This window comes from Equus quagga, chromosome 18 (assembly GCF_021613505.1).
Source record: "Equus quagga isolate Etosha38 chromosome 18, UCLA_HA_Equagga_1.0, whole genome shotgun sequence".
Classification (NCBI taxonomy): Eukaryota; Metazoa; Chordata; class Mammalia; order Perissodactyla; family Equidae; genus Equus; species Equus quagga.
Window position 1 is genome coordinate 20820255 of NC_060284.1, and position 121896 is coordinate 20942150.

The 121896-nt window shown below is 41.4% G+C and overlaps 2 protein-coding genes across 4 annotated transcripts; both read right to left on the reverse strand.

The window, feature by feature from the left end:
- Positions 1 to 27470: 27470 nt before the first annotated feature.
- Positions 27471 to 77059, reverse strand: MCOLN2 (mucolipin TRP cation channel 2). 3 transcript variants are annotated; one of them, XM_046645038.1, is made up of 14 exons: positions 76869 to 77059; positions 61347 to 61506; positions 54025 to 54198; positions 51971 to 52124; positions 45602 to 45686; positions 45401 to 45497; positions 43819 to 43918; positions 41515 to 41627; positions 40191 to 40340; positions 38665 to 38766; positions 38437 to 38559; positions 31393 to 31599; positions 29912 to 30033; positions 27471 to 28306 (listed from the first exon to the last, which is right to left on the reverse strand). In XM_046645038.1, the coding sequence occupies exons 1-14, from the start codon at positions 76943 to 76945 to the stop codon at positions 28270 to 28272; spliced, it is 1701 nt and encodes a 566-aa protein (XP_046500994.1). In that variant the 5' UTR covers positions 76946 to 77059; the 3' UTR covers positions 27471 to 28269. The 3 variants fall into 3 exon arrangements, with proteins under 3 accessions (XP_046500994.1, XP_046500993.1, XP_046500995.1); XM_046645037.1 differs by lacking the exon at positions 76869 to 77059 and adding an exon at positions 76178 to 76463; XM_046645039.1 differs by lacking the exon at positions 76869 to 77059 and adding an exon at positions 76388 to 76450.
- An 8652-nt stretch (positions 77060 to 85711) lies between these two features.
- On the reverse strand, positions 85712 to 117332 carry MCOLN3 (mucolipin TRP cation channel 3). The gene is made up of 13 exons (XM_046645154.1): positions 117215 to 117332; positions 113819 to 114048; positions 109889 to 110056; positions 103988 to 104141; positions 102490 to 102574; positions 102314 to 102410; positions 97490 to 97589; positions 94098 to 94210; positions 93865 to 94014; positions 90664 to 90765; positions 90433 to 90555; positions 89026 to 89232; positions 85712 to 87183 (listed from the first exon to the last, which is right to left on the reverse strand). Exons 2-13 carry the CDS (start codon positions 114044 to 114046, stop codon positions 87049 to 87051), a joined length of 1662 nt encoding a protein of 553 aa, XP_046501110.1. The 5' UTR covers positions 114047 to 114048; positions 117215 to 117332; the 3' UTR covers positions 85712 to 87048.
- Between the last annotated feature and the right edge of the window lie 4564 nt (positions 117333 to 121896).

Consider the following 121896-nt stretch of genomic DNA (forward strand, 5'->3'; position numbering starts at 1 on the left):
GCAACCACTTCGCTTTCTTTACAACTATGATGTAATTGCATTTGGAGATAATAATTGAGGTTTTCTTTTACTCCCTTTCCTTAGCGCCCCTCTGACCCCTCAGCATTCATTGTTTCCGGGAGCATTTGATAAAGGAGGACACAAAACAAACAACAAATCTTTAAAAGAAAAAAAAATGAAAGAACGAAAGAAAGTTGTTCTCAGCTCCTGGGTTCCCAAATAGATTTTCTCAAACTCATAGCAGGAAAAATAATCTTAAACACCAAGGTTGGTGATTTATGAAAGATGGGTCCTCTTGAGCTTCAAAGGGTTAAATGCTGAAAGAAGCTGAACATAAACTTTTCTCCCCCATAAACAATCAACTAGAAGAAAACAGATGAAGAACCAGATCACCCTCCCAGAAGAGGAGATAAGCTGTCCTGACAGGGGAGGAGAATTTGAGCTCAGGAGAAGGAACACTGATAGCCACGGGCATGAATTTCTGACCCCTCACCACTCCCCAGGCTAAGTTATTTGGGAAACATAGATCATCCCCTAAGTTAGGAACCCAAGAACAGTGTGGTAGATTGTATTATTTAAAACATAAGCCAATCCTCCCTAGGGGAGAATTATACTTCTCTGCTTATCCATTTGACTTGCTTTAGCCAATAAAGTGTGAGCTGTACCAGCCAGCACAAAGTTCACTCTGTTCTATTTTCCTCTACCCTGATATCAGCTATGTCTCAGATAGAGGCAGCTCCATCAGCCTGGATCCAGGAATGAAGAGGGCATGGAACAGCCCCGTGGCTGACTGAGAAATGACATGCAAGTGAGAAATAAACCTTTGTCTTTCTCAGCCACTGAGATTTGGGGTGGATTTGTCTCCACAGCATAACTTAGCCTAACCTGACTAACCCAAATAGAGAGTACTGTGTCCTGCTGTCCATCTGAGACTTGGATAGGAAACATTCATGCATATGTGTTCCACAGTGATATGGGAACAGCAATATTAAAGTGGTAGCACGGCATTATTCATAGAAGGAACTGAATCCACTGTTGGGGTTTTCTGTGAGCCCCAGAGTGGTGTAGAACACCACTAAAGTCAGTTCTTCGTGGAAAAGTACCTAAAAGAAACATCGGAAGGGGATGCAGCTGGGATGGAGGCCAGCATGGTTAGGAGGGGGAATCATTTCTCAAAAGGATGTAGTGAGCTGGGTGTTCATTACCCAGCCACTCCACCCCAACCCCAGAACACTGCTCAGAACTTAGATCCCACAAGAGGAGGAAAACAGGAGGGGCAGAAGCCTGAGAGTAAACTTCAAATGACCAAGTCTGCTGAATTTGTCTGAGTTTACCTGGAAAGTAACACGATTAAATTCTCCGTCAGTGGAGAAGAAGGAGGTTCAAGATAGAATTTCAGAAAAATAGTTATATGTTTGCCTGCAAAGTTTTCAGCCTGAGAAATGTGTACGTACTGCACCAAGATGCTTTAAGAGAGCATCACGGAGGTTGCATGTATTCATCAGTGTGGGGTGCTGAGGGTCCACTCAGGCAAAGTTGCAGCCATGTGTGGACAATGATAAAACCTTATATAATCGGCTAACTTCTCCCAAACCCAATCTCAAGCTATTACCAGATATTTACCTAACCCAAGGCAGCCACCAAGAACCTGCTACTAGCAACACTTTCAGCTGCACAAATATTTACTCTGGTAAACCTGATAAAGAAAAAGGAAATAGCTGTAAAGAAATCTTGTTAGCATTTTCTGCATTCTATGTGCTAAACATTTTTTCTCGTTTTGCAAAAGAAAGCCATAATATGACACTAACATTCTCATCTCCAGAACTGATTTTTTTCAATTGGATTTGATGGATACTGGCCGGATAAATATTTAATGTTTTTGTATAATTTGAATAGCAACACAGTAGACTAAGAAATGAACGCACCGTATGAACAATCTGAGCTGTTAACATTTAGTCCATTTAAAACAGAGGATTGATTCATTTAAAATGGAAGATCAAGAGCTGAGAAGTTTTCAGTCTTTTTTTAATGCAAAGTTTGAAACCAAAAAATACAATATAAAATAGGATTCTTCAATTTCATGAAAGAAGCACATTATAATAATTACGTGACATAATTTTGTACTTGGCTTTGCAATCATTAATATATATTTTACTTACAAGCAAGAAAACACGTCATGATAAATTATCTTGCTATAAAAGAAGATTTTTAGGAGGCTCAAATCTCAGTTTCCTTTTAATTGCTGGAACATAGCTTACTTTAATTATGTTGCTGAGGTGGGAATGGATATTGTGGAGGCAAATAAAAATGAAGGGGAAAAAGTATGAGTACTAGTAAGGAGGATAATGGCCCTTTGTGTAGGAATAAACATTCAAGTCAAAGGTTGTGAAAACCAAAAGGATAAAAATAAGACATATTATAGGACCTTATCAAAGAAGATTGTATGTAAAGTACCTATGCCTTCTTTTTTTTTTTTTTTTTGAGGAGTATTAGCCCTGAGCTAACATCTGCTGCCAATCCTCCTCTTTTTGCTGAGGAAGACTGGCCCTGAGCTAACATCTGTGCCCATCTTCCTCTACTTTATATGTGGGATGCCTACCACAGCGTGGCTTGACAAGGGCTGACCATGTCCGCACCTAGGATCCGAACCGGCGAACACTGGGCCACCAAAGCGGAATGCGTGCACTTAAACGCTGCGCCACCCAGCTGGCCCCCAAAGTACCTATGACTTCTAAGACTTGCTGTCAAGTTCAAAAACTTTAGTATGCTCTACCATATTTATTACTCATGAAACTTTGCCCAGTTTTACTCAGTCTCTACAACTATAAATGGAATAAAAGTACTTAGCTCCAAATGTAGTGAGAATTAAAAAGATATAGTATACTATAGTAATTGTTTTTTTTTGAAAATTGTCACTTGAGCTAACATCTGTTGCCAATCGTTTTTCTTCTTCTTCTTCTCCGCAAAGCCCCCCAGTACATACTTGTATATTCTTGGTTGTAGGTCCTTCTGTTGTGTTACGTGGGATGCCGCCTCAACATGGCTTGATGAGTGGTGCCATGTCCACTCCCAGGATCTGAACAAGCAAAACCCTGGGCTGCTGAAGCAGAGTATGCAAACTTAACCACTTTGCCATGGGGCCAGCCTCTACAGTAATTTTTAAAATGAGTTTATTACTAGAAAAAAGAGGGTTAGTTCATGATAAGAGCCAACTCATTGAATGATAGACCTTCAAAATGCATGTAATAAAGTTTAACAGAACTAAAGGGAGAAATAGACAATTCCACACTCATCGTTGGAGATTTTAACATCTGTTTCTCATAATTTATAAGATAGGTAGACAAAAAATTAGATTCTAGATGATTTGAACAACACTATCAACCAACTTGACCTAACTGGCATTTATGCCATCAACTGCAAAATACATATGTCTTTAAGTGCACATGTAATAATCAAAAGATAGACCATATTCTGAATCATAAAACAAGTTTCAATACATCTAAGAGGACTGAAATTGTTCTCTGGCCAAAATTGTAATGAACTAGAAGCTAACAAGAAAAAGATATATAGAAAATCTCCAAATATCTGCAAATTAAGCAACATACATAAAAATAACCTATGGGTCAAAGAAGAAATCCCAAGAGAATTTAGAAAATATGTTGAACTGAATGATAATGAAAACATTACGTATCAAAATTTATGGGCTGCAGCCAAAGCGTACCTAGAGGGATGTTTATAGCTTTAAATGCTGATGTTAGGAAATAAGGTTTAAAAATCAATGATCTACATTTGTACCTTAAGAAGCTAGAAAATGAAGAGCAAAATAAACCTAAAGTAGAAAAAGGAAGTATAAAGATAAGAATGGAAACAATGACATAGAAAGCAAACAATAGAGAAAATGAAGGGAAATAAAAGCTGATCTGTTGGACAGACAATAAAACTGATAACCCCATAGTAGATTGGTCAAGATAAGGAAGAAAAAAATACAAATTGCCAATATCAAGAATGAAAGAGGGATATCACTATCAATCCTACACACATCAAAAAGATAATAAAATAATATTAAAGCAACTTTATGCTGATAAATTTCATATCTTAGATTAAAAAGGACAAATCCCTTAAAAAAACATGACTTACCAAATCTGACAGAAAAAGCAATAGGAAGACTAATTAGCACCATGCTTAGCAAAGAAATTGAGTACATAATTAAAAACCTCCACAAAAACAAAACTCCAGGTCCAGATGGTTTCACTGGTGAATTCTATCAAATATTTAAGGAGAAAATAATATTCATCTTAACAAAACTTGTTAAGAAAATAGAGGAGGACGGAAAACTTTCTTACCTATTTTATAAAGCCTGTATAGCTTTAATAGCAAAACCTGACAAGAAGGTTATAAGAAAGGAAAATTACAGACTATTATCATTCATGAACATATGAAGGAAATCCTCAAAAAATTAGCAAATCAAATCTAGCAACATATACAGATAACACATCATAACCAAGTGAGATTTATCTCTTGAATGCAAGGTTGGTTTGACATTTGAAAAATCAATCAAAGTAATTCACCATATCAACAAAATAAGAAGAAAAATATATACAATCATTTCAATTAATGCAGAAAAAGCACTCAATAAAAGTTAACATCCATTTATAATTAAAAAAAACTTTTATCAAACTAGAAATAAAAAGGAATTTCCTCAATCTATAAAGAGCACCTATGAAACACCTACTGCTAACACAATACTTAATGGCAAAATATTGAACACTTTACCCCTAAGTTCAGGAACAGAGCAAGGATGTTCATTTTCACCACTTCTATTCAATATTCTACAGGAAATTCCAGTGCAAAAAGGCAATGAAATGAAATAAAAAGCCATCCAGATTAGAAATAGATGGAGAGCTATACCATGTTGATGGATTGTTAAGATTTTAATTCTCCCAATTCAATCTCTATAATCAATACTATCTCAATCAAGATCCTACCAGGCTTTTTGTTTTTTTTTAAGAAATTGACAAGCTGATTCTCAAAACAATTTTTAAAAAGATCAAAGTTGAAGGATTTATACCACTTGATTTCAAGACTATAAAATTACAGTAAAACAAGACAGGGTGATGTTGATGCAGGGTTAGACAAGTAAATCAATGGGACAGAGTTGAGTCCAGAAATAGTCCTTTACATATATGGTCAAGTGATTTTCAACAAAGGAGCCAAGGTAATTCGATGGAGAAAGCATAGTCTTTTAACAAATCGTACCAGAACAATGAATATTTATATAGAACAAAAAAAAAGAACCTCCACCTCAACCTCATACCAAAAATTATTTTGAAATGAATCATAGCTTATGCATAAAAGCTAAAATTATAAAGCTTATATTATAAAATTATAAAATTATAAAATTATAATTATAAAATTATATAGAAGGAAATATAGGAGACTGTAATGATATAGGCAAGATTTTATTAGACAGGAAACAAAGAGCACTAACAGAAAAGAAAAAATTAACAAATTGGACTTCAAAATTATAAGCTTCTGCTCCTCAAAAGATATGATTAAGAAAATGAAAATGTGGGGCTGGCCCCGTGGCCGAGTGGTTAAGTTCGTGCGCTCTGCTGCAGGCAGCCCAGTGTTTCGTTGGTTCGAATCCTGGGCGCGGACATGGCACTGCTCATCAGACCACGCTGAGGCAGCGTCCCACATGCCACAACTAGAAGGACCCACAACGAAGAATATACAACTATGTACCGGGGGTCTTTGGGGAGAAAAAGGAAAAAAAATTTAAAAAATCTTTAAAAAAAAAAAAAGAAAGAAAATGAAAATATAATCCATAGACCAGAGAAAAAAATATTTGTTCCACATGCACTTGACAAAGGACTTGTATCCGAAATACACAAAGATCTACAAATCAATAATAAAAAGACAACCTAATTTAAAAATGGGCAAAATACTTGAACAGATAAATGAATGGCTCATAAGCACACGAAAAGATGATCAAAAGCCATCAGGGAAACACAAATTATAAACTGTGGTGAGATACCAGTCCCCTCACACTATAATGATTGAAATTAAAATGACTAAGAATACCGAATGTTGACTAAAAGTGAACCAACTGGGAGTCTCACATATTGCCAATAGGAGTATAAAATGGTACAACAATTTTGAAAACCTACTTGACTGTTTATTATACACTTAAACCTATCCCTGCTCTATCACTCAGCAATTTCATTCGAAGCTATTTACTCAAGAAAAATGAGAATACATGTCCACAAAAAGACGTGTTTAACAATATCCAGAGCAGTTTTATTTGTAATAGCTAAAAACTAGAAAAAACACAAATATCCACCAACAGATGAATGGGTAACTTTTTGTATATTTACACAATGGAATACTACTCAACAATAAAAAAAAAAGTAATGAACTGACACAGACTTTGATGAATATCAAAAGCATTCAGTTGAATGAAAGAAGCCAGAAATAGTATACGATTCTTTTTATATGAAGTTCCAGAACAAACAAAACTAAATATAGTGATAGAAATCAGAGAGTCAGGGATTCACTGGAAGGGGCCCAAGAGAACTTCTTGGGGTGATAGAAACGTTCTATATCATTGTTTTTCAAAACTCATTGATCTTCACACTTAAAATCTGTATTAATTATGATTCTCTCATCTTCTGGGTATATTTTTTAATTTCCATAATAATTTCTTTTTAGCTCAGGGTCAATCATTTTTTTTATTTGAATTCATAACAGTTTACATCAATGTGAGGTTTCAGTTGTACATTATTTCCTGTCTGTCACCACATAAGTGCACCCTTTCACCCCCTGTGCCCATCCCCCACCCCCCTTCCCCTGGTAACCACTGAACTGTTTTCTTTATCCATGTGTTTGTTCATATTCTACATATCAGTGAAATCATCTGGTGTTTGTCTTCCTCAGACTGGCTTATTTCACTTAGCATAATTCCCTCCAGGTCCAGCCATGTTGTTGCAAGTGGGATGACTATGTCTTTTTTTTTTATAGCTGAGTAGTATTCATTGTATATAAATACCTTGTCTTCTTTATCCAATCATCAGTCATCAGTCGATGGGCGCTTGGATTGTTCCCATGTCTTGGCTACTGTGAATAGTGCTGCAGTGAACATAGGGGTGCATATGTTACTTTGGATTGTTGATTTCAAGTTGTTTGGTAGATACTCAATAGTGGGATAGCTGGGTCATATGGTAGTTCTATTTTTAGTTTTTTGAGGAGTCTCCGTACTGTTTTCCATAGTGGCTGCCCCAGTTTGCAATCCCACCAGCAGTGTACAAGGGTTCCCTTTCTCCACACCCTCTCCAACATTTCTTATTTTTAGTCTTAGTGATTAGAACCATTTTAACAGGCATAAGATGGTATCTTAGTGTAGTTTTGATTTGCATTTTCCTGATGATTAGTGATGTTGAACATTTTTTCATGTATTTAGGGGTCATCTGTATATCTTCTCTGGAAAAATGTCTGTTCATATCCTCTACCCATTTTTGATCAGGCTGTTTGTGTTTTTATTGTTCAGTTGTGTGACTTTCTTATATATTATGGAGATTAACCCCTTGTCAGATATATGATTTGCAAATATTTTCTCCCAGTTGGTGGATTGTCTCTGTGTTTTGATCCTAGTGTCTTTTGCCTTGCAGAAGCTCTTTAGTCTGATGAACTCCCACTTGTTTATTTTTTCTTTTGTTTCCCTTGCCTGAAAAGACATGGCATTCGCAAAGATCCTTTTCAGTTCAATGTCAAAGAGTGTACTCCCTATATTATCTCCCCGGTATATGGTTTCAGGACTTATCTTCAAGTATGTGATCCATTCTGAGTTTCTTTTTGTGTATGGCATGAGATAATGGTCTACTTTCATTCTTTTGCATGTGGCTGTCCAGTTTTCCCAACACCATTTATTGAAGAGACTGTTTTTTCTCCTTTGTTTGTTATTGGCACCTTTATCAAAGATTATCTGTAGTAGATATGGGGCTTTATTTCTGGGCTTTCAGTTCTGTTCCATTGATCTGTGTGTCTGTTTTTGTACCAGTGTCATGCTGTTTTGATCACTATGGCTTTGCAGTACATTTTGAAGTCAAAGATTGTGATGCCTCCAGCTTTGTTCTTTTTTCTCAGTATTGCTTTAGCAATTCAGGGTCTTTGGTTGCCCCATATGAATTTTAGGATTCTTTGTTTTATTTTCATGAAAAATGTCATTGGGATTCTGATAGAGATTGCATTGGATCTGTAGATTGCTTTGGGTGGTATGGACATTTTAACTGTTTGTTCTTCCAATCCATGTGCATGGGATCTCTTTCCATCTCTTTATGTCATTATCTATTTCTTTCAATAATGTCTTATTGTTTTTGTTGTATAAGTCTTTTACCTCCTTAGTTAAATTTATTCCTAGGTACTGTATTCTTTTAGTTGTGATTGTAAATGGAATTGTATTCTTGAGTTCTCTTTCTGTAAGTTTGTTATTAGAGTATAGAAAAGCAACTGATTTTTTTTAAGTTGATTTTGTACCCTGCAACTTTACTGTAGTTCTTAATTATTTCTAATAGTTTTCCGATGGATTCTTTAGGATTTTCTATATATAAGATCATGTCGTCTTCAAACAGAGAGAGTTTCACTTCTTCACTCCATAATTGGATTCCTTTTATTCCTTTCTCTTGCCTAATCGCTCTGGCCAAAACCTCCAGTATAATGTTGAATAAGAGTGGTGATAGTGGGCATCCTTGTCTTGTTCCCGTTCTCATAGGGATGGCATTCAGTTTTTGCCCATTGAGTATGATGTTGGCTGTGGGTTTATCATGTATGGTTTTTATTATGTGGAGGTAATTTTCTTCTATCCCCATTTTGTTAAGAGTTTTTATCATAAATGGCTGTTGGATCTTGTCAAATGCTTTCTCTGCATGTATTGAGATGATCATGTGGTTTTTATTCCTCAGTTTGTTGATGTGGTGTATCACATTGATTGATTTGTGGATGTTGAACTGTCCTGTGCCCCTGGTATAAATCCCAGTGGATCACGATGTGTGATCCTTTTGATGTATTGCTGAATTCGGGTTGCCAATATTTTGTTGAGGATTTTTGCATCAATGTTCATCAGCAATATTGGCACGTAGTTTTCCTTTTTTGTGGTGTCCTTGTCAGGCTTTGGTATCAGAGTGATGTTGGCCGAGTAGCATGTGTTAGGAAGTGTTCCATCTTCCCTAATTTTTTGAAATACCTTGAGAAGGATAGGTATCAAATCCTCTCTGAAAGTTTGGTAGGATTCCTCAGGGAAGCCGTCTGGTCCTGGGCTTTTATTCTTTGGGATGCTTTCCATTACTGTTCCAATCTCTTTTGATGTGATTGGTCTATTCAGACTATCTGTTTCTTCTTGATTCAGCTTTGGGAGGTTGTTAGGATCTAAGAATTTATCCATTTCCTCTAGGTTATCCATTTTGTTGGCATATAGTTTTTCATAGCATTCTCCAATAATCCGTTGTATTTTTGTGGTGTCTGTTGTTATTTCTCCCCTTTCATTTCTAATTTTGTTTATCGGAGCTTTCTCCCTTTTTTCTTTCTAAGTCTGGCTAAGGGTTTGTCAATTTTATTTATTTTCTCAAAGAACCAGCTTTTGTTTCATTGATCCTTTATACTGCCTTTTTTGTTTCAATAGCATTATTTCTGCTTTGATTTTTATTATTTCTCTCCTTCTGATGACTTTGGACTTTGTTCTTCTTTTTCTAATTCATTTAGGTGTAATTTGAGCTTGCTTATTTGGGATTTTTCTTCTTTGTTAAGGTGTGCCTGTGTTGTGGTGAATTTCCCTCTTAATACAGCTTTTGCTGCATCCCATATGAGTTGGTATGGTATGTTTTCATTTTCACTTGTCTCCAGATATTTTTTGATTTCTCCTTTAATTTCTTCAATGATCTATTGCTTGTTCAATAGCATGTTGTTTAGTCTCCACATCTTTGTCCCTTTCTCAGCCTTTTTCTTGTGATTAATTTCTCACTTTATAGCATCATGATATGAAATGATGCTTGTTATGATTTCAATCTTCTTAAATTTATTGAGGCTTGCCTTGTTTCCCAACATATGGTCTATCCTTGAGAATGTTCTGTGTACACTTGAGAAGAATGTGTATTCTGCTGCTATTAGATGGAGAGTTCTATATCTGTCTATTAAGTCCCACTGGTTTAGTTTTCATTTAATTCCACTGTTTCCTTCTTGATTTTCTGTCTGGATGATCTATCCATTGATGTGAGTGGAGTGTTGAGGCCCCCTACTATTATTGTGTTAATAGTAATGTCTTTTTTTAGGTTTGTTAATAGTTGTTTTATGTACTTTGGTGCTCCTGTGTTGGGTGCATAGATATTTATAAGTGTTATTTCTTCTTGATGGACTATCCCTTTGATCATTATATACTGCCCCTCTTTGTCTCTCTTTATCTGTCTTATTTTGAAGTCTACTTTGTCTGATATAAATATTGCAAGACCTGCTTTCTTTTGTGTACCATTAGCTTGGAGTATCATCTTCCATCCCATCACTCTGAGCCTGTGTTTGTCATTGGAGCTGAGATGTGTTTCCTGGAGGCAGCATATTGTTGGGTTCTGTTCTTTAATCCATCTAGGCACTCTCTTTCTTTTTATTGGAGAATTCAATCCATTTACATTTAGGGTGATTATCAATACATGAGGGCTTAATGCTGTCATTTTATCACTCGTTTTCTGGTTCTCCTGCATTTCCTTTGTTTTTTATCTTGTGTGTTTTGGTCTACCCATTGAATTACATAGTTTTTTATGATGTGTCTCTGTTTTTTTCTTATTTATTACTTTTGTCTCTGTTCTGCTTTTTTGTTTAGTGGTTACTGTGAGGTTTGTATTCACAATCTTGCATATAAGATAGTCCATTTTCTGATGGCCTCTTATTTCCTTAGTCTAAACCAATTCAGTCCCTTTCCTCCTCCCTTCCTAAGTTGTTTTTCTCACATATTATTCCATCTTGTTTTGTGAGTTTGTGTTTAGACAAGGTTATCCTTGTTTTTGGTGTTTTCCTTCCTTTTGTCTTTAGTGCTATACTTATTTGCTATCCGATTCTGATTCTATCTATCTATTTATCTCTTTACTCTGTGCTTTGTAACCCCATTCTCTCCACCCCCTTTTTTTTCAGGTATGAGGGCCTTCTTGAAGATTTCTTGTGTGTGTCGGGGGGGGGGGGTCTCATGGCTATGAATTCCCTTAGCTTTTGTTTGTCTGGGAAAGATTTTATTTCTCTATCATATCTGAAGAATATTTTTGCTGGATAGAGTATTCTTGGCTGAAAATTTTTGTCTTTCAAAGATTTGAATATGTCATTCCATTCTCTCCTAGCTTGTAAGGTTTCTGCAGAGAAGTCCACTGAAATCCTGATAGAAGTTCCTTTGTATGTTATTTTCTTCTGCCTTGCTGCCCTTAGTATTCTTTCTTTGTCATTCATTTTCGCCAGTTTTACTACTGTGTGCTTTGCAGTAGGTCTTTTTACATTTACATATCTAGGAGATCTGGAAGCGTCACCCACACAGATCTCCCTCTCTTTCCCTAGGTTTGTTAAGTTCTCTGCTATTATTTCTTTGAACGTGCTTTCTGCTCCCTTCTCTTTCTCTTCTCCTTCTTGAATATCTATCATTCTTATGTTGCATTTCCTAATTGAGTTAGATATTTCTCGGAGACTTTCTTCATTTCTTTTTAGTCTTAATTCTCTCTCCTCTTCTGTCTGGAGCATTTTGATATATCTATCTTTGATTATGCTGATACATTCTTCTATGATGTCCACTCAAGCATTCAGGGAATCCATATTTTGTTTTATCTCTTCCATTGTATATTTAATCTCTAATATTTCTGATTGATTCTTCTTTATAGTTTCGATCATTTTTGTAAAATAACTCCTGAACTCTTTGAATTGTTTCCCTACAATCTCTGTTACCTCATTGAGTTTTTTGACGGCAGCTATTTTGAATTCATTGCCATTTAGATTACGTATTTCTGGGGCTGGCCCTGTGGCCGAGTGGTTAAGTTCGTGCGCTCTACTGCAGGTGGCCCAGTGTTTCGTTGGTTCAAATCCTGGGCACGGACATGGCACTGCTCATCAAACCACGCTGAGGCAGCATCCCACATGCCACAACTAGAAGGGCCCACAATGAAGAATATACAACTATGTACTGGGGGGCTTTGGGGAGAAAAAGGAAAAAAAATAAAATCTTAGATTACGTATTTCTGTGTCCTTAGGATTGAATTCTGGGTACTTGTCATTTTCTCTCTGGTCTGGAGATTTGATATAGGGTTTGATATTGCTAAAGGGGATGGCTCTGTTTTTATGCATCCTGATATTATTTGATTGTGGTTACCACCTATAGCTGCTGGGTGGCGGCCAAGAGCCACTTAATCTGAGCCCTTCTACCTTCAGCTGAGAACCCAGTGAGTGGAGTGGGCACCGGGTGGGTAGGAGGAGGGGCACTTTCTCCTGCATGCTCTCGGGGCTTTCTCACTCTGTTCTCAATATCTGCTCTCCTGGGGTGTTGGCTTGATGAGGTTATGCCCCACAGAAGATCTTGCCTCCGTAGAGGCCTTCCCTCTAGGCTGCACAGGCCCTTGATGACCCTGATGTTCCCACAAATGAACGTCCCCTTCCCCATTCCTTCCCTCTCGGAGGCCTCCTGAGGTCAAGAATTGCAGTCTTTAGGGGAGGGAGTGAAGTTTTCTCTTACTCTGTCCCAGTTCCTCCAATGGGGGCTCCAGCCTCTCCGCCCTCTGTCATATGGGTGCATGTGTCTCTCTGACGTTTTTGTATTGTGTTAGGATGTCCTCTGTTGGAGTATGAATGTCCCTTTTTGTTGTATGTTCGAGGGGAGAGAATCCTGGGCAAGTTCACCCCACCATGATGCTGATGTCACTCTCCATAATAAAATTTTTACGTTAATAAAAAACAAAATATTCAAATAAGTTGTTTTAATGGCTTTCTTTCCTTTTCAGATATGACTGAAACCCCAAAGGCCTAGAACAAAATAGAGACCAGGACCTTGTATTCTAAGATGACCTGCCCCTACTTATACAAGATATGATTAGTGATTGTGAAACTGTATCTTCCAGCACTGGCAATCTCTCCCCTCCAGCCTTCAAAAGGGTGGGAGTAGATGAGGTTGAGCAAGGGAATTCCTTTTGAAAACGTTATTAAAATACTGAGATGTTTTATCTCCCTCATCCTCAGGTAAAAGAGAAAGGTTCTTTCCTCTCATCTCAAGCAAATGAGAACACCATTCAAGGAACTTGACAAATATGCCCTAGAACCTTGAAGTGTGGTCCGTGGACCAGCAGCATGGACACCACCTGGGGGTTTGTTCGAAATGAAGAATCTTAGTCCCTAACCCAGACTAACTGAACCAGAATCTGCCTTTTAACAATATTCCCAAGGTGACTGGTATGTGCATTAAAGTTCGAGAGGCACTGTCCTGGAGTTTGGGTAGGCATAAGGACTGGAATGAGGAGCTGTGCCTAAGTCACTCTGCAAGCAAAGCAGAGAAGGAAAGAGGGTCACCCTGGGAGCACACTGTACCTCCACTCATGGCAGCATAGAGGTTGTTAGTGGTTTCATGAACCAAATGAGATCTACACAATGTGCCATCAGCCTGCGGCTGGTTTAAAGGAGGTTTGCTACAGAGACTTTCTTGAGAGCAAAGCAGCCCATGGGGGACACTACAAGTGACTGGGGGCCAAGACTGGAGAAGGAAGCAGTTGGCTACAAGGGGGGCTTTGCCCACTCATAGAAATTGCAGCTATAATTTCCTAAAGGCGGTGGTGGGGTGGGGATGGGGAATCTCTGAGAAACCCAGAAAAGTGTCCTGTGAGAGAAAGAGACAGCTGCTGAATATTTGCTATCCAGAGAGTCCCAAAGCCAGACCAAGATAGTAGCAGCCATATGAGAGTGTGCCCTTTCTTCTGTTTCCCTTACCTCCTGGGCTAGATCCTGGAGAGGTTAGAACTAAGACAATTGAGTAGAGGGGCACAGAAAGGAGAAAGAAAACTGACAACAGACTCCCCTCTCCCACTTCAGGTTTCCCAGTTGGATAAATTCAAGCCTTGGAAGGAGAGAAATTTTAACTTTGAATGATATTTAGAAATTTAACTTTTATACCAGGGAGGACGTTACAATTACCAAAATAAGACTATTCTTGTTTCTAAAATTAATCACAAGATGCCTAATTATCTAAGAATAACTGGAACATTTATGTTACATGGCTAAGATTTCACCCCAAAGGCAGGAAAAAGGCCAAATCATATATTGGGTTTAAATGGGAAGTTAGGGGAAAGAGTAAATTTACATTCTGTTCACATCTTACTGAGTCCAGCTCATGTAACAAAGTGAAAATATAGCAAGACACTTGAAAAAGAAAAGAGGTCAGTATAAAAAGAGAACCAAAAAGAACTTCTAGAAATGAAAAATTGTCATTGAAATAAAATAAAATCTCATGAACCACTTAAAAATTTAAAATCAGCTGAAGAGAGAATTAATGAACTGAAAGATATGTCTAAAGAAATTCATTTGACTCTGTAGGAAGGGAAAAGAGGACTGAAAATATGAAAGAGATTAAGAGATACGGAAAAGAGATTGAGAACATTCAACATGTTTCCAATCAGAGTTTCAGAAAGCAAGACAAGAGAGAATGAACAGAAGGAAATAATATTTCTAGAAAACTAATGCTTCAGCATTTTTCAGAATTGAAGAAAGACATGAGTTTTCTCATTCAAGTACCACAACTACCTCAAACAATTAAATTTTTAAAACATGCACACACAATGAAGTATTAAAGATGAATAATAAATCTTAAAAGCAACCAGTGAGAAAACACAGATTACTTAGACTGATAACACTTCTCAACAGCAATAGAGACCAGTAGGAAATTAAATATTGTTTCCAAAATTGTGAAGGAAAATAGCGGGCAACCTCAGATTTAATTTTCAGTTAAAGATTTATTGAAAACTGAGGGTAAAATAAAGACGTTTTTCAGGTGAAGACTGAGCCTCAATAAAAGAGCTACTAAGGAAAGAAGGAAATTGAACCAGAAAGAAGAAGTGGTCTGCAAAAAGTATTTTTACTATGGAAAGCGGTAAAAACCTGAGTAAATCTGAGTAACCATTGCCAGTAGCAGATAATAAGTAAAAATAGCAATTAATGAGGGAAGGGAGAGAAAAAAGGAACTAAAATACTAGAAAAGAAAGTCTGTAAGACAGAGCGTAAATGGAGAATGAAGGTGCCTGGAGGTAAAAAGCTCTAAGTTTCTTAAATTATTGAAGAGACCATTGAGATGTTGGTTAACTTTAGATCTTTCTAAACCAGGTAAAAACTTTAAAAGTTAAAAATAAATACTGAAAGAAAAGAAATAAAAGGAAATCAAGAAAAACTCCATTAATCCAACAGAAGGAAAGGGGGGAGAAAAAAACTAGAACAAAAGAGCATGATTTATAGACAACACAAACTAGAATGGTAGAAATAAGTCCACATACATCTGTCATCACAAGAATGTAAACAAAATAAATTATTGGGTTCAAACAGTGATATTGTAATTGAGCCAGCAAATGCAGCTACATGCTATCTGAATGAGATATATTTAAGTCATGATGATAAGAAATATATGCTAAGCAAATATTAACCAAAAGAAAGCCTGTGTAACTCTACTAATATCAAACAAAAGAGATCTTAAGGCAAAAAGTGTTGTTTAGGATAAAGAGAGTCATCACGTATACAAAAGAAATAATTCTCCAAGAAGCTACTTTGCTAAAACGCAAAGTTTTGTCTATAAAACTGTTTTCTCACACCTTCCATCGCAACCTTTAAAGAAGTATTCCTCCTGGGAAAAAAATACACTTTCCTATCCCACCACCCAAAAAATCAGATCTAGAATTACTAAATTGGTTCTTTTCTCTCTGCTTTTTAATTAAGCTCACAGCAATCTGAAAGGTTTAAAACTGCTTAAAATTTCAGCAATATCAAAGGAAAAGTATTCATGTTGAGTGCTCATATTATTTAATCTATTAAATCCTAATTGCAAAGAGCAGCAGAAAAAATTATAGATTTAAGTAAGGGCTTTCTGCAGGTTGGGAACACTGAGTCTAGTGTATTAGCAATTATATTAAATATTAAATATTATAAAAGAAATCAAAGTTTCCAGGCAGAACAGTAGGTAGTTTCAGAAACTGAGTTCCTCTTATGCCAGGTTTCAGACACATTTTCTGTAATGCATGGGCATTTCAATTTTCTTTCTTTAGTTTTTCCTTTGTGAAAGAATATAATTTCCCATATATAAAATAGGGATAATAATACTTCTTCCACCTAATGCAAGGTTATTAAGAGGATAAAACTAAATAATATATGTGAAAGCCCTTTGTAAACCTTTTAGTACTACGTAAATGTAACATATTATTATGAATTCGTGGTGCTATGATGGATTGTTAGTAGAAAAAGCTTTATCCGCCAATCTTGAACATGCCTGCAGAATCTCAATTATCTGTGATTGTGCTTTGTCTAACCTTTAAGAATAAAACTACCGTCATTTATCTATTGACACAAGTATAAACCAATAGTGGCCCATGAACCAGTTCTAGACACTCATCTCTCTCTCCCTGGACACACACAACTAGAGCTACGTGTCTACCCAAAGAGAAGGAAAACTTGTTTCAGTGTTTAGTGCAAAGAAATGTTTTTCTTAGCCATGGATTTTGTAGCTCTTGTCAGCATGGCTAGACTGTCTTGTCATGTCTTGCTGCCATTCGATACGTTACTCTTATTTAGGTAACCCTGAATTCTTGAGACAGATAACATGAACCTGGACAAAAAAATTTCAGTCAAACTTGCAGTGAAGAAGGATGAGATGGAATGCACAGTGGGTATGACACTCCCTCCCAAGGCCAGGGCTCTCTTCTCCTTCCATAGAGCCCATGGATCCACACAGACATATCTGCAGAAAGAGTAAGGGCCCTGAAGGTAGGCAGACTTGTCAAAAAGCTGGTTGAATAAAGGCAAGTTACTTCATCTCTCAGAGCCTCCATTTTCTCATATGTAAAATAGGGGAGAGAAAGTCTACTAATCAGGGTCATCAGGCTGCTGCCTGATGCTGACAGATGCTGCTCAGTCTGTCTGCTCTTGCACTGCAGGAGATCAGGGCCTCTTGTAGGCTACCATCAAGACCTCTGGCTCTTACACTTGGCCTTTAACTACTTGCTCTCAGCCCTCAGTTTCTCATCCCTCTGCAGAGTGTCAATCAACTTAGAAGTAATGAGCCAACTCTACTGTATTTGGAAGCATGCCATTCCCCACGTCTTTTAAATGCCTGAATCATCACAGCTGCAATGGCATTCCCCGCCACCAGGATATCGTCTCAGGTCACCACCAGTGGAATCTTTGGCAACTGGGCACCGCCTTGTATCAGGGACTATCTGTGCCCCATCTACCACTCAGACTGACATCCTCTTCACCCACCAGCAGTGGGTACACCAGTCCCAAATCTCCATCTTACCTGCTTTTTCTCACCTCTTTTGGTATGACTTTGTGTTAGTTCAGACTCTCCAAGAGGCAGATGCCAGGCAGGACAGGGTTGGAAATGCAAGAGAATTTGGAAGGGAGTAGGGGGCGAGGAGGGGAGGCGGTGGCTCCTGAGAGGAAAAAAGGGGAGTGGGTCAGAGGAGGCAGGGAGAGCTGTGAAGAAGACAGGGGAAAATGAGGCACTGGATAGGAGAGCCTTAGATGCAGCCTGGTTCTAAGAGAGATTCAGCCAGGCTGATGGAGAGTCCATTAGATGGACCCCCTGTCCGGCGGGAATGGGCCTGCCTTAGGATCGTTGTGTTCACTCATTGACCAGAACAGTTAGTGGAAAGCATGGTCTTCACGCAGGTGGCTCCCGAGCGCAGAAGCCAGGGCAGCCATCAATTATGCTCCTCACAGCAGGAGCTCTGAGTCACACATTTTTACGGCCACCACATGATGGAGAAACCGGACAACATCTTGCCTGAGTGATCACAATAAAGGGCAGACCAGTAACACTTGCCTCTGGATGTGATCCCTGGAGGGGGACACCACAATGCTCCTGTGGTATTCTTGCTAAAAATGCATAACCTGAATCCAATTATGAAGAAACATCAATAAACCCAAATTAGGGTCTATATGTAAAATAATGACCAGTACTTTTCAAAAATCTCAGTGTCATGAAAGACAAAGAAAGGCTGAGGAAGTGTTCCAGATGAAAGGAAACTAAGGAGGTAGGACAACTAATTTCAGCAGTGACCCTGGATCAGATCCGGTACCATAAGGGAAAGAACACTATAAAGAGAATCATTGGGACAATTGATGAAATTGGATTAGGGACTGTAGATTTGACAAAAGCATTGTATCAATATCAAATTTTCCTGAATTTGATCATTGTGCTATGATTATATAAGAAACTATTCTTGGGAAATACACACTGAAATATTAAGGCACAAAGGGGCATAATATGTACAACCTTCTCTCAAATCGTTCAGAAAAATAAATTATATAAATTAGAGAGGCAGAGAACATAAAGGCCATTTTCCAAAAGCCACACTAATTGAGATGCACATATGACTGCTGACTTAGCCAATGATCAAATTCTGCACCAAGATATGAAAGGTACATGAGCAATATTAAAATATGATATTAACACTAATTCTTCTGGCTTCTGGCCATGAGATAGAAGAGGCGCGGAGTTGAGGTTTATGGGGTGGCTGTCTCTTTTCAACCACAACTATTTGGTGACTCATTGCACGTGCCAGAAACTCCACCTCAGTGGATGCAATTATCTGTTTTAGTTTCCTTTTTTTTTTTTTTTTAAGAAGCTAGTTGAATAAGATTCTAATTTTGGGCATGTTGACTTTGGTCCATTAATCGGTACTACCATAGTGGTTTAGGTAAAGGGGGTGGGCGGGAGGGCATGATCAGTCTGCCAGCACACGTTTTAAACTGTAGAAATTTAAAAATAGATACTAGGTCAAGAGGAACACACCCAGATGCCTGAGATACCCCTATCAAGCTCTGATTTTCCCAATTCTTGCACACAAAAAAACAGGCTTATAACATTAATGTCCCTTATAACATTTTATGTCCCTTTACCCAACGTGTCTAGTTTATCCTTACATCCGATATCTCCTGGACATTACATCAACCTTGTGAAGTATCCAGCTCTGAAGATGGGCAGCCTGGGTCTGAGTCCCAGCTCTTGTGGGTACTATGTGTGACCTTGGACAAGTTACTTAACCTCTCTGTACTCTCAATTTTACTATCCCTGTATTAAAGACAAGGATTCCGAGGCTTGGAGCAGGTTAACAACTTGCCTAAATCACTCGGCCACTTAGTGTTATTGCTGGGAACTTCCACGGAGCTTTCAACTCCCCCACAGAGATACAGATTATTTTCTATTAGCACCGGCATTGTGTGAGTTCAAGGAATGTTGCTTAACAAGGTGTTGTTTGAAAATAGAAGTCACATTTATCATTAAGTAGGTTAAACATTCTTTTTCTGCCAGTCAATTCTATTCAGTAAGCATTATTTAGAAGGCAGGCAGCAGAAAGGGAAGAGGGGAGAGGGTTTGGGGGCAGAAGCAGCTTTGGATTTGAAGCCCGGCTTAGGGCTCGGTTTTCCCTTTGGTAAAACAGAAATCGTGACACATAAGCTGTTGGTTTGTTGAGATGAGCAGCAATAATACATGCATATGGTAGGCATTCAACCAAATATAGCTTTTAAAAAATGTACTATTTTTTGAGTGCTTGCTACTCGCCAGAAACCTTGCTATGTGTGTGAAATACAGAGACACAAAATCTAGTCCTTGCGCTGGGGACTCACCCAATGGTGATGGTCACAATGGTTCTTCATACAGTAAGGATACTAAGCCAGTCATATTTTCTGCAATTGTTTTTTTCCCGGTGTGCTTTTCAAATTTTGTTTACATTCCTAATTCTCTGAATTTTTTCATTTTTATGTATTAAATCTCTCCGATTTTTCCTTTATGGTTTATTTGCAGCTTTAAACTCAGAAAGCCCTTCTCTGTTTCTTGGATAAGATCAACATTCATCTACATTTTTTCCTGGTTCTTTTACAGGTATAGTTTTCACATTTAAATCTTTAACCCATCTGGAATTTATTTGGCTACGTGATTGTAAGGGGCTGAATAGTTATCTGTTCAAGGCACATTCCTGATGATACTGGTTGATGATACTAGTTCATTTGGCTTGTACCCATTTCTGCCTAAATAACTTACCCTCTGAGCTGTCTGCTCTGAACATGAGTTGCCATTCTTTGAAAAGGCCAAGGGGGAAGAATTATATATCTATGGGTTTTACCCTATTTAGTTGCTTCCTTTTTAATGCAGAACAATAAATGTCAACTGCTTTGTCTCAGACATATAAATGTGGAAAGTTTGACAGAATATTTTGGCTAAAGCCTAGAGAAGAGTGTGAGAGAAGTCATCACCCTATTGACACAGCCACACCTACCCCCAACTTCCCCATCTGCCTGTCATCTCTTCCCCTCATGCTTGTCTTTTCCAGATGGAACATGGAGCCATTTATGCAAGGGAGATAAAAGTCCAGGAGAAGAATCATCACGGATCCGCCCACCTGTTCCTTGGTCCATTACTATGATTCCTTAAAAGCTGTTTCGGGAACTTGACCTTCTCAAGAAAATGTATGAGAAGGAGTCTCCATGTCAGGCTGTCTGGAAGCTCAAAGGCATTTCCCCAGAGATCAGACATGGCCTGGGCAGCCTCACTGTCCAGGAATGATTGTGGACACAATAGTTTCCTCTCATAGTGTCTTGCTGGTCATCGAGGGTCACGGTGCTGGTATGGATCACCTTAAGGCCATGGCTTGGCCCCCTGAGCACACTGAGAGGGTGAACCTCCAGAGGCCTGCGCCAGGCTGTCCACCATCCACCAGATCGGTTCCCTGCTCTGTGGTCAGCCTGCAGAGCTTCAAGAGTTCTCTCTCACCACGATGCTCAGCTTGGCTCCCCTGACCTCCTGCTCTGAGAGGTGAGGAGACCCCTGAGGGGTGAGGTTTCCCACCCCCTACCCCCTCACATGTTGCCCATATTAACGAGGTGGTAAGAGTTTACCACCTCTAATCCTCACAGGGAGGGTTCACTGGAGGCAGGCAGAGCTTAAAAGGAGGCATTGCTGGGGTTGGTTTCTACACAAACCACTGTCCTTCTCTGCGGGGTCTGGAAAGAAATAGGTGGAGCAGCTCCATGTGCTCTCGGGCATGTGTCCAACTCCACGTTTGCTTCGTTTGTGAGGTGGGGGCTGTGCCACTCTCTCTGCCCCGTCCCTGCAGTCTCAGGCTACCTTGGCCCAGGAACATTCCTCTAACACAAACACGTCCACCACCATCCTCCACATCAAGACAGTGGGGGTGGGCCCGACACAGTGCTTTCTCAGAGTCCCTCAACCAGCTCACCTCCCTGTCCCCTGACCCTCAATCTCCCCGCACTGGCCCCCCCCCCCCCACCCCACTGCCCCAGCCTAAGGGGGCATAAGGGCAAAGCACCCCTGAGCACTGACTTGTACCACCCTACCTCCCCAGGCAACCAGTCAGTCCTGAACCTTTGTGATCCCAAATCTTGGTGGTGGTCATGGGCAGGGGGCAGGGTGGGGGGAGTCTTCAAGTGTCTGCAATCTGCAAGCTTCAGACTGGAGAGGTCTGGCTGGCTTCATTATCAGTTACACCCACCAGTCTTGCCACATTTATAGACACAAACTGTGGCTGGCCAAGGTCAGAGTACCTCAGAGTGTGTGTGTGTCTGTGTGTGTGTGTAAGGTAGGAGGGGAAGAATGATGCAGAAATAGGAAGTCTTGGATAAGCTTCTTTTAAATACATGGGAAGGAGAAATACCCACGTGATAGAAATACACATTCAACCCATTCATCCTAATAAATATATTTCTCAATAATGGAAGCTGTGAAACGACATCCTCACCTCTAAATGCATAGTCCAAAAGCATGAACTCCCAAGAAAATGACAGGATATTTAGTAGAAAAGTCTTTTGATAAAATAGCTATATAGATAGATATAGATAGATATAGATAAAACATATATATGAGATCTAGTGTGTTCCTTAGAGACAGTTTTCAGGCAAATTTCTCGTTGTGTTTGTTATTGTGTTTAATTACAGGGTAATAGCATCACTTTTTTTTCTTTTCTTTAATCTGGATGATTGCAGCGGCTTTGTAATTAATTCCCCTGCTTATCTCACTCCACCCCCATCCATCCTTCATAGTTCTGCCTCTTCTGGTCATGTAGCTCCCAGGTCTAAATCCCTCTCGTGGCAATCACAGTCCTTGTGGCCTTGTCACTTCCCTAGTCTCGTCTTCTAACATTTCCCCCAATATATAACCTACATTCTGACCACTCCAAAACATAGTTTTTCTAACTGGCTGGGTTCTCTCTCAGATGTCCAAGTCTTTGCCATACTATTCCCTTGATCCAGAAACCCCACCTCACACCGTGGCCATCTAGTCACATACAATGTATTGCTCAAGTTTCAGTTCTAGCATCGTGTGGTTCTTCTCAAGAGGTCTTAATTTACACTTCGGGCAGGCAGGAGCTACAGCCATTCTGCTCTCACATAGTACCTTGGGTGACCTTGACTTATCCTTGCTTTGTATGTGGTTGCCTCCCCCACTAGACACCAAACTTCTTGAGGGAAGGGACCATGTCATTCATTCCTTGTGTCCTTAGTCCTTAGGAAATCGACAAATATGTGTTGAATTAATGGGCTTTAATAGCATCACCATTTTCCATCTACACATCATGTCTCTACCTAGTGTCTCCCCAAATTAGTGGTGCTTATCACTTCCCTTGCTTAACTTGTCATCTAGGAAACTCCGACGCTTATTAGCTAAGTCTACCTTTCAAACGCCCCAGCTGGAAAAGATTAAATATTGACAGCAGCTCCTTGATTTTTCCCCAAAGGCAACTAAGAGCTATAACCCTACTCACCGTCCTGTTATCACAGATAACACATGCAGGAGGGCACAAACGCATGGTGCGAGGTCCGACGGGCATTGTTAATACCCTCTCCTTCTGCAGACCGAGCATGGCAGGCTCACAAGTGAGGATGTAAATTCACTTTGTCAGAGCAAACATTCCTCTTGGGGGACATCTGCTCGACCTCAAGGAGACAGTAATGACCACAGCCCACAGGCAGCGGGGGATGAGTAATCTACTGCTGCTAGGCAATGAGTGTTGCTAGAAAAAAAATTACTTTCATTTAAAATTCTCTTTAAACCATATGTATCATGGCTCATGGGATAATTTATGTATCATTAGAAACTAAGAAACATACATCATGCTAATAAATTGTCTCTCCCATTCACCACAGCCAATAGCTCCCAGAGGTCTTTAAGAAGTCAGAGTTTTGTTGTCCTTGTTATGTAAGGTTGGGTGGAAATGTTTGTATGGAACTCATTTAGCTTCTCATTCACTCCCTGGTTCTCTGGCAGAGGCAGATGGAAGAGAAACATTTGCCATCATTTTTACCTACTGGTTTGCAGCAGCATTTGCTATAAATGAGCCCATGGTGGAACAGCCCTGAGTTGTATTGTTTTCCCTAACAACTTGAGTGTCTATTTTGAGATTTGGTTCATCTTTAAGACTTCCCAGTGCCAATATGTTATTTTCTCCAATACACAGCATGTGTAACAATTCTCCAGCTTCCCATTCAAAGATAGGCCCTCCATTCTAAAAGCAAATGGCTGCAAAGAGCTTGGAGAGAGTATCTGAATGTCCAGTGTCTGAAGCAGGTTCCAAAGGACTTTGCTGAGCAAGGCCAGAGGTCATATGGTAACTGGGCAAACATGTTTGGGTTTAGAAGATGAACCACCCTAAGCTGATTCTCTATCAAGGGAAAAACGTGAAACAAAATGTCAAAAATAAGGCTCTTCATCGATGGAGGATGGGGCGTGGGGAAAAAGGCGAGCAGCCCAGCATCGACCTCCCACGGCGACATGGAAACGACATTGACCACTATCACCAACCACTGAAGTTTAATCTCCATCTTTGTGAGAGAAGCAGCAGCCCCACAGCCACTTATCTGAGAGAACAGATTGAGAAAAGTGGTGCAAACAAATGTCTGTTAAAAAGCTATTCCTACTTAGGTTCACTCTTTCCTTTTATTACATCTAAATTGTTTTGAAGAAAAAGTACAATGCTGGGTTCCTAGCCTCTTCCTAAAAAGCCATGATTTAATGACTGAGTTACACAGTCCTGTCATCAGAATTTGATATATCACTTGTGGGGCCCCTGCGTCAAAAAATACTGAAAATTGCAAGACTGTGAAGGCAGAGCATTAAACCACGCGTGGGGGCCTTTGCAAATGCACAGCTCACACACCACAAAGCTGCAATCATCAAGATGCAGAGCCCAGAGCATCTCAAGGGGAACAAAAAGGGAAAGCAGAGGCATTCAGCACTTGCTCCTTCCTAATCCTCTGCCTACTGCTCACCATCCTTTCTAAAGTGTCCAAGATCTGAACATTGTGCTCGGGGTTTCATCTGTGAGGTCCTCAACCACACCTTTCCTGAGTGTTTTACAAGTAGCGCGAAATCTAGATGTTTGGCAGAGAAAGACAGCGTCATTGCGTTACAGTGGTAGAAATGTTCAAACTTCAAGTCAGGAATAGCACAATGAAATTTGCTCAAGTTACGTGAAAGTAAAGGTGGAACGGATTAGAAGTAAAAGGGGGTCTAGTTGTTCAGAGTCACTGGAATAAATGGGGGCCGCAGGTGAATTGTTCGGATATCTGGAACTGGATCTCTAACCATCACAGCTCTTTATATTGACAGGAGCAATCCAGGCTATGACCACTGCAGCAGCTCATTGAACAGACTTCCCCAAAGACTCTGGGGCCCCTGGACACACCGACAGTGCTGGGGTATTTTCACAGGGATGGTGATCAGCTATTTGGCCCTGGATGAAAAGGCTGGGCTGCTGTGCTTTTGCAAACCTTGAGAAGCTGATTCTAGGCCTCTACTGGGTCAGGCACCCCTGCCACCATTGTTATGAAATGGGTCCTCAGCAGGGGTTGAAGGGCGGTGACTGGAATCCCAACAAGAGCTTTTCCTAAACACTGTCTCTCACACTTTTGCATTTACCACCTTAGATCAGCAAGAGGCCCCATGGTGTAGTGGTTAAGTTGGGTGCTCCGCTTCAGCGGCCCAGGTTCGCAGGTTCAGATCTGGGGCACGGACCTACACCACTTGTCAGCTATGCTGTGGTGGTGACCCACATATAAACTGGAGGAAGACTGGTGCAGATGTTAGCTGAGGGCTAATCTTCCTCGAGCAAAAAACGAGGCAGATTGACAACAGATGTTAGCTCAGGGCTAATCTTCCTCAGCAAAAAAAAACACGAATCAGTAGAAAGCAAGCTGAGCCATATTTCACACATTCTGACAAATTTGGTTAAGGTAGCAGGCTCCTAGCAGAGGATGGAGGGTCTCACCCAGGGTGAAGGACTGGGGGTTTGTGACAGTGCCCCCTGGGGACCTTAACCCTCCCTTCAGGGCTGATGTCTTTGCCCTAACAGCAGGGCAAAGGCTGCTGCCGTCCACACCACTCCTCCATAGCTAAGTGTGAGCTTCTCTTGGCTGAAATGATCCTTGCCTCCAGGACTGGGCTGGATGTGCAACATTTGCACACTGAAAGTCCTAATCAGCACAGAGTCCACTGAAAGTATGTGTTACCTCACTACAAAATAAAGATCTTCTTGGCCCACCCAGGAGAATAGATTTATACATTTGTAGACCATGCAAGAAAAGCTTTTGGAAGATCTAACAGTCACTGAGCACTTGTGGCTCATGCCCTGTTCTACTCACTTTATGTCCTGACATTTAATCCTCACAATCCCCATTTTACAGATGAGGAAATCGAGGCCTGGTGTGACCTGTCCAAGGAGACTCAGTCAGTAGGAGGATGACAGGAGCCCAGGCTGATGGGCTGCAGATTACATGTCTTAACGTCTTCACTATTCCCATGAAACCTACATACTAACGTGGCAGAGAACTGAAAGGAAAGAACGGCTCAGGTTTCATTCCAATGCCAGCTTTGCATGAGGTCGCTGACTTAAATGCCAACCCCAGAGTTTGTTGAGGCTCCTAATCATCACTGAGAAGCAGAAAGTCACTCGCTCAGGGCCACACAGCCACAGGGTGAGCTGCGATTTTATCTCAGGTCTGTCTAGCTGGCTCCCACATCCATGTTCTTTCTACCACCTCAAGGCAACAAGCTCAAGGATGCTGCATCTGGCTTTGAGGCTGTCACTACAAGCCAAGGACTCACATTCTACAAGAGTTGGGGATCCCAGAATGAAGCCAGCATAGGAAGAACGTGTCTCCTAACTTTCACAGGCAACTCTCCAAGGGGAGGCCTGGGTAGGAGAGAACATGGTTTGTCCCAGGTGTGTCTATTAGCAGAGTTATGAGAACAACATTGTTCAATAAAATCTAAACAGACAGTACAGTTGGTAAAGCGATAATCATTTAAAATTGTTAAAAAGAGAGAAAACAATGTTTCCACAGATTCAGGGTGACCTTGACAAAAGATTGTTCTTCCTGAAGGTGTTTTATCCAGCTGGAAGGAAAAGTATTTAATAAAAAGAAACATGAAAGCCAATGAAAAAAACACATGAGCATGAGACTGTCATGACTCCTCTATTAAAACGCCAGTCACAGCCACAGATACGCAAAAGACCGTGAGGGCCATTCTGTTCAGAGACAAGCTAAGCGTTGGGGTACCCGCAGAAGTGAGTAAGTGCTGTCACTGCACGCGATTCTGGACTCATCCCACTGACCCCAGAAACGCCAGTTACATGGTCCTTAGTTTAAAAGTCAAATATAACTCTTGACATTTTTTGTAAGAAAAAAAGGTAACTAAAATGAGAATTTTAGCAAAGTATTCTGTGTGTAGACATGAATCACTCACAAACTTTAATGGTATTAACTGGATGAGCTTCCTGGCCTAGACTTGGTGTGAGCACACGAAGATAGCGTGAAGAAAAGGTGAGAAGAGGGGGGCAGAAGAAGGAAAATCTGGCAGGGGTGTGGCCAGGAGAGGCAGGGGAAAAAAAGGAGAGTCCCAGGATGAGGGTCGCGCTTAATTCAAATTCTACTCTTCATCAATAAATTTAAAATAGTTGATCCCTGAGACAGCTCAAGTATGAAATAAATCTATGCATGCAGTGATCGTAATCTCTGTAGTCATCGTCACCAATATTTATTGAATAATGTCTATATACTAGCCCCCACCTCTCCTCTACTGTTTTTAAGAAAGTGAGAAAACCCCCTTGGAGACCAGATAGTTAATAGAAATGTGATGTGAATTCTTCATTAGGTAGATGTTAAGAGAGATGACATTTAAAAAAAATAATAGTAGTTCCATATGGTATGATAAAAATAAATTTATTTGGGGAAAAAAAAACATCTTTCCTTGCTTGACAAGGGCAAGTCCCCACCACAGTGGAGTTCAATTGTTAAAACGAGTGACCACGGCTAAGCTTCCTTCCACCTGTCGTGTGTACAATCAACCAGCGCAAGTGACGAGGTATCCACATGACCCTGTTTCCCCTTCGTCCCACCGACAATGCCAACAGTTGCTTCATATCATGCTGAAGAAGAAGACCACAGGAAAACAGGCCCAGAGATGTCTACTGCCAGAGGTCTTTTTGTTGTTTTAAGTGCGATCTTTAAATGGCTTAACAGTTCTCCAGCTTGGAGTGTCTAATTTGGTATTGCAAGCAACTGCATTTCTGTGGAGACCATGAATTAACAAACGTCTTCTAACCCAAGAATCCCTTCTAAAACAAACCCTTATTTGATGATAAACACAAATCTTTAAATACACAGCTTTAAACTTCACTGTTTTGCACACTCTGAAATGTGATTTTTTCCAACCCAACACTACGATGTCATAAATTAAAAGACTTAGACAGAATTCCATTATCACTGCTCTATTGCACTGATGCCCGGTCATGGACTGTTGTCTATTCTTCACCATCCAAGGTTATAAAAAGGAACTGGGGAACTTCAGTGGTGGTAGCCAGCTGACAGTCCCTTCTCTTTCCCACTCCACAATGAAATAAGACAGTATTTTTGGAAGTGCTGGTCCAAGCTGTCTGGGATTCCTCTGCATTGTCACTGGATAAGGAGGCTTGAAACTTGGTTATCTTTAGCAGAAGGACTTTAGTTAATAAGTATCAAGTGGTCATCACTTCCTTTCCTGTAATAGAAAGGGAGAGGAGGAACGAGAAAGGAGGACAATAATTTAAAAATCTTTGGGATGGAACAGGTTTATATCTGCAGAGTCTATCGAAACCCCCCTGGGATCCTGGCTCTTTTTGATCTGACTGTTCAACTAAAACTACTCTCGCTAACTTCACCCATGACCTTGTTTGGTAACAGCCATTTCTGGTTTTATTTTTTGATACCCTTTTTTTCCCAAAACTTTCAACATCTTAGTTCTTCAGTTGATTTCCTTGGTGGACTTTCTCGTTCCATTTAATGCTTTCATTCCTCTTGATGGGCAGATCCCCCTTCAAACCAGGCATCTTCCTGACTACCCTTAGTGGACCTTCTGGCGAACGATCTGCTGATGTTGCTCCTTTCTTCTCACCACTCAGACCCAATCTCAACAATTAGTCTTCTAGTCCACCCCTTAAATCTTTCACTCGTTCCATATGGCTGCGCAAGAAAACATTTAACAACTTCCTGGGGCTTGTTGCGGTGCTAACCAAGGTCCAAAAATCAAACACCAAAAACCTATGCGTTGCTTTCCAGAATTCGCAACTACATTCTTTGAGGAATATTTTTTCTTTACAGTTAACTACATATTTGAAAAGCAATGATGAGAGACTTTCCTTATACAAGGTGCCTCTTAGGAGGCAGCTGCTTATTAAGCAAATTAATTTCCCTTTATCCCAGCCTCCATGGCAACAATTTAACGCTCTGAGAGAATGAAATGTGATTTGAAAAACTTAACTTTTCTCAGAAGACCTCATTTCATATTTACCAGACATTCTTTGGAAATGCTCAGTCATATCACTTCAAATCCCAAGATGCGGAATGAATTGATTAACGGAAAATACATCCTGTGGTTTTAAGTAGCAATTATGTTCTTCCCTCTTCTTTCAGGAATCTAGTTTAGAGAATTCTTCTCAAAAAACATGAGTAGGGGATACTTTGAGTTAACAACCCCTGACTTCAGATGAAAACAGACAAGGGTACAATTAACAAAACTATCGTCATCCGACCCCCATTCTAGTCCGCAAATCACTAGGTGGAGGCTTTGCCACTGAGGTCAAGGCCATTTTCATTTTCATAGGTGTCCTGACAAATAGCAAGCAAAGCACAGCTGGTCAGTGAAGAGCTTCTGTTGCATGTTTCCAACACAGGACACGGACAGCCTCCTCTTGAGCCAGTTTCCTGCTTTGCTCGGGCAAAGCTATCTGTACCACACGTTGTGAAAAGGGAAAATGCCTGTGGCATTGCCAGAGCTCCACCTCTAAAAACAAGAGCTTTGACTTGTTACTTTGGCTGCCTAAGAGCTCACCCTCTTGGCTTTTGGGGCATAAGTCATGCCTTCTCATAAGAGTCTCCTAATATTCCCAAGAGATTTCAACCATGTCATGTGGCTTTCTACCCTGTGTTATAAGAAACTATTCATTTCTAAGCCAATTTTAAAGTGGAAGGAAAGAAACGAAAGATGAATTATTTCCCACAATAAGCTGATTGCGGAGTGCAGTGTTAACCTCGGATGGACTCTTTGTTAAGGCAGCAGAGCAGCTCCTCTCGGGAGCATGGAGACCTGAGCAAACACAATACTGACCTCCTCAGACAGCAGATGCAGGATAGGAAGGCCGAGGACTCTTTCTGGCATTTTTCTTTGCTACTGCAGTCCTTCAGGAATTCCTGAAGATCCGTGTCAGGAAACCCATTCTGTTGGTATTTCTTTAAAAAGTACACAGTGTTGTTACCTTACTTATAGAGCATGAGAAAATGTTCCTTTAGTCAACAAACCAAACCCACCTTTACTAATATAAAACCTCCCACATTGCTAGCTCAGGTCCAAGAACCAATATTAACAATGATGAATCAATCTGTCAGTCCCAGAAGGCCAAGCCAGGGCCACCATGGGAACGGAGAACAATCCAAAGGAAAATGCTGAAAGCAAGCCAGGGCAGGGAAGGAGAGAGGCATGTTAATCAGGGCAATGAAGGAAATCGTCAAAAGTCTGAAGTTTTAATGCTCCTTGCAAGACCAGGTAAGACCTCTCCTTCCCCACACTGCCAATGTGGAATCTGCCTGGAAGTAATCTCTATTTCCTCTACTTTTATAGAAATTGGTCACTTAGTCGGCAGAGGCAGTAGGTTCTTCCAAGCAGACACAAAGACCCTGAGACCCCTCGCCTCACACTTAGTGAGGTCATCCACCACATCACCGAGGCATGGCCCACTCACAGGGACACTGCCACGTCAGAGCCAGGAACCCACCGGCAGGAGTATGGAGCCTCTCTCCATGCCCAGCCCACATGAACACTAATCTCCCCCAACATACAAAAGGTGTTCAGGAGTACTCCCAAAGGACTGGCTTCTTCTGAGTTAGTCTGAGAATGGCTCAAGAAGGGGACAACACCCCAAGGCACAGACATGGCACCCCTGGCCGCTCAGACACTGGCCCTGGAACAGGATTTTCCAAGCATGACCATGTGCTGTGGGGGGATCACCACCTGAGACAACCGAGCTTCCTTCGAGCCACAAATGAGTTAAATGGACCCAGTCTGAAAGGATACAGGACGCATCAGGTGGCTTGGACAGGTAGGAAGCTCAACAGCCACAAAAGCCTTAGCTTTCACAATGTAAAGGAAATCTGCACCACGCAAGTGGCTGTAGCACCCAGGGTGTAGGGGTGTAGGCCAGCACCTGGACAGTTGTCAAGATGGCGGTCCCCCTTACCACAGAAGCTGACTACTCAAAGCCCAAGTCCCAGGACAGCAGGTGCACCTGTGAGTGCTGAGACAGAGAGCCCAACTACTTGATTTACCAGACTCAGCCCATTCTTACCCAGTGCCTTTCTCTTTCCCACCACACCTCCAAACCAACCCACCCTCATCCGGGTGCCAGGGGCAATGTCCTAAATGCACATTTAAAACTAACCTCCAGCATCTGAACAGTTCCTTTTCTACAAAACCTGAAAATCTAAGTAAAACTGTAGCATTTTAAGTAAAGAAAGACTGTAGCATTTTCCTATGTTCCAATCTATACAGAATTTGCAGTATTTTGGGGGCAGCAAGTATTGATAATTAGTTACCTTAATGGTGTCATAAGAATCTGTAATAAGTGCAATGAAAAGGCTGAGAATCATATATATAAAGAGACTGATGAAGGAATATAAATACAGGCGACTGAAGAGCCACACCAAGATGCTCTTCTTCTGGATTTGGGCGAAGGTTGCGAACATGTCATCACCGTTGACCAGAGAGAACAGACACTCAGCAACTGTGTCCAGATCTTCAAACTGCGGGAGGAAAGCAAAAGGTAGTGTTTGTGGGATAGTATCCTACAAAGCAGAGAAGTACCTAGTTAGCTTATTTCGTTGGAGTCGTTGCTGTTGTCATTATTATGAGTAACATTCATTTCAAAACAGCTAGAATACCACAAGAAGTAGGAAAACATCATTCAAAACTACCCCCCCACACTCACAAAGACAGCCTCTTATTTCTGTTTTTTCCTTTGCATGTTTTATATATTTGTGGTCATATCATCTAACAATTTTGGATCCTGATTTTTTTTCTACTTAACATCGTCTGACGTTATTCATACTTGGAGAGCATTTGTCATCCAACGGACCATTCCTTGGAAATGTCAAATTTAACTATTTCCCTGTCACTGCACATCCCAAAAATGTTTGCTATTATAAAGAACAATGTACTCAACATTTCTAAGCAGTTTTTTACTGTTATGGGGTCTAAGCGATTAACATTTTTAAGGCTACAATCTGCCAACCGCTTTCTGAAAGACCTGTAGCTGTTGTCTTCAACACGAGCAAATATGGACGTGCCTGAGACACAGTATGGGCCTGAGAAATGCTAAACAAATGGTTTCACTGTAGACTTTCCAACTACTGGTCTGGGTAATTTTGGCACATTAAAAACTAAAGATTACCAGAGGTGGGAAAGTGCTGAAGGATGAATGATCACAGCTGCTGCCTTCTAGGGAGGCAAGCTAATAGTGGACAGGCCACAACCAAGATATATAGTAACACCCAGTAGAGCTGGGGTGGGCTGTATAAGACAAGTGACCAGCAGAGCTAGGGCCTGAAGGCTGAGCAGTTCACCGGTGAAAGGAGAAAGGAAGGATGCGCTCAGTGAACATGGGTGCTGAGCCTCAGTAGTGGCTAGAGAGGCGTGTCTGTGCCACACTGCAAAGGGCCTTGTTTGGTCTTCTACACACTTCACATTAATACAGGCCATAACTGGAAACTAGTAAAAAATTTCAGGCAGAAGAGTGACATGATGTTTCTAAAAGGCAACCATGTGTTTCTAAAAGGTAACCGTGGCATGCGGAAGATCTAAAAGGGCAAAACCCAGGGGCAGGGATGTTAGTGAGAGGTGGGCGCAGGAGTCCAGGATCGCAAGGAGTCCAGGTGAGATGGGGAAAAGGAGGAGACTGAGGAGAGAATAAGCCTGGGAGGGGACAAAGAGAAGCGACTGATAACGGACTCAGTTACAGATGAGGCGAATTTGAGGTGCTGGGCAGAAGCGTGGATATGAGAGAGTCGGTTGGAGGCGTCCATGTGGGGGTCAGAAGCCGAGCAGAGGCCAGAGTGGAACACCACTTGAGTCAACCACTTACCCAGCCTTCCTGGCTTAAGTGGTTGACAAATTCCTGCCATATCAACCAAAAACAAACAGCAGGTGCTTACTAAACTAATATCTCTAGGGCCAGAGGGTTAAACACTAGATGAAAGTGAAACACTTCTATCTAAAGAACAGCAATGACCTAATAGGCAAAAGACAATACAGTTTTCAGAAACACAGATAGAACAGGTACTGTATATTTTTGAACCAAATTCTGTCCTTAGCAGTGGGGGCTGTATGTCCACTTAGTCAGTGTGGCTTTGAGGATGGCCAAGTCCCTGATGAATGTCTGTGGGACATCTCCACTTGGAAGTCATGCTACTAATTCACATGCAAGAAAATAAAACCTCCCACCACCCTCACCCTGAAAATCAGCTTTCCTTCCAAATTTCCCTATTTCCAACAGTGATTTCAATCTCCTACCAAAGAAACATTTACTCCAAAATAATCAAGTACTTCAAACTATGTGTTGAGTTGATTAATCTTCCGCTCTCTTTGGTCTTCTAAGGTCTGTCTGTCTATTCCTATGATGTTTCTCTGATCCACTCACTTACACTCCACTTGTGACTCACTTGTCAACACTTATGTCTGGATTACTACAGAAACCTCCAAGGCAGTCTTCACAGCAAACTCTACTGTCCAGCCTCAGCTGCAGCAAAGTCTAAACTTCATAGAATATAGCCTTCAGGTCATTTCTCTTGCCTAAGAATATACAAAGTCTGGATGCAAAGTAAAAATCCAAACCAAGAAGGTTGGGATAAGTTCCTCTCTTACGCGGCCTCATTCTATCTCCTCATTGTTAAAATTAACATCCTGTGCGTGTCTCCTCCCACACCACCAGGCCCATTTCTCCACCTTTTCCTCCTGGGATTTATTCTCTTCACCAAGTATTTCTTCTCCTCTATGTCCAAAGCCAACATTGAAGGGCTATTTCAAAGTCTACGTCGAGACAGACTGCCCTGGCAGCTCTAGTTTCTTCTCTGTTCTCTGTGTCCGTAAGAACCACAGAGGAAACTACTGGATCGTCTTCTAATTAGTTTTACACACACTTCTCCATACCCCAACGAGATAGCAAACACCATGTCCTACCCTGCCTGCTCCATGGCTGGATGCACGGGGTAGTCTGTAACCAAAGGAGAGTGCACAAACGTCCCCCAGGCAAGGAGCGTGCCCGTGCCTTTGCTGCATCAGTAATGACTCGGAAGAGCTGGACTAAAGCTGCACTCCACAGAGACCTGGAGGAACATCTAGTTGAGCAAATCACTTAACAATATGCAGATTATTTAGCAGTAAGACAAGTAGTTCTCAGTAAGTATTTTCCATCCTCTCCACTAGCCATAAGACAATGAGGTTAAAACTGGGGTTCTGGGGACATCAATTACAACTCTGACAGTACCATTAATAATTCATATTTCTCCTAGTTTCTTTTGGAAACTGGCCAATTCCCTTTTTGGTTTTAAGAACCCCTAACGGTCTGTGCTTCAGGTTCCAGAACTGCAAACAGCCAGTTGGTCCATACATACCAAACTCATTCCTTAGTTTCTGGTGCAGTGACTTAGGACCAGTCCAGACACAATACCTGTCTCAACATGAATGTTATTCACAACCATTATATCGCCCTCTCCTCTATACATGAGAGATTGACTTCAACCCACCAAAAGGATAAAGCAGAGACCCAATAAGGTAAGTGACTGGTACACACCCTCTCGTTTTGTACAAGTAGTGGCTCCAAATCAGAGTCAGTTTCAGTGGCCAAAACCCACAGGAGAAGTGAACTTTAAAAACATCGAAGATAAGGAGAAATAAGGTCCTAATGTGCCTCCAGCCTAGAAGGACTGCATTCATGGGGAATTGCTTTGGTTCTCACGGGCTCACAAGCCCCTGGAAAGCAGGTACTGCTCTCTCTCTCTGTTTCTTATTCATTCACCAAACTTGCTGAGCCCCTACCATGTTCTATGCACCACGCTGGACACAGGGGTTGCAAAGAGCAATAAGCCATAATCACTGCCCTCCAAGAACTTGGTCCAGAAGAAGCCGACAACGTTTGGTGCACAGGAGACATTTAAAAACTATTAAATGGGTATTTCCATAAAGAGTTCCTGTAGGTTCCACAAATAATTTTGTGATCAAGCCAAAAAGAACTTTCACTGGAATGAAAACATAACCTGCAGTGGCTTATGTCCGAGAATGACAAAAAAATTTGCTTCAAGAGCTGGTGCTAACAATCCCACACAACATCCAGGTAAAATGGGTTAACTGGCTAAACGTCCTTCTGAATTAGAGAGGTGCTGGGCTAAAACTAGAGGCCTCGAGAGCACGAAGACGTGATGCAGGTTCTGCTGAGCTTTTTAGCAAAGTCCAGCAATTTTTCAACGTCTTGGTTTTCTCATTTGAAAAATGGGCACGATGCAAGACCATGATTTATTCCTCACAGTAAAGAAGTCCTCTGAAAATGTAAAAGTCACATTAAAGTAATGTTCTTCCAAACCTCATCTTGAATTATGAAACATCAGCAGTCTCTGCGCCCAGACATTTGAGAGGGCGTTGTGCCAACGTCCATTAGCGCTGGAATCCACATCGGCGGGACACGTCTTGTATCTTTACTCTCTTCAGTTGAACTACTAAAATCTGATGTCCAACAGGAAAACAGGACGCTCTAATGTGGGACTCTTGCTGCAAACAGCAGGGTAAAATTCTAGTTTGCCTGATACCTCCTCTTTAGAGTGTTTGTTTAAAGAAAGAGCTGGTTTCTGCACCCAAGGTTACTGTGATTCTAGAAATCCTGGAATATGCTTGCTGTGGTGCTCAGCTTTTCAAGGCTTCAGGCAATACTGCAGGTTCTCTGATTCAACAGACACTGACTTGGCAGAACCTGAAAATTCTAGGAGTCTGGATTCATTTGGGGGGAGGGGTGCAGGGGCAGTAAACATTTCTAACTTCAGACTCAAAGAAGCAGCAATATGGAGAAGGAAAGCACAAAAGTCCAGCACCACATGAAAGGTTTTCTCTGTCCAGTGACTAGTGCATTCACTGAACTAACTCAACTCTGCATTTCCCCAATATATGAGCCTGGCCAGAGATGGGAAATAGATGCCATAAACAGGCTTGCGAGGCAACCCTGGAGATAGCCCTTACCCCTCTGCTCCACCAAGGGAGAAACGGAAGGCTACGCTAAGTGAGAGATACAAGGCTAGAGGTCCAGCGTTCCAGATGGTAGCCACTAGCCACAAGTGATTCCTGAGCATTTGATATGTAGCCAGTCCCAATTGAGATGCACTGTCAGGAGAAAATACACACCAGATTTCAGACTTAGTATCAAAAAACACAGAATGTAAAATATCTCAATGTTTTATACTGAGTACATGCTGAAGTAATATTTTGGATACATTGTGTTAAATAAAACATATATTAAAATCAATTTCATCTGTTTCTTTAATTTTTTTAATGTGGCCACTAGGAAATTTTAAGGTACACACGTGGCTCCCATCCATAGCTCTCATATTTTCACTGGACAGTGCCGGTCCAGAACATCCTACTCTCACCGGATCCTTTAAAAGGACAGACCTGAATATATAAAAATGCAGTCAGACTCACAAAGCCAATAACATCATTTTGCACAAGGCAACCTTGACACACGTTGAGAGAAATAAGACTGACTCATGGCTCTTGTCTCACAGAAGATCTATTCTTGGGTCAAACTAAATGCTCTTTTGTAAGGTCTGCCTTAGATAACACCAAGAGGAGCCCTACAGGGTGCTGGTCAGAGCCTGTGTATTGGGGTCAGGCAGACCTGCGTGTGAATACTATCTCTGCCATTTACTAGCTCTGTCACCTCAGGAAAATTAGCTGACATATTAAGACCGATATTTGCTGTAAAAGGATAGTAATATTTCCCCACAGGGCTACCGGGAAGGTTAACGCAGCAAGTGAGGTGAAGAACTTGAGCACCGTACCTATCCAGCACACAGCACTTGGGAATGGTAGCTATGTTAGTAAAATTCAAGCAGTATTACCCGAGCATCTTGCAGAATAATAATGGGAGAGGGCAAAGGAGATAGAACCACTTATCCTGAGGCCTTGAGCCAGGGAATTAAAGCTCAAATTCTCAGCCTCAGTATTTATTCAGCACAGTGCAACACTGCCCTCTAGTGACAAAAATGTGGAGAAGCAGTCAGAGCATGAGGCACGTAAGGAAGAAGAACGTCGATTTTTCTGGGCACCAAGACAGGAAGTTCTCCAGATCAGAGAGATCATATCAAAGAACAATTTTTACTCATGAGTTATCTTTAAAGCAGTGGCATGGAATTGGAAGCGCAATAAGATTACCAAGATTTATTATTAACCCAGAAATTGTCACTTTGCTAATTATACAGTTTCTCAAATAGGAAAACAGTAGTTCTCTTTGGGCATATTAGACATAACACTTCACGAGGAGAAAGCCTGAGTGAGTGCTAAGTTACTAGGATTTATTTCAGTTGGACAACACAGAAAGTTTGAGCTTTGTGGATTGCTCACTTTTTGTGAATGGATTGTAAACCAGATTTGATCACGTTTTGTTTAATGCAACTATCAAGGTCAAACTGAAGGCTGAGCTGTTACACAAGCTTCAGTTCAGTCCTTTGCATTTTTACCTCTTTTCTCCTTGCAGAGCATCTAAGCCAAGATATCAGTACCCTGGGCTGCAGAGAAGACTAAATGAGAGAGACAAGAGAAGTGCTTCGCCCAACCCACAAGCATCAAGAGTTAGCTGCTATTATTTTAATTTTTGTTGTTTCTGTTGTTCCAACTGCCAGAGGCCCACGGAAGAAAAACTATAAGATAAAATAATTCCTTTTGCCTTTTTTCGGTTTGAAAATAAGGCCTACCTAGTTTCATTTCCTGGTGTATCTTTCAGTCAAATTTATCATTTTAAAGCAAGAACATCTGAACGTAGCTTTGAGGTCCCTGAGATTATGATGCTGACTGAAGCCCAGTAATAGTTTCTAATTCAGATACTGATCTTTAATAAGGCACTAAGATGACACTAATCAAAACTTCCTACAAAGACAAGATGTGTTATCATTTTAATCATAAACCTGACATGGTCATTCTGTGAAGTCTCTGTCCACCTTCATTCTCCTCAATTAATTTGGGTGAAAACCCTAATACTTTAAGTTAGAAAGATTTTCTACTAATTTTCCTCATTTAATTTTCATTTTTATTATAGTGATCTCATGTCCAAAGGTTTCTTATTTGATGATTGGTTGGGTTAATATGTGACCCCAAGCCATCCCAGACTGTGAAATATGCTCTCTATTCTCTTGCAGTTCTCATTTCAATATCCTGAAGTCACTTTAACATGCTGAAAAGGAAAAGAAAAAACCGATGCGAAGATAGGTGCTTACTGACATCAGGGGTACATGCTGGAGAAAAGGGGGAGGAAGGTAAGTGCTGGAAGCCCACCTTTAAGGGTCTCGAGTGCCTGATGTGTGGAAGGAAGAATTAGTGCTACACACCTTGTCATGGTATGGTCCTAAGACAATCCAGCCACAGAACGTGTAACCCAGATAGATCATTCCTGCACACGCGCAGAAGCGTAGAACTTTTGGCAATGAGGCTTGCATTGTTAAAATGAGCACCTGAAAAAAATCAACAGGAAGGGGGAAATTAAAAAGTGGCTTACTAGACCCCAAAGGAGAAATGAATCCCAATCCCAGTGGTCCTACCCCATGCCACATGCTTACATTATATGCTTGGAAATAACCCAGGTATCTGATGACTCCAACCCAGACCAACAGTGTAGACGTTCCAAGCAAAATGCTGCACAGATCGTAATTTGTGAGATTCTAAGGAATGAAAAACAGACATGTGAGTAAAATATTCTACTCCACTCAGCTTATTAACCTCACTTTAAATGGACCAGAAAAGGATGGACAGCCTGCCTCTCTGTAGGTGATACTAAGAGTTTTTAAACTGAAGAAGAAAATAGTAACACAAACCCTAAGGTGTTTCTCATTTCCTTGTAGTATTTCAATTGGTTGAACTGATTTTTAATTCAAATAATATCCTGAAGTAGAATTGTACTTACCACTGACCTAGGCATTAAAGAATATAAACTAAGGGTGTTTGTTAAATATCAAACAATACCATTCAGCTACTTTTGAAAGAAAGCTCGAACATGGTGTGCTGACACAGTTCCTGCTCTCAAGGACCTCTAGGTCTAGTTGAGAAGACAAACACTCAAACACAATTCTAATCTAATACGCTAAGTGCAATGAGCCACACAATGCCCAGCTTGTCACAAAGAGCTTCCCATGGGCTTGACCCCAGAGCGGAGCTGGGCCTGGAGGATAGGCTAGGAGAGAGCACTGCAGGTAAGTGGACAAAGGCTGAACAGAGGTCCAGTGCTGAGAGCCAGCAAGATGTCCTAGAGATGAGTACTGATGGCAGAGTGAGAGCTAGAGCGGGAGAGAAAGGCAGAGCCAGATGACAAGAGCCCTGGAGTTCACGCTGAAGGGAGACCACTACATCCCAGAGGCAGAAAGGATTGTAACAACAAGATAGATACTTCCAGAGAAATGACTCTGACAGCTGTATGGATGGATCTGAGGGGTATAAGGCTGAAGGTGGGACACCACTGAGGAGACTGCTGTAGCAGCCCAGGCCAGAGAGGAAGACGCCTGAAGGAAGCCAGAAGGAGTCGGGATGGACAGAGGGAGGTGCTTCAGTGGTCAGGAGGTAGGAGGTAAGATTTGCTGACTGACAGAATACCATGGAGGGGAGAACAGTTGGGTGAAGGAGGAGTCAAGACTTAGTCCTGAGATTAAATCAACTAAGTTACACCAAGTGTCAGGCGCCTAGTAGGCACTCAAATATTCCTGTCCTCACCCCATCCATCAAAGCACCCATCGGTCACAGATGGGCACCACTGGCTCTTGACAGGGTTGATTCATGGGGCAGCTGCTTCTTTTGCAACTTAAAAAAAACAATGAAGCCCACCCAACCAACCAATCTTCTCAAGCTTCAGATCCTATTCTGAAGATGCTGCCGAGTTTCCGGGATTCCTAGGAATATCATCTTCCACGGAACATCAGCTTCCTCATTTTTCCTTCATGAGAAATCAGGTCAAAGGAGGCTTCCACTTTACGGATGTGAGAGAGAGAACACATGAGCATCAAACTAGTCTCCACAAGGATTTTGTATCCTAAAGTAGCTGAGGTCGTGCAGAAGAACAGAAAGAACAAAAGACTTAAAATGGGTTGTCCCTCACCTTTGCTTTAATTTCCATTTTCAATATGGAGCCAATTATTGTCATTAGGTCGCTGATAATCACCAGGACATACCACCCATTGATGAACTCCCATCGGTCGGCGTTACACACATGTCGCTTGTACTTCTCCAGGAAGAAATTTAGAAATCTCTGCAGCAAACATTTTAAAAAGCATTTCTTACAAACCACACTGCCCTCCAGAAGGAGAAGACAAGCGCGAAACAGTGCTCTTGCCTGTAAGATGATTCGGCATCACTACCTTTTCCAACTTGCCGGATCCACTTCCAGGTTGGAGATTATGGCCCACATTGTCCCCATAATCCACCCCAGCTAGAAAGAAGCATCCAAGTGCCTGCTAAGCTAACCCAAACATGAAATGCTCATGCTCTAACTCCAACAGACTCCTGTCATAATGGCTAACACACCGTCCATTCCAAATACTTCACATGTTATCAACTCACTCAACCAGACAACCCGTGAACTAGGCACTATTGGCCCTGTCTTCCAGAGGAAGGAATGGAGGCACAGGGAAGCTAAGCCAGGCTTGGAGCCCAGGCAGTCCAGCTCCAGAGTGTGAGCTTCCAATGTCCCCTACCCCGACTTTGGCAGAACCAGGACCCCAACCTCAAATTCAGAATACCAAGGGACCTGGGGGGCAGGTAAGAAAAGTGAATATTTACAAAACAAGTTGACAAAGGTCAAGAATAAGAAAAATAGAAGGTAGACTATTGCTCCACAAATGGTATTCTGATGGCTTTCTATTCCTCCTGGCCCCAGTCTGCACGGACACACACGCCATAAACCAGAATAAGATTTGTGGAGAGCTGGAGTATATATTCCCAAGAGCCCTGGGGGTAAAAAGGTAAAATGAAACTCAGACGAGAATTTTTAAACTATTTAAAAAATAGAATTAAGTATTTTATGCTTCATTATAACCCATTTGCCATGCCTCCCTGTCAAAATGAACTCTGATTTGAAGATAAAAGAAGAAACCCACACATGCTATTACTCTGTTCTTAAGATAAGCCTGATTTTAAAAGGATCTCATTTATGCTAGCATTCAAAAGCTTCCGAGGTCACCACTGTGCACCTGTGCTTGTTAGCTCGGCTTAAGTAGGATAATTCTCTGATCCTGCCTGTCGTGTGGGAGCCTCCACTCACCCCCACACCGCAGGGTGACTAATGCCTCACAGGAGGGCCATCGCTCAAAGGCATTCAGTCAAGGGCTCCAGAAAGGGCAAGATGACCAGTCAGGGGTCCACTGTTTCGACAAACTGAGGATGGAAGCCAAGAGGGGAGGGGGAACACTCGAACACACTCTTACCTTTCGTAACTTTAGAGCTAGAACAATGGATCTCGTGCACAGAATAAGAGATGCCAAGCAAATCACAATGACAAATGCATCAAACACCAGGATATACTGGGTATTTTTCTGAACTGAGGAACAAAAACAGAATGCAATTGTTAAACACGCCTTACCTGGGAATAATTTCCAAACAAAATGGCAGCCTGGAAAGAAGTTGAAATGATGAAAGCTTAAACATCAGCAACAAATCACACTGCATTCATTCAAAAGTCCACACATAAGGGAAAACATTCCCTGATGTTGAGTTAGTTATACATTTAAGAACATATAAACTCTTAATAAACGTCCTAAAATGTATTTATAAATATTTACTGTAGAACAGAATTCAACAGAAGCTGGTCCATTTGGGCTCCATTCAAAAGAGGCAAAACTACTTGACATATTCTAAGTTCTTTCACATAAAAGCTCAAACATCAAGGTCTCTATCAGTGAGGGAACAAACTAAACAAACAAACAAACTAAAACTCCACCACTGAGAATCCCCATTTCTGCTTCTCAACCTTACTGAGCACTTTCTTAGCAGAGTGCCAGTGCAATGAGCTTCTCCTGCACCTGGAGAAAACAACCCCTAGGCAGAGAAAAGCCTGAGGGCAAGTGTATGGAGGCGAATGAACCTGAGAACTTCTTGGAAATACTGCAAGGATCCCACCAGATGTCACCCTTGCTTCTGTCCCACTTCCCCTCTCTCCTCTTGCCCAGGGCAATCAATTTTCCAGACAGCTTCATAAACAGAAGAAAAACAAATCTATTTCCCAAGCTGGTTTCCAAACTTCAGCTTTTTAAGGCTTTCACACCACATCATTTTGTTTTCCATCTGTCTTCTTCCAGTGACAGAATCTGGTTTCTTAGGACACAGCTCTGGGAGAAATGTACAAATGTCAGTATTTCTACTCAGTGGTCCGTGTGGTTTGTGTTTTTCCTCACTGGCCACGGGGGGTGCCAGAGCTCCTTGCTCTGGCACAGGGAAGAGCAGCTCCCCACGCTCTGAGGAGGCCTGTGGGGAGGAAGGAAACCGGGTTCTGGCAATGTCTGACTAACTCATTCGGTCACAATCACTGTTCCAAACCACATTTCATATGTGACAAAGGTGAGCTTTTTTCACATAAAATAGCTGCAAACTATACTTGGACTTGGAAAATATGCATCTGATCTGTGTGTTTCTGTGGGAGACAGTATGTGCCCGCTGGGGAAGAGTAACCACTTTTTAACGGAAACCAAAACTGTCTATTCTGATCAGAGGCTTGAGCTAGTTACCGGAAAGGGTGAAACCAAAACTTCAGAATCATCAGGACATATTATACAGCTGAAAAGCAACAGTCCACAGATCAAATCCAGTTTAAAACAAATCTAAAATTATTAGGAACCACAGGTATTTCACATTTTATTTTGTTCTAATAATCTGGTCAAAGGCAAATCCAGTTAAACAAAACTTGCAAATTAAAAAATCCTGACCACCCATCATTAACATCATCCCAACCCCTCTGTGAGAGCAGGTTCTGTGTAGCCCATTTTACACTGTGGAGTAAGATGTGTTTTCCGAGTGATGAGTGAGTAAATGACCCAGTGTCCGCTCAGGCTGCTTTCCGGGCTCTGAAGGCCTTCACCTCCCTCCATTGTCAAAGACTCAGCGTACCTTCTCCAAAAGTAATTCCAAGATCTTATTTCCCACTCCGCCGCAGTCAAAATTAGCCTTTGCTTACTTTATCCTCATCCCTTTTGTAGCTCCACCACTTATCCTACCCATGACACATTAGAGAGTCTCCAAGCACGTCAGTCTCCTCACTAAGGAGTTTTCTTTCTTTTCCAGAGTACCTAGCAATGAGGATGTGACAACTCCTGTTCTCAGTGCTTTGCTTTACATACCAATTCATTTAATACTCCACATTCTGGAAGGTAAAGTACTGTTATTACTCTCAGTTTGCAGAGAAAGATACTGAAATAGAGAGGGGTTAAGTAATTTGTCCAAGGTCACAGGTAGAGTAAACAGAACCAAGACCCAAAGCCAGGTAGTCTGACTCCAGAAGCTGTTCTGAACCACTGGGCCACACTGCCCTCAGAGGTGTGTAATCAATATTTACTGAATCGGACAAAAATGCAAGGCTTTGGGGGTCCTCTATATAGAATTGAAGTCTCAAAATGTGGTTTTCTGGAGCTCTTTCTTCCCACTGCCACCCAAATAGAGCATTTAAACACCCTAAATCCCAAAAGAAAATGTTAAAAATCATCCGTAATCCACAATGGGCAAGCATGTAAGATACTTACTAGATCCAGATATGTTCAAGTCTTTACATTCTTCGATGTGAGCATCACTGTCAAAATAGATTTTGATTTTGCCACTGTGAGCTCTATTGTCAAAGGTAATCTGGAGAGACAAAGGTTTGGAGAGTGTGACTTGAGAGATCACCTCCACTTAAAATATCAATGGCATCCCAACAGCATGCTGATCCAAAATGAATTATACTGATGAAAATGTCCTCATCTCCTGATTCTTTCACAGCCTTCTATTATTAACAGAAAATATGGTCCAAAGGGTGAATCTGCATTCGGGTTCAGAGAAATCTTAGACCAAAAACATAACCAGTTCCAGGAACAAAAATGAGAATTCATCAGCCTTTGACAAGAGAACACAACCACAGTGATCTTGGTTATTACACTGAATGGAATTTAAAGCATTTGCTTCAATTTATCCTTTGAGTATGAAAGTCTAGGATTTTACTAGGCTGGAAATTCTTTTTCTTTTTTCTAAAGATTTTATTTTTCCTTTTTCTCCCAAAGTCCCCAGGTACATAGTTGCATATATTTAATTGTGGGTCCTTCCAGCCATGGCACACGGGACACTGCCCCAGCATGGCCCGATGAGCGGCTCCATGTCCGCGCCCAGGATTCCAACTAGCGAAACCCTGGGCCGCTGAAGCAAAGCATGCGAACCCAACCACTCGGTCATGGGGCCGGCCCCTGGAAATTCTTTTCCTATTTGCTTCAAGTGCTACATATAATGCTTTCAGAAATGACAAGCATTACTCCGAGGCTGCAGGCTGAATTTAAGATTTCCAAATGCCCTCAATCTTCCACATTGTTTCAATCATTCGAAGTGGAAGTGATAGATGCTGAGTATTTTAGGCTTTGAGAGAAGTATTTTAGGGGCTTTCCTGGGGGAAAATGAGACCTCAGCACCGAGCGGCGGGGTTAGTGGCGGTTTAGTCATAGGCGTTAAGTATAGAAATGAGGCCTGTGTGGTTTAACTCTTGAACCTCTGGTTTGGTCACAGCGACATTCCTGCATCACACAGCGTGTGGCTTGTGTTTAGAGATGCTCAGTGCTTGTGGATTTCATCATAGATCACCTGCACATGCGGCTCTCCAAGCCCTTTGCCTGTGAAGTTCACAAAAGTGAGCAGTCTCTTCCACACACGCCCCCTCGCAAAAGCAAGGAAGCCACAGTGGACCCTCTACAGATGGGCCTCCAGATCCAGGGGGCAGTCTCTGCCTCGAGGTTTCAAAACATCTGCTACAACATTTGCAAGACCTTCCTTCGAAAGTGAGAAAAACATTGTAGACACTTAAAACACTTATCATAAACTTTTTTTCTAATGTGTTAGGAGAGCAGGAGGTCAAAGCCAATTTTGAAAACCCCTCTTTTCATCCCAGAAATCTAGTTTTAAAACGTTGGAAAGAGCCTGCTTCATTTTCAGAGGTAATGGTCTCTGGATCAACAATGCTATAGAAATGTCACTAAAACTGTTTTAAACACAACTGCACATCTACAGGCTGATGTGTTTTATACTCCACATCTACAGAAGGAGAAGAGAAACATAATAAAAGGGGGCTTAGTAACAGACACTTGCCGTATTCTGAAAGATGTAACAGTCCGGTAACTCTCGGAAGTGAATCGTCTGTAGATCAATGCCTTTAAGGTGAAAGGAGATTTCAACTTGTAAGAGCCTGAATAAAAAATATTACAAGGTATAAATTGTCACAGTCTTATACCATCCTACTCTGCTTTCCCCATCCCTGTCTCCTGGAAAATAAGACTTAAAAACATTTACCGATAAAATTCCAGTCTGAAGAATGATGAGTTCTTCCAGTCCTGAGGGTTCTTGGAGAGGGCCTGAAGGTCTATGTGGAGACAGTCTAAGGCAATGAAAGAAAACAGTGATGGTTTCAGGCAAGGATCAGATGCTGAAACTACTGGGCCAAAGAGCGATGAGGAGCAGGATACTTACAAATTGCCAAAGGATCTCCCAACAGAATATTTGCTATTCACAACAGGAAGCCCAGGAACTTTACAGTGGAGAACCCAGCAGATACCACCCTAACCAAGTGACCAGAGTTAACATCACCAGTAATGAGATAAACAGACATCATGTACCTCCTGAAATAACGTACCACTTGAGTGGTATTCCTGCCCAAAATGCATAGCCTCAATGTAGTTATAAAGAAACAGAAAAACCCAAGTGAGGGACATTCTACTCTCCAAAAATGTCAAGGACATTAAAAGAAACAAAGTCAAGGAATTTATTTTGCTCCAGATTAAATGAGACTAAAGAGACATGATAACTAAACGCAATATGGGATCCTGGACTGGGGAGGCTAGGAGCATTTCTTTTGCTATAAACATTAGGACAACTGATGAAAAGTGAATAGGATTTGTAGACTGTAGTATTGCAGTGTTCATTCATGCTCTTGAGCACGTGCAGTAGTTATGTAGGAGAATGCTCTTGTTTCGGGGAGATGCACACTCAACGATTTAGAGGCAAAGAGAGAGCGTGTCTGCACCTCGTTCTCACACAGTTCAGGAGAAATGTGTATACTGGGAAGGACAGAGCAAATGTGGTAAAACGTAAGCATTTAGGAAATGGAGGGTATACGAGGAAATCTTTCTGCTACTTTGCAACTTTTCTGTTAAGTCTGACACTTTTTCAAAATAAAAAATAAAGAAAAGGAAAGGAGTTTAAGTTATACGCAAGTAAAAACAAATTATGAGCTGTAAACTATAAAAGAATGATTCAAGAGTCTTGTCTAAAAATTAGTCTCATGACTGTGCAGCCCAACACCTTGGCAGGACTCCGAGGAAGTCTAGAGACCGTGAAAGCCTTTTGTGGTCAACGCCTTTCCAGGTCACAGAGCCCTGATGACAGAACTGGTGTGAGGCCAGCCTCGCTCGTCCAGGCTGTGCTGCCCTTGAAATGGAAAAGTCAGGGCCTGCTGCAGTGCCTGACACTCAGTGGGTGCTCGAGAATCTGGGTGACTCAATGGCTATTTCTTTGAGACTCTTGTCCCACAGTTGCAGCTCAACCAGAGGATCAGGCCTTGGAGAGCAGGAGCATAACTATGCTGTGTGTTGTTAAACACCACTGCCTAGCACACAGCTGGCACGCAAAACATGTAAGACACACCTACATTAGCTAAAAACTAGGTGTTCCTGGGCCAAAAACGAGGACATGGAGCTGAATGGACAACTCCACAGGCACATTATTGAAGAAAGGCAGGTGTCAGAAGGGGTGCCTCTGTGTGTTTGGCAAATGGACTGTTAATGTCAAGAAACAACTCAAGGTTGGTTTTCCTGACTGGACCTTGACTGGTAAAGTGAGGGATTTTAACTGAAAGAAACTCGTTTTCTACAGAAAAAGACTGAAAATGATAAAAATAGCAAAGACACACAGGGCACTTACTCTCTGCCAGGCACTGTGCAACCGCCTTTATATGCTCTCTCACTTAACATATTGTCCTGTTTAATCCCCAAAGCAACCTTGTGAGATGGGCACTATTGTTGCCATTTTACAGATGGACAAACCAAGGCATGGAGAGGCCAAGAAAATTCCTCAAGGTCACACAGCTAGGTGGTGGCAAACCAGAATTTAAATCCACACGTGCTCAGTTCCAGCCTGAGCTCTTCACCAGTACACTGATGAGGCTGACCTCTGGGCGCCTATTTCACAACATCAAAAGATCCAGGCTCCCTACCCTACTCATTCATTTATTCAGTAAATATTTGCTGAGAGCTTTTATGGGCTCATTGTGGTAGGCACTGAAGGTAAAGCAGTGAACCAGACAGACAAGGTGTGGAGCTCACACTGCAGTCTCAGAAATAAACCAAGAGTGAAAAATACATACAAGATGATTTCACAGTGGGAGAAGTACTTTGAAGATGGAGTGAAGGGATGGAGGACAGCTGGGCAGGGAGGCTGTACCTGGGGACGGGGGCTGGGGAAGGGCTCTCAGGGCTGGGGTGTTTGCACTGACACCTGAGGGAGGAGAGAGAAGTAGCTGTGGATAGATCCAGAGTGAGTGCTCCAGTGGAGCAAAGGCAGGCAAGAGCGAGCTCAGCTTGTTCATCAAACAAGGATGCTAGGACAGGGAAATGGCGGCAGGGCAAGGGGCTTGGAGAGGCAGGGGGTGACCAGCTCCTCTAGGGACTTGTGGGGTTTACTCCAAATGGAATGGGAGGGAAGCCGCTCACGGATTTTAAGCTAGGGATGATATGACCCGACTTACAAAAAATATCATTCCGGTCACTGTGGGGCAGGGCAGGGGTGGAGGAGTCAAGACTAGAAGGAGGGAGACCAGTCTTAACAAGAGGTGGCAGTGGCTTGGACTACAGCAGTGGCAATAGCAATGGAGAAATCAACAAATTCAAATTCGGGGCTTGAGCAGCTGGGGATATTATAGCAGGATATGAAAATATTGGTATTGTTTTCTGAGATGGGGAAGACTAAGAAGAAAGAGGTTGAGCCAGGGGTCGGGAGGGGGGAGGTTTGAAATGTTCTGTTTTGGACATGGCAGGTTTGAAATCGCTATGAGACATCACAGAGCGCTTGTCAAGCAGCCAAGTGAATACAGGAATCCAGAGTTCAGAGAGGAATTCAGCTCAGAGGTGTAAATCTGGGTGCAGAGAGGAGGGGCTGGACTTCTCAGAAGCTGAAAGCAGGGAGCCCCGGTGCTCAGGTGAGGCCTTAACTGTGGCCTCGCTCTGTGTTCTTTTGTAATACGAGGGTGAAAGGCAGTGGAGGGAAGCCGTGCCGGGAGCTTTGAAGACCTGGTGGCAAGATGAGCGTGTTCTGCTCTGGCACGCTTCTCCAGGAGGCATCAGCTGCCAGGGCACTGGGCGCAGGTGGGGAAGACCCTAGGGACGGCTGAGAGGAGCCAGGTGGGACAGAAGGGAGAGGCGAGTGCCTCTCCAGCTTTTGTAAGGGAGGGACGCTGATGGCCAGAGGTATCTAAGCCGGGAACAGGAGACACTGACGGCAGGTGGCAAGGGACAGTGGAAACTGGGTGAAGTCAGTAACAGAGAGGTCTGTGCACAGCCAAAGGCTTCATTCAGCTGGAGAGCACTGAACCAGGCCTCCAAAGTTTGTTAGGGCACATGAAGCACTTAGGGATCTGATTAAGATGCAAATTGGGATTCAGTATCTCCAGGGTGGGCCTGAGAGCCTGCATTTCTCACAAGCTCCCAGGTGATGCTCGTGTTACTGGACTTGAGTAGCAAAGCCCTACTATCACTAAATATTATATAACCTTGGCTCAGTCACCCAACTTGACTGAGCTCCAGTTTCTCAACTGCAAAATGAAGGCCAAACTGACGATATTTAAGGTCCTTCTACCTCTAACATTCTTATTCTAAGGTGACAACCAAAAAAAAAACCACATTTGAACTAAACTGATCTGAGTAAATGACTAAATTCTTCGCCTGTATTTCATTCTCAATGTTTATTTTCTTCCCTTTTAAATGTCTCTAAAACAGATGAGTCTTTAAAAAAAAATTGATAGCATCTTAGATTCAGAGAAATATGACAGCATTTTTTCATTTTACACTATCTGAAAATTTGCCTTATAAAAGTCTATTTGGTTATTCAAATTTTGCAATTGTAATTATAGAGTTACACTTTATCTAAATACACATTCAGAACTCTCTAAAGTCTGGCTGCCCTTATGCTACAGTCATTGCTAATAAGGCCACCAAGCACCTGGTGGCAGCAAAACCTAAGAACTGAGATTTTTTTGAAAAGGATGGCAAAAGCCCTAAGCAAGACATCAAACCTCAGACAAAACAAAGCGATATTCGAGTAGCAGCCTCATCATTCAAATGAATTTCATTTATGGGGCAGACTACTCCAGCAAAGGAGACAAAAGGAGGGGGATTAGCTGTGTTCTGAAAACAACGGGGAAAATGATGAAATGGTCATAATGTCTCATGCTAAGGACATGTGGAAAGGAGAACATTAGAAATTCAAAATCTGTGTTAAAGAAAATGAAACACTGTATTAGAATGACAGCCGTCTAAATGTTATGAGAAAAAAAAAAGGGCGGGGGTTGTTTTTTTTAACAAAAACAAAGAGTCCCCCCATGAGGCTAAATGGTAAAGCTCCAGGTCCAGAGGCAGGAGCGGGAGGATATGCCCAGAGCACGAAGTGAGGGAAACCCTGAGCTACACAATCAACCGTGCAACTAAACGTAAACCCAGTGGGAAGTGGGCATGCAGAAAGATCTCTGCATTTAACACACCGAAGGATGCTTCTCTCAATAGTAAAGAAAATGCGCAGTTCATGAATAGGTAATCAGAACAGCTTCTGCTAATTCACCTACTTAAACTGTAATGCCACACCAATGAAGTCAAGCTCAATTCCTGTTTCTATCCTCTTCAGGCTTCCTGCAATGCCTCCAAGAAAAGGAAGTCTAAAATCCAGTATCAACTATTTTAAGAATATTCTTTACATCTTTTGACTAGACATGTCAAAATGTTCTCTTTGACAAGTTATACTTAACAAGTCAAAAAATACAATTAACTTGCTTAAGCCATCTCTCTTAAAAAAGTCAAATTAATAAACATCTTCTCTCTATTTAGTTAAAAAGATTCCATATTCTGATAGAAAGGAAATGAACAAAGGCATCACTGTCCAATGGTCAGGGAATAAATCCTGCTTTCTGGCACTGCCTGTCCTATGTAGCCACAGATATTGACTTTGGCCACATTTCTTTAATTGATTTTCCAAGAAAAATCAATTGAGGAAAACAACATATGAATCACCGGAAAATAGTCATATGATGCATCAGATTGAGTCGCACCTTTTTAAGAGGCCAAGTGGCCCGTGGCTTACTTGAAGCAGAGGGTCACCACACAAGCTTTCAGCTCCACCTATGGGACACTCTGGGCACTTTTAAATTCTTAATAGAACAGCAGAAAACAATTCTACTCAATTGGATGTTAACTTTTTGCCAAGTGATATCCTCAAAGAGAAAATGAGTTGCTTATCACAATTCACCTTTGAAGATTATTAACATATTCTACAAGTAACAGAACGCCTGAGGAGGAGCACAGCTGACAGCCTCAGGAAGCAGATTCGGTGTGAAACAGCTTTAGCCCCTGCAGGCTGGCTCCCACAGAGATCCCAGGATAGCAGAAGCCTGCAGGGCAGTAAGACATGTGACATTGCAAGGCTCCTGGCCACAGGACCAAGCCACTGACACCTAGATAGTTTCTGAAAGCGACCAGGGCCCCTGTTGGTGCTGGCTTATGGGCTGCTTCTTTCAGAGTCAAGAGCAGGGGATATGTTTACTCCTAAAGAGATTCTAAGCAGGCAGCCTGTGGAAACAGAGTTAGGACCTCCATCTCATAGGTGTGTTCTCCTATTGTGTTACTGAGGCACCTTAAATTTGGATTACAGGAAATATAGTCAAATGAACTGTGTGACACGCTCATTTTAATAAAACCATTCCAAATTTAAACTGCTACTCAGACTCCCACTTCTGAACTGTTAGCTACTTGAGGAGCCATGACTAATTAATCTTTGCAACCCCAGTACATGAAACAGTGAGTGCCTTGGGCACGGCAGATGTACACCAGAGGTTTGTTGAATGAATGATAAAATCCCTAGAGCCTTAAGTCAAAAACTTTACATATTGTGTGCTTTTAAATTCTTAATAGAACAGCAGAAAACAATTCTACTCAATTGGATGTTAACTTTTTGCCAAGTGATATCCTCAAAGAGAAAATGAGTTGCTTATCACAATTCACCTTTGAAGATTATTAACATATTCTACAAATAATAAAGAGTATAAAGCATTTGGACACACATTATTTCGGTTAATAAATATAGACTTTTCTTTTTCCAAAAAGTCAAATTGCCCCCTCATAGAGGGAAAAACCTAACAAAACAGGAAACACCTGTGCATTTACCCCAAAATCAACAATCTTGTGTTGTACCAAAGAGATCCACGAATGCTCCGTGGTCCTGTCACGATGGACCCTCGGTTTCCTGAGCCGAAGCCCTTTGCAGGCAAATGGTAAAAGCCACAAGTAGGTTAGCTGTCACGAAAGCACAGCTGTTTGTTCCATCTGGGTTGCCAGCACATGAGGGCATTCTTGCTCTTACCACAGTCGACGATAGAGGCATATAAGGAAATTATCACTCCATTACCTCTTTCAGTGTCACTGTCAATATTCAGCGTCTCATTAGAAGGAAACATGCTCCCTTTCTTGTAATGCTGCTTACAGACTTTTAAGCCAATTCTATTGTCTTCATTTTCTCCATAACCAAGGGTCCCCAGGGATATGTTCTTTAGATGATGATACTATTAAAAATAGATAAAAACACTTATGAGCTTTAAGAGTTTCATCAGAAGTTATAGAATACACTTTAAGCTCTCTTTTTTCTTGTGAGGAAGACTGGCCCTGAGCTAACCTCTGTTGCCAGTCTTCCTCGTTTTGCTTGAGTAAGATTGTTGCTGAGCTAACATCCATGCCAGTCTTCCTCTGTTTTGTGTGGGATGCTGCCACAGCACAGCTTGACAAGCGGTGCTAGGTCTGTGCCCAGGATCTGAACCCGCGAACCCTGGGCCGCCAAAGCAGAGTGTGCAAACTTAACCACTTTGCCACTGGGACAGCCCCTCGCTTTTAGCTCTTTTTTCTTGTTTATCTCATATCCTTCAACAGAACTCCCTGATGTAAAATATCACAAGGCAATTTTCTCGAGTTGGACAGAAACACACTTACAGAACTCAAAACTGAAGTAAACGTGCTGACGTAGACTCCAGCCTCATTCAGCCAAAGCCTATTGCTGACCTTATAGCAGACACTGTCCCTTGCCCCCACCCCTCACCTTCCAAAGCCACACTGACCTCCAGACAGTTCCCGAAGCTTGTCAGGCCTCAGGTCTTGATTCAGGTCTTGATTCCACATCAGCAAGGCCTTCCCTTTCCACCCAATGCAAATTGCCAACATCCATGGGCAGTGCACAGGCAGCACCAGGCACTCCCAGTCCTCGCCCTGCCTTATTCCACAGCAGCCATCACTTCCGGACATGCCCCTGCAGACCCAAGCCCTCCACACCCCCAGCTTGCATTCGCATGACTCACGTTAGCTCATATTAACTCACATTCACACGATGTGACCATTCGCCTCTCTGCACTAACAGGGCTCAACTAGCCCCATCTTCATAACATGACTTTATTATTCCAGGAAACTTTTGCCCAGGAACATGAAAGTTGCAAATAACGGTATTGTTTATTTCAGGAACATCCAAAAAGCTCATTTAAACAGATAACCACTTTGAAGATTTAGTCTAACAACTCCAAGACTCTTTGAAACCACTCTCCCCACAAACCCTCACTTGTGTGTCCACCAGTCCTAAACTATTATCTCACGATCTTTACCCAATTCTAATCGAGCACCCCTCACATTGAAAGACCTGCCTTAAAACAGACTTCAGAACTATATCTGGATTTTGCCCTCTCCACCGAAGGAACCGCGGGGAATGGTCAAGGAGCAGCTCCCTGACTGCTATCAGCAGTAAGCTCAGTATTGCTTATCAACTTGTTTTTTTGGTGGTGTTTTCAGGGAGTCAGCATTCAGTACTATACATCTCACTTCTTTCCACTGGCCTGGCTCTCCCCTCCAGAATTCAGTTCTATAAGAACAGGGTTTTTGTCTGTTTCATTCACACTATATCTCCAATGTCTAGAACAGTAGCTGGTACATACTAGGGACCCAAGTATTTATTGAATGAATGAATGAAAGAGAAAAAATAACAATTTCTCTCCCCTAAATGCTTTCTTTAGGCCCATCAATCTGGTTTCTCAATACCTGCCTATATCGAGATCCTACTCAATATTCTTAAGATTCGGCTAGGCTCATAACTGCTAAGACATCAAAATTGAGACTACAATCTTAGATTTGGCATCTCATTCATCAAATCTTCTGAGATTATAAATCTCCTCTTGGCTATTTGATCTGGGGTAATCTCCCAAAGTAGTAGGTGTGAAGGGATAAATAAAATACATAAATCTTACAGAAAAATTTTAAATAGGCAAACTCTGCTGTGTATAAATATAGCTACAGAAATAGCAAACATTTTTTGGCAGAGTGTGCAAAATTTGTTAGAATATTTTAATATATGTATAACTATTTTTGCTGAGACCACCAAGTCAAGTATCATACTCTTAAAGTATAGGTCCTTCACAACAAAACACTTGCCTGATTAATAGCAAAAAAGATGCTCTCATAGGCGTCCTCTTGAGTATATACACTGTAGCTGTAGTCATCTTCATCTATGCCAGAATATCCTTTCAAAAACAAGTGCTTAAAAGCAACAGTGTTTTCTTCTTTGAAAGCAACCACCAACTGGTTACTTAAACCAAAACGAACAAGCTAGAAAAGAAAATCAAATAGGAACGTATGACTTTTACCATCTACCAGGGGAGGCAAATGCCTTCTAACTATCGTCAGCCCTTATCTGTAAACATCAGCAAGAAAAATCTCACTGTTTTGGTTTTTACTAATCACATCAATGTCAAAATACAAGTCCCAAAGGAGAATAACATCATTGAGCTACATCAGGAATTCGAAATAGCATGAAATTAGAAGAAATTACCACTCCCAATGACTTACTGGCCTTGAATGAAGAGAAGGAGAAGAAGGAACTCAAATCAGTTAAGTCTGAATCTATTTTTCTTATACTTAGATTTCAAATTAATTGTTTTAAAACTTGATGTACATAGTAAAGCAAGAAGTCATGTTTTACTGATTTAGCATTTAAAAATTATAAGTATTTTTTAAAATCACAACTTTGTTTTGCCTATAGCTTTTAAGAATGTTTTGAAAAGTGGCCTACATAATACTTACTCCAGCTAAGAGGTAATAATTGTCAAAGGAATTCAATTACTCCAGCTCTGGAGGAACTCATAGCAGATTCACACCCAAGAGGTTCCCCCTCCAAGAGCTCCAGCATCAAAGCAGCAGAAAGAATAACAGGGCTCGCTTTAGCTATGTGACGTCAAACCCGTTCATTGTCACCATGCACCTACCTCCTGGTGATCAAACTCCTATTTATTCCCCCTTACATGGTGTCCAGCACAAGGCGAGGCAGGAGGGAAATACTTCCCCAGGAGTGACTGTATGCCTCTGCCCTGAAGTTTTCTTCTTGGGATTCAGGCACTAACTGTTTACCCAAAAAACCCAGGAAATTACACACAGCTACACACGAAATTAACCTCTCTCTCTCACATAGACACACAAACTCACATGCACGCTTTCACACTCATACACTCTCACATGTTCTCTCACAGTGTCTCACACTCTCTCATGCACGCTCTTACACACTCTCCTACAGTCTCATGCATATTTCCTCCCACACACACTCCCTCATACGTGCATGCACTCTCTCTCACATGCACACTTTTTTTTAATCGTTTTATTTTTTAAATTTTTTTATTATTGCAGTAATATTGGGGTTATATTATAAAACTTTCAGGTGTACATCATAATATATTTCAAATTCTGTGTAGATTACATCATATTCACCACCCAAAGACTAATTACTGCCCATCACCACACACATGTTGCTAATCACTCCTTTCACCCGCCTCCCTCCCCCCTTCCCCTCTGGTAACCACCAATCCAATCTCTGTTGCTATGTGTTTGTTTGCCCTGGTTTCTACCGTCTACTTATGAGTGAGATCATATGGTATTTGACTTTCTCCCTCTTACTTATTTCACTTAGCGTAATACCCTCAAGGTCCAGCCATGTTGTCACAAATGGCCAGATTTCATCATTTCTTATGGCTGAGTAGTATTCCATTGTTTATATATAGCACATCTTCTTTATCCATTCGTCCCTTTAGGGGTGCCTAGGTTGCTTCCAAGTCTTGACTATTGTGAATAATGCTGTGATGAACATAGGGGTGCATCTATCTTTATGCGTTAGTGTTTTCAAGTTCTTTGGATAAATACTCAGCAGTGGGATAGCTGGATCATATGTTAGATCTATTCTTAATTTTCTGAGGGTACTTCATACTGCTTTCCGTAGCGACTGCACCAGTTGGCACTCCCACCAGCAGTGTATGAGGGTTCTCTTCTCTCCACATCCTCGCCAACACTGGTTGTTTCCTGTCTTGTTAATTATAGCCATTCTGATGGGAGTGAAGTGATATCTCCTTGTAGTTTTGATTTGCATTTCCCTGATAGTTAATGATGTTAAACATGTTTTCATGTGTCTGTTGGCCATACGTATATCTTCTTTGGAGAAATCTCTGTTCAGATCTTTTGCCCATTTTTTAATTGGGTTGTTGGTTTTTTTATTGTTGAGACATATGAGTGTGCATGCACTCTCACACATACACACACTCTCTCTCTCTCTCTCTCTCACACACACACACACACACACACAGTGGTAGCAGAGAAGTCAAACCTCTAGAAGCCCTGTTCCCCACACCCTTCCCCATCTACTCACTTTATCTCCTCACCTGTTATAAAACAATGGGAATCCAGTTTGCCCCAAATCTTCACCCTACTAAGTCACCAAAACAATTTGAGACTCTGTTTCATCATGTGTCAAATCAGCAAGTTCAACTAGATGATCCTGACATTTCTGTTATTTGCTGTCATTCCATGGTTAATGTGATACACTGCATGACGCTAAATAAGACATCGACTCTTCAACTTTTCCAGTGAAACAATGTTAACAAGCATATGCAAACTTACATACTATGGTGATTTATATTTTTTAGCTTTTAAATTTCAACTGACTTCTTTAAAAGGCAGAATAATTTTTTAAAACTACCATTTTTAGCAATTATTATACTCCAGGCACTGTACTAACTTGCTTTACATGCATAATCTCATTTACTACAACAATCCTATGAAAATGTTACTTCTGTCGTCCCCACTTTACATATGTGGAAACTGAAATTCATTAAACTGCCCTAAGTTACCTAATAGAATGAAAGCTGGGTCCAACTCCAAGGTCATTTTTATTATGCTACACGATTTTCTTCTGTTTAAAAATTTGGGACTTTTCTTTTTTAAAGATTGGCACCTGAGCTAACAACTGTTGCCAATCTTCTTTTTTTTTTTTTTTTTCTGCTTTATCTTCCCAAACCCCCCCGTACATAGTTGTATATCTTAGTTGCAGGTCCTTCTAGTTGTGGGATGTGGGACGCTGCCTCAACGTGGCCTGACGAGCGGTGCCATGTCCGCGCCCAGGATCCGAACCCTGGGCCGCCGCAGCAGAGCGCGCGAACTTAACCACTCGGCCACGGAGCCAGCCCAGGGACTTTCTTATAGAAAAGAAGTTAAGTGCTAGCTTTTCAGAATTGCAACTATTGTATGAGGACGTATATAGATGACATTCTTCAGCATCTGTGCCTCTCCAGGCCACATTTCTCAAATGCCAAGTCAAAGGATTGAGCAATTGCTAAAACCCAGCCATTCTTAAAAAAATGTCAGATAAGAAGTCCCACATCATCCAACTTGTGCTGAAAATAAGCCCAGAAGAATAAAGGTTCTCCAAGCTCATCTGTAAATGGTGCCTGTAGGAGATGCCAGAAAGGGTCACAGTGCTTTTGGAAAGCTAAAAAAGTAAAGCAGAGAACCAACACACATGATTGTCTGAAAGTTTTATTTAAAATACTGACACACAAATGAAAAACAACTGACTCTTTGCTGAGTGCTTCCTCTGTGCAGGCTGGGATAGAATGTGGGCAAGACCAACCCCGCACGGTGTTGACAAACAGCTCTTATCTACTGGGCCTAAAATTCATACCTTTCATTTTTCACTTAATTCCCCAACACTCTATGAGGGAGATATTACACTGGGCTCCATGAGGACAGGGATTCTTTTCCTTTTCCTCCACTACGATGTACTCAGGAACTGGGATAGTGCTGTCACAATGTCAGAGTCAAATACTGAATCTGCTGCTGGATATCATCCCATTTTATACATGTGCAACCTGAAGTTAAGAAATTTGTCCAGGTTGGAACAGCTAGAAAGTGTCAGAGTGAGGATCCAAACCAGGTCTATCTGACTCGCCTGTTTGTTCTCTTAACCACTTGGCCACACTACCTCTCAAACTGACATGCTGCCAACTTAACTCTAGAAGTGGGACTATGAGAGCCATTCCTCCCACACTGATAGCTAACCTAAAGAAACACAAAAAAATCTGGATAAGGAATGGATAATTTAACCAAGAAAGTGGCATACAATTTGCTGATATTTTAAGCTACCACCTTATTTAAACTCAAAGCTCATCAACTCAACTTTGGGAATGAAAGAACATAGAGGTATAATCTCTGCTCAGAACCACCCCCATGTGGCATCAGGAACAAGAAACTTCCTCCATTTTGTGGTTCACAGAACAAGGTAAGACCCACATGTACGGCCCAGCACCAGGTCAGGGCTGGAATTTTAAGCATCTCTCAGTAGAAGAGAGAAACCCTGAGGAGGAAACCATGGAGTCCTCTTCACACAATGGCAGAACCACACCCCCTACAGGACAAGAGTAAGGAGACGGTGGGACTGGCCAAGTGATTTTATTTTTAAAAAGGAGTTGATAGAAAATGCATCATAACCCCACTAACTAGATCTTAAGATTTGCCGAAAATAGGATATAAAACAGAAAACTAATTACACATTAAGTGCAGCCTGGCAAAGACTGAAGTTAAGACCTGATTATGAAATCAACGTAGGAGAAAATATTCTGTACCAGGTAAAAACAAGATACCACTCTAATAATGTACAAAGAATATGGGAGGAAAGAGCAGAATGAGCAAAAGAATGCAGACACCTCTCGAGGTTATAAATTACTGCAGAATGCAGAGTAGGAATGTCTAAAAAAAGTTTCCTTCTCATCAACCCTGATAAAATGCTACTCGTCCCGTATACTTAAGGATGGAGTGCTAAACGAGACACAAGAGGAGGAGGGGAAACTGGGATTTGAAGGAAGGAACGGTATTTGAGAAACGTACTCCAATTAGATATCACCCAAGTAGCAAAATTTATTAGGATACAAAGGGGAACAAAAGTTTAATCCCTCCCAATTTTATAACGGGAGACAGGGTACACCCACACACAAAGTAAATGATCAATTCCCAGAAATGTTCTATAAAAGCGGAATTCGTGATGAGGACAGCCAGGGATCCTAGCGTACTAAGGAAAACCGTGTGTTGAGGGGCCAGGCAAGGCTGGCGGGGGAGATGGACTTCAACAGCACCCACAAGAAGAGGGAGAAAAAGCAGCCCTCTGCACCTGGAGCAACAAACAGAGCCAGGATGAGAATCACTAGGTAGGGCCAGCTGGCTGGGATTTGGGGAGGAAACTGGAGATGAAAACCTGTTGGAAAAGCAAGTGGAAGGAGACTGGGGAAATCTGTGAATTCCAGGCTAGAGAGTCAAGATTTTCTTCTGTGGGAGATAGAGTTCTACAGAAGTTTCTGAGCAGAAGAGTGACACAAATAAAGGCGTTCTAAGAAAAATTAATCTGATGTTAGCATTGAGTGGACTGGTATGTATGTGGATAAGAAAGGGAGGCATAAGATGAAGACAAGAAGCAGCCTGGTTAACTGACCCCTATTTGTAGACTGCGAACACTCAGGCCCCATCTCTAGAGCAGAACAATCTGAGCAAGACGGCACAGATGTAGAGCCAGGCTGCCGCGGCTCAGAGCCCGGCTCCGCCACTGACTAACTGAATGGCCGTAAGCAAATTACTTAAGTCTTTTTGGCCCAGCTTCCTCATCCATTAAAAGAGAGTAATCGCTGAGCTGACTCCCAGGGCTGCAGTGAAGATGAAATGAGTTAATACACAAAAGGCGCTCACCATGTCCGGCACACGGCAAATGCTACGCTATGTGCTAGCTGTCAGTGGCAGTGACGTGTTCCTGGCTGTATTCCCAACAGAATGCACAGCATACGAGGCGCTTTCAACATACCCTTAAGTAACTAATGAGATAAGATAAGAGTGTGTGCTAGAAAGAAGATAGCGAGTATAGCGAAACATAAATAGACGTACTCTTGAAAGAAGAATCCGTGAGATTTAGTAAATATCAGGACAAAGAAGGTGAGTCAAAGATGGTGATGATGTCTTACGCCCAGGTAAGTTAGAATGTTAGTAACATTAATAGATCAGAAAGTTGAAATGAAAGCTGGTTTGGTGAGAGAAGTAATAGGGAAACAATTAAAATTAGCCAAATGACAAAATGGGACATTATTTCTCCTCCTTCCAAGTGATACTAACAATTCACCTGCTTCGTAGGTTGCCAAAATTAAAACTTCAAAACCAAGAATTAGCATTTAAAAAATTTAAAAAAGAAAAAAAAAACTAAGCATGCACATTTAACAGGGGCCCTGCATCTCGACCTTGTTGTTTCTTTTTTTTGGAAGAAGATGATGACTAGACCTGAGCTAACATCTGCCGCCAATCCTCCTCTTTTTGCTGAGGAAAATTGGCCCTGAGCTAAGATCCGTGCCCATCTTCCTCTACTTTATATGTGGAATGCCTGCCACAGCATGGTTTGGTAGGTGGTGTGTTGTCCTGCACCCAGGATCTGAACCGGTGAACCCCAGGAGGCCAAAGTGGAACATGCAAACTTAACCACTATGCCACTGAGGCAGCCCCAACCTTGTTGTTTCCTTTGAGGTAACTTGGTTATCCTAAAACTTGATGAGCTGGTATATACAATGAAAAGGCCTCTTTATGAAGGCAGAATAAAGATGCAATTTCAGTTGTGGCAGGAATCTCCTCTCATTTCTAAAACTGGATGGAGGTATTTTTAGAAAGGTATTTATTTTTGTGTTCCAGAAACATGTTTACAAACATTTTTACATTGATAACAGAGTGATTATTTGCCAGTGGAGCCACACCCCCTCACTCAGTTCTGTTTTTAAAGAGCATGTGTTTCAAAGTAGCTGCCCACAGAGAGGCTTCCCTGAAACTGCTTCAGTGCCACAGGCCCAGAGCCTACAGGCCGGCTGTGCTGGCTGCGGTGTACTGGTGACAAAGTGCTCAACGATGTGAACTTCGACAAAAGGTCCCAAGGTGGCCTTTGTAGCCTCCTGAGAGCGCAGGGCGTTAGTGTTTCCTTAGAGCGCTCAGCCACTGATGGGAGGGAAGCTTTGCATTCTATATATCTAGTCTAGACAGTCAAAAATGCAGATTTCAGAAGTGTATTGAAGTCAAGTGTATTTGGATAACAGTGCGAGATCTCAACACAAGCCACCTTGGACTGAGCAGCCTTCGCCAGCCTGGGTGCCTCATTCAGATACAGAAACCCATCCCCACCAATCCAGCTCTCCTGTTATCTGTAGGTACAGAAGCTGTGGGATACGACCTCAGAATCCCTCACGAAAGCAAGGTCGCCATCTAACCTGGACTCCAACCATCCGCCCGCCACAGTCAACATAATCTTACAGTTTCATGAGCTTGTGTGTGGACTCTTCAGATCAGAAGTCAAGCAGCAGAACACGTGAAAACAGTGTCATCTTGGGGTAAGGAAAAAACCAAATGAATCGATTTTATAAAATTACCTGTGTGGTGACCATGACTATCTTCAAAATCTGCAAACCCAGTTTCCACGGAAGCTGGCGTCTGGCTCGGTATTTTTCACAAGGGTTCATGAAGTAAAACTTCAGGTCTTCCCTCAGACATTCTTCTTTCACCTCAGAATCAAGATGAGCCATTGTATTTCTGCCACAGAAGATCAGCTTTTAAATACACAGAACAGTGTCCGTCAGAAGCTCCTGACTAATACTTTCTGTTTACATGCTTTACACGTTCTTACAAGCAAAACGCTCCAACCAGTGAACTCCTTTTCTCTTTCGAGATCTGAAAATCATTCAGGGCCCTCTATGACCTGCCTTTCCACACAGCTACCCATCTTATTCAAAGTGGCCATTCTCAAAAATTATAAAAATAGGATTTTATTTGAGAGACTTGACAACTCCTGCATCTTAACGTAGAGCATTCACCTGTCACTGGAGTGTTAAGAAAAATTAGATGGGATACTGTCATGATATCCAAGGTGCGAAATCACAGATATTTAGTATAGACTAGTGGAATTCAATTGTCGTGGAAATAGAGAATCTTTGCTCTATAACTCTCTACTGAAAGAAGAATTATAACCCATTTTGGGGGACAATATATCAGTGGTTATAAGATCCAAAATAAAATATCTTTAAAAAGTTAAAATGGGATCTCTCTCTGTCTAGTCAGACATTTGTGTTGCTTACATTAGTAAAATTTTGCTTTACTATTTCAAAGGATCTGGACTCGGGAATGGGCACATGATTTAAGCTGGGCCAAAAGAGAATCAACGAAATGTGCTCACAGGATGATGATTATAATTGATGGGAGAGATGTGCTCTTTCCATGAAGTAGTCCCCAAAGTAAGGTGTGCAAAACAATCCACTGGGATTATAGAAAATATTAGTATTTCTATGTTATTCTTTATCTTAAAAACTAAAAAATTGAACTCTACTAATAATTAATACAACATATAGAATAACATGGTATGTAGTAGCGTATAATTTATAAATAAATATACAAACATTGGGGATATGTGCTTAACTTTTACTTAGATACATTATCGACAAAGTTTGGAGATTATACACTTAAAGCATAGGCTATAAGTCTGGAGTTCCTAGAGGCCATCTTGCCATCATAGGAGAGCTTGCCAGAAATTGGAGCTAACACAGAATAACAGACAAGATAAAGACACTAAACCTAATGACAACATTTGAGTTCCTGGATCTAGCTGTGCCTGAAGCCATCCATCCCAAGATTTTCAATTTGAGCCAATAAATACCCTTTGGGGCTTAAGCCAGTTTGAGTTAGATTTCTGTTTCTTGTAATAGGAACAGTCTTGATGGTAAGTTTGATGAATAGATTCTATTAAGTTTAGCCAATCATTCAAGCTACTCATTTCTTGGGAAGTTTTTATAACTGGGGGTCATTTTGGGGGATCTTTTCACCTGAAATATCTAAATGACATTTTTATACTAACTTATGACCTATATTATCTCCTTTGACTAACAAGTTTAAAAGAAGCCCAAAAAGGAAAGACTATTTTAAGGCTTATTTCAAGACTATTTAAGGCTTATACTCAGTTGTTAATGATTTTGTCATTTTAAAATTGATTTTTAGACCTCCTTTTTCCAGAATCAGCAGGCTAGGTTATTCAGAATTCTCCTGCTGAATAGAGAGGAAGGAAGGAAGGAATGAGAAAAAGGGAGAGAGGGAGAAAGGGAAAAGGGGAGGGAGAGAAAAAGGGAGGGAGGAAGAGAGAGAAAGAAAAAGAGAGAAAGAAAGAGAAGAAAGATGCTGGATAAAACGCATGTTTCTTTTTGGGGGGAGGTGGAACAATTGCCTGTAAAAGACTGCAAAACTAAGTACCAAGTGCCAAAAAGTATCAAAGGACATTTCAAGCACCTCAAGACTGAATTGTTAAGAGAGCAAGGAGCTCCCGGGCCACGGTGGGAACCTGGGAAAGTAGGAGCCATCACTATCCATGCACTCTTAGGCTTCAGTTCTGCGGTCCCAGGAAAGGAGACCCAGGGAGCCAGGAATCAAGGCCCAACGGCCATCCAAGAGCCAAGAGGAGATGCCCCTCAAATTTAGACGGGGGCCCCAAAAAGCTACTCCCTCAGAAAAACAACCAGTATCAAAACTGCCTGCCCCACACTTAGAGGACTGCGGAGAAGGCCAGAGTGGGCCCAATCAAAGAAACGTAAAAGGAAATAGAAAAACAGACCCTTCCTGAGAAATATGGGCCCAACCCAGCCCTGTGAGGGGTTGAGCCAGGGAACGTCAAACTGTGAGCCTGCTGGGGTCGGGGGCTCCAGACCGGGATTGCCCTCTGTCTCCCAGCAAACACCACAGACCTCTCCAGGTGTCCCTCCCAGGACTGGGGGCACTCTAGCAAAAGCTACACTGGCTGGCAGGTATTGAAATATAACCCGGCACAGGAGGAAACAAAGTAACAGGAGACAGTCAGGTTAGAAATACAGCAGAGACAGGGCCAAGGACATCTGAATCAGATACGGATTAGAAAACAACCACGCTTAATATATTGAAAGACAAATATAGGTAAAAATATCTACAAGAAAACCTTGGGAAGAACAAAAAACTTTTAGAAATGAAAAATCAATTACCACAATGAGTCTCATTTCAAAAGAAGGAGACTTTTAAAATGTGTTTGCCCTGTACCTGCTACAGTTACCTCTTGATTTGATCTCATCAACTTACTGAGCACTGACTGTGCTAAGCGACAGGGCTGGGCGCTCACCACACAAAGCTGAAGAGGCTGCCGGAACTTCAGACGCTCAGCGTCTGGCAGGAGAGACAGTCTTGCAAGTGCATAGTAACAAGTTATCAAATAGCTCAGGGAATGCTGTGCCGTAAGTGTGAAAAAGATTATGGAAGCAGAGGCCTAACTCCTGGAGAAGGGCTCAGAGAGCCAGAGGGGGAATCCCACAACACGTCATAACACAGAGTGGTACACGCTGTGGGGCACTTGACGAGGAGCATCAAGAGAGGCATTTCCAAGGAGAAGGTGGCATCTTAACTGTGTCTGAGAGCAACACCCTCCAAAGTGAACCTTCAGGCCCCAGAGGACACACGTACAGCAGCCTTTGGGGCATGTCCGAGCAAACCAAATTTAGAGTTAACCACCATTACTCACCTCGGGGATCAGTGTTGCCAGTGTGCTCATCCTGATGATTCACAATATCTTTGCATTTAGTAAAAGGCAAAGGACACCCAGAAGTTGTCACAGAACCCTGAGAATAAGGCCACAGAAACTCCTCCTCCTCACCACCCCCACCGCTGGCCTCCAATGTGAGAAACGCCACAGTGAGGAAAGAAGAGGTTGTTATCTCGAAAACAGTGGTGTGAAACACAGGGCATGAGGTCATGCGCTTAATGAACACTTTGTGAGCCAAGCTCTGCCAGAGACATCTTCCTGCCTTCCAGGAGCTCAGTCCAGTGGAAAGGAGAGATGCAAATAGATAAAAGTAGGACAAAATGTATTCAGGACTATAATCAAGGTACACATTGACACCCTGGGTCAGAGAGAAGAGCATGCCCAATGCAGCCCAATCGCTTTAAGAGGCTTCAAATAATTCTTCCAGCTGCTGGTTTCCTCAACTATATGGCCACTAAGTGTTCAAGAAACGATAAGTGATGTTAGCATTACCCCAGGAAACCTGATTAGGAAGATGAGTCTCAGGCCAAAAAGAAACAGCAATGTAGCATAAAATGAACCTCAGCATCATTTATTGTATTAAGTTATTTATACTACTGCATCTTCCAAATGTTCCTCATGTAGGTATTGACAGAGCAGTTGCGATACTTCTAGCACTGTGAAGGGTAAAAAGAGCAACGAGAAAGCCAGCGTGAAACACTTTCCCCTCTAGCATACGGGAGCCACCGGGTAAAATTATAGGATGGTACTGGTCAAATGGGATCAACTGATAATAGAATGATAGAAATACAGAAAACAAATTAGTTAATATGAATAATAAAGTTACATGATGAGACGGCTGTTTTTTAATAAGTCTAACTTAAGTTTAGAAACAACATCTAAAGCTTGGAAGAAAAGGTAATATTTGCTTGAATACTTCTAGCATCTCAAGGAAAATGTAAATGTACAAGCTTTCTAAACTTTACTTTTCTGAGGCTTCTTTCTTGCTCCCCTGTTCCCAATTTGTAGATTTGCCCTAGTTCCTTGGGAGGTGAAGAATATTAAACACACACACACACCCCACCAGACATCTTATTGCTATAACAAAAATACAACAATGCAGAAAAAAGTTGTGCAAAGTGATGACAGGAAAACTAAAAAAATAAAAGAGAGACAGGACAATATCATAGGACTAAAACCTTCTTGCATTTGGCACATACTTATCCAACACACTCTAGTGCTGGGCACCATCTGGGTGTTTGGTACAAGAGGCTTGAAAGCTGAAGTCACAACTCCGTAAGCAAGAATGAAGACAGCGGCAGAAATACTGCAACTTCCATCACAAATGATGAAAATCACCAACAGGTTTAGAAAAGGACAGAGAGCTGCCAACGTGTGACAACACAACTGAGCAGAAGCGAAAGTGACTACACCATCAAACAACTAAGGAACAGGAAACAATGAAGATCTCAATTTCACTGACCCATCAATTGCAAATAAAAGCAATCGTGACTCTTACGAATTATTTGTCTCACTAAACTACAAGAAATGCACGATCTGGATTTGTATAAGCTTAAAAATGGCACTGTTAAGGACCAAAATATCAAAGCAAAAAAGCACAGTATTTGCAAGCATAAAAACAAGATCTTAAACAGAATGGAAAGTCACCCACACAGTAGGCTAAATAAAAGCTAGAGATGCTAGAACGGAAAGGTAAACAGGACTTGAGAAAGAAGCATGAGACTGGTACTGTGGTGAAAAGTCGGGGAGGAAGCACATGAGAGGACTGCCGGTTACTAAGAAAACTTACTCTTTCCCCAGATAATCAGGACCATGTGATGCTGGCTAATTTTAAGGCTCTCATATGACCAAGGGCAATTCCAGCTTTATCAAATTGATGACTAAGATTCTAGGGAAGCTTAAAGTTTCGAAAAAAGCAAAAAAAAAAAAACCGCAAAACAAGTTATGGGCAATTCTTAATCTCATTGGGGTCTTAAACCTCTATGAGAATCTGTGAAGCCTTTTGACCTTGGCCTCAGAAAAATGTATACACCAGTTTCGATGATGATACCTTGTTCCCATTAGCACAATCTACTCAGCAAATAAGCGAACCAGCCCAGGCTGCTATTGCTTTTCAGCTTGCATGACCATTAACCTACTCAAAAAGAGACGTGAAAGTTTGCTTTCTATTCCTGTGTTCTCCAAAGTGGGTGTGTGCACACAGCGGGTATGCAAGATCATTTGCTGGTTTATGAGAAGAAAGGGTTAGGGCTTCTAATTGTATTAACCCAGCAAAGAGAGAAGTTCAGATTTGCAAGTTTAAATGTATGCATTATTATATATTACACCTAAGATGCCCTCACCTGGTCAGAATGGCAGATGCCTGTGTTTCACTTCAGTGGGCAAGGCGTCCTGGGAGAAGAATGCAACTCCCCATAGTAGGGGTTTGATGGTGATGCCCTCACTGGTTTTCAGCATATTCCCACAACTTAGGATTTATGTGGGCCCATTTAAGCACTTTTTAGAGTACATTATCCAGTTTAGTTAACTCTCACCGAATGGGCAAGGGACATAAAGCTTTCAAAACAATGAGACTCACTGTAAAACTGATGTAAGCCTAAATTAACAACAAGAAACTGGGAAAGCTAACACTCTCCTAACATTAACTTGGATGGCCATGAGCTAAAAAAAAAAGACAAAAAGCGAATCTGATCTAAAAAGAAGATGGAAAAAAGAAACAGATTTATCAAATTATTTAAAATATTGGCTAAATCTACTATTGTTAAATGATGAACCTGGCCCTAAGTATATATGTTGTGCCCTAAGATATTAGCTAATGATCCTACGGAGTCATAATGACGTTCCAGTCACTGCATTTAGCAACTTATTTTAACATCGTCATCTCTCTCATCCCTTAAAATGTTCATTTTACCCGCTTTATAGTATAGACGGTTCTGCATACATTATATAAATAAATATACATTCAGAGAGGGTGGGTATTCTTTTAACTGATGGGGATAAGTTATCAAAAAATATTTAGGACTACTTCCCTAGTATTTAAGAGCTCCAAGCACACCTTAGATGTGGTTGCTCGATTGTTATTCCAGCTGATCCTACACTCCTTAGCCTGGGAGAAATGGATGTTTGTTGGCCCAGCTCCTTTCCCTATCAGACCTGTTTAGGTATCTTGTATTGATGCAGTGGTACTAAACAGAATATTTTTTCTAACTCAGAACTCTTTCTCACGAGTCACAGAGGATGGGGCAGAGAAGGCAGGACAAACCACTTTCCAAATCTGTCCTTCTTCCTGTCTCTCATCATAGTGAATGGTTCCACAAGCCTTCCAGGACCCAAACCAGGAACCTCCGTCTGTGTAGCTCTGCATCATCTGGTCCCACCTGCCGCCCCACCACCATCTTTTTTTCTCCTCCAACTTAATTGTGTACATAATTTTAAACAAACTATAACTAACCCTACCCCTGATTTCTGCTCATTAGGGTCAACTTTTTTCTTTTTTGAGGAAGATTGGCTCTCAGCTAACATCTGTTGGCAATCTTCCTCTTTTTTTTTCTCCCCAAAGCCCCCCAGTATATAGTTGTATATTCTAGTTGCAGGTCCTTCTAGTTCTTTTATGTGGGATGCCACCTCAGCATGGCCTGATGAGCGGTGCCATATCCATACCCAGGATCCGAACTGGCAAAACCCTGGGCCACAGAAGCGGAGCACACGAACTTAACCACTCGGCCATGGGGCAGGCCCCAGAGGCAACTATTTCTCTCTCTCTTTTTTTTTTTTCCCCCAGTTATTTACTTTAACATTTCTAAATAATACTATCCCACTATTTTTTTTCCTTTTTTAGGCATTATCAATTTACATCTTCCTTTGGAAAATATAGATTTAGTTCATCCATCTGCCCCCACCAGCAAACATACACATTTCACCTCCCTGCTCATCTTCCCAATAAAGTTTTAATAAAAATTTTGGATAAATTAACACACTGAATTTACAAAGTGAATATGCAAATACTCTTCACAGTTGAGCCAACAGTACACCGTAATGTTATAATCTCACAAAAATTTTTTTTCTAGAGTTAATTGCCTTTTTTCCCATTTGCTTAGTTTTCTACATACCAACCAGGACTTCATCACCAAACTGTGGCTGAATCCGCCAGCTCCCTTCAACACAAACAAGTTGGATATCCTGTCAACTTCTTTCTTCTCCAGAGACGTCATTCCTGGAGCTCTCATCTCCCCGCTCCAGCCCATACTGGCTGCTTTCTCATGCCTGCTGGGGCCGTCAGACTGGGAATTCCCTTCACCTCCCTCCTAACTGGATTCTGAGTTCCCGGATCCCATCTCCACCTCTTTCTTTGCTCCCTCATTTTTGTGGAGAGTATCCTTCCACCCCTTCCTGAGAAACGAAGCCTGGCAGGTAAGTTTTGAGACTTCCCGTGACAGGCACTGCTGGTTGCCTGCCTAGAATCCATCCCTCCCTTCTTCCCAATTTTGTTGAAGGCAAGGAATGTATTAATACTGAAGGATGGAGTGATTCCATACTAGAGCTAGACAAGAATGTAGGGTCATTGCTTTCAAACTTGGCTACACACTGGACGACCTGGGAAACTTCAAAACTACTGATGCTCAGCTTCCGCCCTCAGAGATTCTGGGGTAACTGGTGTGGGTGCAGCCTGGGCTTTGGGGGGGGGGGGGTTTAAAAAGCTCCTCAGGTGATTCTAATGTGCACCCAAGTTTGAAGTCCTCCACCTTAGAGGTTAGTTCTTCGAAATTCCTAATTTTACAAATGAGGCAACTAAGACGCTCTCAGGTTGCAACTTGCCCCCAACTCTAAGAATCCAATTTCACTGACCCCTTTGTCCAAAGTTCCTTCTTGATCCCTGAGTTAATATTTCTTAAGGAATAATGGCCTGTAAGATGGTCAGGAATGAAGAAAAAACTGTTATATTCAAATAAACTAATACATCAAACATAAATTCTCCTATTTAAAAACATATGATAATTTGGCAGACAACAGCATCCTAATCACAAATTCAGCAGGTCATATTATTGAAATGAGAAGGAAGAAACAAGTAAAGCCTTTGATGGAATGAACCCAACATCTACCTTCCTCACGGTATCTTTGTGCTTCAGACTCTCTAGAGCAAACTCTGGGCTTCCATTCATTCTACGCCACTGAAACTGCTCAGGTGAACCAGCTCCTGCTGCAGATTCCGACAGCCACTTCTCAGGCCTCTGCTTAGTGACTCAGCAGCATGTGGTACAGGTGACCACCACAGGCCTGAGGTAATCTCTTCCCTCCATTTCTCGGACACCCCACTCCCTTGGTTTTCTTCCTACCTCACTGGGCATCTCTCAGTCTCCTTTGCTGGCTCCCCCTCCATCTGCCTTGAGATGCCAGAGTACCTCGGGACACAGTCCCAGGCTCTTCTATCCTTTATCCTCCCTTCTAGAAGAGTTCATCCACTCCTGTGACTTTAACTACTACCCACATGATGTTGACTTTGACATTTGCATCTCCAGGAAATCTTTTTCTTGAACAACTTCCTCATCTAAGCCTTTCCTTGAAACTCTACCCATGTGTCTAAGAGGTTTCTCAAACCAACCCTCCACTCCTCTTCTCCACCCAGCAGCTCAACAGAGAGATCGCACACAGTCTTCCAGATGTTTCAGCTGCGATCCCTCATCCTGTCAGTGGTTTCCCACCTTGGCTGCACAAGACAATCACCTGGGGATTTTTCAGTGCCTGGCTTCCAGCCCCCAGACATTCTGATTTGATCGGACCCAGATAGGAGCTGAGCATTGAGAGTCTGATAAACTTGGCAGGGGATCCTAATGTGCAGCAAAGTACAGGACCATTTGCTCCAGAGTCATGCTTTGATTTCTCCTTTCCCACAACCCTCACATCCAATAGATGAAGTCTTCCTTCAAAACACGTCATGGAGTGGTCCCCATCTCTCTGTATCCACTGCAGCCTCCCTGGTCCAAGCATCATCTCTCACCTGACAACTGCAACAGCCTCCCAGTTCTCCACAGAGCAGCCAGAAGGGTAAAGTAGAAATCAGATATCACCTGCTTAAAACCCATTAGTGGCTTCCCCCTGCTCTCAGGCTGAATCCAACTCTCCTACCATTCCTAAAAACCCCCTGCCCCACTGCTTCCCACACGCTCTCCTCCCCTTTCTCACTACCCACACTCGCTTCCTGGCCCCGGAACACTCCCTGCTCTGGACATTCGCACTTGCTGTTTCATCCTTTCTCCTGGGATTCCCCCAACTCTTTGCATGTCTGAGTCCTTCTCATCGGTCACCTCTTAGCCCAAGTGTCACCTCTTTAGAGAAGGCTCCTTGATCATTCTATTAAAAGTGGCCTTCTCTACTGCCTCTCTCGTCACTTAATTTCCTTCATAACTGAGATCACAATCTTTATTGGTCTTCCCTAGAAGAGAACTTCATGGAGGTCCAGTCTTATCACTATATCCCCCAGCCTAGAGTAGATTATGTAACACATAATAGGCATTCAACGAATATTTGTGGGAAAAAGAAATGAGGGCCAGCCCTCATGGCCCAGGGGTTAAAGTTCAGTGTGCTCCGCTTTGGTGGCCTGGGTTCAGTTCCTGGGTGTGGTACGACATCATTTGTCTGTCAGTAGCGATGCTGTGGTGGCAGCTCACGTGAAAAAAGGAGGAAGACTGGCAACAGATGTTAGCTCAGGGCGAATCTTTCCCAGCAGAAAAAAAAAAAAAAATGGAAACGATACAACAACCCTGACTATAGGAACTTTTCTTGGCCACATCAAATAATAATAATAACAACAAATACAATAAAAACAACAATAACAACAAAGTCTAAAATATTGATATGAAAAGTTAAATTAAAAATGTACTGAAAAGTCTTGCTTAGACAAGATACATTAGAGGGTTTTAGGTAATTTAGTTGCTTGGTTTGCTGATAGAAATCCTATTTTGTTTCATTCACTATTCCTAAAGTCTTTCTAAAGAATGAATTATTCAGTGAATTGTTATTATGAAAACCCGTAATCCAATGGGGAGAGAAAAAGTTAGATTCCTCCCTCAAACCAAATGCAAAAGTAAAATTTAGATACATGAAAAAAATTAATAGAAGCATAAGATTTAGAATTTTTTAAAATATGATTTAACATGACTTTCTAAGCATGACAAAATTTAGAAGCCATGAAAATGACTGACAGATCTTAACACAAAAATTTTAAACTTCAAAAAGTTAAGACAGGCGCCGGCCAGGTGGCATAGTGGTTAAGTGCGCACATTCTGCTTCTCGGCGGCCCGGGGTTCGCTGGTTCGGATCCCGGGTGCGGACATGGCACCGCTTGACAAACAAAAGCCATGCTGTGGTAGGCGTTCCACCTATAAAGTAGAGGAAGATGGGCATGGATGTTGGTTAGGGCCAGTCTTCCTCAGCAAAAAGAGGAGGATTGGCAGTAGTTAGCTCAGGGCTAATCTTCCTCAAAAAAAAAAAAAAGTTAAGACAGACTAGGGAAAAAAGGACCTGCAATATATTTAAAAAGCCAAAAAGGAGTTACTATCTATTACCTGTACAGAGCTCCAAATTATTTACAAGAAAAAAACAATCCAATATGATAATAGGCAAAGGATCTGAATAGGCCAGTGAATATTTAACAACAAAAATTTACTAACAATCATATTGGTGAAAGCTAGCATAATTTTTATTTATCAATAATGAAAAAAATCTTACTGAAGGAAATGTAAATTTTTGAAAGGCGCTTGGGAAGTATCTATAAGAATATCTATGATCTAGGAATCACACTTCTATGGATTTATACTACAAATGTTTAAATAATCAGTCATAAAGATGGTTACAAAAATCTCATTGAACCCTATTTGTCACTTTGCATTGACTTAAAGATGCCTATGACATACTGTCAAATTTTTCTTAAGCTACTGAATAAATATATTGAGATTCCACTTTTCCAAAAATGTTGACATTTACATCTGTATGTAGACATTTTAGAAGTCTAGAAGGGCATCAACCAGAAAAAAAAAATCTTGGCAATCTCTGTGAAGTAGCAGCATAGATACTCTTAATTTTCTTCTTCGAGTTTTCCGTATTTTCTTGATTTCTGGTGACTAACATATGAATTCCTGAGTTATCACTATGAGTTAAAATAAGCTATTTCAAGCAGAAAGAGTCTAATAACACGTTTCAGGTAATCACATTAGTGCAGAGTAAAATTCAGCGTTTCTACAGCAATGACCATGCTGGCCCCAGGAGGGGTGTCACAGGACATCTGGCAGATGGAAGACTTCAGACCAATCCCAGCAACGCCCACATCAGTTTTTTTTTTTTTCTCACTCCAATTCCTAAAATGAACAGATTTTCTCATGATTTGCTAATCTCACAGAGAAAGGGTAAAAAAACTTCCAGATAGCTGGGGCTCTGGGGTAGGTGGGCCCCAATTAAAGGAAGTTAAGAAAAAAAAGGTCGAAGAAGGAAACCTTGTTACCTTCTCAGCACAGCTCTCAGAACATAAATGACATGGTCCTCCTGATCCTAAGAAGTACCACCTTCCCACCCCCACACCCCCCCTCCCCCCGCACCGTCCCCCAAGGAAAGACTGTAGGGGCTTCTCATTTTCCACCAGAGCCACCCACAAAAGATGAGCATGCTAGGACTTTCAGGAATTTCCCTGAAGACAGCCCTGCCACCAAGTTCCCATAAAATCACCTCCCATCCCACTTTGCTGCCTCAGGCCGGCAGGAAAGCAGAACTAGGGCTGCACATTTTAAAAGTGCTTGCTCTGAACAAGCCATGCCTCTTTTGAAAACACCCTGAAGAATCAGCTCTCTGGGTCAGAGACAAGCAATGCAAAGTCTGCATCTCAGCAATACAGGATTCCAAATGCAGTTCAAGCTGGAGAAGACGACGGGTATTATGGCTCCTTACGTTTTTCTTTCTCTAACATTTTCAATAGGTACCCAATTTAACAGCGTCATGCTGATGTCCCTCCCTAAGGAACAGAAAAATTTGAAAATTTATAAGGTTATAATTAACCATTTTTTGCTCAAACCCCTGAATGAGTTTACCTTATTTTTGGACAAGCCCACCTCAGTGTCAGCTGAGGGATCCCTGGATCCTTCCTTTCTCTAACAAATCCCTCTAGATGCTAGAGGGAATAGGATTTTTTTTAAATCCATCATTTAAATTGTAGGTCTTCTGGAATTACAGCAAGGACAATTTTCCAGAATCTTTAGCCTCACTAGTCATCGATTATTGCCTGATAGATATTTTAGGCTGAAACCACCAGATGTATTTAAGGGGAGATAACAAAATACGACCTTCAAAAGAGAAAAAAGCAAACAGACCCCCCTAACTGAGGGGAAAGAAATATCAGCAACACACCCCAAAGCTGTCTTGCCACACCAGTGAGAAGAAAGCAGGGGTGAAGCTCAAAACAGAGAAGGCTCAGCTAGAGGCAGGCTGAGAAAAGAGGGAAGAAAAAACCCCAGATGATTGCCAAAGCAAACAAAAAGTAAACAAACCAAAACACGGCTTTAAACATTTGATATTGAAAGAAAAATTGCAGTTTGATAAAGAAAATGCAGTCTGGAAATAAAATTATTTTTCTCTATGAAGCGTGATATGAGAGCTCACTAAGGGTGACTTCATTCTTCAGAACTGATGCAAGAAAGCTGGACTCCAGGCCTTGGCTAAAGAGAACAGCCCAGCCTTGGGGAAGATCCCTCTTAAATTTCACAGCCAAAAGGGATTTCCTTGGCCAGTATTTCTACTTTGAAAGTTGTAGCCACAGGAAGCCACCTCTTTTTCCCCTAAGTTTCAAAAATTGTCTTATTCTGAGTTTCAATTCACTAACAGAGACCTAGCCACCAAAAGAAACCACCTCTTTGTACTAAGTTTCAAAAATTGTCTTATTCTGGGTTTCACTTTACTGATAGAGACCTAGCCAGAGATAAGCTTGTGAATATGATCACCCCTGACTTTCAGTTCTGTATTCTCTGCCACCGGGTTCAAAATTTGTCTCCCTACTCTTCCTACTTGCTTCATTAAGATATTTTATATGTATTACTTTATTGTTTAAAAACAACACTCTTGATATGCTCCTCCTTTGGGAGAAAAGAACACGGCATCCTCGAACAGGATTTACCAGTTTTTAAGTGCAGGAGATGAAATTGGCCCTATTAGAATGGCGGCTGCATGGGAATGGTCAAGGGACATGTGGGAAATGTGCCTGTTTTTAGAGGGTCTGGGCCACAGAAGCTGGTTTAATGCAGGTTTGTGAAGGAGAAGGGTGTGCTTGTGGCAAGTTCACAGTAACAGGAGTTTGACTCGTCTTAAAGTATGAAAAGGAAGGAGAGCCAAGATCTTGAGACTGCTGACTCAAATGGAAGAAACTACAGGACCCCCCAAAACTTGCTGTTTGGTAGTGCATCACAGAGCTGGTGAGCAGTTCCTCACAGTGTGAAGTCCACATCCCATATCTGGGGAGAATGATGTAATTGGTCCCTTCAACATAAAATAGCAGAATTCGCATCCTGACATCCATAGACAACCTCTCCCGCCACTCTCTTCCTGACCCTTTCTTCCGCTCTCAGTTTACCAAGACACCCAGTCCTCTGCTTCCCACTGGTACACAACAGAACATATATATTTCAAATCTGAGCCTCTTCAAAAGCTATGATGTGCACAGCCACGTGTGCATCCTCCACTGTAAGAATGAGAGCTTCTGAAGTTACTCACTGGATATGATAAAACCATTTAAGTCCTAAAGGAAATGTGCTAAGAAAAATACTGGAATCAAGAGAAATAAGAGAAAGATTATACGCCACACCCATGACAAGCACATGCCTGTGTATCAGTCCAAGCAGAAGAGAGTAAATAAACCCCGGCAATTTTCTGCCTACCTTTCAGGGCTAAGGCAGATGGAAGAAATGTATAACTTCTACCCATATGCCCAATTACAAATAGACAGCTAGCATTCAGAGAGATGGTTTATAATTTACACATTCTCAGTCATTTTGGTGTAACATTCACAGATAGCCAGTTGTGAAAAAAAGTTGCACCAAAGTTCTGTCTTCTAATTCAAAACTGGTCTAAAAACGACAGGCCACACTTGCTTGGAATTAAATACTTCTCTGGACAGCCACCAGAGATCAAGTAAGTTCTCCTCTTGGATTCTGGCTTTCCTTGCTGGCATTAAGTCCATCTACAATATTGACAGCGCCATGCAGGAAAGGCAGGAACGTCTGTACACTCTTTTCAGAAGGTTTACCGGCCCTCCACAGTGTTTGTTTTGCGCGCAGGGAAGGGGAGCTGGGGCCTGTCTGTACTCACCGCCCGGCTCTGCGGCGCGGCCGGGCGGCTGGCGCTCTGACCACGGAGGTGGAGCCGGCGGCAGCGCCATCGGGGGAACTGTACGCCTTTTCATGAGGGCAGAGAACCGGGGTTAACCACACTCTAACGCCCCCACCTGAGGAAAAGGCCTGTTTGTTCCGGAGGGCAAAGCCCAGCCTTAGTTAACTGACTGCAAGCAGTTGATATAAGCATTCCCAAGGCAGCAAGGAAGTTCTAGTTTAGAACAGTAAAGCCGTCCACTTGATGACGATTTCTCCAGAGTCCGACATCCCGAAAGATGCCCCTCAGGCGCCTCACCTGACGGTTAACCTGAAAACACCTGATCCTCCCTCCGGCTTCCTGGCCTGGACAAAACGACAAGACTGCCCGGCCATGCCTCCGCCTTCGAAACTTTCCACGGCTCTCGGATTCCGAGCAGGAAAAACCGTTCAGTGCACACGCCTTTCGGCCTGGCCGGGAACGCCTCCCCTGCAGTTGGAGCCCTTCCAGTCGGGCCCCTTCTCTTACCCTTCCTGCGGGTCGCCCGGGGCGCGCAGACCCCGGCCGCGAGCAGGCGCGGCGGGACCCGGGGGCGGCGGGCACGGCTCGGGCGGCCGCGCTGCACCGCCGATCTGCGGGCGCCGGGCGGAGAGCGGCCCGTGGCCAAGCGTACCCGCTCCGCCCCCGAGTCACCACCTCCGCCCCGTCGCCTCCCGCCTGGGCTGGGCGAGCAGGGAGCCCGAGGAGCGCTGCTCGACTTGTGTCCTGGGCGACTTTTTCCACGTGTCAGCTAGCCGGCCTCTCCGAGCCCCGGGAGGGTGGAGGAGGGAGGCAGCAAAGCGGAGCCAGGTGGGGGCGGTGGGAGATGGAGCGGAGGTGCGGGCGCGAGAAGACCCAGGGAGGAAAGCAGCCCCTAGAGGGGGCGCGGTGGGGCTCCCGGGGAGGGACCGTGGATGGAGGGGCCCGGTGGAGCGCCCGTAGGCGGAGCCGAGCGCTCTTGGGTACCGACCTGGGGCGGGGCCCCCCGGACCGGCTGGGGGCTCCGTTCCGCACCGGCAGGTCCAGCGCCTCCACGCCGCAAGGCATGGCGCAGCCCAGAGCGCACGGGGAGGCCGAGGGCGGGACCGCTGCACCTGCCTCGGTCCGGGGCGGGGATGGGGGGGTTCGGTGCCGGCTGGGGCTCCAGGTCTCACGTCTCGGCTCCCCGCGCTGCGGCCGGCCGCCTCCAGCTCCTGGGTGTCTGCGGGGAACAGCGCCTTTTAAAGGGAACCGGCCGTGGGGCGCTGGTGCAGCCCGCGCGCCCTCCACACCGCCCCCCGGCGGCCGGGCTGCGCACTCCCCGCCCTCTGCGGCTGCCGACTGTCTTCATTCCTTCCTCGGTTTCTCCCTTCTTCCCTTGTTTACTACATCCATTTGTCCACTTCCTCAGTCATTTCTATTGGATGTGTTCAGGATGCATTCACTGAGTGCCAAGCCAAGTACTGGAAAATGTAGACACCGGGAGAAGAAAGGCGTGTCCCTTTTCTCTCTAGGACTTCACGTTAAATTGACAAGTTCATCCGGACAAGTTCATTCCTTCTGGCTTCTTTTTATTCTGAAGTGCACGATCACAAAACTGCGACAAGGGTCATGTTTCGAAGATATTAAAAGTGCTACGGGCGCACAAGGAAAAGAAAAACGAGTCGCCTCTTGCGTCGGGAAAGTGGAGAGGGAAGTGAGTGGCCATGTGGCGGGCGGCGGCGCAGGGGGATGGCGCAGACCCGCAGGACTAGGTAAGCCCACGCGCCCCGCTTCAGCCGCCGCTGCTCTTCCCTCCTGGTGCATGAAAGGAAGTCGCCTGTGGGAAGCGGGACAAGACCATCGGTCACCCATCGTGAATCGTAGAGACGAGGGTCGTGAGCATATGCCCAGATGCCGTGTTCAGCTAAGGGTGATGTTGACTTGGCATTTGGACCCGGCCGAGAGCCTCTTTCCGAGGGAGTCATATCCCTACTCTTCATGTGGTAGCAGCAACAGCATTGGAGAAAGACCCAAGTTCCAAGCTGTTTGGATCAGCAAGTGTTTAAAAGGTCTCTGGGCTTAGCTAGCACAAAGAATATTCTGCCAGGGAGTTATTTTAATATGCATTCCAGGCAGAAGCAGTTGGACAGAGCATGATTGACCCTATTTTGAAAGTCACTTCCAATAGGCTGTTAGGCAAAAATGCCTTATTTTAGAGCCCCTTTCGTCAGAGGTGCCCACTGGGTACGGACAGGTTTGGAAGATCCCGTTCGTGTAGTCACAGTCTCCACAGGTGGTGCCCCAGTGGTGTGGTCAGGTTTTTTTTCAGAGAAAAGAGGAAACGTTACAGCGAGCTGTTCTTGTGGGGAGAATGTGGACTCTGGGGAAGGAAGCAGGCTGTGGGTTGATTGGAGAGTGTTGGAGGAAGTATATTGTTAGTAAGATATATTATATGTATATACAATTTTTATGCTATAGAATGTTTGTCTTTTAATTCAAAGTCACCATGAAGGGACAACCCTATGAACCTCAAAATGCTAGGACTAAGGGCAACAACCCCTTTAGAAGGGGATTGTAAACTGGCAAAACATTTGTGGTATCAGTAAACTTCTGGTTTTAAGTGTTTCCTAAAGCCAGGTCAATTCTACTGAATAGCTTTCCAGTGGGTAGTTAAAAAGAAAATTCATGGTTACCATTGGATTTATTAAGAACATCTACCATGTGCAAGGGCTCTGTGATCCAAAGGGACCGGAAGTAACCCTGAGCACCTACTTAGGTAGGCAGGTTGATTTACATATGTTGTCTCAGTGAATGCTCAGCACTCTGCGTACTGTCATCTCCCTTTTGAAAAGAGGAAATGCGTTCAGAGAGGTTTAAGTTACTTCCCTGAGGTCACCCACAGAATTTTAGTAGGTCCAAGATTTTTATTCAGGTCTTTGAGTCTCCAAAACCTGTATTCTCACCACACCGAGAGAGAGAGAGAGAGAGAGAGAGAGAGAGAGAGAGAGAGAGAGAGAGAGAGAGACTTGATTAAGACTCACTGCCCTTCAGTAGCTTTCCGGATCTGGAGAAGTTTCTGTAAACAGTTCCACATCTGTAACCATCTATAAACAGTTTCACTAAATTGAGAAGGGGTACATATGCATAAATAGCTATAATTGGTGATGCATGATTATCAATAGGTATAAAAGTATCATTTAAAAAATAAACGGTAGGTAAATTCTTCTAGAACACTGTAGAGGGAGAAATAGTGTCAAAAAGGGAGCTCCACGTGTCAAATTTTAATGCGCAAATGAAACGCCAGGGGATCTTGTTGAAGCAGACTGATCCAGTAGCTCTGGAATAGGACCTGAGGTTTTGCATTTCTAACTAGAAGGTGTTGCTCATGCTGCTAGTCAATGCACCATTCCTCAAGTAGAAAGGTTCTAGAAAATATTTAATCTGAGTATGTGAGGGAATTGGGGATGGGGAAGAGGAGAGCGAGAATGGAAAACAGTTGGAGTCAGATGGCCGAAAGTTATGAATATCACACATACTAAGAGATGTGAATTATAGTTTCTAGGCACCTAATCTAACTGTTCTAAATTAGTGAGTAGTTCACAATAGGCATTAAATTTTTCACTTTCAAAAAGCCACTTGTCTGTAGTAAAGATCCTGGCTCATTCCTCACTGGGCAGTAATCGTCATTGTTTTGTGCTATGCTTTGTTCCTTTCAAACGTCTGTGTTCTGTTCTGTTTATCATAGCACAAAATAGACACACAGATCAATGGGACAGAATTGAAAGCCTAGAAATAAAACCACACATCTATGGACAGTTAATCTTTGACAAAGGAGCCAAGAACATACAATGGTGAAGGGAAAGTCTCTTCAATAAATGGTGATGGAAAAACTAGACAGCCACATGCAAAAGAATGAAAGTAGACCATTATCTTTCACCATATACAAAAATTAACTCAAAATGGATTAAATACTTGAATGTAAGACCTGAAACCATAAAACTCCCAGAAGAAAATATAGGCTGTACACTCTTTGACATAGGTCTTAGCAGCATCTTTTCAAATACCATGTCTACTTAGGCAAGGGAAACAAAAGAAAACATAAACAAATGGGACTACATCAGACTAAAAAGCTTCTACAAGGCAAAGGAAACCATGAACAAAACAAAGAGACAACCTCCCAACTGGGAGAAAATATTTGCAAATCATATATCTGACAAGGGGTTAATTTCAAAAATATATAAATAACTCATACAACTCAAAAAAAGGACAAACAACCTGATCAATAAATGGGCAGAGCATGAGAACAGACATTTTTCCAAAGAAGCTATACAGTTGGCCAACAGGCACAAGAAAAGATGTTCAACATCACTAATTATTAGGGAAATACAAATCAAAACGACAATGAGATATCACCTCACACCTGTCAGAATGGCTATAATTAACAAGACAAGAAATAATGAGTATTGGAGAGGATGTGGAAAAAGGGAACCCTCATACACTGCTGGTGGAAATGCAAACTCGTGCAGCCACTATAGAAAACAGTATGGAAATTTCTCAAAAAAATTAAAAATAGAAATACCATATGATCCAGCTATCCCACGATTGGGTATTTACCCAAAGAACATGAAATGAACAATACAAAGAGATCTGTGCACCTCTGTGTTCATTGCAGCATTATTCACCATAGCCAAGATATGGAAGCAACCCAAGTGCCCATCAACTGACAAATGGATGAAAAGATGTGGTGTATATACACAATGATATACTACTTAGCCATAAAAAAGACAAAATCGTCCCATTTGCAACAACGTGGATGGACCTTGAGGGTATGTGTTAAGCAAAGTAAGCCAGACAGAGAAAGACAAACACCACATGATTTCACTCATATGTGGAAGATAAACAAACACATGGACAAAAGGAACAAATTAGTTGTTACCAGAGAAGGGGGTCAGGGAGTGGGCAAAAGGGGTAAAGGAGCGCATATGTATGGTGACGGATGAAAATAGACTATTAGTGGTGAGGACGATGCAGGCTATACAGAAACTGATATGTAATAATGTACACCTGAAATTATACAGTGTTATAAACCAATATGGCCTCAGTAAAATAAAAAACATTAACAATTTTTTAAAGTTATATACCCTGACTCAAATTTGTAATGACCAGTAACCAAATAATACAGAATCTGTTGCTCGATAGTGTACTATAACATGGCACTTTGAATTTACATCGGAGATCTTGAATTTCTCTAGCAGGTTGCCTTCCTATGAAGTGTTAAAGGGGAATTTTTTAAAAAGCCATCCAGAAAATGTAAGACAGGCTAATAGTAAAAATGCAACAGTTTTCTGGGATAGGTGGACAAGAGCAATATTCACTGAGAAGTTTATGTGGAGGAAGAATGGAATAAAATAGGAGAACAAAGTGGAGCCTTTTATTTCCTTACTGTTCACATCCTTTCCGGTTTTTGTTAATGTGCAAGTAGTCTTTGTGTATTCTAGATATCAGTCCCCTGCCAGTTTTAGACATTATAAATATTTTCTTCCAGTCTTCACCTCTCTCCTAACTTTGTTCATGGTGTTCTTCTTGGGATGGAAACCCTTAATTTTGATCCTGTGAAACCAAAATTAAGGATATTAAACCTTCTGGCTTGTGCTTTTGTGATCTTAAGAAGTCTCTCTCTACCCCTAGGTCACAAATATTCTTCTGCATTTTCTATAGTATTTTATTTTTATCCTTCATATCAAAGTCCATTGTACTTCAAATTCGCATATGGTGGGAGATAGGAAGGCAGCTCAATTTTTCTAGGTAACTAAATCAGTTTTCAGCAAACTACCTTATGAATCAGGGGTTGGCAAACCTTCTTCTGTAAAGGGCCAGATAGTAGATAGTAAATATTTTGGGCTTTGGGGGCTGTACTGTCTCTGTTGCAACTACTCAACCCCACCATTGTAGTGTGAAGGCAGTCACAGACAATATGTAAACAAAAGAGAGTGATTGTGTTCCACATGTCATGAAATTTTCTTACTTTAATTTTTATAAATAGACTTTATTTTTTAGAGCACTTTTCGGTTCACAGCTAAACTGAGCAGAAGGTACAGAGAGTTCCCATGTACTCCCTCCCCCCACACACACACAGCCTTCCCTAATATCAACATCCCACACCAGAGTGCTACATTTGTTCCAGTCAACGAGCCTACATTGTCACATTATCACCCAAAGTCCACACTTTACATTAGGGTTCACTCTCATTGTGCAGTCTATGGGTTTTGACAAATGTATAATGACATGTATCCACCATTATAGTATCATACAGAATAGTTTCATTACCTGCTATAGACTGAATGTTTGTGTCCCCCCAAAATTCATATGTTAAATCCTAATGCCTAATATGATGGTATTTGGAAGTGGAGATCCTTTGGGAGATGATTAGGTCATGATGGTTGATCCTTCATGAATGGGATTAGTATCCACATAAAAGAGGTCCCAGGGAGCTCCCTTGCCCCCCTTCCACCGTGTGAGAACACAGCAAAAGACAGCTGTCTATGAACCTGAAAGCAGGCTCTCACCAGACACCAAATCTGCGGGCGCCTTGATCTTGGGCTTCCCAGCCTCCAGAACTGAGAAATAAATTTCTGTTGTTTATAAGCCACCCAGTTTATGGTATTCTGTTATAACAGCCCAAAAGGATTAAAACACTGCACTAATAATGCTCTGTGAACTGCCTATTCATTCTTCCCCTCCCCCAGCCCCTGGTAACCACTAATCTTTTTACTGTCTCCACAGTTTTGCCTTTTCCAGAATGTCATTTAGTTGGAATCACACAGTATGTAGCCTTTTCAGATTGGGTTCTTTCGCTTAATAATATGCATTTAAGTTTCCTCCAGGTCTTTTTGTGACTTGATAGCATATTTCTTTTTAGTGCTAAATGGTATTTTATTATCTAATTGTACCACAGTTTATTTATCCATTCACCCACTGAAGGACATCTTGGTTGCTTCCAACTTTTGGCAATTATGAATTAAGCTGCTACACACATCCACGTGTAGGTTTTTGTGTGGACATAAGTTTTCAACTCATTTCAATAAATACCAAGGAGCACAACTGCTGGATTGTATGGTTAAAAGAATAGTTTTGCTCAAGAAACTGACAAACTCTCTTCTAGAGTGGCCGTACCATTTTGCATTCCCACCAGAAACAAATGAAAGTTCATGTTGCTCCACATCCTCGGCAGCATTTGGTGTTGTCAGTGTTTTGGATTTTGGCCATTCTACTAGGTGTGTAGTGGTGACTCATTGTTGTTTTAATTTTCAATTCCTTAATGACATATGATGTTGAGCACCTTTTCATATGCTTATTTTCCATCTGTATATCTTCTTTAGTGAGGTATCTATTCAGATCTTTGGCCTATTTTTTAATCATTTGTTTTCTTATTGTTGACTTTGAAGAGTTCTTTGTATACTTTGTGTAACAGTCCTTTATCAGATATGTCTTTTGCAAATATTTTCTTCCAATCTTTGGCTTGTCTTCTTATTCTCTTGATGGTGTGTTTTGCAGAGCAGAAGTTCTTATTTTAATAAAGTCTATCTTAACAACTTTGTCTTTTGTAGATTATGCATTTGGTGTTGTATCTAAAAAGTTGTCACCAAACCCAAGGTCATCTAGATTTTCTCCTATGTTGTCTTCTGGGAGGTTTATAGCTTTACGCTTTATGTATATATCTATATATAAACACATTTTGAGTTAATTTTTGTGAGAGGTGTAAAGTCCATGTCTAGATTCTTTTTTTTTTTTTTGCATGTAGATATCCAATTGTTCCAACACTATTTGTTGAAAAGACTGTCTTTGCTTCATTGTATTGCCTTTGCTCCTTTGTCAAAGATCAGTTGACTATATTTATGTGGATCTAATTCTGGGCTCTCTATTCTATTCCATTGATCTATTTAAGTATTATTTCACTTTCTTGATTACCGTAGATTTATGGTAAGTCTTAATGTTTGGTAGTGTCAGTTTTCCAACTTTGTTCTTCTCCTTCAATATTATGTTGGCTGTTCTGGGTCTTTTGCCTCTCCATACAAACTTTAGAATCAGTTTGTCAATAGTCACAAAATATATCACTGGAATTTTGATTGGGATTGTGTTGAATCTACAGATCAAGTTTGGAAGAACTGATATCTTGACAATATTGAGTCTTCTTATCCACAGACATGGAATATTTCTCCAATTACTTAATTCTTCCTTCATTTCATTCATAAGAGTTTTGTGGTTTTCCTCATATAGATCTTGTCATATGAATTTTAGAATTCAATTTTTGAGTTTCAAAATAAGCACCTGGAATTCACATTGCTATGTTGAATATATAAATTAATTTGAATAGAATTGACTCTTTACTGTGCTAAGTTGCCCGTATTCATGAATTATCATCTCTGCAATTATTTGGATCTTCTTTTATGTCCTATAACGGAGTTTTAAGAATTTTCTCTGGGAAGGCCTTGTACTTTCTACCTTAGGATAATTGCTGGATAGTTTATGATTTTTGTTTCTGTTGTGAATTATTTCTGTTATATGTTCTAGATGATTAATAGTGGAGAGGAAGCTTAGAGAGTTGTTAATCTGATCTTACAGCCAACAACCTTGCTGAATCCTCTAATTAGCTTTGAGAACTTTTTAATTCTATTAGGTTTCCTATGTAGATCATCATATCATCAAATAATGAGAATTTTATCTTTATTTCTTCTAATCTGTCACCTTTTTGCATGTATTAATGTGATTTGAAAATGGTGTGCTGGGACAAAAAGATTAAAACTCAATATGTATTAGATATTTCAAAGCTTTATTAAAGTGATCGAAGAAAATGCCATCTGAATTGTTTGAATAAAATGTAGCATCAGCAAAATCAAAGTTTACCTAAAAATGATTGTAGCAGACAACACAAATCTTAAAATACCTATTTTGACATCTATAAACCCCCTTCCTTGGGGTTTCTCTCTTGACTAATGTAATCAAAAAATAAAAGGCAAGTCTGAATTTTGAGCCTTCTGGATAGTTCCTTATTTGTAGCCCCAACAGAGGGATGTCTCTGTTCCTGGCCCAGCTCTGGGCCATGTAGCCACCACAAATCACTTGGATCAGATTCACCTTGTGCGCCTCCTAAAAATGCAGATTCTTGGGCTCTCCCCAAGACTTGACACGTTAGAAATCTCTGCTGGTATTACCTGGGCGTCCACAGTTGTAACAAGATCCCCCAGTGATTCTTCTGTCCACAAGCTTGAGAATCATTATGGCGGGGGAAGAAGGCAGAGAACCTGACCTCCAGACAAATGGGCATCACCAACAAAGTCCAGCCCCGATCTCCTCTTTGTTCCCCAAGTCTACAAGCCTGGGAGGTAAAGTGACTTCTATTCTCTATTTCTTCTTACCATAACCTTGACGTTCTGTGTAGTTCATATATACGTGTAAGGGGAACACTGAAATGACTGGCCCACAATTTACCTGCCTAGCTAGATCAAGACATTGTACTGGTTTGGGGACAGTTCAAAAAAGTTAGTGCTATTTCTTTCAGGAAATAGTAGAGATATTCTCTCATGGGCATCATTACTAAAAAGTAGGCCTTGGAATTTATCAGGGACTCCTGTCACAATCAGAAAGCTTGGAGAATCAGGAGAGAGACTTGAAGGGGCCAAGTCACTAGCTGTAACTCCACAGCAGGAACAGAATGACTTCAGGGCAAAGCAAAACCCCAGGTCCAACACTGGCTCAGTGGTTTCCTATTGCCATTAAAGTATTATTGCTAATCCAAAAATCCCACAAAAAGGAAAGGAAAGTATCGGATGATAAACGATTTCAAAATTCACATTGCATTCTAGTAAATTCTAAAAATGATTGTGATACGAATTTTAGAACTAAGCTAAAAAAAGAGAAAAACTCACTTAGAGGTTTAGATTTTTTCTTTTTTAAAAGCTACAACAAATACTACAAAAATATCTTATACTTGTAAAGCCTCACATGTCAACACCTGGAGTCATTATTATGATCATTATTATGTTAAATAAGACGATTTCAGTATCTCTAGGCTATCTTCATTTAGTCCTTAAAACAAAATAAAAAATTAACAAATCAGTTTTCTTAAAAAAAAAAAAAAGGAGTTTGCTTTCAGAAAGCCTTTATTGTCCATCATCAAATTCATTTCTATTTGAATAAACAGTACACAAAACAAGGTTCATGCTGTGAAAATTCCTGAAACTTCCAATCAGCAATATGCAGGAGGTAGAGACTTTGTTTTTGTGTCTTTTTAAGGCATACATTTTCCACTTATTTTTAAATTTTGAGCATAATTGTTTTCCAAAACATTTTTAATGTGAATTATAGAAACTCTCCCTTGAAACTACAGCTCCTGACCCCAAAACACTACTCTTTTCTGTGAGACTAAATATGCCTATGATAGGCACAGTACATCACAGTTTTCGCAAAGGCATGCAACTACTAATAAAATTATCGTTGTGGGATTGAATATACATTTGGTATGTGCTTTAGTTTTCATATATGTATAGGATACTCTTTCAACTCTGTACTTTAACACTGAAGGAGAGAAAACTTATACATGAATACTAAAAAACCTGATCCTCTCCAGAACTATAAATAGCATGAAATAACAGTTGTCCTTCAGAAGCAAATATTGTATTGTTAGCTGGTGATGCTTGCTTCTTTCTTATTCTGCCCTTTAAGAGAAGATTTTAAAATTCAATGATTCCTGGATATACAGCAACCATTTCCTCCCTCTCAGGGATGGACCCCTGAGAATGGTCCAGGCAGGGTTAGTGAGTTGTCCAAAGTCACCGTCAGACCAGGCAATGTTTTCCACTGATGACACAATCAACACAGTCAGAATAGCCAGAAGCAAGAGTGTAAGAGTGAGAGTAAAAAGGAGCAGAGAGCACGTTCTAAAGCTATGACAAAATAAACAAGAAAGAACAAGAATCCAATGGCTTCCCTCACCAAAGATAAACATAAAGCAGAAAAGACATTAAATATTGCTTTTTAAGATATAAACATAGTTCTTGATGAGTTACAGCTATCAATTTGCTCAAAATAATACTCTTTGAACGTGCTGCACCTGATCTTAAAATATCCAGAGAGTCTCCCAACTCAGCTACACGTCACATTTTCCTCTAGAGCACAGATCAGCCTGACAGCTACTTTTTACAACAGCAGAATATTGATACTGGAGGGTCACCTTCTATTCTGTATTTTCCAGAATTGGGTAGATCTTTGCACTCTGCTATAAATGTATGAAGTTCAGTCTCTGGGAAGCCAACTTGTTGGTAATGCTATACAGAAGAATAAAAAAAGCTCTAGTTAATAAACTCCTTGAAAAAAGTTTATTCCAAATTCAAAATAGATCATTTGGTAAGGGAGGGGATCTTCCTAGAGGGATAGTTAGTCACTTCCGAAGTATTTGCAGGAAGCTGTAGCCTCTAGAGCCACTCTTAGGTTTGGCTAAGGTCAAGTGGGCTTGGGATTCTGGAGTGCCCTCCTGGGCTCTCTTTCGTGGGTCTGGTTCAACCCAAAATGGGCATGCCAAATCTGAGTCTGATTCTTTCCACGGAGAATACAGCCAGTGTTGTCCCAAGTCTAAGAACCTCTGTCACTACTTTGCCCTGCACCCCATGACTTCCAGGCCATTGTGAAGCAGACACCTTAGATGGAACCTGGTTCAGGCCACAAGGAACCTAGCTGATCTAAATTAACAATGATGCAGGCTGCGGCACCGTGGCTTAGTTGGTTAAAGCGCCTGTCTAGTAAATTAACAATGATGTTGTTGGGGGCTGTGGGGTGGGCATATCTAGCGTTCCTCTGAAGACTTCAGCACAGCCCTGGATGCTCCTGAGCTAGTCCAGGTATCTGGGAAAAGATCTGAATGCTGTAAGGGGCCTTTCCAGTCTGCACACCCTTTTGGAGTCTCTCTTCTGGACAGACAGGTTTGTTTAAGAGCCTCATATTTATAGCCGTTTGGGATCTAAGAGGTCTAGAATATATCCTGACCAGAAAGGATCAAAAATAACTTAGCTTGCCCATTTGGAAGTGCTCTGAGCCCATGGAAAGAAGTTAACATGTGAACCATGAGTGTCAGGCTTGTGTCATGGAGAAGTGTCAACTCATGTTACTCTTAGAGATCTTGATGTCACCCTTGAATAACATATGGTTTTCTCTGCATGCAGAGTCAGGGTGGTGAGTTTTTAGAGGACCATGGGGGCGGATTTGGACAGGTTCAACTAAATTCTTTCCCAGTCACCTTGGTGACTTTAAGCACACAGCCAAGCAAGTACTGAGGAAAGTCAGTTCCTGAAATCTGATTCAGTAAGAATGAGGGCATGGCCCTGGCTTCATGTGTAAGCTACTCACAATTATCAACTCATAATCCATCAACTCCTGATGGCCTTCTCTTTGTCCCAGGACCATTCACATGGCCTCATGTCTCATTACCTTTCTCATACCAGAAAGAAAAGTCTTCAAGCGAAAGTATCTATGCCAATAGTATACCTGATGGTATAAGGTTATTAGAAATTTAAATAAATGTGGGTATTTATTCTGCCTCTCCATATTTCAAAGGGCTCAAACTGATTTTTAAAATATCCCAGGTGAATGACAATATGAATGATAACAGCTTTTCAAAAATGCTTCCGGCCGTATAAAGCACACATGGCTGGTACTTTGACACATCAATCCCTCCCCTGTTCTGGAGACCAGGCTTCTGGGATAGTGCCACACAGGGCCTTGTAAAGGGTAATGGGTTCAGTTACAGCACACTCCAAGTGAAAAGGCCAATTTTTCTTCATGAAAATTGGATTTTAAAAGTTCCCCACAAAATTTTGTCTTTCTCAAATGCCATCTGTTTTACTCACTCAATACCTACTGATCCTTATAATTCCAATAAATGACTAGAAAGCTTGTTTGCAAAAGCACAATTACTTAGAGACAAAACTTCCAACGTTCTAGAAATGCTGTTTCTCCTTCATTTCTGTTTCTCAGTATCTAAAACTGGAGTCCTTCTTCTCTACCCTGAAGAAATGAACATTCCATCAATTCCCTTCCCCCTTAAGTACTATATTTTACTGTCTCTCTACAAGTTCTAGAAAAATGCTGCCGCTGATGGCTCTTGATGAACCTACCTTAATTGTTTCGTATGTGTCAGTGATCAGTGCAATGAAAAGACTTAAAATCATATATATAAAGAGGCTTATGAACGAGTAGAGGTAAATTCTGCTAAACAGCCAGACCAAGTAACTTTTTTGGTGCATCTCTGCAAATGTGGCAAACATATCGTCTCCATTTATCAGAGAGAAAAGGCACTCAGAGACTGTGTTCAGAGAACGAAACTGGAAAAAGAAGAAAAGAGAAATGTTTACTTTAGTTCATATTCCTTCTGACTGGAGAGTTCATTCATGACACCATATTTAAAAATAATGGGACCAGTATAAGCCAATAAGACTTCAATAAAATAATTTCTAAAACAAACAAATAAATAAATAATGGGGCCAGGTATCCCAAGTTACCCCTTTCAAATAAATTACCTGAGGTAACTACAAGCTTTGCTTTGTGACATGCATAACATGTGTAAGCCTACTATTTTTCCTGAGACAAGCAGCTCCTCCTTGATGCTCCTCTTAATAGAAGCAGCTTGATTTGAAGGCAGAGGGGCTGGTCCACACCCGCAGCAATCTTCTGAGTCAAGCCTTACCCACCGCGCCCCCCTCCATTACCTTCATAGAAAGAGATCCTTAAAGGCTTCTGCAGAAATACCCAGGTCCCAACATTGCAGGCTCATGCTTCTCATTCTCTCAAATGAAAAACTTTTCATTCATTCAGTTAACTTCATTAACTTAACTTCATTCAGTTAAGATAATGGCCTTATAGTCAAGATTAGAACTCTGGTAACAAAATTTTCAAGTATTTCCACAAGTTTCTCTCTGTATTACTTTTTAAAATAAGGTCACATCTTGGGAAGGCTTACCTAAATAGCCTACTTGAATATACACTGATGAATCAAATTGACTAAATTTGATGTAGCTGGTGACAAAAAGGACTTAGTTATCTGACAGACTCCATAAGCAGAGTTGAGGCAGTTGAGCGAATCAATTATCCTCTCAAGTTGGTCATACTTACCAGTTTATAAACATACTGATGGATATACAGTCGGCCCTCAGTTCCACATCTGCCTACAATGGTTGCATCTGTACTGACTTTTTTTCTTGTCATTATTCCCTGAACTATACAGTATAACAACTATTTATATAGCATTTACGTTGTATTAGGTATTACAAGCAATCTAAAGTACACAAGAGGATGTGCATAGGTTATATGCAAATTTTATCTAAAGAACTTGAGCATCCCTGGATTTGGGTATGGGGGGGCTATCCTGGAAACAATCCCCCGAAGATACTGAGGGACAACTATACTACCTTCAACATTTTAAGACTGAATCACAAAATAAAAGGAGATCATTTTAAAAGGATAACAGACTACTGGCACTATTCTAAAAGCTTCATAGGAACAGAAAAAAAGTTGGTTATCAGTACCTTCTCATGGTAAGGCCCCAGCACAATCCAACCACAGAAGCAATAGCCTAAATAAATCATAGCTGCACAGCAGCAGAACCTCATGACGTTGGGCAGAGCTGCCTGAAGGGTCAGAATAAGGAGCTGCAAAAGTAAGAGAGGTCATAAGAATTCCTCTGTCCTTCAGCAAAAGCAGTGCAATAACTTTGAAAGGGAAACACCAACAGCATGGAGATCCATGGAATTCCTTACATTATACTTCTGAAAGAAACCAAGGTATCGGATGACTCCAAGCCATACAAGCATGGTAGAAGTCCCAAGAAGTATGCTACAGACGTCATAGCTTGTTAGACTCTGAAACAGAGTGGAAGAAAATAATCAGATTATATGGCAGAAATTCATTTGGGTAAAAAATATTTATTGGGTAGCTGTGAGTCAGGCCCTGTTCTAGGTGCTAAGGACAATGCAGTCAACAAACAGACAAAACCCCCTGCCCTCATGAAGCTTACATTCTAGGGTGGGGAGAGAGACAATGGAAATAAATTATCAAAACCCTTGGTAGATTAGCTACAGGTAAGTGCTGAGGAGAAAATTCAGGGGAAGGAATAAGGAATGGCCATGGGGTTGCGTTAAATAGGGTGATCAGGGAATGTCTTACTGAAAAGGTGGCATTTGAGCAAATGCCTGAAGGAGTGAGAGAACAAGCCAAGGAGAAATCGAGAGGAAGAGCTTTCCAGGCACAGGGACCAGAAAGTGCAAAGACCCAAAGCAGAAGGGCGCCTGGCAAGATAGTGAATCTGAGCAAAGGGAAGAATATGGAGTCACAGAGGTAAGGGAGCAGGTAGTGTAGGGCCTTGTGGGTAATTTAACAACCTTGTCTTTTACTCTGAATACGTTGGGGAGATTTGAGAGCTCTGAACAGGAGTGATATGATCAAGTGTTGGCCCCTATGGTTGAGAGCAGATTGTTGGAGAAGCGAGAAGCCTATTGCAATAACATAGGTGAGAGCTGATGATGGTTTGGACCAGGCTGGTGATGGTGGAGGTGATGGGTGATTTTTGAAGGTAGAGCAATAGAATTTCCTCTTGGATTAGATGTGGGGGAGAAGGGATTGGTGAAAGAGAGGAGTCAAGGATGAATCTATCACTTTTGTCTTGAGCAACTGAAAAGAGTTGCCATTAACTGAAGTTAGAAAGGCCATGGAGAAGCAGGTTTGGACTGTAGAGGTGGGGATTTTAGAGATTCTGTTTTAGGTATGTTAAATTTCAGAGGCCAGGTAGACATCCAAGTGACGATATGGAACAGACACTTAGATAGTTGAGACTGGAGTTCGGGGAAGAATTCCAAGCTGGACATACAGATTTGGAAATCATTGGCAAATAGATACTATTTAAAGACATGAGATAGGATGAGATTACCAAGACAGTGGCAGAAAAGAGATGCCCAAGCCTATACCTTGAAGCACTCTTGCTGTAATAGGTTGGTGAGATGAGAGGGAGCCAGCAAAGGAAAGTCAGAAAACCAATGTTTAATTTAGGAGGAAAATCAGGTAAGTGGTAGCCCACTGAAAAATGGCATCAACCAAGAGGGAGGGCTTGCAGTGTTAAAAGCTGCTGATAGGTCAAGATGAGGATAAAAAATTGATTGTTGCACTTAGCAACATGGGAGGTCACGGGAAAGAACACTTTCCAATGGAGTGGCAAGGCAGCCCAATTGGAACACATAGAAGAGAGAATGGAAGGAGCAGAATCAGAAACAAGATTAACTACTCTCCTGAGGTCTTTTGCTATACAAAGGGGAGCAGAGAAATGGGAAAGTAACTGAAGGGAGAAATAGGTTGAGATTTTGTCTTTTTAGAAAGGAGAAAAAATCATGCTAATAGAAATGGCGTGGTTGAGAATGGGAAATTGATGATGTGTGAGAAAAGGAAGAACAGCTGGAACCATGTTCTTGAGTAAGCAGGCGGGGATGGCATTGGTAGGCACGTGGAGGAGTTGGCCTTAGATAGTACCTTAAACAATATATCCACAGGAACAGAGAACAAGCAGAGTATATGGGCACTGATGCTGGTAGGTAGATAAATGAAGCAGGGGTTTGTGGAATTTCTATATTTTTCTATTGTTTTTATGAAATAGGAAAGAAGGTCATCAGCTGAGAGTGAGGATGGGGCAGGGGTGTTAGAGGTTTCAGAAGGGATGAGAACATATGAAATAACTGTCTGTAAGACAGGGGAGTGAATGGTCTAGAAAAATGTAGAAAGATTGTTGGACACCATTAAGAGCTTATTCAGGTTAATGATAGTTGAGGTTGGTAAAAATAAAGATCTGCTGCAAATCTCCCCTTACTCCTCTCTTTGTTATCCCTAAAGTTAAACCCCGATTCCAATGATATATACCACAGTTGCATATGGTGGCAGCTGCTCGATGTCAACCTAAACCCATTCTCTCCTTCTGAGGCACGTGTCTGGGCTGTATTCCCCAGTGCTCCTTGCAGTTAGATGTGACTAAATTCTCTCTCCAATGCAATGTGAACAGAAATGAAGGCCACCACTCCTGAGCCAAGGCTATAAGACTGTGGGAGAGCTACCTTCATACCATGTTTTCACTTCCCACAGGCTGCAATCTGTTTTTGAGGCAACCCAGCATCAACCCTTAATGCTGGCAGAGAAACAAGATGGGAGGAAATGAGTCCCTGAATGACTGCATGGAGCTGAGTGACTCACCAACCTGAGAAACCTGCCCTGACTATTACATGAGGGAGAAATGGCTCTTCTGAGCCATTGCATTTGGGGGTCTGTGCCCAGGAATCTGAATCATAACAGGCTCCCCAGGTGGCTCATTCTCATACTTAGTTGCAGTGAAGGCTAGAAAAATATAAATTTGAACAATATTAGTTTTTTAACTTGATTTTTGCTTTGGGGGGAGGGTTGATTTCTAGACTGGGTTAATCCTAACTTGAAATGGAAAATCTTGTAGCACACCAGTGGGAAAAGTAAGAAAGTGGGAACATTCTCAATTTGAATAGACAGAGGAAACAGCAGCAAGCACTCCCACAATAGCAGCTTGGCCTCACTTTCTCACCCAGCCCTACACTTTTTGTTGTTGTTGAAGTTTCTGGCATTTCTCGAAAGAACAACAAAAAACACCTCTTACCTTAGTTACTTGGATGTGTGTATGAATTCACAGGCCCCACCCCCAGAGTTCAGATTCAGTAGATCTAACTTGAGGTACCCGAAGGATGCTGATGCAGAAGCTTGTGGATCACACTTTAAAGAACTCTGCCTAAGAGATTTCCTAACTAGATTTAAGAAAATTACTGTTACTGCTTTTAAGTTTACTTGATACAAAATTTGAAAGAAATCATTTACTCTGCAAATTCTCACATTCTGGGAAAAGAAATTACTGCTAGTGCAAATACGACACTAATAATTGACATAAATAGGGAAAATTTTACCTTAGCTTGTATTTCCATTTTCAGAATTGATCCACTGATTGTCAATATGTCACTAATAATAATCATAATGTACCATCCATTGATGAATTCCATTTGATCTGAAACAGAAACTTCCTTCTTATAATGCAGGAGGAAAAAATTGACAAATTCCTTTAGGGAAAAGAAGAGAGGCACAGTGAATTTCTCTGTCAATCAACATGTTCATAGCATTCCTAGAAAGCAACAAGTCCTACCTGCTGAAGCTGAAATCCTCGAATCACAGATCGAATGCATAGGATCATTGAAGCCAAGCATATCAGAATAATAAAGGCATCAAAGATCATCATGTAATGAGTGTTCTTCTGAACTGGAAGGAAAGAGGATTACCTGTTTATGTAGTGGGGCATTAATATGATGACATCTGCTTCTTTTTTTCTTTTCATTTTTAGCCTTATTTATTTTAATTGCTACATTGTATGCCACAGTATAGATGCACAATACTTTATTTATAAGGACAATCCATTTTTTCCCCACTACAAATAATTCTCCACATCCTCTTTGTGCACAGGTGCAAGTGATTCTTTTCTATTTCTTTTCTTTTTTAAAAAAGCTTCAGTGTACGGTTGTGTATCCTAGTTGTTAGTTTAGTTCTCTGTATGAGCCGCTGCCACAATGTGACAACTGACAGACAGGTGGCGTTGTTCCACGACCAGGAAATAACCCAGGCCATGGTGGTAGAGCACCAAATCTTAACCACTAGACCACCAGGGCTGGCTCACAAGTGGTTCTTTAGGTGAATGGATATCTAAAGGTGGAATTGTTGAGTTAAGGCATATGCGTATTCCTAAAAAGAGATCCTAAGAAATTACTCTTCAAAAAGATCATGCCGGTTTATGTCCCTACATATATCTCCACATCTTCTCCTTCATTGGATATGAGTAATCTTTCGTTTTTGCCAATCAAAAGAGCAAATCTATCATTCCCAATGATTTGAAATGCCATCTTTATCATGTACCAAATTACTGTATGTATTCAAGTACTATATCTTACCCTTTTGATGTTTTTGTGCGTTTTAATCCTTAAGATAAATATCTCTCTTTTCTGGAATTTTTGCTGGGTATTTTAGCTTGTTTATTTTTCCATATATTCTTTAGGATCAGATTGTCAACTTCAAATAAGAATCCTACCAATAACTTTTTTTTGCGGGGGGAGAAATCATGTTAAATTCATACATTAATTTAGAGAGAATTGACATATTCATGATGTTAAATCTCTTGTCCAAAAACATGTCATGCCTTTCCATTGATTCAAGTCTTCTTTTTACCTCTTTCAGAAGCATTTTCAAGTTTTATATGGATCGTTCACCCTCCTTTTTAGAATAATTTAGATAATTCAACCATTCTTTCCACAGAGACAACAAAGAGAAAAAGTCCTGATAAATGTTCTTCCCATTAGTATTTAAAGAAGGTTAAAAGTCCTTCTTTTAAAAATCACCACAACCATCATTCAAAGATCTTTAATTACAGCTTGTGGTCTTTCGTTCTTCATACAGTTAGCCTCCCTGAATTCCCTATTAAAATATACTTATCTAGGTATAAAATATTTATTAAGCACCCACAATGTGCCAAGAATTTTTCTAGATGCTGAGGATATAGTAGTGAACAAGACAGACAGCCCCCTGGCTTTGTGGAGCTTCTATTCTACTGCAGTGAGACAAGCAAAGAAGTAAACAAGCAAATGAACAAAATACTTTTAGGTAGGAGTAAGTGACGTGAATAAAATAAATCATAATAGCTAACATGTATTGATAGGCCACACATGGTTCTAAACACTTTATACGGATTAATTCATTTGATCCTCAACCCCAGTGAGGTGGGTGTGATTATCCCCACTTTGCAGGTGAGAAAACTGAAGCACAGAAAGGTCACTTGCCCAAGGTTACACAGCCAGTACGTAGCAGAATCAGGATGCAAACCTTTGCAGTCTCCAGCATCTGTCATATTCTATTAGTGGTTCTTGGCATCCCTTGGGAACTTGTTAGAAATGCACATTCTCTGGCCCTACCTTAGACCCACTGAATCAGACCCTGTGTTTTCCTAAGTTCTCCTGGGACACTAACGTTTGAAAACCACTGCTCTACATGAGGGAGCTTGGTGTAGGGGCACCGGGAGAAGAGAGGTTCATCTATATTGCATAGTAAAGGGAGGCCTCACCAAGGGGGCAGCAGGTTTTAGAGGAGACCTGAGTGCTGAAATAGAGCCATCATGCAGAGTCTGGAGAACCCAAGTGCAAAGTCCTGGCTAGCAGGAGTGCAGCCAGGTGAAGGGACGTGGCAGAGGTCTCAGCATCCTATGCTCTGCTGCAGAGCGTGTCTTTATTTAACAAGTTAGACTGCTCTATACTAATAAAGCACTTACGACTAATTCTGTAATGAAGCATCCCGTTAATATCAGCCAAGGGCATCTCATTATTACACAAATGTCTGAATCTACTTTAGAAAACAACTTACAAACCAAGAAAAAAACATTTGAGAGAAAGCCTATGTGTCAAGCACTTTCACATGCTCTTTTTTTTGCCTATTCTGAAGTTCATGGAGAAGTATTACAATGTTTACAGATGACAAAACAGGATTGTGTTTCAAGTAAACAATTTTGTGGTTGAAATAAAATTTTTGATTCAAAAGCCTCATGTATTTGAAGTTACCTATTGTGAAAAGAATACTGGAATAATAAATTTCATTTTATTTACTCTTACTATCTCATTACTACTTCTGAACTTGGTGAGTTAATCAGTAGGAAACCCTAAAGCAATTATTATCCAAGTGTAGTATGAGTAAGGACCACCTGCACATTCCTAGGCCCCACCCCAGACCTACTGACTGTCTTATGTGAAACTAGGGAGAACTGCCTCGAAGCAAGTACCTGCGATGATTCTCCCACTCACTAAAATCCAAGACCCCCAACCTACTCATTAAGTCAAGCACAACATACCATTATGTTACTTACAAGGGACTAGAAAATGAGATACACAAATTCTTTCCAGTCAATTTTCTCCAGTTCAGCTCCAAAATTCTCAATGGTACTCAGTCTACACCTGACCTCATGTCCATATTTTAGGAATATACCCTTTCCTTATTTAGTCTACTTTTTTTGACCCAGATAGAAGACAGCTATAATGTGTGGGATGCTTCAGAGTCAAATCCTACTTGACTTCTCCTTGGCTGTATGACCATGGACACTAAGTTTCTCTTCTGAACCTTAGTTTCTTCATATTTAAAAATAGGGATGCAGCCTATCTCAAGGATATTTAAAAATACTAAAATGAGGAAAATGTAGGTGGAAGTACTTATGCAGTAAGCACTCAATAAATATTGGCTTGGCTATATGTGATTTTTTTGCTGAGGGATGTTAGCATTTTCTTGGTAAGGAGTGGGCCAGTGAGGGCACATGGAGAAGGCAGGAAAAGTCATTTCGGTTACTAATAAGTTATGTATTGCCTGGAACATCAGGTATCTACAATTGAATTGATCTACCTGCAGAGAATTAGGGACCTGGGAATGATCCAATCCTTTCATTTGATGCTCTACTTATCCTTGAGACTAGTAATTTAATAAACATTTTGAAAGCTAATAAAATACATCACTTACTTGATCCAGATACATGCCAGTTTTTACATTCTCTCATGGATATCTCATTATCTAACCTTATCTTAATTCTTCCACTATGGGCCTTGTTGTCAAACGTTATCTGTGAAGAACAGGAACACGGTCACAAACATACCTATGGTTTTTGAAGCCGAGATACTTCTATGCATTAATCAGAAAACAGCTCTTTCAAGGTAACAGGAGACCCAGATTCTCTTCCCTGACCTATTACTAACTCTGTTCAACCTTGGAAAGTTCTCTTCATTTATCTGCGAAATAAGAAAGTTGAACTTCTCCATCTTTAAAATCCTATGTTTCTAGGACAGTAGTCTAGCCTTGGATGACTTCTAGAACAAGAGAACTTCCCCTTTCTTCCCATTCTCAGCACCTCTAGAAGCCCTCCTGACATGAGCAGGAGCCAATTCAACTGTGCTTTTCCCCACATTCCAGCAGGGCCTCAACTGGGGACAGATTTTTAGTGTTACTGCAATTCGTACTAACACAGAGGTTCATTACTTTGGTCTTGAGAGATTTCAGGTGGAGCTTTTTCGATTTTCATTCTGGGCCTAGATTTCTAAGTCACTCTAGAACCATATGTATTACAAAGGATGTGGTCCCAGGGAACCGACAGCCATGTCTTGCTTCAAGGATAACCATTTCCGGACACCTGGCACCAAGCAGGACAAAGCCATGCCCAAACACCTTCCATAGTCCTTCTACTGTTTTCCCCTTCTAGCTCCCTCTACTTTCCTCACACGGGGAACATAAAGGCAAGGCAAGAAAATTAGTCTGTTTTTTTGTTTTTTTCTTTTTTGGTTTTTGGTTTTTTAGTGCCTCCTCTTTCAAGTCCTAAAGAAAAAAAGTTCTTTTAAGTCTGACGTTTATATGAGTTTTACTGAAGCTTCTTCATGTGAGGTAATCAGATAACACTTCACATATAAGATTTCAAATAAATGTAATGAATCGAGTCACTCTGCTTCTCCTCATATTGGATTGTAAATTTCTTTCCTTGACAAGCAACAAAGGGCATTGTCAGTGTCTGCCCATCCCCATGCTGCTGGAGGACCCAGCCCACAGCCTCATGCAAGGAAGATGCTCAGTATTATTTGAATGAGTCAGAAATCCTTGCCAAGGAGAAACCGGGCTTTTCCCACACAAAGAGCCTCGGGCTCTTACAAATAGCAGGTGCTCACTAAATATCTGTTGAGTAAATATACTTTGACTAATGTCAACCACATCTCAGTTTAGGCTTAGAAGAAGCTGAATTCCTTAAACAAAGAAGACAAAATACTGTATGGGATTAACAACAGATTAAATAATAGAGAAAAAAGATAAGTGAATTTGAAGACATAGCAATAGAAACTATCCAAAATGAAACACAGAGAAAAAAGACTGAAAAATACTACAAAAAAGAGAGTGCTGGTGAGCTGTGGGACAATTTCAAGTGCCTAAATACAAATGTAATTGGAATCTCTGAAAAGTAGGGGAAGAGAGAAAAAAAATTTTGAAGAAATAATACTGAGTAAAGGTGAACTATAATGAAAACTATAAACCCACAGAACCAAGATGTTCAATGAACCCCAAACACAAGAAGCATGAAGAAAACTACACCAACGTATATCACAATCATATAGTTAAAATCAAAGATAAAGAGGAAAATTTTAAAGCAGCCAGATGGGGGAAAACATATCCCATACAGATGAACAAAGGTGAAGATGACAGCAGATTTTTCATCAGAAACAACGTAAGCAGGAAGAACAACATCTTTAAAGCATGAGGGGAAAAAATCCCTAGAATTATATAACCAGTAAAAGTATCTTTAAAAAATGAAGGTAAGTGGCTGGCCCCGCGGCCGAGTGATTAAGTTCACATGCTCCACTTCGGCGGCCCAGGGTTTCGCCAGTTCGGATCCTGGGTGCGGACCTGGCACCACTCATCAAGCCACGCTGAGGCAGCGTCCCACATGGCACAACCAGAAGGACCTACAACTAGAATATACAGCTATGTACTGGGGGGCGTTGGGGAGAAGACGAAAAAAAAGAAGATTTGGCAACTGATGTTAGCTCAGGTGACAATCTTTAAAACAAAATGAAGGTAAGATTCTTTTTCAGACATACAAACACTGAAAGAATTCATCACTGGCAGACCTACACTATAAGAAATGTTAAAGGAAGATGTTTAGACACAAGCAAAATGACACCAGTTGGAAACCTGGAGCTACGCAAGGAAATGAAGCATGCTGGAGATGGTAGCTCCATGGGCAAACATATAGACTTTTTTCTTATTATTGAAACTACCTCAAAAGGTAACTGTTTAAAGCAAAAATAATAGCAATGTATTGTGTGGTTTATAACAGATCTGGAAGTAAATTGTATGACAACAATAACATAAAGCCTAAGATGGGAAAAGCGGAAATATATTGTCGATAGGATCTTATTCTCTACATGAAGTGGTATGACACCACTGGAAGGCAGACGGTAATAAGGTAAACATGTACTATGAACCCCGAACTAATACAGCAAAGAGCTATAGCTAATAAGCTAATACATGAGATAAAGTGGAATCCAAAAAACATTCAATTAAACCAAAAGACAGCAGAAAAAGAGAGAAACAATATTAATAATCACATGCAATTTAAATGGTCTAAGCACCGTAATTAAAGGGTAGAGATTGTGAGGTTGGATTAAAAAGCAAGACTCAACTATACGCTGTTTAACAAGAAACTCACCTTAAATATAAGATACAAACAGGTTACTATTAAAAGGATGGAAAAACGATATACAATGATCACACTAATCAAAAGAAAGCTGGAGTGGTTATATTAACATCAGACAAAGTAAATTTTAGAGAAAGAATATTACTGGGGTAAGGAGTGCCATTTCATAATGATAAGAGAGCCAGTTCATCAAGTGAACACAAGAATCCTGGATATTTATACACCTAATAAAGAGCTTCAAAATACATGATACAAGAATTTATCAAACTAGTATGGATAAATGCTAATGTAGTACTTTTACACTATGAATCCAACTGGGCACACCCAGGAAAAGTTTAATAAGCAGCTATTGAATGAATCAAATATTTACCAAATACCAGATATTCAGGCAGATCTTTTATATATGTTATCTTCTATCTCGACAACTTTTCAGGTAGGTGGACATTAATTCTGTTTTATAAATGAGAAAATTTCAGTTCAAACCAATTAAGTAATTTGCCTAAAGTTACATAGCTACTAACTGGTGAGCTGGAATTAAAATCTAGGCTTGTCTGACTCTGAAGTCCCTGCATTTTATATCAGGGGTATACTGCCCTGGTTCATGTTTACTTATGACAATGAAGTTGCACTAATGGTTTTTATTATTAAACTACCCTACAGGATGTAAGTTCTCCCACAGTTCCATGAGATGCACTGCTAAATCCACAAGGCACAGGCGCAGCTTGGGGTGACTCTACAATAATGGTGAAAATGCAACATCTGCATGTGGCTAACAGGCCAGGTGGCTTTCACTACTGTATTGAGTCATTGGAAAGGACCTAGATTTCACAAGTGTTTCATTTATTCATTCAACAAATATTTGAGTCACCTACTATGTTCTTTGAGGGATGAAAAGATTAATGAAAGAGTTCCTGCCTTCAAGGAGCTTTCAGTCTAGCAGAGTTAGTGAAAAACACCTAGAAAATCCTGAAACAAAGGAGAAGGTGCTGAGCCCATAGAAAATACAAAAAGAAAACCTGGGAGTTCAGAGCACAGAACTTATTTCTAACTGAGGAACCACAAAAGAATCCACAAAGGAGGTGTCAGGTGAGCTAAGCCACAAGGATTACAAAACTTCTGAAAAGTACCATTTCTCAGTTCAAGAGTGGGGAGGAGGGAAGAGACAAGACTGTGGATAATAGCTCAATTTTTTCAGAGTCAAGTAATATTGAAAATTCATAACTGCTGGTTAATATTAAGATCAAAATTTGTAACCTATTTCAAAATAGTCTTATAGTTTTAGTGCTTTTTCTGGTTAAATGATATGCATAATTATTACATTATACTATATTCTGAAAGTTTTTTTAACCTCAATCTCTGAAAACTTGATTTCTTACAGCCAATTAGGTGAGTATCGTGACAAAGCTTTTGACATAAACTACTGCTAAAGTAATAGAAAGGTGGATCATATGAAGGTAAGTTGTATCGAATGTTATCCTGCATATGCCCATACAGCATTGGGTTACTGACTCTGATCCTCTGGCCCTCGAACTCACAGGAGAGGCATCGTGTGCTCTCTAGAGAACATTAATGGCTCCATTTGCAACTGGAATCCAGAGAACATAGAAGTGATAGGGTGGGCAGTCTGAAAGGGGAGGAACTACCCGGAGCATTCAGAGGCAGCACAAGGAAGGTGCTGTGAGCAATAACCCAAAGGCTGCAAATGTCCATGGGGAGAAAACCCAATAGCAAGAACCCTTAGGAATGACTTTAAGTAAACAGCCACAGACTGCTAAGAGCTGACCATACAGAAGCTAAAAACCTCTGTTCCTTTTGTATTTGAACACCTAGTCTGTGCCAGGCATGTTCTTGGTACTGGAGACACAGCAGTCAACAAGGCAAGGTCCCTGCATCATAGAACTTACACTGAGGTGCAGAAGACAAATAATTAACGAGTAAACAAGTCACTATAACAAAGCAGAGCTAGCTGTACCTATGTTTCCCCTATGCACATTCACGTGGAAAGATCCTATATATTTGATCACACCTTAATACAAGTAGATGAAACACATAACTAGATAAAACAATTGTTTCTCCAGACCAGAATCAAATTCCGTCTGGCCCACGCTTACCGTCAGGGTAAATTTGTAACAGTCAGGGAGCTCCTGATGACGAATAGTCTGCAGATTAATGGCCTTCAGTTTAAACTGCAGCTTCACCATTACGAGTCTAGAAAACAGACGAGACTTTAGTGCGGTGAAAACACATCCACGCGAGCATAAGTTACACTCCCATCTGCGTGCCTCACCTGTGAAAGTCCAGCGTTAAATTGAGTTTATGTTCTTCTAATGTTCCGAGGTGAAAAGATTCATCTGGCTCTACAAAGAAACATTCTGCCACAGAAAGGACCAAAATATAATATGGCACCTAAAGTAAGTAAAACTGCATCTTGAAAGGATAATAGATTTAAGACTACATATTCAGATTCCAGTATTTTCCTGAATTAAGATTTTATAAGCTAGGCATCCATACTACTTGGTTACAATGATTCGCTTGTTTTTAAGATGTTGTAAAGCAACAAATGTTGTTTTATCAGTGGCTCCAACATTTCTGGAGTGGATAGGGATGGAGAAAGATCTGAACTCTCTCTCGTTTAGTCTTCCATAGAATGCTATCTGCCTTCCCGTCTTTAAACCTAAACTTTGAGCCTCTTCTTTCTTTTTAGTGTTCTAACCATAGGTTTGAAGCACTTGGGGTGCCTAAGACAAAATTTTCTAAGTTTAAAGGATCTATTTTTCTTTAAATATTATGTGTTGATAATTTTTCCTCAATAAGCACTCAAAAAAAAAAAAAAAGGAAGACAGTATCTTAGAAGGTTTGCACTAGTTAGTACTGTAATCCTTTACTATCCCTCTCAAAAAAAGTCCCGGTGGATATTGTTAAAAGTATTTGAATACTTGTTTTTTAACTCAACAACCTAAGCTAATGTTTTAGGTACAAATTGCAAATAAAACTTTACTAATAAGAATAAGCTGGGGGCCGGCCTGGTGGCGCAGCAGTTAAGTGCTCACGTTCCACTTCAGTGGCCCGAGGTTCGCCAGTTCGGATCCCGGGTTCGGACATGACACTGCTTGGCACGCCATGCTGTGGTAGGCATCCCACATATAAAGTAGAGGAAGATGGGCATGGATGTTAGCTCAGGGCCAGTCTTCCTCAGCAAAAAAAGAGGAGGATTGGCAGCAGTTAGCTCAGGGCTAATCTTCCTCAAAAAAAAAAAAAAAAAGCATAAGCTGAGCTATTCTAAGTTCTGGCTCTCATTCCGCCCCCAACTTACCCCTAAAGATACTGAATAGTGAAGTGCTATTAAGGGGAGGGAGTTTTATATACATCAAGAATTTGCAAGCATAATGTTTCATAAGGACAATATCTGTCTATTTAACTGCTTCTCCAGCATGAGACGCAGTCGAATACAATGGCTTAGAGCACAGAAAGGCTGGGTCAAATTTCAGCACTGCCTCTCACTAGCTCCATCACGAGCGGATCACTTCACTTTCTGAGCCATACTTGAGTCTTCTATAAAATGGGCATCATCATAAACTTTGCCTTGTTGGGCTTTTTGGTGTTTGTGTTTTTTCTTTGAAGAACATGAGTTATAGTAAAGTATCTGACACATGATAATTCCTATATAGTTCTTACTATGACCTAATAGCAGAGACTAAATCAATGTTTTTAGAGATGCAATGACTGACTTTACGTATAAATCAAGAGGCTAAAAATAGAAGTTCTAGCTTATAGAAGAATATCACCATTTTCAATTTTTGGATCAATGTCAAAGGTGTCGTTTCCAGGACAGATGTTTCCTTGCTTGTAGAAGTGCTGACAGATTGCCATCGCAGACTGCTCCGTCTCCTTGTTCTCATAAGCATGATTCCCAACTGAGATGTTGCGTAGCTTGAAGTACTTCAACCAAAAAGAGAAACAGAAAATAGGAACACCAGCCAGGGCAGAAGTGAAGCCATGATTTCTCTCCCTCCCTGCCTTTGAGACTGGCAGGTCCCATCTGCCCTCTAGGTGGCGACATTCACGGTGATCTGCAGAGGAAGTTGTGCACCAGGACAGCAGAGGGCAGAGTTTGGGGTTCAAGTCTCATTTCTGTGACCACGGGCAAGTCACAAACTTTCTGAGCTTCTGGTTCCTTATCTGCAAAATTAAAGGCTTAAACCACATAATCTCTGAGGTTCTTTTCTCCTTTAAAGAACTGTGTTCAGGAATGGATTTTTACATTCAGTGTGAATACAAATTTTCTTCCTCTTTGAACTGCTTTCTGCAAGGTCAGAGTTCTGCTTTACTACCATGATATAGTAGGTGGAACATAATTGTTCCAGGCTAACTAGCAAAACTTCTTCTAGGAAATTTTTTTTTAAATCTTTATCTTTGTATGAATGCAGTGTAGTTACTTTTATAGCAATATTCTCCTGTCCCAGTGAATCCTCTAAATAAAACAAAATGTTAATTTTACAAATGAATTTTATGGTACCTTGGAATAACTGTCAACTTGAATTCTTAATGATTTCTATAGATGGAAGACACAAAACTCAGTGTTCCAGAGCTTGCTATGAACAACATTGTTTGGCACAATTGGTGATACAAAGATAGGGATACTGGCATCTGTCTCTTGGAATGAATTTAGTGGGATGGACACATAAATAAACAACTCTCCTAAAAGATGCATGTGAAACATTCTATAATAAATGAAGGAAATCATTTATAATCTGGGCCTATGGGAGGGATTCTGAGCTGGGCCTTGTCGAGGCCACCAATGAGCAGGATGTTACCAGATCTGATTTTTAGTTCTCAGTCCTCATCTAACTCCACTTCTCCATGGTCTTTGCTGCAGGGGACTCCTTTCTCCTTCATGGGATACTTTTTTCACTCAACTTCTGGGACACTGGTTACTTCTCAGTCTCCTTTGCTGAAGCCTCCTCTTGCCAACCTGTACATCTGGGAGTGCCCTTGGATTCAGTCCTAGCCCTCTTATCCACATTCTCTGCTTAAATGGTCTCAACCAGTCCCATGTTTTAAACACCATCTAAATGCTGACCACTTCCCAATTTACACTTCCTGACCTCTCCACTGAATTCCATACACAGATAGCAATCTGCCTACATGACTCCTACGGGGTCTAAGAAGAATCCTAAATGTAAATATGCAAACAGAAAAACCGGCTCCTTCGACAATAATTCCCTTCTCAATAAATGGCTCCATAAGTCGAGAGCTGTTCAGGCCAAAATTTAGGAATGATCCTTTCGTCTCCTTCCCTCACACTCCACTGCCAGTCCATCAGAAAACTCATGCATTACGTTCAAATTATATCCCCAAACTGACTGTTTCTCGTCACCTTCACTGCTATTGCCCTGGTCTACACCACCAGCATCTCACACCTGAAGAAATTAAGCCTCTTAAATGGTCTTCCTGCTTCCAATCCACCTCTCACCACAGTCTAGACTCCAAACAGAAGTAACTCGAGGGCTGTTACAAGGAGTAAGTGAATTGGTGCAGGGAAAGCCCTTAGAACAGGGACACATAAAACACGAACCTGTTCAAGACTCTGTTCTTGCTGTCCTCCTCTCTGGAAGGCTCTTCCTTGAGACAGCCACACGCTGCCTCCCACATTTTTGTCTGCTCTCTCCTCACACTATTCCTGACCACCTCGACTCATTCACTCTGCCTGGCTTTTTTTCACAGTACTTATAACCAACTGACAGATGATATCCTTGTATACTGCATTACTGCCTGTCTCTTCCTCTTGGAATATGATCCTTGACTTGGTCTATCGATTCAGGGCAGTATCCCTGCACAAAAACAACGTGTGAGGGCCAGCCCCGGTGGCCAAGTGGTTAAGTTCAGCACACTCCGCTTCGGTGGCATAGGTTCATTCCCAGGTGCAGGGTTACAACACTTGTCTGTCAGTGGCCCTGCTGCAGAGGCAGCTCACATAAAAAAGAGGGAGATTGGCAACAGATGTTAGCTCAGGGTGAGTCTTCCTCAGCAAAAAGCAAAAAATAAAAAAAAAAATCTGATACATAACAGATGCTAAATATTTGAGTGAATAAATGATGTTAGCTTTTGCGAATGTACATTACAGTCACTCCCCTACTGAAGGCCCTCTCATGGTTTCCTGTCTCTCCAAGACTAAACCTTAAAGCTCTTTTCCAGGGCCTATAAAGCCTGGAGAGGCCTAGCCTACCCACACGTGCCTCCTTTGCATTTCCTTAAACATACTAAATGTTTTCAGGCCTCCAGAGGCTTTGCAGTTGCTACCCTTCAGCCTAGAATACTCTTCCCCAGGCTTCAGTCCTCAGAGAGCCCTTTTCTGACCACCCTGAGGTCACTGGGTATTAAGCTACATTATTTTACTTCATTGCAATTATCACTATCTGAAATCAAATGATTTCAGTTAAACTTGTTTAAAATCCATCTCCTCAAATAGAATGTAGGCTCCACAGGGCAAGGAATTCCTCAAGTCCTCTGCTCTAACACCTGCACTTAGAACATAGGAGGCACCGAGGAGGTGCTCAAATATTTGTCAAACTAATGGTGAGGTAAGAAATTAGTATATGGCTCTGCATTCACTAGAGATAATCTATGCACAGTGAGATGGGGAAAGGCTAGGACAGAATATGTGATTACGGCCACAAGCTTTCTGTTAGCACTGGGATTGAGAAAGTGAGCCAGAAATCTATGGGAATGGAAGTAAGCGGCATAAGCTAAATAGCGTAATGGCTGACACGTAGGGGGGAAATAGTATAACGCGGGAGATGTTCATTTTGAGATTTTTGCTTTCTATTCAAGGAAAGAAGTGTATTAAGTCTCTCTAAAACTACTCTGAGCCAAATTGGTAGTTTTATACTGGGGGGCAGGAAGGGGGATAGATAGTCCATTACGTGGAAAAGAAGGTAAAAGATATCAAGTGTGGTAAGTACAAGTAGACCAGCCCAGTGTGCCTGGAATGTGGGGTGTATAACGGGAGGTAAAGCTGGAAAGGCCAACAGGGGTCAAGAAGGAGAGTCACACCTGTATGGGGCCCTGGAACCTTTCTGAGTGCCCACTATCTCCACAAGAACTACCTAAAGATCTGAACCTCTTGACCACAGAAACTTGAGTGTCTTAAACCTTGTAAGAGCTTGACACACAAAAGATCTGGGGCACAGGGCTGGGGTACCTGTGACCATTATAAGCTATGCCATGGCCAGACTCCCTTGCTGTCCTAAGAAGGCTCTTTGTGGAGGTCGGAGCACCTGCAAGAGCTGGGTGGGCTGGGGCACGTGGCAGAGCCGTGTCCAGCTAAAGGGCAGCACTGAAGCCTGAGCCAGAGGACCTTGGGACATGAATGTGGTGTGGGTCCATGGCAAGAAGGCAGGTGACCCGTGGGACTGACCAATCGGGCACCTAAGTGGCTGTGGCCTCTGTGAGTCTTTAATCAGCCTGGGCAACTGTCCCCTTTTGCCTCTGCAGCCCTGCCTTGAGAGAAGGAGTTTTTCACACAGATTCATGGGTCCAGGTCATCTTATGGGGGACAATAAAAATACACATTAACGGTCCTTACCTGAGTGGTGTGGCACCCAGAGTAAAGCAGATTCAAACCCATTGCTCCTTGACTACAGATTGCTTGTTTGTAGTCCTTCTGTGACCACTTGATCCTAACACATAAAATGAGCCTTTTAGGCTCATTCATTCATTCACAAACATCTGAGTGCCTGTATGTACCTCTGCCTTCATGGAATAAACGTACCAAAAGCTGTGTCTCTGAACACTGTTTGCACACACACACACACACACACATATATATATACTGAGGAGTATTATGCAATCATGTCTGTGATTTTAGGTGAATTCTTTAGAAAGCAGCCAAAGAGTAGTAGGGCAGATGGCTGAGGAAGAAAGGAAGCCATCCAGAAGTAGGAATTTAAAGACTACACATGAGCTTCAAGAGTAAATGATTCCAAGACCCTGAGGTCTTTAAATCTAACTGACCAGAAAGATAAACAGGTCTGGGAGCAGATGGGGAGAGAACGTGGACCTGCTTTGGACGGGCTTGTTCTGAGGCGCCGGACAGCTGGCTGGCACACAGCAGTGTGAGCAGCTGTTTCAGAGTCACTTCGCCTTGGTGACGGCTGAGGCTGTGCAGTGGAGGAAATGCTGCAACAAGAGGACAAACCTTTGAGGACTGCCCAAATTTAAGGGGCTGGCAAAAGAAAGGAACCCAGTAAAGATGTCCCGAAAATGATTGAGGAAAGCCAGGACATAGGGTGAAAATAAAATAACTAGGTCTTTGACATTCAAATATATAATCATATATAATAAAGAGAAAGTGGTGCTGTTATAACCAGTGTTGGCTCAGGATGAGCCATAGAGATTATCCAGTTAGACCACAGCTTGGGGCCAAACCCTTCAGGATAACTAATTAGTCATGGAAATACATCAAAGGGCTGAGAAGGCACTGTCTTATCTGTGAGTTCCCCTAGGTGACTATCACTTCAACTATCAAGGGATTTCCTTACAGCAAAAAAAATCCTTCTTTAATATCAGTCTGTTTTGTCCCTTTTCATTTCTCTGGAATCGTGTCGAATAACTGACCTCATTAACCACAGAAACTGAAGATATTCATGAAAATCGTGATCAAGATACTTTTTACCTTCAGCTAAAAATGCCTGAAAAAATGTCCAAAAAACCTAACTACCAATTTGGTTCAGAGTAGCTTTAGAGACACTTAATATGCTTAAAACAAAAATCTCAAAATTGACTGTCTCCAGCATTATACTATTTTTTCCCTTTACAAATTGTAGGGCATAATTCTCTTTAACAATGTATGCAGCTTACTTCTATTACTATAGATTTCTGGCCAATTTTCACAATCTGAATGCTAACAGAAAGCTTTGGTATTTATCCTAGCAGTTTACTATCTCACTGTGCATAGATTGTCTCTAGATAATGAAGCCACAATTGTGCTATAATAATTTTTTGAAGAAGAGTTGTCATAATTTTGAAATGTGGTCTGCAAGCTAACCCAGGTTGGAAATATTGACTTTGAAAACACTTTCAATGATACCTACAAAACAAGAGATTTAGGATCTCAGGAAAGTACTGTTTATAGCAAAAACGAACTGATTAGAAACTCAGAATAGGAATTTGACTCATCTGTATGAAAAAGGAGCTTACTCTTTTTTTGGCAGTTAATCAATGTTACAATAAAATCATTGTCATGCATGACACAAAGGCCTTACTATTTTTTAAATGAACTTTCAGGTCTTGGTTACTATATATACTCTGCAAACTTAATATTCTCATTATTTGTTAAGGGCCCCCGAAAGTATAAACTCTGAAGACCTAATGACTACTTACAACCAGGGTCATGGGTAATAATTTTAAATCTTGAGGCTTCCATGCCAAGCCCTAGCTTTGATTCTTCTCATTAAGTCTTTAAAGTTTCTGTCTCTCTGTTACTAAACAAAAGCTTTTCTCAATTTCTAGTTTTGTAAAAGTTTGTTGGCAATATTTTTAAAAAACAATTTTAAAATGGTTTTATACACGTTATTACAGAAATGTCCACCCTTTTACACATGAATGTCGGTTTCTGTTATATACATTGCCAACAATTTTCCAGTTTGTTCTTTCTCCCGAGTAAGGAATGAACGTGCTTGATTTACCTGGTTCACCGCGAAGGTGATCTGGTCGTATACGTCACTTTGTGTGTACACTGCATATGTGTCATCCATGCCGTCCACATAACCTTTCAGGAAGAGGTGTTTGAATGCAATAGTGTTCTCTTCCTTGAAAGTTACCACCATCTGGTTACTTAGCCCAAATGTGACCAGCTTAAAAGAAAAAGTAAGAAGGTGAAAAAGCAATGAAATACAGGTCTCCATATAATGATCAATTTATCTATCCAAAGTCTAATTGATCCCAAATACATTCAACAGAAATTAAACTTTTGGTAGCTGTGAATTAATTTCTTCTTAACGATAAGATGTGTTTCCAGTTTGAAAATGAGAGAAAGTGGCTTTGCACGTTTTCAACATTTATTTTCACGTATGATGTCACTTATGACATTGCCTCCACCATTAAAAGCTCTAGGAGTTCACAAAAGCAAAGTCACTTTGGCTAGAGAAATGGGAAGGTTTCCTTAAGGAAATAGTATGATAGAAAGCCTGAAGTATGTGCATCGCTTGGGCAGGGGGCATCTGACGAGCACGGGGGAACGGTGGAGTAGAACTTGGCACTTTGAGGGGCCACGAGGACACCAGCATAACAATCAGAGGAACAGCAGGAAAAAAACGCGAGCAGAAAAAGTGGGGGCAGATGGTACAGGGGCTTGAACAGCATGTGGAAGAGTGTAAAATGAATTCCATGAGACATCCAGAAGGGCACGAAACAGGTACACAACACAATGTAAGAAATACCGTTAGTCTAAGCTCTTCAAACACTATTCCTAGGTCTAATTACCAAAACTGTGACAATAAGACGACAAGTAAAAATATCCTTTCCACTCATCCCTAAATTAAAGAATATTTATAATATATCCTTAATATTCAGGCAAGATTGACCCCAGAGTTTAACGTGAAACTCAGTGGTTCACACACACAAAAGTTGTCTAACTGCACTGCTGACCTATTAACATAAGATCGTTCAATCATACCCCAAACGTTACTGTACTCTGAGTCTCTCTTTCACCTTCTCTTCCCTCCCAAGATGCCTCAATCTCTCTCACTCTTGCTTTTGGTCTCGCTCTCTCATACACAGACACACACACATATGCTGTGAATTTAGAACATACACTCTGATTTAGACCCCAGAGTGAGGCAGGGTGAATTTCATATGGAAAAAGGGAACAACACTGAGCACCTATGTGCCCTACGTTATTCCAGGAATTTTCCTCATACTAATTCCACAGTATAGTTCCTAATATACCCATTTTACAGATGAGTACATAAAGGCTCAGAGAAGTTAAATAATTTTTTAAAGTCACATCACTAGCAAGTGTATAGTAAGAATTTGAACCCAAGTCTAACAGACTCAATCAAGCTCTATCCACCCTACCATGCTAATAATCCAGGCTCAGATCAGGAAAAAAGAGGGAGGAGACAAATTTTTTCCCATCACCTCCCCTTGTGATGTATGCTTTGCACCCTACCCACGTAATCAGTCTCTACCTAACTCAATTCCCATTTCCTAAGAGCCTCTTAAAGCTAAGTAGCCTATTTAAATCTCAATAAGATGACAGCTTGATATTTCATGGATTTTACATCTATTGAAGCTGATGACCACAAAGTCTTGGCCAATTCATTCAAATACAGGAGTACCTCCCACAGGCCAGCCCTGAGCTAAGTAGTGAGAATACAATGAGAAGACTACAGGCTCTGCCCTCAAAGCCTAGTGGCAGACAGGAGAACCAATGGCAGAGAAAGAGCTGTGATAATTCAGATCCTGAGCCAGGTAGTGGGAAAAGGGAAACTTTTAGTACGGCGCCTAATGTCACAGACATCCTTCTTTTGCTGCTGCAAGCACAAAATCTCCAACTTAACAGAAAGACTACCTTTTTTTTTCCTTGAAAAGAGGAAATCTGTCACCAAATCACCCTCATTTGCTCAATTACAAAGTTGTCTTTATGTATTTTTGCTTGATTTCTCAGATATAAATTAAGGAAACATCACAATTAAGAAATCCTCAGTTCCTTTTGAATCTTAATTAAGTGCCTTTTACTCACTTATTCCTAACAGGCTTAAACATCTTAAACCATTGGTCAATTTTCCTCTTGATCACCCTAGGAAATCAGGAAGATTAGATGAGCTCCCTAAAAGATTAAGGAGTAATTAAGAACATAAGTTTTAGACGGAATAAATCTGCGTTTGAAGCTCACTTCCACTCTTCTTTTCCTGCCTATGACAGGTTATTTTACTCCACTAAGCTTCAGTGTTCTCATCCGTGAAATGGGGGTACCACTACCCACCTCTGATTTGTTTTAAGAATTGAACTTGATGATGCCTGTAACATGTTTAGCCCAAAACACAGCAAACACTCAAGAGGTACCTATCATTCTAAGTAGAAAATATCCACATTCAACTGATATAGGCTTTTCTCCCTACTCATCAGAAACAGTACAGATAAATTTTTCACTATCGTGACACACTGTATTATCATCTGAAAGTTAAGAATTTCAATTCCAACTTGCCAAATATTATACAGAGAATTGAACATCCGTTTTCGTGGTGATAGAGAGAGAGCATTGGCCTCTAAGGTCTTGATTCCACCAGTGACTAGCCATGCGGCTTTTTAAAAACTCTATAAACATCAGTTTCTTCTTCTGTAAAATGAAGGACGCTAGTGTTTATCCAATAGGAGTGTTGATGGAATTAAATGAAGTACTGTCCTGGAACAACAGAGTAATCACTCGAATATTGGTTTCCTTAAGACAACATCTAGCATCAGAGAGAGGCAGGAATTCTGCCAACTTCACGTGAGTATAGAGATTGTCTTAGCTTCTAACACTCTTTCTCAATAACATTTTGTTCTCAATAATCAGTTAAGATTAGTAATTTCAGGGCTGGCCCCGTGGCTGAGTGGTTAAGTTCGCACGCTCCGCTGTAGACGGCCCAGTGTTTTGTTGGTTCGAATCCTGGGCGCGGACATGGCACTGCTCATCAAACCACACTGAGGCAGTGTCCCATATGCCACAACTAGAAGGACCCACAATGAAGAATATACAACTACGTACTGGGGGGCTTTGGGGAGAAAAAGGAAAAAACAAAATTTTTAAAAAAAAAAAAGATTAGTAATTTCAGAGTTTTTAAAAAAAAATTCTCCTTGAATAATCAAACATGCATTTTTCCACCAAGTTAAGAAGAGAAAGTATTGATAAAAAATAAACTGATCACATCTATTTTTCCTATTAAAATCTGCTTGCATTTTTGCCCTTTTGCTTTTAACAAGAGATAGTTACTCTCACCAGCAGGAAATCCTATCTTCACAAGAGTAAAGCATAACTAGTGTATATAAAGGTCACAAAATATAGTCTCCCCAAACAATGTTAAGAGAAGTCAAGGAAAGGAAATTCAAAAAGCCCTAAAATGAAGCCTCACATTTCACTACCTAATGCCACTCCTTTTTAGTTAACCTACCTTCTCCTGCTGCAGGTCTGCCATGATTACAGGGCTGTGAGAATCAGGACTTGCTTAACAGAAACCCCTGAAGTTTCCAATGAGGGAGAAATTCCCAGGAAACTAACTAGGAAGAAAAAGAATCCTCTGGTTGGGTAACAGCTTGTTTCCATTTCTGATTTAGAAACCTTCAGCTAAACCTCTCTATTGGAAGCCAAATAATAAAATGTTCTTTTCCTGAAAACTAATTACATGATGTGACTAAAATTATAACTTAATGAAAGATGAGAAGGAAAAAAGTAAGAAGAAATCTCCAAAGTCTTCTTTCACAAATATTGAAAAGAGAAGGGTTTAAGATTGTATGTTTCCTTATTCATTGTTCTCTATTATGCATACAGTTAAAAGTCATAAATAAACCACTGTCCATAGTCCTCTTTGTTAATAAAAGAGGACTTCACTAAACTCACCATCTGAGATGCTTACCTGAATAGTCACCATTACAATTTTTAGAATTTGTATGCTAAGTTTCCACGGTTTTCTACCTCGAGCCCAGAACTTTTCACAAGGATTCATGAAAAAAAACTTGAGTTTACGCCGCATCTGGTCTTCTAACAGAAGCTTCTCAGAGGGAGTCGTATGCTGGTTACAAGTGCAGGCATTCTCATCTTCACAGGAGCTGCAGCTACTTATAACAACGTCAAGATTTGACATCTCTAGGGGAAAAAAAATGTTTCCATTCTGTAAGTAAAGGCACAAATCCACATTCTTAGTTATAGCAGGATAGTTGAAGAAGCTGAAACAAAAGGTCTGGTTTCAAATAAGCACCATTGTTCTAAACCGCACTTTAGACATCCACAGATCAATTAGAATGTAACACATCACTTTTCTTTTTGTTTCAGTTACTAAGTCACCCAGTTGAGAGTTACCAAATTCAAGGGCTGCTTCTATCAGTAAAAGATTATATGTGCATAAAGAGTATGTATATGCTTTCTGCCTCATTCAGTAATAGATACAGTTAGAGCATGGTGACGTGAAAGGCCAGGGAAGGGTTTCAGAGGGTAGGGGGACCCGGAAATTATGTGCAAAATTTTGTGTATATGTGGATATGGCCATTTTTCCTGGGGAGATACTTAAAGTTTCATCAGAATATCGAAAAAAGTTTAAAAGCACTAAGTCAAAGGTAGCAGATGTGGTGTAGAGAAACAAGATATGATTCTACTGAGCATTAAGTAAGAATGCAAATAAAGCCCTTGCCTAGGGTCTAACACCGAGCAAGCAGCCTCAGTTTCCGTACAGCCCAGCAGACAGATAGCTTCCTAAACAGCCAACAAGGTTCTTAAGGGGCGGTGTGAGCCTCAGGCGACTCGACTGTTCTACAAAGGGAAACGCAGCAGCTCAATTTAAGTCCAAATCCCAATCAGCCATGCCACTTGCATTTGCTTTTCACTGAAGGCCTTATATTTATGTAGCACATTTTACTTTTCAAAGTACTTCATACCTATTATTTGTTTTGTCCCTTTGAAAAGGATGGGGCTGATTTTATTGTCTTCATAGTCAGCTTTTCCAAAATGGCACAGAAGTCACTCCAGAAGCTGGGACCTATCTTGGATTTTCCCTCAGATTAGCATTAGTATTATGGAAACCTGTTCAACATAAAATACCCCAGACCACTGGGACCAATACAGTTCTTCCATCGAGACTAGAAAGGCTGGCTCTGTTTGAAATTTTTACAGTAACTTCCAATTGCAGATCAATGGGGGGAAATTGAAACCATATTAATACAATATCTAACAAGTCACTGTTTAGGTACCACGCTGCTTTCCAAGAATAGTACCTCACATTGGGCTCTGACTCAAACATTCTTAGCAAACCCATCATCTCCAAACAATAGACATTGGCTATAAAAGCTAGCCATGGGAAAAGTTTTTAAATGCTTGATTAATGAAAAGATTATTAAGGATGTTGCTGAGTCAATAAAGCATAAAAGATATTTACAATAGCATATGTAATACCTTGAATTAATGAAATGAAACAATTATGAAATAATGAAATGAAATAAATACGACAGAACTTATTAAAGCGTGGCTCAAGGCTGGCCTGGTGGCGCAGCAGTTCAGTTCACACGTTCTGCTTCGGAGGCCCGGATGCGGACAGGGTACCCCTTGGCAAGCCATGCTGTGGCAGACATCCCACATATAAAGTAGAAGAAGATGGGCACAGATGTTAGCTCAGGGCCAGTCTTCCTCAGCAAAAAGAGGAGGATTGGCCGTGGATGTTAGCACAGGGCTAATCTTCCTCAAAAAAAAATTAAAATTAAAAAACCCCACAAATATTAAAAAAATAAAATAAAGTGTGGCTCATGTATGTGTTAAAATGCCTGTCAAAGCATGAGTACAATAACTCTTAGGTAAAGACATAAGGGAGAGAAAAAAGTTCTCAATCTCTTAGACTTTTCACTCAAGAACGCTTTATTTCCTTCTTCAAAAAGGTATGCTATTTTAACCAGCATTTAAAGAGACTTTATCTATGGGATTTAAATTAAAAATGATTTTTGTTCACTGAAATTCGCATATGAACACCAAGATAATAATGAAGCAGTTACTTATCAAGCACGTTGATGAATTACAAGTTTGAGGTCACATGAAGCCCTTTCTATTTTGGTCAAGGGAAAATTAAACTTTAAACAAAGCAGCCACACACCGTGTAACAGTAACCCACGGGAACAAAGAGAAAACGAGCCAACCACAATTAATTTATTCAACGCATCGCGCCAAGTTGTCCCGGAACCAAGACATTTCATTCACAAGGAATGGCCGCTCAACTCGCTGCAAACGTTAGCTTTACCGCGTCACAGAAGCCCTTCCGAGGTGGCGCTTTAAAAACTGCCACCTGTCCAGACCCCCAGCCGCGAAAGGAGTGCTCCCCAGCTCCACGCCCCCACCCCCACCCAGCGGAGCGCCGCGCAGGGTGCAGGGTGCAGGGCCGGGGGAGAGTCTCTCCGAGGTATTAGGCGTGCTCTTAGAATCTACAAACTAACACACAGACGTTATTTATTCCTGACGAAGAGAGGCTTGATTGGATTGAGGCGCAGAAAATTAGAGAAAACCGGGGAATGTGTGTAAATAGTAAAAGCCTCACAGTCGACAAAAGTAACGCAACTCAGTTTCTTCAGAAGCGCTTTCTCATCAAACACAAAACTTCAGTCTCTTTTTCTTTCTTTTCCTTTTGTTTAAAACAAAACGAGCCTTCAGACTGACTTTGCGCTCTCAGGATCGGGCGCGGGGAGCCGCGGGGAACGCTGCGCGGTCACCCGGAGCGCGGCCCGCAGCAGCGCGCCCTCCTCCCCGCCGTGCGCCCCAGCTCCTTAGACGACCCGGGCGGGCGGGGGCTGCTGTCGCCCAGCGCAGGGACCCTGGCTCTGGCTCCCATTTCCATCCGCCCCCCACGCGCCTAATACAGGCACACTCCGAGTCCAGAGAGGCTGGCTGTGCAACTTCCAGACCATCTCGAGCCCCGGCCACACCCAAACGACCGCCCCGTCCCCAGGCCTCCCAAGGCGAGACTCTGGTCCGCCGGCGACTTTCTGCTCTCGGATCCCTGCCTCCCGGCCGCCACAGTTCGGGTCCAGGCTAACCGGGGCGCGGGCACGCCGACCTGGGGGGCACGCCAGGGGCCACCACTGACCTTGCCCGGGCGGCCGCGCGGGCGCTGTGCGGAACTGCTGCAGCTCATGCCCTGCGCCCACCTGTGTCCCTTCCATGGTGCCTTCGGCCTGGGGCCGGACCCTACCGCTCTGTCACCGACGGCTCGTGACATCTCGGTCCCTCCCTGGGTTCCCACGACACCTGATGCCTGCGGGCAGTGCGGGGCTTGACTCACCTGCGGCCCGAGGCGCGCGGAGGGAGCGCCCAGCAGGGACAACTGGACAAGCCGGGGGAGCAGCGTCAGCGGGCCGGCGGGGGGCGTCAGGTCTTCGCAGCTGCAGGGGGCCGCGGCATGTCAGCGCGCCGCTCTAGAAGCCTCTGAGGCTCGGCTCAGTCCAGAGTCCAACGTGATCCCGCGGCCGCGAGTCGCCGCCCGTGGCATCCTCCCTCCTGCGGCCGCTTTAACTCGTGACCCCTCTCTCCATTGCTCTGCTCCCTTCCACGCCCCTTCTGGGGCCTTCTATCAGGATAAGTAGGGTGAAGGAGGCCATCTGCAAGAGCCCAACACTGTCGCGTTCTCTGGGCACCCCAGCCCTTTCCAGTCCTCCCTGTCGCCATAAACAACCCGCACAACCTCACTCGCGTTTTCTCCGGTTGCTCGGGTGCTGCCGAGCAGTGAGGTGCAAGTGCGTGGGCTCCAGGCTTCAGACCTGAACAGTGGCCACCCCTCCTGGCCCACTCCTCTCTCGTGGTTACAGACGTGAGGATGGATGTCAGGTGCCCCGCCGCGTGTGGGTGCTCAGGCCTCGCTAGCTGCCGTCCATTCCGATTTTTGTACACAGGAGAAATCATGAAGTGTAAGACTTTTCAAGTCTGCGCCTTGTACCCTCCCTAGGCCTTCCAGTTTCGCAGAATTGCTATGAGCTTAGTCAACTGTTGACTAGGCTCTTCTCTAGACTGCGTGCTGGGACAGAGAGAGTCCTGGAAAGCTCTTAGAAGTGTAACCAGAAACATGTGAGGTAGTGACAAAGCTTCTCTGCTTGACCTAACTTCAGTCAGTCTCCCAAACCTTCTCCCAGGCCTGTGTTCCTTGTAAAATCCGATTTTAGCAAGACCCCTGCTAAGTCACTTTAACTAGAACCCCCACCCTCAGTATCTGATCATCTTCAATATCTGATCATCCTCAATTATCTGATGGGGTTCCTCATCCACCACCCTCCCCCAGGTGGTGTCTGATCATCCCGGCCTATTTTCAGCAAGAATCCTGTTAGGTCAGTTTAGCCAGAACTCCCCTTAACCCTGTTGTTTTCTCTTAGTCATTTTCCAGCCACTGATCCTTACCCTGCTCCTGGGCTGTAAATTCGCACTTGCCCATGCTGCATCCAGAGTTAAGCTGCATCTCTCTCCTACTGTCCAATCCCATTGCAGTGGTTCCTATAACTATCCTCATGGTCCTGAATAAAGTCTACCTTACCCCGTCTTTAACAAGTGTCATTGAATATTTTTTCTTTAAGAGTAGATCTCCAACCATAACCTATTTCTTCATGATTTTTTAAAATTAAATCTTAGCTTACTCCTTATCAGGAATAGATCAGGAGCTTTGATTAATCCTAATTACAACCTCTTTGGATATGTTTTAATTGACTTTGATTTTTGATTTTTTTGGTCCATAACAGGTAATTCCTCAAATTATATTAAGAGCTGTCAGGTCTTTTTCAAAACCTTTCTCAAATTCTAAGCCAGTTTGCATGGATAATTTATAAGTGGAAATATCTTTTCTTGCAATGGGGTACAAGAATTGTATGCTATTCATAAACCTGAATCCCAAGTGCTATGAACAAGGTAGAGACTCAAAGGTATAATTGGCACACAACATTCTCAAGTGCAATTTGGAAAATGTAATTTAATCTCTAACGCCTGTATGCCTCCACAGGATTTAACACTTTCTCCTTACCGTAACAGTGAATTCATCGTGATGGTTGGAGTTTGAAATGCTTGGTTGTTCAGGAACAATCTGAACTTTGGAGAGGTTTGCAGGATAAATGATGGCCCTCACTTAACCCTAGTTAGAGCTGAGTTAAGTAGACTGGAGAATAGAAAAAGCCAGGTTTGGAATCAGACAGGTGGGAGCCCACATTCCCTTTTATGCCAGCTACTGACTGACCTTGGGGAATTCCTTAACCTCTCCACCTCCCCATTTCCTTCTGTGTATAATCTGTCTAATAAAAGGAATGGTGAATTTTAATTAATAGGATGCATGTAAAGCACCCATTACTGTGCCTGGCATATTTTATGTGCTTGTAAATATTGATCCTTTTTTATTTTATTTTATTTTTTTGGAAGATCTAAACTACTGAAAAGATCAACCATGTTCATGGATTGTAAGACTCAATAGTGTTAAGGTATCAATTCTTGCCAAGTTCATTCTATAGATTCAACCCAATCTCAATCAAAATTCCAGTAAGCTATTTTGTAGAAATTGACAAGCTGATTCTAAAATTCATGTGGAAATACAAAGAACCTAGAATAACCAAAGCAATTTTTAAAAATAAGGACAAAATTGGAGGACTTACCTTACCTGATTTCAAGACTTATTATAAAGCTATATAAGCAGGACAGTTTGGTATTTGTGAAAAGAAAAATGTGGAATATATAGAGACAGTGGAACAGACTAGATCCAACAGATCTAGAAACAGGTCCACACATAAATGGTCAATTGATTTTTTTTTTTAAAGATTGGCCCTAAGCTAACATCTGGTGCCAGTCTTCCTTTTTTCTTTTTCTTTTCTTCTTCTCCCCAAAGCCCCTGAGTACATACTTGCATATCCTACTGGTAGGTTCTTCTGGCTCTGCTGTGTGGGACGCTGCTTCAGCATGGCCTGATGAGCAGTGCTGGGTCTGCACCAGAGAAACCCTGGGCCGCCGAAGTGGAGCATGCAACTTAACCACTTAGCCGCCAGGCCAGCCCTGGTCCATAGATTTTTGACAAAGGTGCCAAAACAATTTAAAGGAGAAGATTAGACCTTAACAATCAACATAGTGATATTATTGGCTCAAAGAAATATACTGACATCAAGTCAAAAGGAAGAGAGGAAATGCTAACATGCAGAGTCAAAGATTAAGGTCAACATTTCTGGAAAGCACGACAGGAGCACATTATAGAGAGAAAGAGTTATGATCTAAGTAGTCAGTCTTGTTTGTAATTGTTGTCATTTTATAAGTGTGTGTTCCTGGCCCTGCTGGTGAGTACTTCTTGCAAATAAAATAAACATTAATATGTTTATATACATAGAATACATTGTGCTAGTCCTATGGATAGTATTTCAAGAAACAACAAGCTTTGCAAGCAAAATAACTCCCTAAATTGATGATTTCAACATATTTCTATGTAAAACTCTTGGTCATACTAGGAGATCCAAATGTTACATTATTTGACTACTACACAATAGTGTTTACTGTATTTTCCAGTGTTTGAATATTCACTAAAGCATACGGTTCTTTATAAAACAGGCAAAATAGCTTCATTGTTAAAAAAGTAAACGAGCTTATATAAAGCAACATATGACCTAATGCCCAATCTGATAATGCTTTTAGGCACATTTTAAAACTGAACCGGGGCAAACCCGGTGGCACAGTGGTTATGTTCGCACGTTCTGCTTCTTGGTGGCCCAGGGTTCACCAGTTCGGATCCCGGGTGTGGACATGGCACTGCTTGGCAAGCCATGCTGTGGCAGGTGTCCTACATATAAGGTAGAGGAAGATGGGCATGGATGTTAGCTCAGGGCCAGTCTTCCTCAGCAAAAAGAGGAGGATTGGCAACAGATGTTAGCTCAGGGCTAATCTTCCTCAAATAACAAACAAACAAAAACCAAAAAAACCCTGAACCAACATCAAACACAGAGTAAGAGAAATTTCCCCTTATCTGGAATACTTATCACAAAACGTAGATCCCATCTGCGGGCCGGCGCTGTGGCCAAGTTTGCGTGCTCTGCTGCAGGCGGCCCAGTGTTTTGTTGGTTCGAATCTTGGGCGCGGACATGGCACCGCTCATCCAGCCACGCTGAGGCAGCATCCCACATGCCACAACTAGATGGACCCACAACTAAGAATATACAACTATGTACCCGGGGAGGGGGAGGAGAAAAAGGAAAATAAATAAATAGAAATCTTTAAAAAAAAATAGATCAAATCTATTGAATAAGGCAATTAATGTTTTGTGTTTTAAATTGTCATTTGAATAATAACTTTTTAAATATTTTTATTTTTAAAAATGATTTTTATTTAGAATTTACTTTGCATTAATGCTTCCTTCTTTTAATGATTTTTATTATGAAATATCTATAACAGGTAGTAATCATTGCTACATGTAACTGAAATATATAATCTTGTCCAATATGTTGGTTCATAATAATAATAAGCTATGCTTTTATTATTATCTCTTTTAAAACAGAAAGAAACCTCTGGAGCTTCTAGTATACCCCTCTTACAGAAAAATGATTTATTGCTTATTATTATGGTTACTTATATTTTAAAAACATGTAAATAGAGTTGGCCTGTGCCCCAGCCGTTAAGTTCACGAGCTCAGCTTCAGCAGCCAAGGGTTTCACAGGTTCCCATCTTGGGCGGCACCAGGCACCCCTCATCAAGCCATGCTGAGGCTGCATCCCACATAGCACAACTAGAAGGACCCACAACTAGAATATACAACCATGTATTGGGGACTTTGGGGAGAAGAAGAAAGGGGAAAAAAAGAAGATTGGCAACAGATGTTAGCTCGGATGCCAATCTTTTTTAAAAAAAGAAAAAGTAAATAAAGTGTCGTGAAAAATACAAAATAGTTTCAGGAATTCTATTTTTTTTTTATTCCTGAATCTCCAAAATTAATATCTGTCGGGAATTGGGAAACACTACTACAAT

Bases quoted from the DNA above. Each gene is read 5' to 3' on its own strand.
- MCOLN3 (XM_046645154.1), bottom strand. From the start codon at position 114,046: ATGTCAAATCTTGACGTTGTTATAAGTAGCTGCAGCTCCTGTGAAGAT. The intron at 102,411-102,489 runs GTGAGGCACGCA...TCTGTTTTCTAG, and splicing joins TTAACGCTGGACTTTCACAG to ACTCGTAATGGTGAAGCTGC. The intron at 87,184-89,025 runs GTAGGTTCATCA...TCTTCTGTATAG, and splicing joins ACACATACGAAACAATTAAG to CATTACCAACAAGTTGGCTT.
- MCOLN2 (XM_046645038.1), bottom strand. From the start codon at position 76,945: ATGCCTTGCGGCGTGGAGGCGCTGGACCTGCCGGTGCGGAACGGAGCC. The intron at 52,125-54,024 runs GCAAGTGTTTTG...TATTTTTAATAG, and splicing joins TCTTTTTTGCTATTAATCAG to TATCATCATCTAAAGAACAT. The intron at 38,560-38,664 runs GTAAGCATGTGG...GATTTTTTTCAG, and splicing joins GTTATTTCCAAGCATATAAT to GTGCTCATTTTAACAATGCA.